We start from the raw sequence: 144179 nt of genomic DNA, 5'->3' as shown, positions 1-144179 counted from the left end.
TTTTGGGTAAGAATGTGCAGAAGTTTTTCGAAGTTTGTAAAGGAAAAGTTTATATAACAATACTAAGCTGCAACAAATACAAATACAGCTTACTTCATTATTGGAAATACAATGTCTTAAAAGTAATATTTTAAGAATTGAGCCTTACCTATAAAAATGACCAACATTTTCTTTGGTGCATTTAAAAACATGGTAATTCACTTAGGAATTAACTGACATTTATGGCAGAGTTGAGGCTATTCAATATTCACCTGTCTCAGTCCTTCAGATTCAGACCTCCATAGAAGAAGACGAATCAGGCTGAAATTTCTTACGTGCAAGGGATTCATTTTTCCTGGTTTTCACAAAACCTGAGCATCCGCCCTTTCTCTCATCTACAGCAGAGCCTGACCAGCTGCTCTATACCTACCTCCACCTCTGAACACACAGCTAGGCTACATTCCCAGCCCCTCGTGCAGATTAGAGGGGCCTGTGACTAGTTTTGGCCAGCGGAACGTGGACCGAAGTGGTGCGCTTTCCTGACCTGGCCCATAGAAACTCCCTGTGACGCCCGCGCCCATCACCAAATGACCACGGATCCAGGCAAGGACGCTGAGGCCAGGTCACAAGCTGAGTGACCACGTGCCAACCACATGCATGCACAACACTGAGTCAGAAGTGGACTTCCATCGTGTTAAATCACTGAGAGTTTACAGGTTTTCATTGTTTTTAACAGTAACAACCAATACATCACTGTTGTCTTTTCTTCTCTCTTTCGGTCTCCTTCTGCTCTCCTCTTTCCCTCGCTCGCTCCTACTTTCTCTCTGTATCATGTGATTAGATCACCCCGATTTAATAACCAAACCAAACCGCTTTTGTTGGATTTGAGATTAAGGCCTTAACAGTGTTGAAAAAGTAATCAGACTCAATTATGAGAAAAAGTTCAATCAATTCAATTTTTCAAAAAGCTTGCAAGTTAATATTTAGGATAATTTTTATTAAACAATTGAGTAAATACTGAGCATTTATCTCATTTAGAAATCAAATGAGAGCCTCAGGGTAAGTTATCTCAGTGCTAATGACCCAGCAGATGTGTACACGACAACCATCTTCCAACGAGGAAAACCGGCGTCCATGCACTTGGTAATAGATATAACCCTACGCTCTCAGCCAACTCTTTTTATTTGAATGGCATTGTGACTTCCAGTGGGCAAGCATGGGCACTGTCACAGCATCAGGCAAGCCAGAGAAAATATTAGTACTTGCATATGACTGCGTGAGACTTTTTCAAAGTGGCTTTAAAAAATCCAATGAAAATTCCAGTCTGATCTTGTGTAAGCTGCTTTCTTTCAAACTCAATATGGCAATTAACCCTCCTTTTTCTCTTCTTGCTCCAACTTGGTGATTCTCAAACCGGGCTCAGGGAAGCCCACTTAGAGGTTGTCTCAAGAAGTGGGATCTAGGCAACTTCCTCCAGATTTGACCAGAAAAGCTTTATTTTGATTTGTTTTGCAAACTGGGTTTCTGCATTTATTTTTGCGTGTGAGTGGGGAAGAGTGCTTTGCTTTAAAGCGTTAAAAAACATTGCTTTATATGTTCTACCTGGATATGACATCTACTCTCAGAGTTTTAGTCACACAAATATCCAAATAAGTCCAAATCTGAGTCTCCAGCACATCTCTTTTCTGAGCCCCCCACTCACAGTCCCACTTGTATTTCACCACCTCCACTTGCTGGATGCCTCACAGCCACCTCTTCACAATATTCCTGAAATAGAACACATTATCCTGCCTACCCTCTCCCTGCATTAATGACATCACCTCCACCTGATTACTCAACAGAAAACTCTGAATCATCCTGACCCCCTTTCCTTTTCCTCTCCGTATCCAACCAGTCATTTAGTCCAGTTTGTAAACTGTCCTAATTATCCATTAAATATGTCCTTCCTCTCTATCCTCAGTGCCTCAGTGTAGAGCCTCGTCATCCTCCTTCTTCTGGACCATCACAATAGTCCCCAATGGCTCTCTGCCCCGACTGCACCGATTTTTCTGAAATACAGTAGAAATCATAATGGTTAATATTTATTTTTAGCTTGGCAGTTAATAAAATGCTTCTATATACATTATCATATTTAAGTATCAGCACATTCCAGCAAGAAGACATTGTTAGTCTTCTTTTAGGACAGGAATTTGAAGCCTCAGAAAATTATCTTGATCAGGCATCCCCAGAAAGGTCAAAGAGCTGGTTTTTGAACTCAAGGACTCTGAAGTTTATGCAGATGACATTAACCTCACTAACCAAACACACACATCAGTCCTTGGCTTTAAGACCTTCAGTTCCTCAAAACTGCTTACAGAAGAAAATCCAGACCTTTTAGCACCTCGAAAACAGCTCACTGTAATAGTTTCCCAGGAAGCTTTAGTAGTTAATAAGAAAAGCTAATTTAGTAGTTAACACTCCAGCTCTGGAGTTTAGAACACACGTTCTAGTCTAAAACCTTGGATAAGTTACATAACCTTTATAAACCTCAGTTCCTGAATGTGCAGGATAAGGCTACTAATAGAGTTTATCCTATGAGATTGTTGTGAGGCTTACATAAGATTGTGCTTTACATACTGCTTGTCCCATAGAAAGTGCTCAGTGAATGTTGGCTGTGGGGAGTGACTTAGCAGCCTCATCCTATTCTGTTTACTTTCTATTCTCCACCCTTCAAGCAGCCCACACTCTCTGTGATGTCCTCCATGAAACCCCCAAAATCCCAGGTGTAAGCCTCCCACTCTGTACACACCTCTACAGTTAGATACTAGGTGGGGTTATACCACCTTTAATACCAGCAGTGGAATATTCCCTGGGGCTGGTCATGTGGTCTTGGAGAAAGTCCCCACAGTGGAAGGCTCTTCCCACAAGCTCGCCTAGTTTCTTGCCTTAGGCTTCTTTGCTCTGCCTCTCCCCCCACCTCTGTCACCTTCCCCCCCTCAGGGAGTGAGCAAGCAGGGGAACTTGTTGCTTGTTTCTGCTCCCCTCTGCTGCAGCAGGGGCCCCAGTAAAGCTTTGCCTGAATTTCTTGTCTGGCCTTTTATCAATTTCTATTGATTAAGGAGGCCAAGAACCCTGGTCTTCACAAATAGACTATTCTTTCCCAAACAAGTGGCAGTGAGTCTTGGGAACTCTTGATGTGTAAGTTCTTAAGACTGCCTAGAGGCATCTGACAGTGAACTCAGTCTTCTGAAACCCCTCTTATACCACGACATTCAGATCAATGGGAAGTACACATAACTATGGCCACATGTGAGGGTTTTATCCCCAGCGGAATTTAAAAAAGCATTCCACCTATAAAGTGCTTTTTTCTTATTTTTGTCCATTATGTAATAATAAGCTTCATTTTATGTATTTTCAAGATTGACTCCGCTTTTTGCCAAGCGTTGTGCTGATAGTAATCCCTCACAATTGTACATAGATTCCTTGAAAGAAGTCTCATCTTTGTGTGCTTTTTCTTTTTGGTGGCATCTTGTTGAGCAACTTTATGAAAAGTGCATGCCACAAAATGTTTCAACAGTGTTGAAATACACTGCAGTTTTCCAAGTTTTGTAGCTGAAAAATATTTCTATTTTCTGTTTGATTCAGCTATCATGGCTTTCATTGGATACATTTTTTAAACCACTGAGCTTATTTTTTTTTAATCTGTAAAACAACAAAGTTGTCTAAATGATCACTGTTTCTTCTCAATTCCAAATATCTATAGTGTATAGTTAAAAACCCTGGTGTCTCCCTGTCTCAAATGATCTCAGAATTAATAGACAAAAATCCTAAAATTCTATTGGTATACTAAAAATAAATATACACTTTGAAATTATTAACATTTTAAAACATATGCTTTAGAGAAATGCAAATTAGCGCAACGAGATACTACTTTTTGCCTATTTATTACTCAAAAACATATACTTTAGGGAAATGCAAATTAATGCAGGGAGATACCACAAATTGCCTACCGAAAAGAATGATTATCCCTGTGCTGGGAACATTATCAGACACCTCTAGTAGAAATGTAGTTTGGTACAACCTTTATGGAGGACAATTTCACAGTAGGTACCAGATTTTAAAATGCACCATTAAAAAATACATATAAACTTTGAACCAAAAATTATTCTTCCTGAAGTTTCTCCTAAAGAAATGATCAAGGATAGATGCAAAGCTTTGGCTAAACGGTAGTTCACAGCATTGAGTCTGGAAAAAGAAATGGAATAAATGCGGACCGGGTGACATGCCATTTCCCCAACAAGTTGGACAGATCTTTAGGGCGACTGTTCTACAAACACTGTGGGTTGGGCATACACTAGGTTAGAAATTCACACAGACTCGGGAGCTCGAATCTCCGGGCTGAAGCCCGCGGGGGGTTAGGCTGGGCAGGGCCCCTTGCCTTTATCCCCTCTCGGGTTTCATTGTGCCACAAATCAGAAGGAACTGAGCATCTCAAAATCTGAACCAGAAGTTTGAGGAAGAAGAACCTGGAGAAGGTAAGAGAGCCGAGCAGAGGCAGAGAATTAAAAAGCTAGAAGGGTGGACGAGGGAGGAGGCCAGGGAAGAGCCGCTCCAGCACCCCTTCTAGGGGGTCGAGCGCAGAGACCACGAGATGACTGGGTAGTAAAGGAAAGCGCTCTCTTGCGCCACCTTCTGGTAACCACGTGTATATTGCACCATACAGACATTTTTCTGCTCGTGGACTCCGCTTGCTCTTCCAAATGGTTAGGACATAGTTAAAGGATTACAGTAGAAAATAACCAAAAGGTCAAACAATGGAAGATGGATTGAGAAAACCTTTATAGAAGCCTATTGTAGAGGAAGAAAAATAATTTTCCTTATACTCTTCTAAGTTCTTAGCTGAGACCCCTGTAATAAAGACATTAACAAGAGAAAAACAAACAAGAATTTTATTAACGTGTGTATGTCATGCACACGTGGTAGAGACCCAGGGAAAAATGAGTGACTCCTTGAGGTGGTTCTTAGAATTGAGACTTAAATACCATTTTAATAGAGAAAGGGGAAGGGAATGTAGCCCTCTTGGCAAGGGGCGAATGATTTTTAGGAGAGATGGCTGGGCACTTAGAGGAGCAGGTGGGAGGTATGACAGTTTGTGACAACGCTTGTCTGGTCTCCTCTCCTCCGGTAAAAGTCAGTATTCCCTGGTTGATGAAACTCCCGGGGAGGGGACTTATCACGGTTGATTTCCTTTTGGAGAATCTGTCTTTAGGCAGATAAAGGGAGTTCGGAGAAAGCCTCTCCTTGCATTTGCTGCTTTCCAGTACCTATAGCTGAAAAAATTTAAAAATATACAAAGCAGCATATGTTGGGGTTGCATATTCTGCTGCCATTCACTATTTACTAGCATGAGATGATATTCACAATATACGGCTGAGTGAAAAAAGCAGGTTACCAAAAAAGCGTGCAGTCATTTCCTTGTTTTTAACAAAACAACACATACATTTTATATATATATATACACGTTGTATATATACAGTCACAAACAGAAAAAATATGAAATTATACTCTTTAAGGTGTTAACAGAGTTCTAGGCACTGTGGTTAGATACAGAAGCAAATAAGACAGACAAGGCTCCTACTCATGGACCTATCATTCTTGTGAGGAAATACATAGTTTAAAAAATAAGCAAATAAATAAATAAAAAATATGTGCCGCATACTGTTATCAGTGCTGGGGATACAATTTTGTGTACAAGATGGGTAAATATGGCCCCTGTCCTGATAGAAGTCTCAGTCCTTCTGAGGAGGCAGACAGGAAAACAGGTTAAGTTGACACCACCATCAATGCTATGGAAGGGGAAGTGGGGACTGGGGGGGTGAAGGGAAGGGGTGCCCTGATCTTATCATGGGGGTCAAGAAAAGCTTCTTGAGGAGGGAACCCCAAGCTGACAGCTGAAAGACGAGGTAGGAGTTAGCCGAAATACGAGGCGCTTTCCAGAAAGAGGCCATCGCAGGTTGGAGGGCCTCAAGAAGGCAGGAGGTGGGAGAACAGACAGACGCACTGGCTGGATGATGGGCTGAGTCATTCTGAGAAATGAGTCTGGGCTCTCTGGTGCTTACAGTTTGAGTGTGGACAGAGCAATGAGAAGAGAAGAAACTGGAGAAGCAAACAAGGGAAGACCATGAAACCATGTTAAGGAGTGTTTAGACTTCACCTTGAGTTACCTCTCAAAGATTGTCATCAGTAATTCAAGGGGTGAGTAAATGGGGTTAGCCCTAGTATGTTCCTCTTTAGGAGGAAAATATTTTGAAATAATGATGTTGTTAAAATTAATTTCTGAAGAATATTTAATCACATGGGCATATGCGTATTCTATGTCGTTTTTAAAAAAAGTAAACTACAAAACAATGTGTAGCATATAATCCCATTATGGAAAAAAGGTATAAATATGGTATCTATCATTTAAAATGCAAAGAAAAATGTCCAGGGAAATCTGCTATCATTAAAATGTAATCTGTGCTTATCTCTAGTGATTCAATTTCAGGTAGTTTTTATTTTCCTATCTTCATGCTTTGCTCTATTGCCTGAAGTTTCTACAAGGAATATATATCATTTTTATGATCAGAAAAAATATTTAAATGTATTAGAAGTATGATTTGGAAATAGAGAGCAGTATCTTAAGGGTCAGAAATTTCCAAGTGCGCTAATAATGTGAAAGCAACATGGGCAGTGGGAAAAACTCAGACTCAACACTAAGGGTCCATGAGATTTTACTCTCATTTTTCTCTAACAATTTGAATTGTTATCTGAGCAGTACTGAAGGAAGCTCTGTTTATCTTTTGACAATATGACATAAATTTCCCCATTGGCAGATAAATTTCACTCGTACTATTCTATATGTGCATATTTTTGCATGCCTAATAATGTCATTTGCATACAATTTAAAATCATAAGTCATGTTTGTAAGAATTCTGAGCCACACTAGTTGTACTCAACAATCAAGGAAACAACCTACATTATATCCTGTCTTTATTTAAACTATTATCAGACCAGCAATGGGTGTCCTGAAGAGCCTTTAACTCCAACTCTCCATTGAGGAGCCTTGGATCTACCACAGAACTCCTTACAGCTTCAGTTTTCTGATCCACACTTGAGGGAGGTAAGTTACTATTGCTAAGATCTATGATCTGGGGACTTCTTTTTCCCCATGGTAAAACTTGACAATATCCTAAAAACATTCTATAACTGAGCACTCTTTGGATACTAATAATCTTTATTCTACAAGTTTTACAGAAAGGGAACAATTGCTTTTTTAAAAAGAAGTGTTTGAAGCTGCTTTCTTATTCTGGAAGGGGGAAAAGACAAGGCTGATTTTTTTTGTTTGAGAAATACCTGGAGCGAGCTTTTGGGTTATAAAAGCTGGGCTCTGCCAGACATATTTTGGAAAGAGGTATTTTGACAGAGAATGTAATTGTTCTGAAGGTGAAGAGAGAGATTGTGGATTTGCAGTGGTAAAATGAGTCGTGACTACCAGCAGAAGTGGCTTCAGGTGTTATCCTATAACCTCCAGTAGACTCCCCCAACCCACTCCATGTAACATGTAAGTAACATGTAAGTTTTTAAAAACAAAGTGCTTCTAAACAAAGGACGCTTGGACAGAGGGCCTTTAGCCCTCACCTCCAATCAAATTTTCCTCCCCAAGCCTCTTCTTCCATATAGAGCCAGAGAGTCACCACTGGCAGAAAGAGAAGGTTTAGGAACCCTGGGGACTCCAAGAAGATAAATGGGAGAAAGGGCAGGGTGGAAAGAAAGGTAGGTCCCAGCAGAAAACAGCAGACCAGGGCCTGAAAGTTAAAACAAAAATGTAAATTCCTCACTGTGGAGAATTGACTGAAGGATTCTGAGAACAGCAAGGCCTGACATTCAACTTAGAGTTGTTTTCTGATCCATGCTATGCTGTAGCCCCTCCTCTGTTATTCCAGACCTTCAGCAAACTGTTAACACATACAGTTGTCTAACAGGGATAAAATGGATGCAAAAAGGTATTAACAGATATAATCAAATAAAAAAATCCTCAAAATGAAGATCTGAATCTCCAGAACTAAAATATACATTCTATTTGAAGAATGTTAACATTAGTATGTTTAACTCCTAGGTAAGTAATTGGACTTTAAAGATAAAATTCTTTAAAGGTAGCCCCCTCTCTCCACAACTACAGAAAGCCTGCATGTAGCAGCAAAGACCCAATGCATGCGATTAAAAAAAAAAAGATAAAATTCTTTAAGTATCCAAAAAGAAAAAAAAAGTCACCTACAAAAGAAGAAAGTTAAACTGCCCTCAAACATCTCTACAGCATTATTAACTGTCCAGACATAATAGAAGAGTCTCCAAAATTTGGAAATAAAATTTAACTCAAGGATGTTAGACCTAAGGAAACTGTCTTGAATTCGAAGTTTAAGTGACAAACATCTTCAGACATGAAGGAACTCAGTGTATATGGCATACACAACTCCTACATGAAAAAATAAAAAGCAAAACAAAAACAAATTATTCACTGGTGTAATTCAGCCAAGATAACGCAAATGGTAAAAATATGGCAGAAAGATTAATGTAACACTCAATCACGAACAATAAAGTAATGGCTCTGGGTCCTGAAGAAAACTAAGCATAAGTCAAGAATTTTGAATGTAGTCAGACTTTTCTTGAGTATAAAGAGAACAAATGTTATCAAACATGGGGGAAATCAAGGAATGGATCATCAATGAGACTTTTCTGGAAAGTACAACTTGCCAATGGAATTAATTCAATTGAGAGACATCTAACTCTAGACATCAAGAGTTAGATTTTGAATATTAGAAATACTGCAGAATGAGGGGGAGTTTAAATTACTAAAATACTCCACTAAAGTACTCTTTTAGTAGAGTTTAAATTAGTAAAATTGTTCTAGATAATAATTTAAAAATACATCTAAGTATTTATAACCTCTGTGCCAATAATTCACTTCTAGTCATTTATTCTGATGAAATTATTAACGATTTGAAAAAAGATATCTGATGAAAGACAGTGATGTCAACACCACTTGTGAGACGGTAAAGTTCTCTTTTGATCTTGTAAAACAAGAATAGTTATGGAACACCTACAATACTATGCATAACAGTTCTGAAAATGTATATCTTGCAATTTTTTTTAGTGTAAATTATGTGTTTTCTGGATACAGAAATAGTCTCATACTGGATAGATGATAGAAAGATAGATAGATAGATAGATAGATAGATGATAGATAGATAGATAGATAGATTGATTGATTGACTGATTTGGGAAACACAGACATGTAGATGAGACCCCCCCAAACTGACTGTTACACACTCAACAATTAGATATATAAAGTAATAAAGTAAGGTAGCCTTTATTTGAAATAGGGAAATTAAAACATTTTTTTCTATCCTGATGAATTTTTACAGATATTTTATATAAGCAATATAAATCTTCCTGTGGTATAGTTGTTAGCCCAACTCTGTTGGCAATTTGGGTTTCTGGAGTGAAATATAAGGCTAAGAAAATTTTATGAGTAAATTTATTTTTAGTGTTTAATTTTTTAAAATATAGTTTCAATGTATTTTGTATTTATAAAATATTTCACAGGGCATAAAAGAAACTTGTAAGTAAGTTTAGTTGTTATGTAAACTGGTTGACTTAAAAAAGGGCTGACAAGTAAAAAATTTGGAAATCAAAAAAAATACAGACATCGTGTTAATAGTACTTCAGGGAAAGATGGAAGAGGAGTGGGGTCCCCATAGGGGTGAAGTGATAGGAGCAAGACTTGTAGCTGCAGGAGGTGAAATGAGGAACAGGACTTCAGCAGGACCATTCAGAGTGAGTGACTTGAAGAACATAAGCCAACACACCTCCCACTCGCGCTGGTCCTCTGCTGCGACCCATGCCACACACCCAAGCACCTGCACCTGCACACACACACAAGCACGCAGAAGTGCTGACCCACCCCTGCGGCCATCTCCCCTTACTTGGCATTAAGGTGTCTTCATTTAAATGACTGAGTTTTAGTATAAGATGCTGTGTATACTCCCCCATTCAGCATGTGTAAAACTAGGAACACTTAACACGTGACTGTAACAGAAATAAATATACAAGATGTGACTTGGGTCTTGAGGGTCTTTTTTATCCTGATTTGCTCTTTGTCAACTGAAGAAAAATGCGCAACCTAAAAGCTGTGAGTTAAGTTTTATTCAGGGACTTTACTGAGGACTATAGCCTGTGAGACAGCCTCTCTGACAGCGCTGAGGAACTGTTCTGAAGAGATAAGGGAGGAGCCAGTATACATAGGAGTTTTTACTGAAAAAAAAAAAAAAAGTGTAGTCGAACATCAAAAGATTACTGCTAATCACAAAAAACAGATATCTCAAGTTAATGATTTTAGTGCTTTTCTATGTATGGGAAGATGCAGGAGTCTGTGCTCATTAAAATTATTCTTTAGATAGGCATCTTAACTATTTAGGGCTGGTATCCAGGGCACAGAATATTTTCTGGTTTTCTCCCTCCTGAATTCCCCTCAGGGAGCACGTCAGGGGGCGGCTGCAGTGGCTGATGACTTGCTGGCGGGCAGCATTCGTTGTTTATTGGGGTGGCAGGAGACATTCCATTTCCACATCTGTTAGCTTCCATGACCACCGCAAGCTAAAGAAACGTCCAAACCCTCTGTCTGCACTCTTACTGCACTTGTAAAAATAAAGTTTAAAGTGCAAGATCATGAAACCATTCTGTGAGCCAGAACTTTCTTTGGTTATTCATGAAAATATGTGATTAAATGCCTTTTGAATGTGATGATTATAAATGTAACAAGATGGGAGGAAAATTCTATTAGCCAATGATGCAAGCATCCCTCCCAGGGAGAGCTTGCCTCCCTTAGGAAAGTGCCATTCTTGCCTGAGGTAAAAGCTGAGTCTAGGTGGTGGGAGTCTGTCTTTTTATTCCGCAGCCTCCTGGGTGAATTTGGGAGGGGCACAGGGAGAGGAAGAAAGGGAGAAGGGCAGAGACAAAGCGAGAGAGGGGATATGGGGTTCTGTGCCATGACTGGGACCTCCTGAATCCTCAGAAAGTTAAAAGAAACCCACACACAGAACGCTCGGTGAGATTGCATTTCTCACGGGAACGCTTAGTGGGACTGAGAAGCCAACCAGCTAGCGCCCATGCAGTCATAGGGAGAAGAGTCCCTGTGCAGGTGACAGACAGGATCAGCTTGCTAGGGGGAGATGGAGGAAGAAGTGTAGTGAACAGAAGCTGAGGTCTGCAGCAGGCATGCGTACTCATGACATGAACCGAGATGGTTAGTGAAAAGATACATATAGAACAGATGAAGGACGTGTCATGATTTTGAGGGAAGGCTTGAGTGGGAGAGCTGGTCCTGCCCGGGGACATAGGAGCCCAATCCTTATAGGAAGAAGAAAAATATGCTTATTGTCTGTTCTTAAGTGGAATGCAGGCATTCCTGCAAACTATCTCATAAAGTGGAATGCTACAAAATAGAATCTATTTTCCCCCTAGGAAAGTTATTATAGCAGAGTAGCATTCTGACCAAGAACTCAGCGTTGCATAAACCATAAATACAACCAACACATATCATGAAAGCAAAGATACCTATAAATTTACATAATCACTTAAAACTATAATATTATTCTTGAGTTCTTTAAAACAGGCATAAATGTAATATACACAGAATTTTATAAAAGGCTACAATATGCTATAAAGTGAATAGCTGTGAAAACAACTAGTGAAACCAATTTAACATGAAATATGTTAATTATAATAAAAATTAAACAATTAATAATATTGTATTTGCCTTCTTAGTACTTAAATGAGTTTTATGGAACAGTAAGTATAAGCCTTAAAGGGGTTGTTCAAGAAACTTTGAGCTAATGCCTTCTTTTTTCTATTAAATGTCTCCGAATCAAGCATGTTGCTGTCAGTCAGTCAATTAATCAAAAGTTTCTTAAGGAACACGGTTGATACTCACTGCTTGTTGGCTATTCTTGTTGTTGAGGGTAATGGTGATGATGGTATCTTGTCAGAAAACACTGAATAGCATATTTAGAAGAAAGAAGCAGACAGGAAGATATGAGAGGAGGATTCTCCACTGTGTCATTGAGTTGATTGGGCTGCAGGTGGTTATATGCACTCTTAGGAGGTAGGACATTGTGGAGGGTATCAAGTGAAATTCCTACTATGGTTTAATTAGTGTGGGCTGACTAGGAAGTAGTTGTTTAGAGGTATTTTATCAGTCAGGATTGCATTAGGTTGCACGTAATAGATGCCTGTCTGCAAATCGGGGTTTATGGTTCCCAGCAACAAGACGTGGCAGCAGTCCTGGGCTGACATAGCTACTCGAGATAGTCATCAAGGACCCAGTCTCCTGTACTCTCCTGCCCTGCAGCCTCGTGCTTGAGCTCAAGATGTCTTTGGCACCTCCAGGCATCATGACCACACTCCAAACAGGAAGAGGGAAAGGGCAAAAGTGTGCTAGTTCAGTTTAATCCCTTTTTATGAGAAAATCGATAGCTTCTCAGAAGCTCTATCTAGTGGACTTCTGCTAGTCTCTCATAGGCCACCATGAAACATGGCCACCTACACCATGGAAGTTGAGTGTATTCCATCCCAAATGAAACCACTGTTCCATAGTAAAGAAGGAGGGGAGAATGGATATTCCATTGACAGCTAGCAGTGTTCTTCCACAGGTTGATTTATTTGGGATAGGAATTCAGGGCTTTGTGGCATACTCCATATTACAGGTTGTGTTCAAATGTCAAGGCCATTAACATCTTTCACATACATTGAGTTTAAACTGATGTGCTTCTTAAAAACCTGCCCACCAACCCTCTCAAGATTCTTATCTACCATTTTAAAATATATAAAACTAAATTTTAGGTTAATGACTTGTCCAAGGACAAGTGGGCTCAATATGAACATTAATTATCTTCATCCAGCATTTTACATGGAGAAAGTTATCAACTGTGGATCTTGTACTTAGGGATAGAAGAGGCTCTAGAGATTACTGAGACTACAAATGATGGAACAGATGCCCAAAGAGCTTGGTTTAGCCAAGGTCTAGTTACCAACAGAGGTAGAACTAAACCCAAACATTTTGACCTCAGTCTCGCATACTTCCCAACATCTGCCTGATAAATATTCATCTAACCTTTGAACGCCTTTCTTTTGTGAGGAAGAAGTGAGTTTCAGAGCTTTCATTTGATCTCCATGCATTTCAGACTCTCCTAAACCACTTCTCATTTATAGAGCCCCTCAAGACAACCCTGATAACAAGGCTTGTCACTTAGACACATACATCATGGGATAAATTCTATTTCCCAAAATGGTAGGACTATATAAATAACCGCCTGGCGTGCTCCAGTTAGTCTCTGACTCTTGAGCTTATTCTGTGTGCAAGAATAATTGTTCTTCAGTATTTTAGTTCTCAAGGCTCACCTTCCAAGGGGCCAAATAGACACTCTCCTTTGATGTGGTGATTTTGTCTGGGAAGGTTTTTTTTTAATTAATTTTTATTGGAGTATAGTTGATTTACAATGTTGTGTTAGTTTCTGCTGTACAGCAAAGTGAATCTGCTAGACATATACGTATATCCACTCTTCTTTAGATTCTGTCCCCGCAGGTCATTACAAAGTATTGAGCAGAATTCCCTGGGCTATATAATAGATCCTTATTAGTCATCTATTTTATATAGAGTAGTGTGTATATGTCAATCCCAGTCCCCCAATTTATCCCACTCCCTTCTGGGAAGGCTTTTTGTGCACACACAGACTGGGAAAGGGCTATGGAATCCGTGTGGTCCATACTTTCCCCAAGGAAGGTAGCCCCTCTCTGCATCCTTACATATGCCTTTCTAATACCTGAATGACGAGGAGCCATTATTATTTAGGCTGCTCTAAGTTAACTGAAAGTTCTTCCCCCTCTTGAGCTGAAATCCACTGTTTCAGAGCTTCCACTCATTGATTCTAAGTCAGTGGTTGGGAGCTCTATGGACGTTAACTCCATCTTCCATGGGATAAATATTTGAAGAAAGCCACCGTGATCCTGGTTAAGCCTTTTTCCAGTTCCTTCTGTTATTCTTCCTGGGGCGTCTCTAAGATCCTTCATCATTCTAATCACCACCCTCAAATAAAATCCAATTTGTCAAGGTCCCTAAGAACCAGGTATATTCAGAACTAGACACCATGGATAAGATGAGTGGCACATAGTAGGGCCATTCCCTCCTTTCTTTTGGACACAATTAAACTGGCCTTAAATAGCATTAACAACCTCCTCCCAGTGTTATTCCATCTTGAGCTTGTTGGTCAAGCAAAGCTATTTCTCTTTTTCCGGAGCACTGTTGTTTGCCAGGTCTTGTCCTCTGGGTTGTCATATCTACACTCACCTCAGGTATACACAGAGGCATTCAAATAAGTGAACACGTCACATCAATTTGTTTTGAGGTTGTCAAAGCAATAATTCAGTCACAGTGATGTACATTCATTGTGCACTTACCTGTTCCAGGTTTTGTGCTACCAACTTTACGTCTATGATCGCCTTTGATCCTTACAATGACCCTCTCGAGACAGTTATCATTGAGTCTGACAGATGAAGAACAGACTCAGAAAGGTTGAAGAGTCTGCTTATGATCACACACAAGAGACACAGAAAAGTAGGGAGTTCAGATCCAGGTCCCTCAGAATTCAAAGCGTTTGCTCTTCACTATAATTCTATTCTGCTTCTTTATGATAAGCACACAAAAAACCAAAAAAGGGATTAAACGAGGGCTCTTCCTGCGGCTTTATAATAGACAAAGATAGAGGACATAATAAGAGAAATGGGTTTGAAGTTCTGGCTCAGTTGGTATCTAGGACAGATACTCTGGTCATAAGATCTCACAACCCTCTACCCTCTAGGGGTTAGAGCTACAGTGGTCTAGTAAGTTACAGTATTGAAAATGTCTATTTCATGAGTCTCCCTGGCAGCTGGCATTGCTGTGCTCATATGATACGAAGCAGCTGGAAAGGATACTTCATGGAATGACACCTAAACATTTATTAAAATATTGGGAATCAAAGTGCCATGGAAACACAAACTGCAAATATTTATTAAAATATCGGCAATCAAAATGCCATGCAAACAGTGGCTACAATTATTCACAATGAGAGCTGGCTTGAGAAAAGTTCCGTAGTGACATAAGGGGAAAACAGTTCTATGGTTTATTTTAAAACCGTTTTTTAAATGCCCTGGTCTACTAACAGCTGTTTTTCCTGCTCTGTCAGTTCTGTCCTTCAGCTTATCACAATGAGAGTGGCTGCAAAAAGAAAACTGCCATCATGAAAACATGATCAGAATAATAGGCAACCCCCAGCAAGGAGCAGACCTTCCCCAAGTAGGGCTGGAGGCTTGGCTTTGGCTTTGTGTTCTGAGCTTGGTCTCTCTCTCTTTTAGGTAACAATCCTTGGAAACTGTGTGTAATGATGGCTTTGAGAAGGGCTCCAGAAAATGAGAACTGTCCAGTGGATGGAATCACATTTAGCTAGCTAAAATAAACAAAACAAAATCTTGCTCTGGTTCTGAAATGAGAAAGTAGGTGGAATCCAGAACTTAGTTTTTTCTTGCTTTGAAACTATATGCTTGACTCTAAGCAAATCCTCTCTCTACTATTGCTCAGTTCTGTCAAATGGCCAAGCCTGAGCTCTTGTAAACGGAGTTGCTCCTACCACAGGGCCTTTACACATGTTTCTCCTCTCTGGAAATCTTCACCCTCATTCCCACTGCATCATCCTGGCTGACTTCTGCTCATCCTTTATGTCTCAGCTAAAATATCCCTTCCACAACAGGCCTTACCAGGCTACCCAAACTATTTTAGGTATTTTAGGTTTTATGTTCTTTTACCCTGTAGATTTTCTTTTAATTGCTTGTGGTAGGCAGAATAATGCTTCTCCTCCCTCACCCCCCACCCCAGATAGTCACATCCTAATCCCCAGAATCGGTGAATACATTACTTTACATGGTAAAAAGGATTCTGAAGATACGATTAAGTTAAGGACCTTAAGATGGGGATTATCTGGTGGATCCAATAATCACAGGAGTCCTTATAAGTGAAAGAGGGAGGCAGGAGATTCAGAGTCTGAGATGGATTTGAAGATGCCATGCTGCTGACTTTGAAGAAAGAGGAAGGAGCCAAGAGATGAGGAATGCAGTGGCATTCTAGAAGCTGGAAAAGGCAAGAAAGCGGAGTGTCCTCTAGAGTCTCCGGAAAGAACACGGCCCTGCTGACAACTTCGTTGTAGCCTAGTGAGACCCATTTCAGACTTCTGCTATCCAGAACTGTGAGGCAATAAGTTTATGTTGTTTTAAGCCACTAAATTGTGGTAATTTGTTATAGCAGCTATAGGAAACTGATAAAATACTTATTACACGTGTATTTATTTGTTATTCTGTCTTTTCTGTTCAAGTCTAAGTTCCATAAAGCAGAGGCCCTGAATGCTTAGGACCTAGTCCAGGACCTGACATGTACAGGCACTGGATAAATATTTGAAGATTGATTACACTCCATAGGAGCAAGCAGTGACGGCCTCAGGAGATCTCCCCAGTCTTCGTGATAGTAGGCAATAACCTGGCCCGGAATACCCATTCATTCACTCATTCATTTTCATTCCTTTACACATTTGCTATTATTTTCAGCAGTACCATGCCAGACAATTGGGATCAGAGAGTAGTCAAAACAGACTGATTTTTCCCTTAGTGATGAGTCTATGTGGTGCCACCTGCTACCCAGGAGCTTCCTTTTCTGTCACGTGGTTGTACCCAGATATCCAAAGTGATTGATTGCAGGGGATAAAAACACAAATCTTTGGTGAAAAATCTTGTTTATATTTGCTGTCATTTTAACATGGATTTGTAATTGGAAGATGTATATAAGAAAGTTTTTTGTAAGCTCACACGGTTATAGGATGCAGTTTTAGTAAGCAGCAGGTCACTATATATAAATTCCATCATTCTCTCCCCAAGGAAAAGAAACAGGTATAAGTTAAAGATGATCAGACTGGTAGAGACCAGGCCCAGTGACAGGCTTGACCACGCTCTCTCAGTCAGGTCAAGATTTGTGTGATTATTTTTTTCTGATTCCATAAAGTAAAAGAATAAATATGAGATATAAACTAGAAAAGTAATAGTGTAATGGTATTAAAAAGTACAGATATTGCATAAACAAAAAATAGTGGGGGAAACAAACAAATACACACAAACATATAAGTCAATAACACGTATACATGTTGAAAACCTCTCTTGTAATCTGGCTTAATATAGAGGCCTCATTCATATAAAGCAAACTTTAAGAGAATCTAAGAAACGAAAGTAAGCTGCACGGTTTTGGAAACTATATTGCCTTTTGCTGAAGGTTTAAAGTTGCCACATAAAATATATAATATACAGTATTAACATACAATATCGTGTATCACATTTTACATTATGATGTATTGTATATCATAGCATATAAGGAAAATATCATATAATAGAGTCCCATTTGGTGAGATTGTATTTATAAAAGAGGCCTTACGTACTCTGGATAATGGTTTGATTTTTTTAAATATTTTAATGTAAATGTGTATTTTATTAAAATGAAGGGAGGGGGAGTCCATAATTATTAGATTTTTAGTAAGCTCTTCCCCCCTCCCCACCCCCCAACCCCAGACATGACCTGTTTTGTGATTCTCTCCCATATATTTCTTTTCTTAGCATTCAATTCCCAAACCCGGGTTGAAAAAACCTCAGCATTACATATATGGGAGGGACAGTAGAAATGAGGAGCGGTCACAAGGTTAAGGTCTGAACTGCGGTGCCAGGGAGCACAGTCCCCAGGCTCTGCAGCCTCAGGAGCACACCGCCCTGGAAAGCTGGCCAGAGAGTTCAGCATGTGCTTTACCGCCATCTGCTGTCACTGTTGCTTTAGTCAAACAGAGCAAAGACATCCAGTCTTCACATCTTTGAGATACTTGAAATCCTCTCGCTTTATATAACAAACATAGTATCATAGTCATTTGCTTCATTTCATTACCAACACTTGGTATTTTAATTTTTAAGATGTTAGCCATTTTGGGGACCTCCCTGGTAGTCCAGTGGTAAAGAATCCATCCTCCAATGCAGGGGACTTGGGTTCAATCCCTGGTCGGGGAACTAAGATCCCACATGCCGCAGGGCAACTAAGCCACAACTACTGAGCCCCTGTGCCTCAACTACAGAGCCTGCATGCCACAAACTATAGAGCCCACATGCTCTGGAGTCCGCATTGCCACAACTAGAGACAAAACCCCCATGCCACAACTAGAGAGAAGCCCGAGTGCTGCAACAAAGAGCCCACCTGCCACAACTAAGACCTGACAGCCAAAAAAAGAAAAAAAGAGAGAGATTTTAGCCATTTGGAAGTCAGTAATATCTCTAGATTTTATTTTGCATTCTCATGTTGACTAAGGTTGAGCACTTTTCGTTTCTGCTTGTTGGTCATTTGGAAACCTGCTTTTGGGAGATGCATACTTCACTTTTTTGCCCATTTTTCCACTGGATTGTTTGTCCTTTCCTTATTGATTTGATGAGTTTTTTATTCTGGATGGAAGTGCTTTGACAGATATGTTTAAAAATCTTTTTTCTCATATTGAAGTTTGTCTTTTCATTCTTATAATGCTACTTTTTGATGAACAGTTCCTAATTTCAATGTAAATTGAAAATTTACATTTACTGGAAATATCCATAATTGTAAATTTAATGTAAATTGTGACGTCCAACTTACCAATGTTTTCCTTTATGGTCAGTCTTTTCTGGGTCTTGTTTAAGAAATCTTGGCCTACACCAATGCTATGAACATATTTTCCAATGTTATCTTCTAGAAGCTTTACCATTTAACTTTTCACATTTAGATCTACCATCTACCTGAAATTGATTTTTGTGTAATTGTGACATTGGGGTAAAGATTCATTTTTTTTTTCCTTGTGATAGTCAACTGGCCACTGAGAAACCACCCTTGCCTCACTGCACTGCACGTCGCCCTTGTCATAAGTCAAGTAACTGTATACCGATGGCTCTGTTTCTAGTCTCGGTCCCACTGCTCATGTTTATCCTTGGGCCACAGCCATGTATTTCTTTTGTAACAGTAACTATAATAGAAGCAAAGATATTTTTTAAATCCCATAGATTGCTTTGATTGGGCAGTTTGTCTACTGTTCTAGCACTTCCAGCAATGTGACAGTGTCTTAACATAGGCTCCCAAGGGACTAATCTGGGTCAGTCTTTCATAATTAAATATAAATGGGGCTCACTACAACTGCTGCTGCTGCTGCTACTACTACTACTGCTACCACCACCACCACCTCTACTGCTACTACTACACAGTTAACACCTACATAACATTTACTATGTGCCAGGCACTCTTCTAAGCACTTTACACACATGAACTCATTTAATCTTCCCAATAACTCTGTGAAATAGGTACTATTATCCCCTTTCATAGATGAGCAAGACACCCCAAATTACCCAGCTACTAAGTGGTGGAGCCAGGACCTGACACAGGCAGTCTGGCTCCAGAGTTTGTGTTCTCAGTCACTACCCTTTATTGCCTTACTGCCTCTCTTATAGGCAAGGTATTTTCTTGTGAACCATGACATGCAGTCAGGCAGTCTCCTAGCCCGTGGACCATCAATTATACCAGCGCAATCTGACTGTGGAAGCTCCCCTCTTCCCCCTCTGTCCATTCACTCACTCTTCGGGGTACTGAGTATTCATTTGTATGTAGGCTGGGAAACTTAGCCTGGTTAACTTCTCCATACACTGTGGCTTGATGTAAAAACCTTTAATGATATACCTCCTGTTTTCCTTTCCAACCATCTCCCTCCAAAACCACCAAATGTACTGTCCTGTGTTCTTTTATGGGATAGTCAGGTTCAGCCACAAGAGGAGACATAGTAGAGGCTCAGGAAAACAGTTTATTATACACACAGGTCAGAAACAGGAGGCATCCATGCCATGCAGAAGCCCATGGGGAAGGGCCAGTATTGGTCAGGAGGCAGAGGAAGAGCGAGGGGAGAGCCTAGGCCATGGACTTTATTAGTTTCTGTTTTTCTGCAGGAAAGGAAAGGCAGGGCAGGGTAACAACTTAGGACAGGCTAACTTGAATAACTGCAGCAGGCTCTAAGCTATAGGAGTGGTCTCTGCCTGGTTGCTTGGTACCTGATCCTGGGATGATTAAGGCAGAGGAATATTGCTTCCAGCGGGGTAAGAGCCACATAGTGCAGCTATGGCTCTGGATTGGCAAGTTTGCATAACAGAGGCCTGCTTCTGGCTGGGCCCTTTGCTACCTCTAAGAATTGGCTAGCCCCAGTAGGGCAGTCTCTACCTAGCCAGAAAAAAACTTTTAAGATGTTAAAACATCATAATATACTGAATATTTTAAAAAATATATAAACAATATATGTATTCTGTATTCAGACTACCTGTAGTACCCAATGGCCATGTGCTTCATCTCAGAGCATATATTGTTCCTTGCTTTGATTGCACTTGTGTTGTTTATCTTTAAATCTTAGATCAAACACCACTTTGTCAGGTCAAAGCCCTGATGACCACAGATACACAGTTAAGAGCTATCCCCACATCACACCCTAATGGCTGTAGCACTTTTCAGATTGCTGTAATTATTAGTTAATATATCTGTTTCCTCTAAGGGGCTCGAAAGTGTAAATGGGTAGAAATGTTGCTTGAATGAATGTATAAATGAATTAGCAAATGAAAGAAACCCTTCCTCCCAGAGACAATATTCCACTCTACTCTTTTCTAATCTGTACCACAAACCACACCTACAACATGGTGTGGCAACTCCTTCTTGCCTCCTTTCACTAAAGATCTGACATCTACCAAGGCCTCTTCCTTGTTGAGGCCAGGGTGGCTGCGAAAGAGGTAAGGTCCAGGATTTACACTGGTTAGTTATAGAAATCGGTAATCTCAGTTTTAATATCATAGAATTAATTTATTAGCAAGATAGAAAATAGATCTGGAGGCACATATTTCAAACTAAAATATTTAAAAATTTCAGTGTTCATAGTTTACTATTATGTCTTTTTTTGTTTTTAACAAATTTCAACGTGTTTTACTGTTGTATTATTCTTTTAATCAACAATTGCATGTCATTAGGAAATGGTAAATTTTTTTAAGCTCTTTTGCTTTACACTGTTGTGCCAGTTTCTGCTGTACACCAAAGTGAATCAACTATATTTATACATATATCCCCATATTCCCTCCCAGCTTCCCCTTCGTCACCCCGCACCCCCGCACCCCATCCCGTGTCCCCAAGTCCGTTCTCTACATCTGCATCTTTATTCTTGCCCTGTCACTGGGTTCATCAGTACCATTTTTTTTTAGATTCCATATATATGAGTTAGCATATGGTATTTGTTTTTCTCTTTCTGGCTTACTTCACTCTGTATGACAGTCTCTAGGTCCATCTACCTCACTACAAATAACTCAATTTAATTCCTTTTATGGCTGAGTAATATTCCATTGTATATATATGCCACATCTTCTTTATCCATTCATCTGTTGATGGGCACTTAGGTTGCTTCCATGTCTTGGCTATTGTAAATAGTGCTGCAGTGAACACTGTGGTACATGTTTCTTTTTGGACTATGATTTTCTCTGGGTATATGCTCAGTACATGGGATTTCTGGGTCATATGGTAGTTGTATTTTTAGTTTTTTAAGGAACCTCCATACTGTTTTCCATAGTGGCTGTACCAACTTACATTCCCACCAACAGTGCAGGAGGGTTTCCTTTCCTCCACACCCTCTCCAACATTTATTTTTCCTAGCTGTTGTGATGATGGCCATTCTGACTGGTGTGAGGTGATACCTCATTGTGGCTTTGACTTGCATTTCTCTAATGATGTTGAGCATCTTTTCATGTGTTTGTTAGCCATCTGCATGTCTTCTTTGGAGAAATGTTTATTTAGGTCTTCCACCCATTTGTGGATTGGGTTACTTGCTTTTTTGGTACTAAGTTTCATGAGCTGCTTGTATACTTTGGAGATTAATCCTTTGTCCATTGCTTTGTTGGCAAATATTTTCTCCCATTCTGAGGGTTGTCTTCTTGTCTTGTTTATAGTTTCTTTTGCTGTGCAAAAGATTTTAAGTTTCATTAGGTCCCATTTGTTTATTCTTGATTTTATTTCCATTATTCTAGGAGGTGGGTCAAAAAGGATTTTGCTTTGATGGATGTCATAGAGTGTTCAGCCTATGTTTTCCTCTAGGAGTTTTATAGTGTCTGGCCTTATATTTAGGTCTTTAACCCATTTTGAGTTTATTTTTGTGTATGGTGTTAGGAAGTGTTCTAATTTCATTCCTTTACATGTTGCTGTCCAATTTCCCCAGCACTTCTTGAAGAGGCTGTCTTTTTTCCACTGTATATTCTTGCCTCTTTTGTCAAAGATAAGGTGCCCATATGTGCTTGGGTTTAACTCTGAGTTCTCTATTCTGTTCCATAGATCTTCCTTTCTTTTTTTGTGCCAGTACCATACTGTCTTGATCACTGTGGCCTTGTAGTATAGTTTGAAGTCAGGAAGCCTAATTCCACCAACTCCATCTTTCCTCTCAAGATTGCTTTGCCTATTCGGGGTCTTTTGTATTTCCATACAAATCATAAGATTTCTTGTTTTAGTTCTGTGAAAAATGCCATTGGTAATTTGATCGGGATTGCATTGAATCTGTAAGTTGGTTTGAGTAGTACAGTCATTTTCACAATGTTGATTCTTCCAATCCAAGAACATGGTATGTCCCTCCATCTGTTTGTATCGTCTTTGATTTCTTTCATCAGTGTCTTATACTTTTCTGTGTACAGGTCTTTTGCCTCCTTAGGCAGATTTATTCCTAGGTATTTTATTCTTTTTGTTGTAATGGTAAATGGGAGTGTTTCCTTCATTTCTCTTTCTGCTCTTTTGTTGTTAGTGTATAGAAATGCAAGAGATTTCTGCACATTAATTTTGTAACTTGCTACTTTACTAAATTCATAGATTAGTGCTAGCAGTTTTCTGGTGAATCTTTAGGGTTTTCTATGTATAATATCATGTCACCTGCAAATAGTAACAATTTTACTTGTCCTTTACCAATTTGGATTCCTTTTATTTCGTTTTCTTCTCTGATTGCTGTGGCTAAAACTTCCAAAACAATGTTGAATAATAATGGTGAAAGTGGGCACCCTTGTCTTGTTCCTGTTCTTAGAGGGAATGCTTTCAGTTTTCCACCATTTAGAATCATGTTGGCAGTTGGTTTGTCATATATGGCCTTTATTACGGTGAGGTAATTTTCTTCTATGCCCATTTTCTGGAGAGTATTTATCATAAATGGATGCTGAATTTTGTCAAAAGCTTTTTCTGCATCTATTGAGATTATTATATGGTTTTTATCCTTCAATTTGTTAATGTGATGTATCACATTGATTAATTTGCATATATTGAAGAACACTTGCATTCCAGGGATAAACCCCACTTGATCATTATGTATGATCATGTTAGTGTGCTGTTGAATTCTGTTTGCTAGTATTTTGTTGAGAATTTCTGCATCTGTATCCATCAGTGATATTGGCCTGCAATTTTCTTTTTTTGGGGACATCTTTGCCTGGTTTTGGTATCAGGGTGATGGTGGCCTCATAGAATGAGTTTGGGAGTATTCCTCCTTCTGCTATATTTTGGAAGAGTTTGAGAAGGAAAGGTGTTAGCTCTTCTCTAAATGTTTGATAGAATTCACCTATGAATCCATCTGGCCCTGGGCTTTTGTTTGTTGGGAGATTTTTAATCACAGTCTCAATTTCAGTACTTGTGATTGGCCTGTTCATATTTTCTGTTTCTTCCTGGTTCAGTCTTGGAAGATTGTACTTTTCTAAGAATGTATCCATTTCTTCCAGGTTATCCAATTTATTGGCATATAGTTGCTTGTAGTAGTCTCTCATGATGTTTTCTATTTCTGCACTGTCCGTTGTTACTTCTTTCTCATTTCTAATTCTGTTGATTTGCGTCTTCTCCCTTTTTTTCCTGATGAGTCTGGCTAATGGTTTATCAATTTTGTTTATCTTCTCAAAGAACCAGCTTTTAGTTTTATTGATCTTTGCTATTGTTTCCTTCATTTCTTTATCATTTATTTCTGATCTGATCTTTATGATTTCTTTCCTTCTACTCACTTTGGGGTTTTTTTGTTCTTATTTCTCTAATTGTTTTAGGTGTAAGGTTAGGTTGTTTTTTTGAGATTTTTCTCATTTATTGAGGTAGGACTGTATTCCTGTAAACTTCCCTCTTAGAACTGCTTCTGCTGCATCCCACAGGTTTTGGGTTGTTGTGTTTTCATTGTCATTTATTTCAAGGTATTTTTTTATTTCGTCTTTGATTTCTTCAGTGATTTCTTCATTGTTTAATAGCATATTGTTTAGCCTCCATGTGTTTGTATTTTTTACAGTTTTTTTCCTGTAATTGATATCTAGTCTCATGGTGTTGTGGTCAGAGAAGATGCTTGATATGATTTCAATTTTCTTGAATTTACCAAGGCTTGATTTGTGACCCAAGATGTCATCTATCATGAAGAATGTTCCGTGTACACTTGAGAAGAAAGTGTATTCAGTAGTTTTTGGATGGAATGCCCTATTGATATCAATTAAGTCCATCTGGACACATTAAATGTGTCATTTAAAGCTTTTATTTCTTTATTTTCTGTTCGGATGATCTGTCCACTGGTGTAAGTGGGGTGTTAAAGTCTCCTACTATTATTGTGTTACTGTCGATTTCCCCTTTTATGACTGGTAGCATTTGCCTTATGTATTGAGGTGCTCCTATGTTGGGTGCATAGATATTTACAATTGTTATATCTTCTTCTTGGATGGATCCCTTGATCATTATGTAGTGTCCTTCCTTGTCTCTTATAATAGTCTTTACTTTAAAGTCTAATTTATCTGATATGAGTATTGCTACTCTAGCTTTCCTTTGACTTCCATTTGTATGGAATATCTTTTTCAATCCCCTTACTTTCAGTCTGTATGTGTCCTTAGGTCTGAAGTGGGTTTCTTGTAGACAGCGTAAGTGTCTCATTTTTGTATCCATTCAGTGTCTTTTGGTTGGAGCATTTAATCCATTTACATTTAAGGTGATTATTGACATGTGTGTCCGATTACCATTTTCTTAATTGTTTTGGGTTTGTTTTTGTAGGTGTTTTCCTTCTCTTGTATTTCCTGGTTAGAATAGTTCCTTAAGCAATTGGTTTGGTGGTGCTGAATTCTCTTAACTTTTGCTTGTCTGTAAAGCTTTTGATTTCTCCATCAAATCTGAATGAGATTCTTGCTGAGTAGAGTATTCTTGGTTGTAGGTTTTTCTCTTTCAAAACTTTAAGTATATCCTGCTACTCCCTCTGGCCTGCAGAGTTTCTGCAGAAAGATCAGCTGTTATCCTTATGGGTTTTCCCTTACGTGTTATTTGTTGCTTTTCTCTTGCTGCTTTTAATATTTTTTCTTTGTGTTTAATTTTCATTAGTTTGATTAATATGTGCCTTGGTGTGAATGAACTGGGATATTGGGATACCAAATTGCCCACTCTAAATATATGCTGTTTATTGTCTGTTAACTGTATCTCAATAAAAGTTCTTAAAAAAAATGTGCCTTGGTGTGTTTCTCCTTGGGTTTATTCTGTATGGGACTCTCTGTGCTTCTTGGACTGGATTGACTCTTTCCTTTCTCATGTTGGGGAAGTTTTCCACTATAACCTCTTCAAATATTTTCTCAGACCCTTTGTTTTTTCTTCTTCTTCTGGGATGCCTATGATTTGAATGTTGGTGTGCTCAATATTGTCACCAAGGTCTCTGAGACTGTCCCCCATTCTTTTTATTCTTTTTTCTTTTTTCTGCTCTGCAGCAGTTATTTCCACCATTCTATCTTCCAACTCACTTACTCATTCTTCTGCCTCAGTTATTCTGCTGTTTATATCATCTAGAGTGTTTTTAATTTCAGTTACTGTGTTGTTCATTACTGTTTGTTTGCTCTTTAGTTCTTCTATGTCCTCATTAAATGTTTCCTGTATTTTCTCTATTTTGTTTTCGGGATTTTCGATCATCTTTACTATCATTACTCTGAATTCTTTCTCAGGCAATTTTCCTATTTCCTCTTCATTTCTTTGGTTTTGTGGGTTTTTATCTTGCTCCTTTGACTGCAAGGTGTTTCTTTGTTTTCTTATTTTGTCTAATTTATAGTATTTGCTGTTTCCTTTCCCTATGCTGTCTAGTAGCAATTCCTTTTGTTTCTGCACTGTGCCCCCTGTGGTGGGCTTGGTCCAGTGTCTTGAGTAGGCTTCCTGGTTGGAGGGTCTGGTGCCTGCTTTCTGGTGTGTGGATCTGAGTCTTTTTTCTCTGATGAGCAGGGCCATGACAGGTGGTATGTTTTAGGGTATCTGTGAACTTAATATGGCTCTAGGTAGTCTGTATGCTGCTAGGTGGGTTTATGTTCCTTTCTTGTTTGCAGTTTGGTGTGAGGTATCCAGCACTGGCAGTTGCAGGCAGTCAAAGTTTAAATCGTGGCAATATGAACACAGGAGTCAATATTGTATGAAAACCTCAACACACTTTTATGTATCTAACAAAAATAAAAATAATATTGTACAAAACTAAAATGATTTTTTAAATGTCTTTTAATTTATCAGTAGGTGAGCCGACTGATCCTATTTTTTGCAATTTCCACTTAAAAACATTCACACAAATATTAACTTCTCATATGTGGAATGAGAGTTGTTATTTCTTTCATAAGCTTCTGAGTAGGTGGCTTTAAAAATCCACGCTGGTACATTTTCTTATCTCTGAGCCTTTTAGAAAGGCACTTCTGTGCTGTGACCCTTAAGAAACTGGAGTTTCAAATCCTCAACTTACTAGTCTCCTCTATCCCCAGTCATCCTCAAGATTCAGGGAATGTAAAGGATTCAGCTTTAGCAACGGCTACGGACACCAGCCCCAATTGCTGTTTGTTTTCCTAAATGCTATTTCATAAAATACATGTTAATCAAACAGGAAAGAGAAACACCAAATATTTTATTCTATATTTTCAATTCAGTAATATAAACAATATTTATACAGCATTACATTTAAGTATTTACACAGCATTAACATAGAAGGCCAGTTGCTCTGGGGGTTAATGACCGTCATACTTGAAATAAGGTGACTTTCAAGTTCATGGTACACAATGAAAAAGATTATTAAAAAGCGTATTGAAGAAAAATGATTTCATGGAAATTATTAGCTACGTGGCTCAGGATTTACATTAATTATATTTTGGCTCCTCATATTTTTTTTCCTTACTTAAAAAAAAAAACATACAAGCTTACTAACTTATGAAGCCTAAGTTTGCTTTCAATAAGTCACCTTGTTAACATAACATAACTCAACAGTTTATTTGTTATTTATAATCTTTAAACATAACTAAAAAGCAAAACTTTGGGAGTGCTCTTAAAATGTTAAGTAATGTATAAATGTATAAAAATGTATATTGGGGAAAATGTCACATATTACAGCTCAATAATGTAAATGTTAGTAGAGACATAAACATACTTTATGGAAAGAATATATTGACCTCATAATACAGATATACAAAGGAATTAATATGTACCATTTCATGAGGTGCCTATTAATCCAATAGTGAATCGGTCCACTGCCAAACAGGATGAACAATTAAAATGAGGCAAATTGATTCAGCCCAAATACAGTTCCAAATTTCTAAGTAAACTTGAAAATATTTTCAACATTTATTTAACCATAAAATATGTAAAATAAAATACTGAACTGAAAACTAGGCTTGAACTTGAAATCAAATATTTTTTCAATGTGAGAAAATACAGCCAAATCTAGTTTATAAAATAATCTAGAGACAAATGATGGGGACTGTTTTGATTATCATTAAAAAAATGTTATGCTGATATCAACATTTAGATTTTTTTTTGTCCCACTGTCAGAGCTATGTAGTTTATGAGCTGGTGAATTAAATACCATGCATAACAGGAAAACAATGTTTTCAATTGTATCACACTACATATTCACAAAGCAAGTTATGTATCTACAAGTTATAAAAATAAATCTTTCTGTAGATTAAAAAACAAATAAAAATAGAATAAGTTGTATTATAAATTTTAAAAAACATGGCAAACTAACCTGAAAATCATGACTTTTTTTGGCCATGATTATAATTGTCTTTATCTATTCAATAAATTAAATCAGAAATCTTTGATCCACCAATGTTTTGGATGCCAAATTCTTCTGTCCTACTGTATTACGAATAAATCTAAAAATCTGAAAAAAAAAGTAAAACAATTCAGAAGGAAAAAAATATTGGAAATTAAATGTACACATCAATTAAAATATCTAAATTAAACTAGTTAATTCTCTCAACTATTTATTTTCATGTACCAGACATCTGAATTCCACGGTGATACACAAAATTATTTCAAAACTATTACAATCTTTCATAATACTGAAGCAGTGTGTCCCTATTCAGAATACATTTTTATAAGTTAATAATACAAATCCCCTTATGTTCATAGGAATATAGTTATAACTATTTGGCAAATTAAGTTTCCTCTAGCTCTAAAAGCTATGGAAACATCGAAAGAACTGTTAGGAACAGAATTTGTTCAAAATTCTAGATCTCTACCAAAAACTAATACGTTATATCTTATTAACTCATACACTTCTTTGACATAGTGGGGAATATTTGGGTGATATGAATACTAACATTTCTAGAACAAATTTGGTTTTTCTTGAAGTCTCCATTTCAGGTTCCACACTCATCCACGCAGTTGTTTTTTCATCCAAGCAGGTAGGGGATGTGTGAGAGTTACAAGTTAAAGTGGCTGAGCCAGGAGCTAGATCTCAGTGTTTGCCTTTTTGTTATAGTAACTTCTGGTGCAGAGGGTGAATGGGACTCTAATTACTGCTCTCTGCTGGCATCTAGGAGATGGGTATTTTAAATGTCGTCCTACTAGATTCTCTTCACATTTGCTCAAGCAACTTACGCCCTCCACAAGACCTCAGTATTTCACTGACCCTGAAGGAAAGTGTAAACTAGGTTGAAATGTTTTTCCTTTTTTTGGCAGAACTAATCATATTCTAAATCTTTATAAATTCCTAGTGAAAGTAGACATTGTTAATCTCTGCTATAAAAATAAATATCTACTTCTAAAATATTTCTTTTAAAAGAAACCCAGAAAAAATTCTTAAATTTACCTCTTGTTGTAGGTATGTAAGGAAGGATGCTAAAATAAAATTTTGGCAAGCCAAATCCACAACACAGAAGAACATCAGATCATAAAGAAGAAGAGTGGCTTCATTTCCATAATACAGAACACTGCTGAAAGAATAACTTTCATCTATTAAAAAAAAACAAACAATTTATAACATATAAATTAGAAATTTAAAAATAGAATAAGGGACTTCCCTGGTGGTCCAGTGATTAAGGCTCTATTTCCAATGCAGGGGTCATGGGTTCAATCCCTGGGTGGGGAACTAAGATCCCACATGCAATGCAGCCAAAAAAATTAAGTAAGTAAGTAAATAAATAAATAAAAATAGAAATAGAATAAATTTCTGGTGCTAAAACTTGGATATTTAAAAACAACTAGTTACTATAATACTTCATGGCTATTGTATGTCAATTATACCTGAATTTAAAAAAAGAAAAAAATACTTCATGGCTTACAAAAAATAAACAAAGGGTATTAAAATTTGCTAATCTAAAAGGTTAATCAAGGAAGTCTGCTCATAAAAAGTAGTTTTAACATTTGCACCAAGGGTTGGTAATTGCTAGCAGTTTAAGTATACAGTCAATATCTTTCAATGACCAGGTAATGAATATCCTTTCTTTTTGTTTATATAACTAAAGGCTAAAGAATCTTAGAAAGATTCTCTATGACAGATTAAGTTTAAAAAGCAAAACACTTTTCTAAACAGCAGAGATTAACACAGCATTGTAAATCAACTATACTTCAATTAAAAAAAATAAATAAAAAGCAAAACAAAACCAGCAAGGACTAGAATAGTGTGCTATAATTTACGTCTCAAATAGTCCCCTAAGGTTCTGCTCTGAGACCTCTTCTCTTCTCTTCTCACTCCCCAAGTAGGGGTTCATCCTTTTGGGGATGTGAACACCCTTTTAAGATTCTGATGAAAGCTATAGACCATTTCACAAGAGGAGATGGGGAAAGTACATATAGATGAATCTTGCACACAATTTCAGGGAGGTCCAGAGAATTACTTCAGTGATTCAGCTGCCCATGGATACCCAGTTAGGAACTCTCATCTGGCTTGCTGCTAACATTCTTTTGTGATCAGGGTGCTAGTTATAGGAATATATTCAGGCTGTGAAAATTCACTTGCTGTTAAGCTATATCGTTACATGATATGCACTTCTGTACATATACTTGTATACATTATTTTAAAAAATAAATAAGCCGGCTCTATACACTCTTCCTGGGTGTCCTTTCACTGCCATTGCTCCAGCAATGACCTCATTTGCTGAGACTCCCCAGTTTATTGTGTGCTTTTACGTTCTCCTAAGATGCAGTCCCCCGGTTCTTTACATTTAATGGCCTACTGGACATCTCTTCCTAGATGTCTCAAAGGTACCTCAAGACACAACATATTCAAAATCAAATTCATCCTCTTTCCCTTACAACCTGATCCTCCATCTGCACTCTGTCTCAGTGAAGGCTGGCACCACCACCAATCACCTAGTCACACAAGCTGGAAATCTGGATAATTTTTGACTGCTCTTTCTCTCCACCCCCTTCATTTCCTTAACATCTCTGGCAATCTTTTCTTCTTTATCCCCATCACTACTGCCTTAGCTTATATTCTCCTCATTTCCCAATAAAGACGAAGAAGCCGATGATGATGATTATATTGGGTTGGCCAAAAAGTTCGTTAGGGTTTTTCATAAGATGGTACAGAAAAACCCGAATGAACTTTTTGGCCAATCCATTATTATTATTATTATTATTATTATAAATGGTATCAACATCACTATTCTGAGTGCCTACCCATACCAGGTTTTTTTTTTTTTTTTTTTTTTTATTGGCCATGTTGGGTCTATTTTTTCTTGCTGTGCACAGGCTTTCTTTAGTTGCGGTGAGTGGGGGCTACTCTTCGTTGTGGTGCGCAGGCTCCTCATTGCCATGGCTTCTCTTGCTGTGGAGCACGGGCTCTAGGTGTGTGGGCTTCAGTAGTTGCAGCACATGGGCTCAATAGTTGTGGCTCACGGGCTCTAAAGCGCAGGCTCAATAGTTGTAGCGCAGGGGCTTAGTTGCTCCGTGGCATGTGGGATCTTCCTGGAGCAGGGATCGAACCCGTGTCCCCTGTATTGACAGGAGGATTCTTAACTACTGCACCACCTAGGAAGTCCCCCATACCAGGTTCTTTACACAATGATTACACATGTTTAAACTCAACAACCTTTAGAAGGTTATACTTAATTTTACAGGGAGGGCATTAAAGTTCAGAAAGGGTAAACAACTTTCTCAAATTCACAAAACTAGCAGAGTCAGATTTTGAACCCAAGACCAGAAGACTTTGAAAGCAATATTCTTAATGACTAAGTTATATTGCTATAGTCTTGCATCTGTTTAACTCAACCTATTCACTATTGCCAGAATAATTCTTCCAATTTATAAATCAGATATGCTGAAGCCTTTCTGGTGACATCCATGTTCATTAGCAGTGGTTTCCAAATTGTTCTGATCATGTATCCCTATCAGAATAAAATGCTAAAGAACTTCCCTGGTGCTGCAGTGGTTAAGAATCCCCACATGCCACAGAGTAGCTAAGCCCGTGTGCCACAACTACTGAGCCTGTGCTCTAGAGCCCACAAGCCACAGCTATTGAAGCTCTTGTGCCACAACTACTGAAGCCTGAACACCTAGAGCCCGTGCTCTGCAACAAGAGAAGCCACCAGAATCAGAAGCCCAAGCACTGCAATGAAGAGTAGCCCCCACTAGCGGCAACTAGAGGAAGTCCATGTGCAGCAACAAAGACCCAATGTAGCTAAAAATAAACACATAAATAAATAAATACATAAATTTATATAAAAAAAGAAAAAGAATAAAATGTTGAGCATGCATCCCGTAATAGGCATAGTTTATTAATTACTACTACATATATTATAATTTTTACAAAATATAAATTAAGAATGATAGAATTGCAATATACAAATAGACATTTTAATATTTTCTTCTCATACTTCCATGGATCAACCTGCACACTCCTTGTAGGACAAAAAATTTTTTTTAAATGTTTTTGGAAACAAGTGCTCTATAGGATAAAGCAAAACTCTTTAGGGTGTCAGGCAAGGCCTTTGGGATTCGGTCTCTACCCTCTTTATCGTTCATGCCCTCTCTCTCACTGTCCCATTTCATTCCAGGCTTCAGTCATAAAGTTCATAAGTGTATAATGCCCTTTCCCCCTTCTGCACAAATGTCTTCACCTCTCTTCCCTGGACCTTCCTGTTTGACAACAGCAACTTATTTTTAAGACCCAGTTCAAACTTCACCATGTTGCCTTTCTGGCGTCACCGTGTATAGTTAGATCTTCTGCTTTCCTTTCTGCATCCAATGTAACCTGTGTCTACACAGACTTCTATCCCAGCATCACTCCACTCATCCATCACATGCCTACCTTCCATAGTCTAATAAACAAGATGCCCAAGGGAGGGACCATTGGTCTGTGTATCCCAGGACTGACACAACATGTGGCACTCAATAACACAAGGGTAAGTGATATCTAGGCCAGGACAATGGTTATACCATTTCCACTCTTCCCAAGCCACAAATGAGGTTTTCAGTCACATTGAAAGTGCCATACATACTTCCCTTTTAATGATAAAAAAACATGTTTAGTCACTATTCCTGTCACTGATATGTACAATTTTTAAGAAGTTGGATAAAATGAAAAATTAAATGTTAAAGATAAATCATGAACGTTATTCTTAAGTGTTTCATAAGTGTGCCACTGAATGAACATGCCAATAAAATATGAACTTTATGTATCTGTTTTACTGTCTCTTCCATGTGTACCACTGATTTTTTTTTTTTTTTTGCCATTCCATGTGGCATGTGGGATCTTAGTTCCCTGAACCAGGGATCAGACCTGTGCCCCCTGAACTGGGAACACAGAGTCTTAACCACTGGACCACCACAGAAGTCCCATTTTATTTTGAAATTCAGTTTTTTTTTTTAATTTTCTGTAGAATAATTATCTTTTATCTATTTATTTCTTGCTACGTGACAATAAAATGGGACACAGAAAACTACTATAATTCCTTGAAGTTAACTAAGTTCATTACGTCTCCTATATAAGAGTATAAAATCAAAAGACAATAATTACAAGCATGTATTTTCAAACTTGGAAAATAATAATCAAGTTCAGCAAAGGCATTTGAAGGATACCATTGTAAAAGATGCTTTTTTCCATTGGTTCCATGAATTCCATTCCAAGAATTCTTTCAAGAAGCAATTTATCTTTTATAAAGTAGTCCATTTCCTTATGAACCTAACATAAAAAACGACAGTCATTTCAAAAACAGCAGTGAAATGAATGTTTCCCAATTTTTGTAAAATCAGGAGAGGAAAAGAAAAATTAATAGTACACAAAGAAAATCTGTTCTTCAAAGACAATTTAAATTTACTATGCTGGACTTTATAACAAAATTCTCTTTAGGAATGTTTTAAATTTTAAATGCTATTAGTAGTATTTAGGGCTAGATATACTGAAAATCAATTTATAACAAGTTTTTCAGCAATACAATCATAGCATAACATATTTCTACAATAAATAACTGATAATATTCAGTAACCAACAAATTCCAGTACAGAGATATTTTAAGGTAATCATCATGCTAACAGACATCTAAAAATCTCATTTTACTTTTACATAACCTAACTCCATCCCTAAGCCACACTATTAGTTTTTACAGCAAAAACAAACAAACAAACAAACCCCACAAGGTCTAAGTCCATCGACTTTGTTGACTGGAGAAATAATTGACATTCTTGGTTAACTTTTTTAAAATTGCATTTTGATTCTAGCTTAAAAATAAATGATGATACATACATGATCGATGAAAGAGCCAAGAAATTTATTCATAGTATGATATGCTTTTATACTCTGCTCAAAAGTACTTCCTGATGAACTCAATAGTCTAGCAGGGCCATTTTTCTAATAAGAAAAAGAGACAAGGATAAATGCAACATGCCTTATGTTCTTGGTATCTAAATAACATGAAATACTGACAACATATATCTGAATTGTACTTTATACAAACCCTTGTTAGTGTCTCATGAATTCTGTCATAGCGTTGTCTCATCTGGCTAGAAATTGCAATCTGAAAAGTTTGACCATCTGTATTCGGTACCAAACCTCTCTGACTACACAAATTTTCCTGAAAAGTTAAAAAATTTAAATTAAGATCAAGATTATGAAAATTTTGCCTATCTTAAAAAGAAAATACAATATTTAATACTACAAGACTTGGAAACCAACGGAAATTGTACTGAAAGTATTACATTTGAGACAGAGACTCGAACAGTATCCAAGGTTCCTACTCCCCTCTAGGTTTTACTAATTTTTATTTCATCATACTTTCTTGCAGGTTGCTATATCATCGCCTTTACTCTGCCCTACTTAAAAAAAAAATCTCATACTAATTTCACTGTATATTGATATTCTTAGTTTTCTTTAAAATTAATTTATTGCTCTTTAATAAATGACAAAAAGTCTAGTCTTAGAATTAACTACTTTTATAAATGGTCTTTTCTGTTTTCTAAACACTTTTAATACACTCCCTTAATTAATTCCAATAAAAAGGCAGTGATACATGACCCAATGGTTAATATTATAGGCTCCTGAACACATTGCTTAACATTTCAAGCCTCTTCCACACGACTTAAACCCTGAGAACCATACATGCCTGTACCGTTTTGCCCTACTCCCAACCTAGCCAATTCTCATATATGCTTTGAGGTTCAGCGTAAGTATTCTTGCCTCCATGCTCGACTTTATTTGCCTACTCTGGAGCTTAATATTCTCCTCCTCTGTCTAAACCTAAGCTGCAAATATAACACCTGGTTTTCTACTGACTTAAATGCAGTCTATGTGTAGTGAATTTCTCTATTAAAAAAAAACCATTTTTTCTTGATTAAAAAAAGCACATGCTACTACAGAGAATTTATAAAATATGGAGAGATACAAAAAAGAACAACAACAAAAAAAAAACACCTATAATCTGAACACCAAGAGATACAGGTATTTTAAGGTATTTCATATTTCCAGTTGTTGTCTAGGCACATACACACACATGGCATAAAATTGGGATCGTACAGGTTTCTTTTTTACTTAACATTATATTCTCAGCAACTTTCCATGTCATTAAATGTTCTATAAAACATGATTTTTAATGTTTACCTAGGGTTTCACTCTATATTCACTCTATAGGTAAACCAATTAATATTCTCTCATTTTTACATATTTTTGATCTTATAAGTAACCCCTGTGATGAAGATCCTGAACCCTAATTAGTTTTTCACATTGATAATTATTTCCTTGAGTTAGATTCACAGAATCAGTTAAGTCAAAGATAATGAACTCTTAAAAAGCTCTTGTCGAATGCTTTCCAGCAGGTTTGTAAAAAAGTATATTGAGACCAGAGCCCATTTCACCCTCTCTTTGATGCTACTAAGTATTAGTTATTTAAAAAAGAAGGTTGGTAATTTGAAGAAAGTAAAAATGGTATTTTTACATTCATTTCTTTCATGATTTATGAGCTGAATATTTTTTAGAGGTTTATTATTAGTCTCTTCTGTCTATTTACATATTTTAAAAAATCTTTCTGTCATTTTTCTATTGAGATTTTCTTGTTTTGTTTTGCTTTTGTTTTTTTTGTGTTTTGGCCATGCTGTGCAGCATGTGAGATCTTAGTTCCCCAACCAGGGATCAAACCTATGCCCCCTACAATAGAAATGCAGAGTCTTAACCACTGGACTGCCAGGGAAGTCCTCCATTAAGGGATTCAGTTTGCTTATTGATTTATATGACTTCTAATATTGTTATCAACATTGTTATCAATATCTTTGTCATATTTACTATGAAAATTTTACCCTATGTCTTTTATTAATATAATTGTTGGCTATACAAATACTCTACATTAATAAAGTAAAATCAATAAATGTTACTTTTTTTTGATACTCTCTATATTTTATGCTTAGACTGTCATCTCCCAATCTGAAACATTCTTTTCTAGGTTTTCACAGTTTCATTACTTTCTAAAAAAATATTTATTTATTTATCTATTTATCTATTTATTTATTTAAGCTGTGGCAGGTCTCGGTTGCGGCACATGGGATCTTGGTTGCGGCACACAGGACCTTAATTGCGGCATGTGGGATCTTAGTTCCGGCATGTGGACTCTTAGCTGTGGCTTGAGAACTCTTAGTTGCAGCATGTGGGATCTAGTACCTCAACCAGGTATCGAACCCAGGCCCCCTGCATTGGGAGCAAAGAGTCTTACCCACTGGACGACCAGGGAAGTCTCAGTTTCATTTTTTAAATTTAACTTTTCAATCCAAGTATAATTTCTAATAGTTAACCAACTATTCAATGTATTAAGTAAATTGTTCTTCTCTGAGATGTTGTTATCATGTATTAAGTTCTTGCAAGTCACAGGTATAGTTCCTTAATCAATAAATCTTCTTGGTTTTTCCTCTTAAGTACATATTTTTCTTTTAAAATTTTCTTATGGAAGTTTTCTAACATACATAGTAGAGAGAATAGTAAACCATCCATCACTCAACTTCAACAATTACCAACATTTTATCAATTTTGTTTCATCTATCCTTCCAACTTTTTTCTTTTAAAGCAAACCCCAGACACCATGTCATTTCATCTGCAAACACTTCTATATGTATCTCTAACCAATAAGACCTTGAAAAAATTGCCATTTTCACACCTAATAAAATCTTCCTGTAATATAATTTAACATTTAGTCTGTTAAATCTCCAAGATTTTTCCCAAAGTTTTTTTTTTTATAGTTGGTTTGTTTGAATCAGGATCCAATCAAAGTCTACACATTGTATTGGACTGTTTTTTTTTTCTAAAATTTCCCTAACATCTAACGGTCTTCTTCCACCACCACCACCACCACCACCACCACCTCTCCTTTTCTTTTCATGCCTTTGTATGTTGGAGACACTGAGTCATTTGTCCTGTGAGACATCCTAACATTCTGCATCTGGCTAATCGCTTCCTGTGATATCATTTTGTCTCTCTATCCCCTCTATTTCCTGTAAACTGGTTAGATCTAGAGGGTTGACAACACTCAGGTTCAATTTTCTTTGGCAAGAATATTTCATGGGTGATATTATGTGCTCCCTTACTGCATCATAACAGTGCATAAGGTCAGTTTTCCTAATTTTTACTTGTAGTAAGGTTAAGCCAGTGTGTTCAGATTATGTCAGACTGATTCCTCATTATAAAGTTCCCTGTCATCCTTCACTTAATTGTTTTAGCATCCATTGATGATTGTAGCCTATATGCATTAATCCATTAGTCATTACAAAATGGTGATTTTCTAACTTAGAATTCCTTTTACTTTCTTCCATCAGGAAGATCTTTCCCTCATGAATTATTTGGTTACTTTGAAATACAGTCCATAAAGGAACTGCAGGATGAAATTTGATTCATTCCCTTTCAATGTTCAGGGTAATGAGTTGTTATCCTAGCAACTTTCAAAAGTAATCAATGAGGATTTTTTAAAATATTATTACAAATTCCAGATTAAGAGAACCCATCTCTCAACTTAAAAAACCAAAAGATGTAAAATACATTCATACCGCTTCTCTTTTAAGATTCATATTCATTTCTTCCATATTAGTATCAGCATGCCCATGTACTGATCTACCATGAATGTAATAACCAAAACATCTGTGGGATAACAGAAACACTGATATCTATAAAGAGAGAAGAAGCAGTTAGCAACTCATCTGTAAAACAATAAAAATTAAGTTGTTCTTAAAATTTCTTCCTTTCTCTCAAAATAATGACGGTTGAATTCTTGGAAAACATGTAAAGAGAATAATCAGGTAATAAAGGATAATGAGGTTAATTTAAAAAGTAGATGGAAAAGAGACTGGAGATACTTTTAAGAAAGGAAGAAACAGGGTTGATATATGAAAACTTTTCAGGGACTTTAGGCTGAGTCAACTATTTGGTGGCATAAGCAATTCATAATTAAGAAACTGCAAATAAAGAAGGAAAAATTAAGACAGTATTAACTTATAGCTCATTATGACCATCTCTGGAATTAACCACCAGTGGAAATCAGACTAAACATCCAATCATAACAAATCACTTTTAAAGCCTCTCTTAATGTACTCATGACCTTTAAAAAGGGAGAAATAACAGTTGCAAGATAAAGTCAGAAAGTACTTACATTACTCATACAGCACAAATCAACAAACTGTCGAATTTTATCTTCTATAAATCTCTCATAAAAGACAGCAAAAAACACGATCTGAAACATTAAGCCAAGTTCATGCTTATTAGATTTTAGGATTTAATTTTCTTTTATAGCCACAGTGTAGTATCTTTAAAAAAAAAAAGAAGTTCCAACCAAGAACACAGTGGCCAATAACGATTCCTGTGGGATAAAATCCTACTTATCATTTCTGATTCTTCTGTCAAAGGAAGAGTGCTTTGGAATTGTGTTAAGATTCACTGAGGGAGCTTATTTTGAATTTAAAAAACTTTTCTGTGTCATTAAAATAAGACAGGACAAACACAGGAGGAGGAAGTAAGGGGCTTTAAAAACTTTAGGATAAACCAGTGCATTAATGGCCAGATTTAGATCTGGTTCTGCAATTCTGCTCATCTCCTAAATTCCAAAATCAACTGGAAAAGTTGCTGTTTTTCAAATTAATCTTCTCTGATAGAGTAGCACATAAAAGGCATATGTCAAGTATTTCAACTACAGATAATGTGTTAAACATTTAACAGAATGGTTTCGAGTGTTTTCTTAGATTTAATAACAATACTACAAAGAGAAGTTTTATAAATCAAAAGAGAAAAGTTTACATTGTAGACTTTTGTAGATACACTTCAAAGAAAGATAACATTTCCTGACCACTCAGTTCAAAGCTGTCCTCTGTTGTTGCTGTCACAGTCACATTCCTAACTTCCACTCCCCTGACCTCCCTCTACTGGCTGTCTCATCTCCCTGCTGAGGCCCTTCACAGCACTTGTCACAGCTCCTGACTTGTTCTTGCTACAGAGTATCTTTGAGCTCCCACAGCGCCTTGTACTCAGATATGTGAATGAATAAATGAATCGATAGCAGCTGAATGTTGAAAACACTTTCCTAAATACTCTATCCACATATTTTAAAACTCCTTTAAATGACATGAAAAACAGTAACATTCAAAGTTTAAAAAGTAAAAGATACCACCTAAAAACTGAAGAAACTGGGTTTGGGGAAATATAAGGAGTGAACAATAAAGCCTAACATTATGAGAATCAAGAAGTTTGTACAGACAAATTTATGGAACCATAACAGGTTAAAGGAACTTTCAAGGATGTTTTAGGAATAAACACTGATAATCTGAGAATGTGACCTTGGAGAGAAATACTTTTCTATCAAATGACAGCAGGTTGAGAAATAAGAACAAGGTTAGATGGTAGGGCCTAAGACGGCCACTTGCTGCCACAACAATCCTTTCCCCTTTCTCCTTAGTGACAGACCCCTTCTTTGAGTGGGCACACTGCTGCCCAGCTGACAGTGCAGTGAGGTATGGCCATGAGACCAAGTTCTGACCAAGGAGATATCGAAGACACTTCTGAAAAGGCTCTCAAAGAGGAGAGGGTGAGCGGCCATTGCACTCCCCCGTTTGGCAGGTCCACCAATCTGTACACAGGACCAGACTCTGGTCCCTGTGGTCCCTGAGTTGGGGCCACCCTTGCCCCACTGCCCGCCTCCTCACCCAGTCATGCTGGAGCATCTGAGCTCACTGCCCACACAAATGGATTACAAGGGCCAGAAGCTAGCTGAACAGATGTTTCAGGGAATTATTCTTTTCTGCAATACTTGGATTTACTCAAGGGTATGTGGCTGAATAGTCTGGGTGGACTACATAGTTATGACAGGATTTTCTTTTTCATGTTTGCTGACATTTCCTTCATAGCCCATTTATCACTGACACCCCCTTGAGTGGTTCGAGACTTGTTCTGTTTGAGACTCCGGTACACAAGACAAGAAACCAGTGGAAAGAAAAATTAAGAGGCATGCTAAAAATAATTGATAGAAGTTTTCATGATAATTGATAGAGGTTTTCATGATTCAGCTTTACTACTTTACCTGCTTGTGTTTCATGTGAAATGAGCTAAATTGTTTTCATACCTAAAACATAAGCTAAAAACCACCTATGCTCAGCTATATACAGATTTTGTTCTCTTTATATTTTATTTCTCAGTTGGGTTTTGATTTATAAAACTTTAGACTTTCTCTTCATAATCTTCCTCTGAAATGCAGAACAGAAAACCCAAGTATGCAAAGTTTCCTGCAGGTCTACAAAATAAGGAAGAATAAATGCCTCAAAAATGATAATACAATTTAACTATTACAGTTTCATAATTCATTATGAGTAGTTAAGCTGCTTTAACATTTTCAATTAAAATTCATAGTGAAAAAAAAAGAGGGAAGGGTGATGTCTTCTCCCCTGGCTCACCCCTTCATCAGCCACTATGGACTGCAAGGTGACCTTAGAGGTGAAGTTCTGAGGAGCAGAGCAGAACAATAGGCTCTGGGCCTGAGAGCAGCCACCCTGCTGGCCCTGCATTGCTGAGCTCTACTCTTCTTTCTCATGGAAGACAGATTAGTCACTTTTATTTCAGCCACTGCTATTTTGGTTTTTTTATTGTAGTCAACCAATATGAAAAGTTTCAGATGGTATTCCTTTAAATTCTCTACATCCAGATGAATTGATCTACTCACAGAAACTTACATTGATATATATAAAAATAAATATTTTCTTACTATTATACTGATGATAAACATCAAACCCCATAGGACGGTTGACAGACAGTAACTAGACTTACCATGGTGATCATTTTGAAATGTATAGAAATATCAAATCTCTATGCTGTGTACCAAGAACTAGCATAGTGTTGTAGATCAATTATACTTCAAAAACAAACAGACAAATGAACAAACTCTGAGAAAAAGAGATCAGATTTCTGGTTACCAGAGGTGGGGATTAGAGGGGAAAATGGGGGGAACTGTATAAAGACAGTAAAAAAGTACAAATTTCCAGTTATAAAATAAATAAGTAATAGGGATGTAATGTACAACATGATAAATATAATTAACACTGTTGTATGTTCTATATAAAAGTTAAGAGAATAAATCTTAAGAGTTCTCGTCGCAAGGGAAAAATATTTTTCTTTCTATTTCTTTAGTTTTGTGTCTATATGAGTCGATGGATTTCACTAAACTTACTGTAGTAATCATTTCATGATAATTGTAAGTTAAATCATTATGCTGTACACCTTAAATTTATACAGTGTTGTATGTCAGTTATATCTCAATAAAATTGGAAGGGGAAAAAAAATCAAACCCCATATTCTTTTAATCCAATTTTATTTCAAATCCTAGTTTCTGTTTGTCTTTCTTTTCCAATTGTCAAACTATCCCTCACTAGCTCTAACCTATAGCTCAAGTTTGAACAAGTCTCACCAATTTAAAATAAACGCAAATTTAAATAGTCTACTCTCAGGTTACAGAATGATACCTGGATCCAATTCTGTAGGAATTTTGGGATTTCAATCCCAAAGATCTTTTACAATAAGCTTTCAAGGCAAATATTTGCTCTCCAGTTTACAGGAAGTTCAACCTGTTCTTTCTAGAGCTCCCATCCTCATTTGGTTGTTTAAAAGTTAAATCTTAATTAAATAGAAAGCTTTTTCCACTCATGGGAGTGTCTGTAAGCAAGAGAAAGAAATGCAGAGATCAGAGTTAAGTGCTGTAGCTGCTGCTTCTTTCTTTTCTTCCTTTCATTCTTTTTTTTTCAAGCTTTAAGATGATAAGGAAAGTAAGCATAGGAAAGATCCTTTGCTAGAGCCACAGGACCTGAGAAGATTTATTTTTAGCTATTTCAATAAATATTTCAAACAATATTTCAGAAGGGGTACTGGTTTTTTGAGTGAGATTTAATGATATATAAATAAATGTAAACAATAAGTTATATTTCAAAAGAAAAGATTAAGGGTACCTTTGCAATTCCTTATCATTATACATAAACTAAATCCTGTGGCTAGAAAGCTGCAGACTCTGAAAGACCCTTCAGAGCCCCACTATTGGTAAGAAATGAACTATGAAATCAGATTGCCTAAGTTAAATTCCAGTTCAGCCAATTTCTAATTGCATGACTTTAGGCAAATATTTAACCTTTCTGTGCCTCAGCAACCTCAGCTATAAATGAGGATACTAAAAAATCTATCTCTGAGGGCTACTATAAAGATCAAGTAAGTTAATCTGTGTAATGAGATTAATTAACACAGTGCCTAGATTATCATACTATATAAAAATTAGCTATTAGTTATTATTATTGTTGTTCTCATCACCTTCTTTATACTACAGAAATCATGCTGTGGTCAATATTTGAGGATTAGCATGTAAACAGAGTTAAAAATATAGAGAGACATTATTGCTTAAAAGAACAATCTCTTGTTACCTGTATAATTCCAATGACTAGCCAAAGAGCAGCAGACACTGCATATCTCAAAATGCGGCTATAAGGAGCTATGTAGCTAGGTGGGCTTCTGGAAAGACTAGAGGATGAGTCCATTAATGCTAAGTTCTTGAATCCCACAACCTGAAATAAAAAGAAAACATAATTTAAACAGACAGATAAAGAAAATTCCTCTAGTCTGAAAATGAGACACTCCTTTGTACTCTACCTTGAAAAACTAAAGTATTCAAGTTTGCACAAACAGTAGAAAATCTAGACAAAAATAATTATCCAGTATTTTAATTACAAAGTATTTAAAACAAAATACTTAGCTAGTTTAGTCTCTTCAATATGACTAAAGGCCAAATATAACCTTATTATCATATATACTGACAAAGCTCAAAAATTTCTGTCAAAAGAATAAAGCTTTCTTCAGTAAACTACCAATGAACAACCAACATTTCATGAGTTTTAACATATGCCAGGCACTATGCAAAATACTTTTTATACTTTAAACAGTATTTTCCAAAATGTCTTTTGAGGAAGATATCGTCTTTGATAAAAGGAAACCATGGTTAAATAAGTTTGGTTTGTATATTATACTCACCTCCATGCCTTCCACCCTACTAGAATAAAGGCTCTGGAAAGTTTTATGGTAAAGGAATATACATGACTTTATTGAATTCAATGTTTTCCAAACTTATTTGACTAAAAAACTTTTTTCTCACATAACACCTTTTAAAGCTTTAAAAAATACTACTACGAGTGAATTTTTGAGACACTGTTCATATGTCCTAGGGACACACACGTTCTTCTAGGTTTAAAAAAGGTAAGGAAAGAGAAAAGCGGGAAAGAAGGAAGAAGGAAGGAAGGCAGACAGATATACAAGTTAATAATTCATATCTAACCTTACTTAAGCAGCTACTTCTAGAGAAAACCTGTTACTTATACAGTTTCCATATTTCAGTCTCATATTCAGTTCTGGATATCTCCTTTAATAATTCTACCCAGATCTATGAAATAACTGTAAAGGGATCATAAGCAGGTACCCATTCAGTGTGTCTTATTAAGCTGTAGTCCAGCTCTTAAGACACAACACATTTTAACCTCTAATAGTGGTTCTAACACTGGAGTGAGAATACGAATAATGGGGGCAAGGTTTTCTTCAAATACAGATACCTGGGCTCGCCTCAGAGCTATGGAATCGAACATAACCTCAAGGGGTGAGGAGAGGCATAGGTATTCCGCAAAAGCGTCTCAGGGGATTCTGCTACAAACCAGTGGTTTAAAAATCACTCCTTATCTACAGTAGTCAAATTCAAAGAGACAGAAACTAGAATGGTGATTTCCAGGGGCTGGGGAGAGGGGAGAAGATGGAGTTGTTGTTCAATGGGTATAGAGTTTTAGGGTTGCAAGATGAAAAGAATTCTAGAGACTGATTGCACAACAATGGAAATGTACTTAACAGTAGTGAACTGTATACTTAAAATGATTAAGATGGTAAATTTCATGTTATGTGTATTTTTCAATGGCTTGCTAACAATATTTTAACCTTTAGAAAACTCTCTCGCTGACATGAAAACTTAGCTGGAATTACATTACCATTTATAAGGTACCCATAAATTGCACACAATTACATCAAACAGTTTATACCTCCAAAAGGAAGAGGACAGTAAGTACTTGAAAGAGTGGGTTAATTTTTCTCACGGTCTGTATTTCATTCCATTCATTTGCCACAAAATATGTTCTCCATATGCTTACGGGAACGGCAGCACTCCGAACACCACCCTCACCTGGTTGGGGAGATAAGATGAGTAAAAGGGTTTCACCTTTTTTGCTCTACAATGGTGGCAAAAGAGTCTTGGTGCAAATGGTTACTTTCATTACCTTCAACAGCTTTAAGAACCTTTCCTTTAGGTCGCTCCCAATCAATAAAGAATATGTCTATGGTAATCTGGGAGATGAGCTTATGCAAAAATTGCAGAGCCTGAGAATGACAAACAAAACACCTTAAAATATCTGCATCAAGCCTGCTTATGAAACCAACACTGATTCTTTAAGAAACAAATAAATCTAAATGTCCACTGACAGATGAATGGATAAAGAAGATGTGGTACATATATACAATGGAATACTACTCAGCCATAAAAAAGAACGAACTGCCATTTGCAGCAAACATGGATGCAACTAGAGATTGTCATACTTAGTGAAGTAAGTCAGAAAGAGAAAAACAAATACTATATGATACCACTTACATGTGGAATCTAAAATATGACACAAATGAACTTATCTACAAAACAGAAACAGACTCACAGACGTTGAGAAAAGACTTATAGTTGTCAAGGGGGGTGGGCGGAGAGGGATGGAAATGAGAGTTTGGGGTTAGTAGATGTAAATTATCATATACAGCATGGATAAGCAACAAGGTCCTAATGTATAGCACAGGGAACTATACTGAATATCCTATGATAAATCGTAATGGAAAAGAATATAAAAAAAGAATGTATACATGTGTATAACTGAGTCACTTTGCTGTACAGCAGAGATTGGCACAACGTTATAAATCAACCATACTTCAATCAAAAAGAAAAGAAACAAACATACTGTAATCACAAGAATATATAATTTTCACAAGTGACAAAATCGTAATACCATTAGGGGATCAACAGAAGCTCATCAAATAACAGAATTACCAAATTCACACAGTTTTTACACACATATTAATTAACCTTCCCCTTTTCTGTCTTTCTTTGGAATAGGGATATGAAAGGAGACACACTACTGCCTCTTCATACAGGGATTTTGCATAATTGTCTCTCTTTCCCAAGGTTTCCAAAATCATACTTTGTTTTCTAGATCAGGTAACTTCTTTACAAGTAAAGGTACTTCCAACTATAATTTGCTTGTTCTAATTAAAGTTTTAGCATGTTCTCACTGTTTTGTTTTTTTTTCCTTCTATTTCTGGTATGTTCATTTACAGAATATGTTTAAACTAAGGTTTCTTCCTCGTAGGTACATTATTGCTCAAACGAAGGATAAAAATCTACGTATGGGATGATTCCTCTCTTCATGGAGCTCACAGATCAGTGGGAACATCAGACACTTAATACCCACAACACAACTCAATGAGATCTACCACAGAGGCATGTATAGAGCTTCACATCCATCGACAGAACAATGAAGTAGGGAGATGGATGCCATAGGAAGAGGAGGAAAGGAATATGGAGACAGAGAGAACAAATGCTAAGAATTCAGCACTTTGTCCAGCATGATACCTTTTACTCTCAATTAACAGATTAAAATTAAATAATAAAAAATTATTTAAGGCAGATCATCAGAATAAGATATGTATTATAAATAAAAGTAGACTTCCTAGTAAAACAGAATAATTCATGCTTTTCTCCAAAATTAAACTAAATTTTACACCTAAGATTTTGAAAGCATTTTAATATTAAAGACTTACGCACTTATTAGCAGACCTTTTAAATTCAGTAACCAGTGCTTTGAAACTTACCTTTAGAGCGAAAGCACATCCCACATAAGTAACAAAACGTTCTTCCTGAGCCGGCATTGGTAGCAAAACAGAGACAGACTTCTGTGCCTATGATAAAAATTGTGCTGCTAAGTATGACCATACAAGGTTTTTACTAAACACAAGTTATAACCCAAAGAAAGCACAAAAGAGGAAGGTGGTGATACACTCAAACATAGCACACTCAGGGAATGGTGAGTTTAGCACTTGCCCCAATACTCTTGGTCAGAAATGACCTCAAATAAAAACAGTTCCTTTATAAAGAAACCTTACAAGTTATTCAGGTATTGGCACTTAGGTTAAATTCAGAAAATCACTTACTTTGAAGAAAATAAGCCAGTAAAGACCTGTTCCCACAGTGATGATAAAGAAAACATTGGCCAGATCACCAGCATAGTACACCAAGAATTTTATAACTGTCTGCAATTTAAAGAGAGAATTACAGCTGTTATAGACTCAATCTTCTTCTACTGTTACTTTTAATATCATGTTATCTATCCAGTTTGTCAAGCTTGAAGCCCTGTTTCATGTATGCTTGGGTCAGTTAGAAAGACCAATTGCAGCCACTTCCTAGATAACTTTTGGGTCCTAGCCTTTTGATCCATTCCCAATAGCCTCTGTCTTATTCAACCTTTCTCATCTTTCACTATCTAAGAAATTTAGAGCTGCTTCCTAATTTTCTTAGAGTCTGGACTCCTTCTCCTCAGTGTATCCTCTATACTATCATCAGAGTTGGCTTTTTAAAATGTAAACAGTTGTGTTACTCTCCTTCTTAAAAAAAGTACAGTGACTCTTCATTAAAATATAAATTCCTGACCCACAAGGTCCACCACAACCTAGACCAAAATTAAATTTTTAGCCTCATCTGCCAGTTCCAACCACTTATTCAATAATTAAACACTCTACACTTTCATCCCAAATGTTCTGGGGAATGAAATGGGCATTGTTTCAACAAATATTCTTCCCCTCTTCTCTCTGGCTAACTCTCGTGAGCTCTGAGGGCAGAGACCATGTCTCTCTTTGCTCATTACCACACCCCCCAGCGCCTGGTAGAGCGCCTGGCACTCAGACAACAGGCCGTCAGTGACTCTTTGTAGAATACGCAGAGAACCCAGCTGAAAGCTCTCTTCTCCTGGAAGCCTTTCTTGACTAGCCCAGACAGTGAATCAAGCCCCCCTCCTCTGATTCCCTGGCACATTGGCTCTGGAGTCAGGAAGCTATCCCAGCACAAACAAGTTTACTACTTGCCTTTCTCTTGTTCTTAATCAGCTAAATGGAAATACTATCTATTACTTTGTTGCTATAAAAATTAAATGAATAGAAAATTTACTCAACCTCTGCCACAATTTCAGCATGTATAAAATAGGAATGATAATAATATCTAACTTCATAGAACCATTGTGAAGACTAAATGAACTATAAATGTAATGCTTAAAAAGTGCCTGGCACACAGTAAATTTTCAAAAAATGACAGATACAAAGAAAAAAAAAGAAAAAATATTAAATGAGAAGTGAAACTATAAAGTTAATAGAATAAAATATGGGAGAATACCTTTTTGATCTTGAGATAGGGGAGGCTTTCCTAAACAAGATCCTAAAAGCACATGTCATGATATGAAAACCTATTCAGATGTGACAATATTACAATCAAGAGTTTCTATTAAACAAAGTAACACATAGATAAAATAACAGACGGATCACTCTTGGAGAAGAAATTGCAAATCAAAAACCAAAAGTGGATTCACATTTAAAAAATACAAAAAACTCTAAATAAATAAAATATAAAAAACATGCTTAAATAAACAAGAAAAAGTGAAAACAGAGAAGGGATATAAACAGGAAGTTCACAGAAGGGGAAACACACATGATTAAGAAAGCATATGAAGAGTAATCAGAGAAATAAAAATTAAATTAAGAATGACATACTACTTATCCCACCAAACTGGCAAAAAATGAAGGACTGGAAAAACCAGCAAGCATTGGTAAGCATGTGAGGAAACAAGAACAGCACTGCTGTTGGGTGTAGACTGGCCTACAGCAACGTGGGAGAGAACTGAGCACACACCTCACCTAGTCATATACCCCAGAGAAATTCAAGGCAACTTTCTACTCATTCTCTAGCAGTGTCCTTCTAGAAAAATATAAAATAGCCAAAAGATAAAAATATACTTAAAAAATTCCTGTGATCATACCTGTAAATCAATCATGGGACTCCCAATGCGTCTCTTCCAACCTGCTGTCTTCAGAAGAGACAATAAAACAGCTAGTCCACCCAACACACCCAAAGCAATCTAAAGGAAAAAAAATTTTTGAAATTTATGTAATTTCATAATGTAATTTCATCAATGTTCAAAGATACTGTAAATAGAAAGTAAGGAAGTACTCAAAAAATAGTGATGGAAGGTACGCTAAAAGGACATAGGAGCCAAATTGAAGGAACTCCCAATGGCCAAATCTGGGACAATTTCAGCAAGAAAATAGATAGTAATGAATTATAATTGCTAGAATAAATAAATATCCATGAGTCCATACTGATTTAAATAAATAATTGAATAAATAAATCAATGTGGACAAAGGGACAGTTCCTCCTCATAGTGGAACTCAAATTAACAAACATAGAAGAAATGATGGAAATACACAATCACCATCAGACAAATATCACTGTAACACTTTTTACTGGCAAGAATTATCAACGGATGCTAAAATTAGAGGGCAAAAGAATAATGAGGAGCAGGATATTTGTATAATCTCAAGTATCTCCCCGCAAGACACTTATTAATTATAAGTGGAAAAACACAGTGGAGAACTCTGCAGACACCACCTTAGCAATACGATCAAAGTTGACATCACTTGTTAATAAGATACACTGACATTGAGTATCTTCCGAGATGATTTACTGATAAAGGTACAACATCATTTCTGTGGCATTTGTACTAAAACATGGGAAAATATCAGACAAACCCAACTGAGGGTCAGAATACCAGTGTTAGGGTCAGTCATGAAAGATAAAGAATGACTGAGGACCTGTCACAGATCTAAGGAGACACACAATGGCTAGAAGTAATTAGTGACCCTGGAGTGGGTCCTAAAACAGAAAAATGATAGTGAAAAAAAACCTATACATTCCAAAGAGTATTCAGATTAGTTAATAGGATTACATCAATATTAATTTTCTGATTATGATCACCGTACTACGGTTATGTAAGATGTTAACGTCACGGGAGGCTGGATGAGGGATATACGGCAAATCTCTTTTTTTTGACAACTTTCTTATACATGTAAAAACTTTTTTTTTAATTAAAAAATATACTGTAAGTATTTTAACAGGTTAAAATAAACTCACATCAGTCTGGACATGTGCTTCTTTTTGATCCATTTCATATGTGACTGAGAAAGAAAACTGATATTTAAAAGAAAGTAAATTAGCCATACTGAAGTTATATAACACAAACCTACTTTTACTACAAAAATACATTTGTAGCTGAATTTTACCACAAATGCCATACTTTTAAACTATCAACTTTACTAGAGTTGACCCTTACTTATATCAATACATAAATGAATATGCTTTAGGGAATTACTCATGCTACTTTAAATTTCCCGTTTGAACATGTTAAAGAAAGAGGGCTTCATTAGGAGCTAGGTTAGGTTCATTAACAGCAGTCAAGCCAAATGAACCATATTTCATTTTCTGATAGGTTTCTGTAACTGAGGAGTGTGACTGATCTTGTGTATCAAGAATTATCCATCTTTCAATGCAGGGTACGCAGGTTTGATTCCTGGCCAGGGAACTAAGATCTCACATGCCAAGGGGCAACTAAGCCCGCATGCTCAGGAGCCCGCCCACCACAAGAAAGATCCGAAGATCCCACATGCCTCAACTAAGACCCAATGCAGCCGAATAAATAAATAAATAAACATTTTTAGAAAATGTATTAGATACTTAAAAAGAATTCAGCAATTGGCTAAACAATCACACCCTAAGAAGGCAGATTAACCAAAGGGCTGAACAAGAATCTTAGGGACAGCACTATATTGAAATAGGAGAAAGATGAACCAGTAAAAGGTTAAGAGAAACAGGAGTGTGAGAAGTAGGAGAGAGAAGATACCTAAGTCTTCCTAGGTCTTAGAACAGGGAGTTTCAAGGAGTAGGTCACCAGTAGGGTCAAATGTTGTACAACTGACCCTTTAACAATGCAGGCATTAGGGATGCCAACTCCTGTGCAGTCAAAAATCCAGACAGAACTTTAGAGTTGGCCCTCCGCATCCATGGATTCAACCAACTCCGTGTAGTGCTGTGGTACGTATTTAGTGAAAAAAAGAAAAAAAAATCCATGTATCAGTAGACCCATGCAGTTCAAACCCATGTTGTTCAAGGGTCAACTGTGTAAGTGTCAAGTTAAAGAAATAAAGCCAGTGTATGTGGAGTTCTTTGCTGACTTCACGGAAGAGGTTTTCAAAGAAGCAAAAGGCAAGAGCAAAACTGCAAAAGATGAAAGAGTAAATGGCTGGGAAATCAAGGAAAGACACACGATGGCAAGCTCAACAGTTGGCAGAGTTGACGGAATATTTTATTGTTTGGTTGTATTGGTTTGTTTTTAAGATGGGGCAACCTGAAGGGTGTTATAAGCAAAGGAAAGCAGAGAATCTAACTGAATAAAGGGTTGGGGGTGAAACAGGATATTAAAGAAAGTACCCTAAACAAGTACAGGTTGAAAATTCTCTTAGGAAAGGGGGAAGGGTCCTTTTTTCTTACAAATAGGAACAGGAGTCGGGAAAGATAATGAAACAGAGATACTTAAGTATTAAAGAGGAAATCTGCGGGAATTCATACTGGATGGTTTTGATCTGCCCAGTAAAATAGGAAGATAGGTTATTTGTGATTGGTAAGAGAGCAGAGTCGTAGCTGGATGCTTAAAACGAATGTAGAACTTTTGCTGTCATGAGAAATTAAGAAATGATGAAAGCACTAATCATTAGAGAAATGCAAGTCAAAGCCACAATGAGGTATCACCTCACACCAGTCAGAATGGCCATCATCAAAATATCTAGAAACAACAAATGCTGGAGAGGGTGTGGAAAAAAGGGAACGCTCCTGCATTGTTGGCGGGAATGTAAATTGGTACAGCCACTATGAAAAACAGTATGGAGGTTCCTTAAAAACCTAAAAATAGAACTACCATATGACCCAGCAGTCCCACTACTGGGCATATACCCAGAGAAAGCCATAATCCAAAAAGAAACATGTACCACAATGTTCATTGCAGCACTATTTACAATAGCCAGGATGTGGAAGCAACCTAAATGCCCATCAACAGATGAATGGATAAAGAAGATGTGGCTCATATATACAACAGAATATTACTCAGCCATAAAAAGGAATTAAGTTATTTGTAGTGAGGTGGATGGACCTAGAGTCTGTCATAGAGAGTGAAGTAAGCTAGGAAGAGACAAATACTGTATGATAATGCATATATATGGAATCTAAAAAAATGGTACCAATGAACCCAATGGCAGGGTAAGAATAAAGGTGCAGATGTAGAGAACAGACTTGAGAACACTTCGGGCAGGGGGGATGTGGAGCGAAGGGGAAGCTGGGACGAAGTGAGAGAGTAGCACTGACATATATACACTACCAAATGTAAAATAGATAGCTAGTGGGAGGCTGCTGCATAACACAGGGAGATCAACTCGATGATGGGTGATGATTTAGAGGGGTGGGATAGGGAGAGTGGGAGGGAGGCTCGGGAGGGAGGGGATATTGGGATATATGTATAATACAGCTGATGTACTTTGTTGTACAGCAGAAACTGGTACAACCATGTAAAGCAATTACACTCCAACAGAGAGCTTAAAAAAAGAAAGAAATTATGAAAGAATTATACATTCTACAATTAGAATGAATCTGAGGTGGACTTCCTCAGTATAGTTTTATGATTCTCTCAACTTTTTTCTCTTACTTTCCAATTTGTCAAGACTCAGTTTAGAATATTTTGGACAAGAAAAATATTTAAAGAAAACATCCAGAAGTGTTGTTTTTTTTTTTTTTAAGCTCTTTATTGGAATAAAATTGCTTTACACTGTTGTGCCATTTTTTGCTGCACAACAAAGTGAACCAGCTGTATTTATACATATAGCCCCATATCCCCTTCCTCCCAGAAGTGTTTTATATTAAGATAAATATATTCTTGACTACCCAAGAATGACTATTCCAGGAAGATGTAAACCAGGCAGTCTTTTGTTGTTACCAAGCGTATTTCTGGATTTTCTTCTCCTTTCATTACAGTGTATACAAATTCAGGGAATATAAACTAATTTTAACATCAAATTGGGTAATACAAATGAGGATGTGAAATCTTTCAGAGAAAAGTTATGTTATGTACCTACTTTTTGCTTAACGAAAGCCTAAATCCAACAGTAGCTGAGCACAAGTACAAGCACAACAGAGAGGCCAAAAAAGCACTGGCTAAGGAACTAGAACACTAAAATTCAGAGAAGTAAAATAGAAATTAAAAGTTATTAGTGAGTCTTGGAGGTAAGGAATGCTCACCTTCCAATTCTCATGTTTCTAGAGAGGACAGGGAATGAGGAAGAAGTATAGAAGGGTTAGCTGTGGTTTTGATCTGTATCCTCTCTCATTTACCTGTCCTCATAGCAGGGATGCTTCGTATGCCTGGTGAGGTAGAGAGGAGGAACTGCGTTGTGCGGCTTAGTTGTTCCCAGGCTCACTCTCTTTGGTGTAGCTTGTTTTCAGTGTGTACATGGTCTCACTTCCATATACAGGCGCTTCCAGGCAGGGGAGGATTTTAGTTCTGTGGTAAAGTTTAACTGAGTTGGGAAATAGTGGAGGACTAACTGGCTGCAGGTCCAAACTGCATTCTCTAGTTCACTTTAGTGCTATTAGTAATAAGGCTGATAATGTGCTTCTCTTTCTGCCTGCTGAAGTGTGTCTCTATCGAGTGGGCAAGACTGGTGAGAAGAGGAACACACCCTCCCACTTAAGGTTTGAGTTCCTGGTTTAGTTAGGCAAGGAAACAAAATCTTAACAGCAGAAAGGTGGCCAAAGAGGATGGGAGCAGATGCTGCACGGCTCAGCATACCCCAGGATCCAGACAGAGTGGCCCAGCTGCTTGTGACGCTGTCTACTGACAAACGTAATTCTTGCTTTTTTATACCCAGGATCCACAAGAATTCACTATTACCACCATTAGTAAAAAATAATTAAGTTTTGAGTATATAAAGTGCTGTGTTTATTTAAAACTTTAAAAAGGACTATCTTTTGACCATAATGCAAACTCTATCAGCATTACACTAACACACAGATAGGCAATGATTAGGAAGGAACTCACCTTCACAGACTGGCTGTTGGGATCTTTGATATCAATGTCACTATAGGAAATGGTAATTAAGGGAGGGTAGATATTTCCATTTTTTGTGTTGGGTACAAGGCGGATACTGTTTAAAAGAAAATTCATTTTTAGTTATAAATACATCTAGGCCCTTAAGCATACATTTAACTTACTGTTTCTTCTGAATTCTGATATGGATAGTCTTAGTGATCTCAGAACCACCACTTACTAAAAACTAGGGAAGGTCAAACATTAACGGTAACAACATAGGCTATTTTAAGTGGTCAAAACTTTATATTAAAATATATCCTCTGAGACAAATTAGGAACTCTTCTTGATTTAGGTCCTATGAAGTCTGCAAATGAAATCAATGATGTACTATGCACCACTTTTGAGAACTACTTAGAGAAGTGCTACATGAAGCCTAGAGAAGGGCAGACAATATCCTAATTTTCCAAAAAGATAAATTCTTAACAAAATAATGTATCATATACAATACTGTTCAGGGCACATAATGGGGTACATTTTGCTGAATTCAATGTAGAGTTTACAGTAATGTACAGTTTGTAAATTCAGAAGGGAAAATGCCAAGCACCAGTGGCCAGCATGGTTTCACTAAGATCAAGTCAGGCCTCACTAGTTTCAATTTCATCTTCACTAGGGATACTCATTAGCAGACTGAGGGAATGCTAAAAACAACAGCACCGCTGGATTTCAGCAAGGTATATGACAAAGCTTCTGCACTGCCTATTTCTTAAGATTGTCATGAAAATCAAAATGAAAAAACAGTGAAAAAAATAATGTATGCTGAAGTGCCACAAAGATGATCCTGTTGATTTTCATCAGTGTATTCAAGGAGCACATCATAAAATACTGGAGTGGGAAGGCTAGTTAAGGTCTTAGTGATAGGAATCTCACACTGGAGGAGAGACACGAGGGCTGCAAGGCACTACCCAAAGGCAGGGTCATCATTAAAGTATCCTAGGAAGAGGGAGGTGTTGATAATTAATGAGGGCCAACCTAGAACAGTAGCTGTTAAAGGAGATGGAGCCAGAGAAGGCCTGCCTATGGCAATCACCTGGCAGGCTCTAACATACCCGCTTTGGCCCACTGATCTTCACTTTCCCCCTACCTCACAACCCATTCTAATCTAGCAGGTCTAGAATGGGGCCTAGAATATGAATTTTGGCAAAAGTCCTTAATCTCTTCTGATGTAATTCTCCCCCCCATTAGTGTATCCCAATCTACACAGACATCTAAAAGCACATTATGTATTGTTCCAGTTCAGGTGTTCTTATTGTTTTCATCTGGTAATTACAGGTCAACACTTTCACTACAACATTTTCCCATATACTCCAAGCCTCATTAGTGCATTAGAAGTTTGTTTACCTCAGTGATATTTGGGTAGCAACTCGAATCAATCTTGGCTGACTTCCTAAGTCATTTTCTCGTCCACTTAGTGCATCCACTAAGAAAATGCGCCGAGTCAGAAGCCACTTGCTAGAGCTACTGTCTTTCATCATAAAAAAAAAAAAAAAAAGATGGCATTTAAAAACTACCTTCAATTGTTCAAGATGGCTCTTAAGGAGAAGTTTACTGAACAAATTTAAAACATAAAATTATACACTTTGTTTTAGATAAGTAGGTTGCAAAAACAACTCCTGCTATAAGAAATTCCTGGTAATAGCCTTCCTCACCTGCACTTGAATGTCTTTTGACTGTCTGCAATTTACGTCAATTTGAAAGGATTTTCTCTACAAATTATCTGAATAAACAGGATTTTATGAGAAACAACAAAAGAAACTAATTTGTCCAAAAAGCAGCTCAAGGACAGCCTGAAGAAGCTCTGATTTTACAGTTCTACTAATTTTTCTCAGGATACCCTTAGCAATAATTTCCTAATAATAAGCCTGATATATTTAGTAAAAATTTCTAAATTTTTATCAGCAACGTTACTGTTTTACTTTGGGCATGCTATAATCAGAGAGAATCTATGACCTTTCTTATAATCTATGATTTATTAAATTATCATGTTGGTTGACTTGTTCATTGATTTCAGCTCAGAGAAAGAGTGGTACATTATGGATGCCTTACCTTGGTTCACAAATATGTTATTGTGCTGAAGATTTAAGTTTAACACAGGCACAGCCCAAATATATTGGTGTTGATTTTCATCAGTATGTTCAAGGTACACATCATAAAATGTAGGAGTGGGAAAGTCAGTTAAGATCTTAGAGATAGGAATCTCACACTGGAAAATAAAATTTAAAATAAAAGTATCCAAATTGAAAATTAGAAAGCATTTTTTTTAAATTGTAAAATGAAATATCTTTCAGCTATCTTGTTTATACACATTTCCATGTGTCTTTCAAAACATGAATACTGGGACTTCCCTGGTGGTGCGGTGGTTAGCAGTCCACCTGTCAATGCAGGGAACACGGGTTAGATCCCTGGTCTGGGAAGATCCCACGTGCTGTGTAGCAACAAAGCACTTTTGCCACAACTACTGAAGCCCGTGTGTCTATAGCCCATGCTCTGCAACAAGAGAAGCCACTGCAATGAGAAGTCCATGCACCACAATGAAGAGTAGCCCCTACTCACCGCAACTAGAGAAAGCCCACACACAGCAACAAAGACACAACACAGCCAAAAAAACCCAAAAACAAAACCATGAATACTATATATGATTCTTTTATAAAAGCCAAAATAACTAACAGTAAAGAACCACCTGGATCTCGTCCTACAGCCCATTCATTCTCAACAGTAAGTGTACTGCAGTGAAAAGGTTTAAAAACTCCTGTCCTATAGGATGAGGTCCCAGTTCTTTCTTCTGATGTACACTGTTGTTTATGATTTGGCTCTCCTTAACATAGCCAGGCTTTATCTCCCACTACTCCTTGTCTATAGTCCAGTCACACTAACTCACTTACAGTCTCTAAATATGTTATGCTATTCTACATCTCTCTGACACTGCAAATGGTGTTTCTGCTAGACATTCCCTCCTCCCTTGTGCTCTCCTGGCAAACTCACATTCATTCTACAAGCTCAAGTATCACTCACTCTGTAAAGCCTTTCTATATTTCCCTAGGAACTGCTAATGACCCCTTCTTTGGACCAACATGGTACCTTGTTCATATCTATGGAACAACACATCACATTCTTTGCAATTCTTTATCTATATAGCAGTTTTCTCTACTAGGCTGTGAACTCCTTGAGAGGCAATCAGGTTCAATGGAAAAACTATGGTTTTCAAGACTAACAGAACATTTACTTGATCTTACTGAGTACCATTTCCTCATTCATAAAACACAAATAATATGTATTTCACATAGTTATTTCATGAATCAAATGAGATAAAAATGATAAAATGCTGAGCACACAGCAGCAGGCATTTAACGAGTGTTGATTCTCCTGGCCCAAGGTGTTCATTCTTCTGGCCCAACATAGAAGCACAATAACATTTTTAAAAAATAACACAGAAGTCAGTTTTACTGTAGAGTATATTTAAAATCTGTGCTATTACATAAATAACAACAACAACAATAAAATGAAGGCAGGAGGAAACTTTTAGAGGGGGTGAATCTGATTTTTTGGCATAGATTATGGTGATGGTTTCATGACTATATATTTATATCCAAACTCATTAAGTTGGATACATTAAATATGTACAGTTCATTGTATGTGAATCAAACCTCAATAAAACAGTTTAAAAAATAATATTAGCTTCATCTCTAATAATAAAAGAAACCACAGAAGTCATTTCTGATAATAAAAGTAAATTCACATTCATGATAGAAAATTTGGAAAATATAAAAAAGAAAGAAAATCACCTGTAATCCTACTATTCAGAGATAACCACTGTTATAAATGTTTATCTTCTTCTAATCTGTTTTCCCTGATGATTTTTCATTGTGGTTTTAACAAAATTGGAATCACAATTTTGTTCTATGGTATATGTATATGCATTTTATCAAGAAGTATTTTTGTAAACTAGTGAATTTCTTTCAAATGTTTAATGGCTCATAATATTCCTTTGTACCATACTGTAGTTTTAAAATGCATGACCAAAGGAAGGAAAGAAGGGCAGGGAGGAAGGGAGGAAAGTATGGAGGGAAAGAAAAAGAAGCATTTTTATTTGTTTCTGGAGGAGAGAGGGAGGAGGGAGTGATAACACTTTATTGTTCCTTAAAAATGAAGTAATACTTTTACTTTATTCTAAAATGCTCAAACGTAGAGATTATTTTTAAGACCTACACGCCTAGAAGCAAATAAACAATTGATTATGATATTTAAGACTCTATGGATGACAAGGTACTGCCATATATACATTACTAATAAGAAAAAAAATACCAAATTGTACACTCTAAATATATGCAGTTTATCGTATGTTAACTGTATCTCAATAAAAGTTCTTTAAAAAAAAAAAGACTATGGATGACAAGGGACAAGGTACTCTTTTCACACTGATTAAATTAATAAAAACTATACCAATCAGTGAAATTATTCATTACTACAAAAGAATTTCCAATTTCAAACATTCAAAGATTATTTCAATTATTGCTGATGTGAAAAATGAAGCTAAAATATAAACTGTCTAAAATAGTTCCAACTTACATTCTGTCGATAGGTTGTTCCAAAGGAATAAGCAGCATTTAGCCTTGTCTCTGTGTCTGGACAAAGCTACAGCAAAAGAACACAACTAATAAATATCTCTCACAAATATTTTTTCGCTTATAGTCAAGGTTTCTCAAGACTCAACATGGACATATATACTTCTTTAATGTATCCAGAGAATGAAAAGTTAGGGGAGCATCTTTGTTACAAGTCATAACTTAAAATAGTTTTAAGAAATTAAATTTAAAACACAAGAAAAAAAATCAGCTCTAGGAAGCAACTGATGCTCTATTTAAGCAATAATCTAGTTTTTCCTCATCTTTCTCCCAGCCAAAATTAAGACATTTTTTGAGCTTCCTAGGTGGCACAGGGGTTAAGAATCCACCTGCCAACACAGGGGACACGGGTTCGATCCCTGCTCCAGGAAGATCACATGCCACAGAGCAACTAAGCCTGTGCGCCACAAGTATTGAGCCTGCGCTTTAGAGCCCGTGAGCCCATGTGCTGCAACTACTGAAGCCTGCGTGCCTAGAGCCCATGCTCCACAACAAGAGAAGCCACGACAATGAGGAGCCTGCGCACCACAACGAAGAGTAGCCCCCACTCACCGCAACTAAAAGAAAGCCCGCCCACAGCAAAAAAAGACTTAACACAGCCAATTAAATAAATTAATTAATTAATTTAAAAAAAAGACATTTTAGGAATTCTCTAGCTAGAATCATACTCACCTGTAAAACACCCCCTTCTAAAGTTTGCCACTTGAGAAAATTTCCTCTCACATCATAGGAAGCAGCAATAAACTTCAGTTTTGTATTCTGATTAAAGAAAAACAAGAATAAAATAATGTCACATACTCTGAAAGTCTATAAACATATATAATATATATAGCAGTCTACAAAAACTTTCAGAGTTTAGACTTTCAGAGTATATATTCAATATAATAGTCTATAAAATATTTTTATGTTGATTGATCTTTTCTTTTTCCAGAGATCAAATACTGAATTGAAGCAAAATTAATCTAAGTGTCTCTATGATTAAACACACCTAAAATAAATGGACTGGGTTTTTGCACAAAAACAATTATTTCAGAATTGAGAGACAGTGCTGGTGACAGATAACTTCTTTTCAAACCTGTTATGTGTGTGTGTGTGTGTGTGTGTGTGTGCACGCGCGTGTGTGCGTGTGTGTGTGTGGATGGGGGGTTTGGAGGGAAGAGAATAATGTATTCTTTTGCCCTAGAAGGTCAAAAAGTTGAAGGGAAGAATTTGGACCTGTGAAGTGCTAAGGAAAGGCATTGGTTCCCAATCGACTTTTGAAAGCTCTTTTTAAAAATGTGGAGATACAGGACAGAGATGGCTTTGCATTTGGTGATGAAAACTATCCTTCCCAGCCCCACAAGTACTGCTGCTGCCACAACCACATAATCCAGAGGTATCCATATATTAAAACGAGATGGTTAAACTCCATACTGCTTAGTTCCTCAGCAGCTAATACTTAGATTTAGTTTAGTAATTAAATTTTTAAAAACCTATCAAGAATTATGACTAGTAATATTCTTGCTACCTTTCAAAACTGTAAATCAAAATGTAGTTATCCTTCAATAATATAGTGACTTGTACCTGGTTTTCCCCTTTAAAACTGAAATTTGTAGGAAGAGGTGTAGTACTGAGTACTTGAGGTGCTAATCCTAGCTGGTCTCCATAGAACAGCCATGGAAGATTCTGTCTCCTATAAATAATCATAATTGTTTTAATAATGGGGAACAGTTCTTACTACATATTTGTGAAAGTAATTGCACAGAATTTGGTCAAAATGATGGTTCATCAATTAGAATAGCCTTACCAAAATGAAACAGAATGGACAGTGCCCAGTCCAGCAGTATTTTCAAAGATAAACTGAAATAGTCGACATGCATCAAAAGTGGTAGAGTCATAAGAATTCATGTTCATCACACACATATTTCCGAGAGCTTGGCAAGATGTTAGATTGGCATACACCTACAAGAAAACAATGATAAAGAAATATATGGACTTTAATATCCTAAGCAAAAGTTGAGATAAAAATAATGCTCGGTTTTAACTTTACCTATTCTGAAAATTCTTTTTTTGGGTATTCTTTTGCTTTTAATACCTTTCCTCTAATTTAAGTAGAAAAGAACTTTCCATATGGCAGATAAATAATTTGTACATTTTAACTGTACATTTTAGGTGGAAATAGAAAGACAAGCAATTGAAAGAACTAACTAAAAACTTTCAGCATGACATTTAAAAAAACTATTATGTAGAATGATTATATTTGAAAGAATAATTTGTTCCTATATTATAGAGCTTATGCATATAAATCTAATTTGTTGTGGTTATGAACAACAAAATAAGACCATTTGTTGAGTTTGGCCCTCAAACTTCTTTTTCAGTCTTCCCTTTCAGGAAACGACCACTCCATTTTTACAGTTATTCAAATAAAAACCAATGCAGTAATCTTTTTTCTCTCCCTTCTCATATCCAACTTATTATTAAATCCTGTTGGCTCAATCTGCAAAGTATATCCAGAAGCTAAATGCTTCTCGCATTCCCATGGCACTGCCCTTGCCCACGGGTCCACTTTGTCTCACGTGCTTTACTCTAATACTCTCCTAAATGGTCCCCCTGCTTCTGTCTTTGCCCCAACAAAATCTATTCTCCATGTTAAAGTGATTGTTTCAAAACCTGAGGTTGACAATTGTCTTCCTTTGCACAAAATCCTCTATATCCCTTCCATTAAACTGCAGGTCCTCACCACAGTCACTCTCTTCATCCCTGAACGCATCTCTCCACTTTGCCTGCTCACTCTGCTCTAGCCACTCAGGCCTCCTTCCTGTTTCTTTAGCATGAACATGCCAGAGAACTCCCACTTTGGGACCTCTGTACCTGCTGTGGTCTCTGTTTAGAATACTCTTCCCCTAGATATTTACAAGGCTCACTTCCACTTCCTTCAGATCTTTGTTCAAATATCACGCTCTCTGAGATGCCTGTCCTGACTACCCTCCATAAAATAGCACCACCTTCCTTTCTCTGTGCTCTCTACCCTGATTTATTTCTCTTCATACCACTTAGTACCACCTCATATTTATTTACAATATAATTCCACGAGGGATTTTTCTCTGCCTTTTCCTGAAATAGATAACTTAAAAATTTGAGAACAGGGCATGGCAGGGTCATCAATAAACATTTACTAAATGATAGTATGAATCATTTTCCCCTAACATTCAATTTCAGCTGAATATGTTTGGACACATTCAATTTATGCATAATGAAATGTGAAATGAATAACATTTTCTTTAGTATTCTCTTTTAGTCTACTTAAAAAGGTTGTATTTTTCTTACAGAATATCACCAAGGAGATATATCTACTTAGAGAGAAATGTTTTATTAATTGGGGAGAAAATAGTACCATAATTCCTTGAAATGAAATAAAATCATTTTCTAGAAGTTCAAACATACCCAACAAGCCGCTGCTGATGACTGCAAATACTTTGCAAACCATTCTGAAGTGAAAGATATGCCCTGTAAACAAAAAGATGAATTTTAGTTTTAAGTTCAAATAGAAATGCCTTAACGCTGTTAGGAAGACATTAATATGCATATTGCTGAGTGGGAAATAACTAACATTACTTTCTCAATGTTATCAGAAAAATAGATTCTAATGGGAATATAAAAATTAATTCTAACCAATGTCAGTAATTACAAGTAGGACTGAATTACAAAATCACATCACTTAGGCAAAAGATATAAGGAAATAAAGTATGTCTACAATAAAAAAAACTATTCTGCACATTTCACTAAAACAAAAAATAAAAATCAAAGCAAAAAAATAAAAGAAAAACTAGATTCTGACAGTATTGGTTAACATTTGTTGATTTAGAATTATTAGACTATATTAAATTGGCAAGTGATAAAAAAGAAATATTTACGGATGATTTCTAAGCAACTGGAGATTGGGGATATACAGAGTAACTAACATTTAAAATCTCCAAAGTGGTGATTCTCAAAAAATGATGGGTATCAGAATCAACTGTGGAATTTCCTAAAAACAGAAAATGCCTGGCCTCATTCTAAACCAAATGAATCAGAATGTCTAGAATGAGATCAAGGTACACATGTGCTCTGAAAAGCTGCAGATACAAGCCTCTAGTTAAGAATCACTGCTGTAAAGCTCATCTGCATATCTTGCTAAAAAATGTGACACTGAGAAGAACCATTCAGAGTAAATTCTCTGAACATGGACAAAGGAGATAAAACCAAATTATATAAAATGTGACACCACAACTGTCAAAGCAATCTAAAAGTTATGAATCACTACTCTTGTCTCTTCAATAAGCAAAAACTCATTTTGTAAGAGAAAAACATACGCGTAGAAGGTTGACTAACACACAAAAAAACCCTAGTAAAAATGGAAAGCAATGACAACGGTACTGGCAAATGCATGTAAAATGAAGCCACAGACAATGCCAGTGATAAAGTTGCATGATTCTTTATGAAACAATATCCACACACTTTAACCCAGGAATTTAGAAACACTTAGGAAATCTGTCTTAAGGCAATAATCTCTCCAAAAGGAAAAACACATCTATGTGCATAAAATGATTGACAGCAATACTATTAATAAGAGAAAACCTAAATAGTCAATAGACTTACAATTATATGAATTTCAATGCATAAACTAGACTATTATGTGACTATTTAAAAATATCATTACATTGGTTGAGGCTGGAACACAGTATAGAGAAACCAAGGTAGTGCCTAAAGACACAGGAGCTATACCAAAATTGGGACAATTTGAGCTTTGAAAAGAATAACAGTGACAGATTATAACACACTCATGATACCATGACTTTGCAGTAAAGTTAAAAAAAAAAAGCATGAGAGAAAAGAAAGCGGTCTTTATGGAAGAGTGCTAACTAAAAATATAAAGGGAACAATAGAATTGTGAAATCATTTTGAAATAACCAGTTTAATAATGGATTCAGGTAAAGTTCATCAATGGCTCCTAAAAATGAATATGTACATAGTCTCAAAGTAAATCTCAAGACTAACTTATTAGTCACAGCACCTTTACAATGTAAGGAAGTGGCAGACAGCACCATGACCAGGTAGTCAATTTAGCCTCACCAATAACTGGACATCCTGACATTATGTCCTCCTTGTTATGATGCAATGGGTTGTACACAACTACTATATCGTGGTTTTGCAAAAAGATGTTTCACTGAGTCTAATCATGAGAAAAATCCAGAGTGTGGGATGCTCTACAAGAAAGCTGGACTTGACTCTGCAAGAGTCAATGCCATAAAAGCGAAACAAAAACAAAAACAAAAAAACTGAAAAGCAAAACAGAACAAGGGTCTCTGTTCTAAATTAAAGGAGACTAAAAAGAGTAATTCAATGTGGGATCTTGCACTGATCCTGAGTTCCCCTTGCCAAAAAAAGTGGAATGGGAGAGATAAAAGACTTTATTGAAACAAGTGGAGAAATCTGGTATGATAAATAAATCAGGTAATTCTATTATATTAATTTTAATCTTCTTAGGTGTGATACCAGAAAAATGCCCTTGTTCTTATAAGCTACATAATAAAGTATTTAGCTACAACATATTTTCAGGTGGCTCAGAAAAAGATATGTATGTGTATATACATTATGTTTACAAATACAGAGAGAGATAAAACAAATGTGGCAAAACATTAACAATTGGTTAAACTAGTAAAAGATATATGCACAGTCACTGTCTTATTTTTTTCAACTTTTCTGCAACTTAAAAATTTTTTAAATTAAAGTTGGGAAAACAAACCAAGATGTAAACTCACTGTTCTGGGGGAGAGGGACTGGAAAGACACTCACTCATATATTTGGAAATTCTTTATTGATTGTCTGGTATATTACTAGAGGAGGACTGGATGTCTCTCCTATAAAATTATATAAAACTATAAGATAAATAGAGAAATAGTTATAGATGTGTAGATATATATGTGTATATATTTTCTAACTATGTCTGCTAAAGAGGGCATAGTAATCGTGGTTTCTAAATATTATCCTTAAGAGCTTCTTAGAGAAATAGCTGTCTCTAGGGCTGAAGCAGGAAAAGTACAAGATGAACCCGGAAGTCTTATTGTGCCAGAAAGTAAGGAAATGTGCAAAGAATGATAGAGATATGTCAAAAAGACACAGGAACCAACTCAAAGGGGCTTCTAATGACCAAATCTATGACAATTCGAGCACCAAAACAAATAATACATGTATTGGATTATAAAAATTGAATAAAATAGGAACCCATGAATCCATACTGCCCTTACTGAACAAATAAATATATAAATGAGAAGGGAAAATTCCTTACAGCAGAATGTTAATAATGTGGAAGGAATGATAGAAACATCTGGCAACCATCATAGTAGTGGCTGATAAAGGCAAGTGTCATCAGTGGAGACTAAAGCTAGTTAGTTGAGGTTTAGAGAAGAAGCATAACCTTGGAAATTCTCAAAAACACTAACCAATTAGAAAGGGAAAATGGTAACTTTAGAGCAGACATGGTGACTGTATGGAAGGGGGTGACGGTTAACACCACCAGTGGTGGGACAGATGGTCATCATGGGCCTCCTGATGTGACACAATGAATTGAGAAGAGCACATCTTTTTTGTGGTTTCCTGCCAGGCATGTCCTGTCTATGAAAAGACTGGGTGGACCCAGGTTGAGGGTCATCCTCTGGATTGTAAGGCCTGTAATCTTCAAAACTGTCGAGCTAGGGGACTTCCCTGGTGGCCCAGAGGTTAGGATTCTGGGTTTTCACTAGTGTGGCCCAGGGTTCAATCCCTGGTCAAGGAAAGATCCTGTAAGCCGTGTGGCATGGCCAAAAAAAAAAAAAAAGTAAAATGACAGAACTGTCAAGTTCAAGAAAGGCAGGGAAAGACTGAGAACCTGTTCCAGATTGGAGGAGACTGAAGGGGACATGACCTCTAAATGACTGTTAATCTGAGACCAAATACAAAAAAGAGACATTGTTGGAATTTTTAGCAAAACTGTTTTTATTTATTTTGAAAAGGAAAAAATGAAAATTAAAGGCCTGCAAATTTGATAATGGTATATATCACTATAATCTGAGACTGGAGAAGGATGCCCCAGAAAACATGCATCTTATTACAATTGAGCCAATTTTTGGATGATCTTAAGCTCCCTTGTATACACCTATTTTAGCATTTATTTTGTTGTTCTGCAAATATTTGGTTCTTGCCTGTCATCCCACAAGACTATACTGGAGGAGAGGAAATTTTGCTTTATTCACGAGGATCCCAGATTCCACCCTCATCATGGCTATCCTTACAGCCCTCCTAGTCACTCCCATTTATTCAATGATGACTGTAGCAACCAGATCCTAGTCTGTCCACACAAGCTCTGCTCTTTAACTCCTAGTTAGTCATCTAACTCCTATTCTATCGGATTGATGACATTTTCAATTCCAATTCATCCACTTCCCATTTCACATCCCAAATCTTGTCATCACCAGCTTCTGTTGCAAAAGCTCTAACTCTATGTCATCACACTTTCATCTATAAACAAGGAACTTGGCCAGATAAAAATAATCCTCAAATCTCCAGTGACTACCATGTACAGATTCTGTGAGATAGGTATCATTATTATGCCCAATTTACACACAATAATACTGAAGTTTAGAAGTCCAAAGATATAAAACTAATGACTGGTAGATCCAGGTTCAAATCTAGAGTCTCTGATGCTCTTAACTGTATTATACTGCATTCTTTATAGGACCTATAAAAGACCTTTCCAGCTTCAACATTCTGAGATTCACTGAAAAAGAAATGAGCTAAGGTAGAGAACAGAGTAACTGCATTTATAAATTATAATGCTGAGTTGTTAGTCTGTTTCTCCTTGACTGATAATTCCTGTTTTAAAGTGATTTCACAAATGTTTCTCATTTTAGCCCCAAATTAATTACCAAAGGAAGAAATGTAGAAATTTCCTTAACAACAGAACAAAAAAACCTGAAGCATACTCACAAGCTCTCCAAAACGTGCAGCTGAAATCAAACGTGGAGGCAAATTCCCTGTGCTGCTGAAACATAATCCCCCTGTCTTCATAAATAAATAAGAAAAAAACAAACAAAAAAACAGTTTATGGAAGAGTATAAGCAATTTAATTTAAAAATATATAATTATCAATTTGATTAGCCTTACTAAAATGTTAGGTTCTGAACACACACAGGACTTGCTGGTATTGATGAATGTTGGTTCACATCGAACACACCTGTCAATATAACAAAAATAATTTTTTAAATGTTAATGAATTACACTAGCCCTAAGTTAATTGAGAACTCGTCTTCCTAACTTACTAGATTAGAATAGATTCATTCAACTAAGCAATTATTTGTAATAAAATTAACATATTAAAAGTATTAATACTGACATACTACTCTTTATATTACAAGGCAAGGTATAAATAAATAAAATTAACCAATAATAGGGGAATATTCTTTTGAAACCACAGGTAACGTAAAACAAATGGTATTGAATAACAAAGATGGTTAGTTCACTCAAACAACAAAAGAGCCCAACAAACTCATATAAATGAAACCAAATCCATTTTTATAAGTAGTTATATCAAATATATTTTCTTTATTTTTCTGCCACAAAGCAAAAAGGTAACACACGCTGAAAAGAAATGAGTATTATACCCTCATCAAGCCTACAACAAACACTCTGAAAATCTTTTTTGACTTTATTTATTTTAGGAAAATACTTCATATTTTTCATTAATGAATGATATAGAGGGAGGGAGGGCAGTAGACTAGCGGGGACATGGATGGGTTTCTATGGGTACTCATTACTTACAAGATAGAACAGGTAGGAGCAGGGGCTGGGGCACAGCACAGAATTCAAACTAGGCTTGGGGAGGTATAAGAGGGAAACAATAGGGGATCAACCCAGTAGTCTGTATGAGGATGCTACAACCTAGGTCAGCCTGAGAGAAAAGATGATCCGACGTTAAGTATCCCCAGGAGAAACTGCTCACGTATTTTCTATCTTAAATTGGGAATTGAAGAGAAAACTGTTTAGAGAGAGGTCAGCATGTAGGCATCTAAGAAAATGGAAGAAGTTGGAATAGGGATAATGTATTTAATTTAAAGAAAGGGAGGGGTGTGTGTGTGGTGTGCAGGTATGCATGCATAAATGGAGAACAGGAAGTGCTAGAGAACAGGGCTACAAGTCAGGGTACCTGGGTTATGATAATTATCATCACATTTATTAATATATTTTTATGTAATATAATATATAAAGACAGTACCTAGTACATAATAAGTAGATTGCAAATAAAAGTCACTATTATATACTACATATTATAGGTTATGTACAAATTACATAATAACAAAAATAGCTACCTTTTACAGAGCACTTCCTTAGCTAAGAAATTTAGCTATGTAAAGCATGTTTCTGAGCTGCAGTAACAGCCTATGAAGTGGGTGGTATGTCCCCGTTCTGAAAACAAGGAGACTGACTTATCGACTGAAGGTTAAACAACCAACAAGAGATTGAAACAAGATTTAAACCCTATTCTGTCTTAATCTCTGGGCCTCAGTTTCTTTATCTGTTGATACCGACTTCTATCCTTCCTTGGGTTATTGTGAGCAGCAAGGAATATGATAGGAAAGGCACAGATTCTACATAAATGTAAGATGATATTGATGAAGTCAGCACCCAGCACAATGCTTACCTGTTTCCTAAAGCATTTGCTACCGTAAAAGAGTTTTCACTTTCATCACAGAGCTTACAAGTTGCTTGAGACAACAACGTTCCATTAACATCTCTTTCCACTAAACAATTTAGAAACAGTAAGATGTAACTCATAGTCAGTATATAAGCTTTCTATACACTTAGTAAAACCCACTTGTAATTATTATTCTAATAATTCTCAAAACACCTTGTTTGCATAAAAGACATGTCAAGCACCTTCCATAATGAAGTATCGAAAAGCGAAGCCTGCCCCATTCCCATATAAAAAATACAGAAACTAATTTCCAAATCATCATCACCATCATAAATTAATGTTTTCCTCAAAAAACTTCTTACCTCTTACCTGCGTGTTCCTGTTATACTGGGTTTGGGGAAACTAGTATTTTCATAGACTTCTGATAAGTTTCGTAACTTAGAGGGCTTTTGGTGGTATCTATTGAAATTGTAAATTCACATACCTTATAAAACTACAATTTCATTTTCTGATACCTAACCTACAGAAACACTTGAACATGTGCATAAGAAGTCATCAAAACATAATTTGTTAGAAAACAATTTAAATATTTAAAATAGCAAAATGCTATGAAATACCATGGAGTGGATTAAAAAGAATGAGACAGATCTAACAGATCATACCATTAACTGAAAAAAAAGTATGCTAGAGAACAATATTTTTGGTATGAAATATTTACATAAAAAATACCACTTATATTTCCTATGGTTACAATGTATACAATGTACATAAAAAACAAAGGAAAAAAAGAATTTAGAAGGACACATTCTAGAATCTACTTCTTACCTAAAATATGGCCAGTGGGACAGTGGCATTTTCCTTCTGCAGTTAAACCACCAGGGCAAGAAATACAGTTCCAGCCATCTTCAGTAACACCTTTCTGAATTAAAAAAAAAAATTATTCTCCCTTTCTTAACATCCTCCTTAATTGATCATTGATCACATAAGTTCAAAAAGCCAGAATAGTGTATAATTTGCAGGTGATACACAAATAAATTATACACATGTGAGCCACATAAAAATTTCCTGGATAGACAATCTGTGCTTATATTCAAAAATTAAGCTGTACATTATTACTATGTACTGACTACTATTAACTCCAGGCAGTAGTTCTTTCTTCCTTACGATTTTCAATTCAAATGAGTCCTTACTCTCATAATTAATACTGTCATTCAGTTTTCCCATTTACAAAAATAAAACGCAACAAAATTCAACAGTATTTAATCCACAGATAGCCAATTAATAGTTTAGTCTCACCTGTTCTAAAATAGTTATTCTATTGTAAAAAATTCAAATACATTAGCTTTTAACAATTAAGTCATGATTCAAAATGGATAGATTTTATGGTAAATAAATATACTTTAAGTTGTTTAAATTATGAGATCTTTCCGTTTATCCACTAACAGTTTATACTAGCAAAGGTTTTTGATAAAATACATCATCTAAAATTGGGCTTATAACATTATATGGTTTAGAAAAAAATCTAGGGTAGAAATACAGTAATTTTATTACAAATATGAATGTAACCAAAATTAATAGAAAATAATGGTAATAACAAAACAATGCCACCTAAATTATTTTAAGTTTTGGTTGAAAAGAATGGATAAATCAAGAAATGCTCCTATATTTGTTAGTACATTTATACATATAGGACTATTTAAAAATTATGATAGCTTAGTAATGTCACTGAGAAATGAATCTGCCTTGGCACCATTTCATATCAGTAGCTTTTATCATCATAATTCAGCCAGGGTCAATATTTCCAAAAATATAAAGTATCAAAATGATCATCAAACCTATAAGTACTAGTCATAAACCAGGACAACTGGTAAATATTAAATTCCCAGATTCAATTTTTTTAATACAATAATGAGAAGAAATATTACTATAAAAGTCAGAACTGGCATACTAAGACTCTAATTATCCAAAATGATTTGAAGATATATTTCTGTTAATTAAGAACCATCATATAGTAACTATTAATTTCCTAATTTTCCAAAAATTATGATATAATGAAATGATTAACAAAACAGCAATAGAAAGTAACCTATTTAGTGATGAAATTGGCATTTCAGGAACTTATCACCCAGATATCATTATAAACATGAATAATTATATAAAACTGTTGACACTAAATCGAAGACATTGAACTCACTCTGTACCAAAGGATACACACATGCCAAACTGCCCTGTATATGTATCATTCGTTCATCTATTGATATTTTCCTTTATAACTGTTTCTCTACAAAATAAAAATAAAAAGATACAAATTTTCACAGCTTTGTGTTTTTTTAGATTTCAGATTTTAAAAAGTAAAGCAATATCTTTTTGTTTTTTCCAAATTTGCAAAATTTCAAGGATCTCCCAAAATTCACTCTAGTAAAAACAAAGCTGGCTGAATAATTTTAAAATCTGTAGGAAGATATTACAGTACAACATTAAATTGTAGTTTAAAAAATAAAGGTATTTAATTTACTATTTTTTACAGTAAGATTATTTTTAAAAATAAATATTCCATACCATGTTTTCTGGGCACTTTTTACAAATAATATCAGGTCCTCCATTATTAGAGATCATCTGAAATCCTGGTAGACACACACATAAAGTTCCTAAAAAGAAAAGAGCCAATTTTGACCTTGATAAATAAAAGTAAAATTCCCAAGATAGGAAAATTTTAATAACTCTTAAGATCTTGAGAAGCAGTAGTTAAGAGCAAGACAGTGGAGCCAGTACTGCCTAGGTTCTAATCTTGATTCTGCTACTTAGTTGTGTGACCCTAAGCAAGGAACTGAACTGCTCTGTGCCTTCACTTCCAATCTGGTACAACGGGAACAACAGTACCTACCTAGGGGGGTTAATATGAGTATTAAATTAGTTATTATACGTAAAGGTCTTAGAATGTGTCTGGCACACAGTTGGTATTGTGCTTGCTACCATTTTAAGTGCAAGCATAAATAAACTATTAAGTTACAACTATTAAACTAGTAGCCAAATTATTGATTAAGTGCTATGGGAGATTTTACATTTCTATTTCACCCAACCATACACATAAATTCATTGAATTCAAATTTACTTTGTCAAAACAAAACCTTATTAGGAAAGTTATCTTGACTCAAAGAAATCACTGTTTTCCTCTATTTGGAAAGATAGTAAACTTTATAAGACAATCACTACTCAACTTGCTGGATAGGTAAGGACAGCATTCTCTAAGAAAGTATTAAGTGGATATAGCACCCATAGGAATCCACGTAGTAGAATGCCTATGATATCAGGGTTCGTAACTATGAACCTTACACTTTAGAGTCTGGGAAATGCTTTCTCATTCATATTTTTTCACCTGAGAAGCGTGACCTGTCCTACACAATGACTTAAATAAAGATATATCAGATTTCAAGATGGTAGGAAATTAATACCATGGATGGCCAAACTGAGATTAAAAACATCCTAAACTTTAGAATATGGGAAAAGTCTTATTCTGAGCAGTTTCAGTAAGGACAACTAGGACCAAATGATGAACGTTTCAAGAAAAAAAAATTAAGTTTAATCTAAAGAGACTTTAAGGGCAATTAGTAATATTCAACAATGAAAGGGCTAAGTCCTAAGGAAATCTATAATATTACGGACAGACTATAATGGATATACATAGGTCGAGACTGAGGGCAAAGAGACACGAGTTCTTCCTGTCCCCAGTTTAGAGGACAAAGACATTACAACCTCATCTGGGCTTCCATTTCCTTATCTGTCAAATGAGAAGACCGGACCTGATTATGACTAAGGTCCTTTCCAGCTCTAAATTTCTAGGATTTGAAAAGATCAAAAACTATCAGTTTACAAGCTCTAACTTGCATTCCCTCCCCAACCTGTTCTGTTATCTGTTCCTCTGCACCTCAGATTACTTGTCTATTTTTCTTCCTTCGGTAGTCAGCTTTCCAGGTACCTCCGTAAAGACCTCCCGGGTGAGAAGTTGGGGACTGGAGCCAAGAAATTAATTACGATGGCCTATGGGGTAGTGGACTCAAGGTTTCCCCAACCTCAATCTTTGTGTGCAAGCTTCAATCCTCCAACGAAACCCTCCTCTCAAGCGTTGGCAGTTAATCTTTCTGAAACATTCTTTCCGCAGACGAAAAGATGTTTCAGCGAAGCGGGGTCTGGAGACAGCATCAAGGTGGGAATGTTACTTGGGCTAGGGCCCATCCCGAACCGTCTCACCTCGGGCATCCTGCCTCTGGTTGGCTCCACACGGGACACAGGAGAGCGCAGAGATATCGAAGTACTGGTTGTGGCCGCACGTCTCTGGCTGTCGGAAAGGGAAGAAGAAAGTCTGAGCCTGTGAAACGCGAGGGAGGACCAACAAGAGGGACAGAGTCACACCCGCAGCGGATAAGGTAGACCAAGCCGCCATTGCCACCACAGCCCCACAGCCGCCAGTCACCATGGTGCAGACGCTAGCGGCAGCGCAGTCTCCGGCGCCCCATCAGCCTCGGCGGCGACTCTGCAGAGCTGATTGGACAACTGCGGCCCGGGGTCCCGGAAGTGTCGTCTGCGCTGCCTGGTTGCTAGGTTACCAAAGCTGCGGGACGCTGACTGGTCCGGGAAAGGATGGGTTAGAGGCAAGCTAACCTTGGAGTTTGTCAGGCGCGACCGGTTATTTAAAACGTTTGCTTCAAACTCTGCCTCGCGATCCGTTAGCGGGACGTGAAATCAATTTAGGCGGTCGCGAAATAGATAACCACAGCAAAGAAAATATCTGATTTTATCACAGAAATTAAAAGTATGGTTTCATTAAACTGTTAAATGATATTTACATCAAAATTTATACAAACTAGGTCATTTTCGTGTTAAAAGAGACATCCCAACAATGTATTTGGCAAAATACATTTGTCAAAAAAGTAGGAAAAACTGACTTGAAGTATGCAATGTTGGAAGATTGGCTCAAGCACTAAAAAAAGATCTTTCCTAACAGAACTTTCTTTGTGTTTCTATGTTCTTTGTTTTGAGAATAGAAATCATGTTTATAAAATAAGATCTTTAGTCCAGATATGAATAAAAAAGGAACCTATTTTTAAAATTAAATATACACATACATGATTGTTGTCTTTCAAAATGCACACTCTTGGAGGCTCTTAGCCCCCAAACATTTTAGAATTACCTTCAATGCCAGTTTCTGGGTCATGAAAGATAAAGTTATTTCTTAATATTTAAATTTCACTCCTGCTTTTGTTGTATTCTATTTGTTTTATTGTTGTATTTTGTCCTCCCTCCCCAATAAAATCTGGCATAACTTGAAGCCACCTTAATTCATCAGTGGTGACTTGAAATGACTTTTGGCTTTCCCCCCAAAAACACAAACTTTGTAATAAAAATGATGATTTATCACTTTTAAGGAAAATACACACGTTTAATATTCTCAGTACATGTGGGAAAATGCATCTAAGGAAGTTAGGTAACTTTATTAGCCACCATTAGGTCTAGTACTTGTTACGTGACCTTCCTCAAAAGACCAGCATTCACTGTGTCGCTAATATCTGACACAGGTGTATGTTCTGAAAACTTCTCCTTAAAGAGGCATTATAAAAAATGTTTTTGAGTAATTACCATGTTGTTGGAGTGTCTAATTTGAAGTAGAAATTGCTTATCTGAATATAATTTTTCAAAAACATATGACTATATAAATGTTAATGGGGGCTCAGATAGGGTATGCTCAGAATAGTTGAGATTAATCTGCAGAAACTTCCCATGGGCGAATTTTAACTCTAGTCTTCCTTAATGCTCTGTGGGAGTGATCAGGGCAGTAGCATTTATCACTGTCTACTATAAAATTGAAGCAATAAAAGAGCAGATTCTTTGTGTTCCATACTGTGGACTGTGCTAGGAACTTGAGAGCATTAACCTTAAGTCTTCATAATAACCCTTTGCAGGAATACTAACCACCTTTTTTGGATACTTTTACAATTAAAGAAATTGAGAATCAAAAAAGTTACATTTTAGGAAGTGGTGAAACTAGACTTTATCTCCATTTGGTCAACTCCAAAACCTGTTATCTTTTCAATCTATTAAGTGGCTTCTTTGTGGAATAGAGGAAAAATTTGGCATATTTTACATGTAGGACAAACTTATTGTCTTTTGTTAACAAGACAATACTGCCATTTTATACCACAGACAGTGGAACTATGGTTGCCTAAGACCTTTGGCATTGCACTAAAAAGCTTTCCCATGGGACTTCCCTTGTGGGGCAGTGGTTAAGAATCTGCCTGCTAATGCAGGGGACACAGGTTCAATCCCTGGTCCAGGAAGATCCCACATGGTATGCAGCAACTAAGCCCCTGCACCACAACTACTGAGCCTGCACTCTAGAGCCTGTGAGCCACAACTACTGAACCCACGCGCCCCAACGACTGAAGCCCACGCACTCTAGAGGCTGCGTGCTACAACTACTGAAGCCAGAGTGCGTAGAGCCCACACTCCGCCACAAGAGAAGCTACTGCAATGAGAAGCCCATGCACCACAATGAAGAGTAGCCCCAGCTTGCCACAACTAGAGAGCCCGCGCATAGCAATGAAGACCCAACACAGCCAAACAAACAAAAAACAAAAATCAAGCAAACAAAAACCTTCCCCAAAGAGCTAAGTAGAGAGTTTATCTGTACCAGAAGGATTCAAAATAGATGTAGTTAAGTTTAAATAACTGTAGATACTCTCAGTTTATCTTTATGAACTGCCTAGAAGGATAACAGAAAGACTGTTAGCTAAAACTGTTAAGCATAAATTGGGACTGTATCTTCAGGCATATTTTCATTGCAAGTAATAGAAGACCAAGCAGTTTAAGCCAGTTCACAATGGCTTAAACAAAAACAAACATAAGGATTCTGGAGGCAGGGGCTGCTGGTGTTCATTCAATGATGTCAGATAGACATCTCTTCAGTTCTCTTGGCTTTTTCCTCCTAGTTGCAATGCAATTGCCTTACACCAGATATCAACACTCAGATCTAAGACAGGAAGAAGGAAAGTTACTGAACCAGAGATGTTTCCTCTGTCTTTTTAGTCAGGAAAGCAAATGTTTTCTGTATGCCAGATATTGTGCCAAACTTAAACTTCTTACATGCATTGTTTCAATCTTTATATGAATAGGTAGTAATCTCTATTTATCAGGCTTAAAGACATGCCCAATATCACCCAGCTAAGAAGCGAAAGAGTTATACATAGAAGTGGATGAGAAGAACATGGTTTAATGTCAGCTTAGGGAGAACTTTACCCCCCAAAAGTGAAAGGATGAGTTCAAACATTATTGCAAATGCTTATTGAACACCTGGAATGGCATAGGCACCACAACATACCTTACCAAAATTGTCATCCACTCAACAACCTTATGAAACCTATACTGTTATTATCATCTCTCTATTTTTTATATAGATGATTAATGGAAGCACAAGGAGATTTTTTAAACTTACCAAAATTCAAAGCTTGCAATTTAAAGAAGCAACTTTAAATTATGGCAGTTTAACTCTTAGGGCTGCTTAACCACAATGCTGTGTGTCCTAACAATATAAATGCTACAAAAATTCAAGGAGGCTGAGGATGGAGAAAAAGTCTTTGGATTTGGCAATTAGGGGATCATTAGTTATCTTTTAGAGTGCAGTTTTATTATAGTGATGGGGAAGAAGCAAGTTATAGAGCAGTACTGAGAAAGAGCAACAACCAGATGTAGACTAGGGAAATCATTGAGTTGAAAAGTTGGCAGCAAGTCTAGATTTTACCTGCAAGGCTAGATCATGCTGGAGTGGGAGCAGATAGAGGATAGGCTAGGAAAGTCCTAGAGTCAAAGTGAACAGTTTGTGGAGAAGTTGAGTATAGTTTGGTTATGTTGAATGAGTTGCCTACTCAGGTAGAGAGGTATAACAGAAATGGATGTGGAGGTCTAGCGCTTTACCAAGAGTTTGGAACTGGAAATGGGAATCATCTTGAGTGTTCCAAAGAGTACTGTGGTTTTGAATCCCTAAACTGATTTAAGAGAGGCATAATCACCAGGAAAGAGAGCCCTAGGTGAGAAGTCAGAAGGCAGTTCATCTTTGGTGGGGAGTTCAATCATTTTTCAAATATTTGAGCATTTCTATGAATAGGCACTTGTTTGGGACAAGAGCTATAACTGTTGCTTTCCCTGGGGGCTTCATAATCTAGTAAAGAAACAGACATAGAAACAAATCATTAAAAGACTTTGAGATAACTGCTCTAATTGAAACTGTGCAACTTGAAGATGGGATTACCCCTGCCTTGGTGGGTAGGAGGGAGATCAGTGAAGAAGTCACAGAGGAGGAGAGACTGTAGGACAGAACAAGTAGAGGGACCAGCAGAACAGACCAGAGGCATGAGTGAGCAGGCACACCAGCGAATGACACGTATCTCAGCATCCCTGAGGTGTGGGGTGTGTATGGTGAGTGGCAGGAGATGAGGCTGGAAAGGTAGGAAGAAATAAAAATGAAGGTTCTTGAATGCCTGTTATTTGCCTACCGTTGTTGATCAGATTTGCATTTTAGAAAATATCCTAGAAAAGCGGTACATAGAAACCTCTAGAGGTGGAGGTCACTTGGGAGGCTAAAGCAGAAACCTTGGGTCTAAATTAGAGCAGGGAAAGAAGGGAGAGGCAGGAGAAGATAAATGAAAGAGCTGTTTAGGAGGAAGAATTGTGAGAATTTTATGACTTGGATAGAGGAAGTAAAGAAACAGGAACAAGGATCATTCCCAGGTTTTCTGATTTGGATGGCTGGGTGGACTGTGACATTAAAGGAACTTAGAAAATATTTGGGGCAGATAAAGGCTTCTTATTGAATAAAGAAAAAAATTTAAAGGTAGAAGTTCAACTTACAGGAATTATCTAATATGTTGGTGGGAATTGGGACCATGGATAATAATTGAAATAATTGATATTAATTGCTTGCTTTCAATGTGTCAGTCCCTGCAGTATCTCATTTGATCCTAAATTAGGACCATTATCATCACTTTTACTTTACAGATGAAAAAACCAAGGCTTAGAAAGCATATATGACTTCCTAGGGTCACACTTCCTGGCAATCTGACTTTCCTCCTAGGGAAAGTCATGTCCATGACTTCAATGACCACTTTTTTGCAGATGACTCACATATTTACATATACCCAGGCCAAACAACTTTTCTTTCCTGAGCTCTCAATCAGTATTTCCACTGTTTTCTTGAAAAACTCCATTTGGGTGGAATGAAGTATCTTTAAATACAGGTGTCCTAAAACAGCTCATGATCTCCATCCCTTCCCCCATTCCAAAACTTGCTTTCTTCTAGTGTACTCTATCTCAGTTAATGGCAACATCATCCAACCTCTAACAAAGGCCAAAAATCTAGGAGTAACTTTTGATGCTTTCCTTTCCCTCAGCTTCCCATTTCAGTCCATTAGCAAGACCTTGATTTTTAGCTTATAAATATCTCTTGAATTTATTGTCCAAATATCCCTTGAATTCTTTTACTTACCTTAATCTCTACCATCACTGCCACCCTAAATACAACTTTCCCCCCTCTAAATTACTACAATGGCCTATTTTAAACTTATTTTTTCAGCTTTAGGCATTATCAATTATCTGCCTGCTGTGGAAGATGAAGATTTGGTTTTTATCACATTTTCTGAACCTCTCTCCATCTTTCCAATATATTTATTTTAAAATTTTTAGTTAGAGTAGTAATCACTTTTACATTACTATGACTACTTAAATGTTGTTCACATTTGAGTTATGTACATACCACAATTTTTTATCTTTCTCTTATTTGAATGTGTCTTCTTTGCTTCTTTAATTATAATGTGCTATCATTTAAAAAATCCTCAATTATACTTCAGAACTATGAATCTCCTTTCAATATATCTAACATAGGGACTTCCCTGGTGGCACAGTGGTTAAGACTTCATGGCCCCAATGCAGGGCACCTGGATTCAATCCCTGGTCAGGGAACTAGATTCCACATGAATGCCACAACTAAGAGTTTGAATGCCACAACTAAGGAGCCCCTGCCTGCCACAACTAAGGAGCCCTTGCCTGCCACAACTAAGGAGCCCCTGCCTGCCACAACTAAGGCCTGGTACAGCTAAATAAATGTATTAATAAAATAAAATAAATATTAAAAAATACATATTTAACGCATTTATTACCTGCCAACTTCTCCTCCAAGTGGTTTTAATCCTCATAGTAGCCCTTTGAAGTAGGTACTGTTATCCCCAATTTATAGATGAGGAAATTTAGGAACAGAGAGAGCCAATAAGAACTTGTATTAGGATCCAGGCATCTATGTTCTTTTTCTTTTCTTATTTTTTTAGGAAATATTTTATTTTATTTATTTTTATTGAGGTATAACTGACATATAACTTAGATTAGTTTCAGGTGTACAACATAATGATTCAATATTTGTATATATCACAAAATGATCACCACAATAAGTCTCGTTAACATCCTGTCACCACACAGTTACAAATTTTTTTTTTGTGATGAGAACTTTTAAGATCGACTCTCTTAGCAACTTCCAAATATACAATACAGTATTAATTATATTCACATTACACCTTCACATCCTCATGACATTTATTTTATAAGTGGAAGTTTGTACCTTTTGACACCCTCCACCCATTTGGCTCACCCCTTGCCTCTGGCAACCACCAATCTGTTCTTTGTATCTATGAGCTTGGTTTGTTTTTTTCATTTTTTTGTTTTGTTTTTTTTTAGATTCCACACATAAATGAGATCATATGATCATAAGGTTTTTCTCTTTCTCTGTCTGGCTTATCACTTAGGGTAACACCCTCAAGGTCCATTCGTGTTATTGCAAATGGCAAGATTTCATTCTTTTTGGTGGCTGAAAAATATCCCATTATAAATATATATATATGTAACATATATGTGTGTGTATATATACCTCACAACTTCTTTATCCATTCATCCACTGATGGATGCTTAGGTTTTTATATCTTGGCTATTGTAAATAATGCTACAATGAACATGGGGGTACATATTTCTTTTTGAGTTAATATTTTCATTTTCTTTAGATAAAATCCAGAATTGGAATAGGTGGATCATGTGATAGTTCTATTTTAAATTTTTTAGGAACCTCCATACTGTTTTCTATAATGGCTCACCAATTTACATTTCCACCAACAGTGCACAGGGTTCCCTTTTCTGTATATGCTGGCCAATACTTTGTTCTTGTCTTTTTATAATAACCATTCACTGCTTCCCTGGTGGCACAGTGGTTAAGAATCCACCTGCCAATGCAGGGGACACGGGTTCAAGCCCTGGTCCGGGAAGATCCGACATGCTGCAGAGCAACTAAGCCTATGTGCCACAACTACTGAGCCTGCGCTCTAGAGCCCACAAGCCACAACTACTGAGCCCTTGTGCCACAAATACAGAAACCCATGCACCTAGAGCCCATGCTCTGTAGGAAGAGATGCCAATAAGAAGCCTGTGCAATGCAAGGAAGAGCAGCCCCTGCTCGCAGCAACTAGAGAAAGCCGGTGCGCAGCAATGAAGACCCAACACAGAGGGGAAAAAAAAAAAAAAAGACCAGAAAACCATTCTAACAGGTGTGAGGGGTTACTATTCTATTGTGGTTTTGATTTGGATTTCCTGAATGATTAGTGATGCTGAGCTCCATTTCACATGCCTGTTGGCCATCTGTATGTCTTCTTTGGAAAAATGACTATTCAGATATCATGTCCATTTTAAAATCGGATTTTTTTTGGGGGGGGGGCCTTTGCTATTGAATTGTATGAATGGTTTATGTATTTCAGGTACTCTTATTAGATATATGATTTGCAAATATTTTCTCCCATTTGGTAGGTTGCTTTTTCATTTTATTGATGGTTTCCTTTGCTGTGCAGAAGATTTTTTAGTTTAATGTACTCCCACTGGTTTATTTTTGCTTTTGTTGCCTCAAGCATCCGTGTTCTTAACCACTATGTTATATGATCTCCCCTCAAGGGAGTAAACCAAGACTGAAGAGAATATGCAATCTATTAAACTGGAAGAGGAAAAGAGAGACCTCAGGCTTAGTGGATTGTATATCCTCTTCTTTCTTGGTTTATTTCCTTGTTTGGGCAGAGAACAGAATTCAGCAGCTTCCTGAGAGGGTGCATAAGACAGAAATTTTAGAGACCTTGCATATTTGAAAATGTCTTTAGTCTTCCCTCACACTTACTTAATAGTTTCCACCTTGTTGTGCTGATCAAATTCCCCAGAAATCATATTCTCCCTGAAGGATTTAAGCCTGGCTGTCAGGTTTAGTGGGGAAAGAGACTGTGAGTTTCATCATTCAGTTTCATCATTCACATGATGCCCTTCTTCTCTATGTAGAGCCCCTGATCTCATCTGTACCCATTTTCCCCCAGTTGTACTCTCTCCAGAGAATAAACCTTCAATCTTGTGCTATAGTGGGGGAGAGACAGGTTTCTTGTACTGGAAGAAAAGAGCCTTAAGTGTGTGTCTTCAGTGCTTTACAAATTTATGCTCCATCAACTCTGTTTTCACTTCCTTCCCCAACAGAAGTGAATGAGGCCTCAAGCCTTTGAGGACTTATTTTGTGCATATCAGGTTCTTAGCTTTTTCCACTATCAGTTCAGAATCCTCTTGGATTCACAAAAGTAGTGAACACCTATCCATCTGCTTCCTGCCTGCAAAGTTTTATGGCTGTTGTCTCCTACCCTATCATCTTCATTCTTGTCAGAAATCCTTTGAAAATTCCTTTTCTGATATTTTATTAGGATTTCTGAAAGGAGTGGAAGTAAACACAGTTCACACTGTCACCTTAAACTGGAAGTCAAAATAACCTGTTAACCTGTCTTCATGTGCACACTCTTGCCACCGTCTAATCCATTCTCCAGACCTCAGCTGGAGTAATCTTTTGAAATGCGAGTCTAATGTGTCACCTCTCTGCTGAAAATAGTTCATTGGTTTTCCAGTGGAAAGCTCAAAGTCTTTAATGTGAACTGTAACCCCCAGCAGGGTCTGACTTCTTCCTGCAGCCTCTCATTGTCCTGTGCACTCTGCCCACACTGGTCTTCTTTTAGTTCTCTGATTGCCACTGAGCCTGTGCACTTCTCTGCCTGTACCACCCCTCCTCCCTTCCCCTTTCCAGCAATTTTCCTTTACCTTGTTAACTCTTCCTCTCCTCCTAGCTCATCCATCACTTCTCTTCCTGCCTTCCATGACCAGACCAAGCCCTCCTATGAAATACTCTCAGAGCAACATGTATTTCCCTTTTACAGCTCTTATCCCTGTTGTAAATTTACATTTAGTTGAACAATTCTTTCATTAGTTTTTCTCTCTTCTCCTGGACTACAGGCTTCACAAGAGCAAAGATCATGTCCATTTTTGTTCACCATTGTCTCCTGGAATTGTGTGTAATACATTATGAGCATTTAATACACATTTGTTGAAATGGAAAAGAATAGATCAAAACTTGCTTCATTCCCTCATTCTCTAGTTTATTGTCATCATCCAAACTGTAAAGGGGAGTTCAATGCTCTCTCCCCTCATTTCACCCCTGGGAAGGGGGCAGAGGACCAATGTGGATTAGATCTAGACCACAAGGCCTCTGGCCATAGTCCTTAGGGACCAAATTTTTTGGTGTCCACACACCATGGTATCAAGCAGAGTACCATGCACTGGTTATCAGTCCCAGGGTAAAACACCACAAATACTTCTGTCCATTGCATCTTGGTACTGACTGGAGTCTCAAAAAAAAAAAAAAAATACAATGCAGTCAAGCCCTGGATGGGATAGGACTTTACTTACATAGAGAAGAGGCACAGCAAGATCGGCTTCAATAATGGGCATCAATCCTCCATAGCTAGTGGATCTCTCCTCGCTGCTGACATAGGGTAATTAGCCTAGGCAATGAACCCATTCATGCTTCAGTGAAAGGAACCCTGTCCCCTCACCTTAGACGACAGTCATAACAGTGGGGTTGGTCAGGTTGCACATGCTTTAAGCAGAGAAAAAGAGTACTTATTTGAGATTGAAACAAGGAAAGATATTCCCATACAAGGTAATAAACCAGGCACAGTCTGTGTAGGGTCTTCAACCCTCAGTAAGGAAGTGTTCCAGATGAAAGGTCCATTCTTATGGAGCTCAGTGGGGGCTCCATAAGACTGCCTTTTTCCAATGCAAGGTTTTCTGGATTCTCCCTCTCTCTCTCTCTTTTTTTTTTTTGGTTTTCTCTGTATGTTCTCTCTTCAGAATCTCTCTGTAGATGCTTAGGTCTTCCTCTTGTTTCTTCCTTTTGTTTTACGTTCCTAGGACTGGATGGAACCCAGGGAAAGCAAGCCTAAGCAGAAGGAGACATCCTGTTTCACACATGGTCTTGCCTGTTCACTAGAAATAGGTTCCACAGTGAGATTTGGGGGTCAAAGCTTCATCAGTAAAATCCAGAGATTTTATCCAGTACCCTTCCTGCATGCCTCCTTTTTGTTAACTATAGCAACCATAGAATATCTCAGTCTCCTCCATATTTCTAACATGGAGACAAGATTCTCATTTACACCAGGGAAGAAGTTATCCAAGTTAGAAGGCTGGGGTCCTGTTCAATTCTGATTGACCACACACCATTCATTTGCTGATTCTGTTAAGTCTTTTGGATCTGACTTCTGTCACACACAACTGAGCAAGTTCCTTTACTTAATGAGTAGTGTCCATACAGTGCTCCAACAATTCTGAGAGGTTTTATAGATGAGCTCCTGAGAACCACTGCAGGGGACAAACTGGAAAGGAGCATGTAGGCCATCAGAGCGACATGTAAGATTTCATGTTATGATTTTCCTAGTGCTTTACTATGTGTCTTTAATGTTTATATATATAAGACCATTTTATATACACAACACTACTATTGTCATCTTCATCTGATGGGTGAAGAAATTGAAGTAGGGAGGTTCAATAACTAAAATGATACAGCTAGCAAGTGGCTGAGTTAGGCTTGCAACTATGGTATTCTGATTTCTGAGCCTACCTTCTGCGTTTCTAAGTTATACAGTTAGCCCTTCATATCCATGGGTTTCACATTAGTGGATTCATCCAACTGCAGTTTGAAAATATTTGGGAAAAAATTCCAAAACGTAAAACTTTAATTTGCCACATACTGGCAACTATTTACATAGCACTTATACTGTATTAGGTATTGTGAGTAATCTAGAGATGATTTAAAGTATATGGAAGCATGTGCATAGGTTATATGCAAACACTATGACATTTTATATAAGGGACTTGAATATCCCTGTATTTTGGTATCAGAAGGGTCCTTAGAACTAATCCCCTGAGAATACTGAGGAACAACTGTACTGGAGTTTACTGTGTGTTAGGGACTATTCTAAGTACTTTACAAGCATTATTTCATTTATTCCTCATAATGGCCCAGTATGGTGGGTACTGTTATCATCCTCCACAAATGGAGAAGTTGAAGGATAAGTAATTTGTCTATAGTCATGAAGTCACAGAGCTGGGATTTATACCTGGATCTGCCTGATCCAAGAGCCCACCATCTTAATCCCTATGCTCTACAGTCCTCCTGTATGTGACTGCCTGCACATGTGGGCTTGTCTCTTCTGCTACAGTATGAGCTTCTTGAGGAAAGAGGACTGTGATTTCTTCAGCTTTGTCTTTCAGGAGCCTTAGCAAGGTTCTTGACACACAGTCCATTCTCAATAAATATCAGTTGAATTGAATGAAGTCAGGGTTTGCAAGAGGGTCCTTGGAGTTTAGAAGATGGAGGAACCCTGAAACCCCGTGATGAAAGGCTGTTCTTGTGGATGTTGAAGAGCTAGGAAGGACAGCTGAAAACTGTGTAATACCAAAATCATGCAGGAGGGTAGGTAGTGCTGTAGTTGTGATAACATGCTTAGTAAAGCTGACTGATCACCCAGGCAGAGCCAAAGAATGGCCATGGCTCAGTGTGGTTACCATGTTTCAGGGTATAGTCGTCTGCTTTGCTGTTCCAGAAACTTTCACTCTGTTCTCTAAAATGATTAGGTTTTCATGTTGATGCACTAAAGCCTCAAGAAACTGTTCAATAACCAGAATACCATGTAGTTAAACACAGTTACCTTAACTGGAATTTTCTTCTTTTGACAGTAATGGTGTAGTCATCAGAGAAAGGCAGAAGGCAGACTAGAAAAGACAAGCATTCACTATATTGTTCTGTTTGGAGAAAATCTGTGTGAATAGAAGGGGGATGGTCATCTCTGAAAAACAAAGGCAGCTGGCAATACCTGTCTAAGCCAAGGGAAGGAGTCTGATCTAAGCACACTTGTTCAGATGAGCCTTATAGTAAGTGCTCATTATATGACAGCTGTTATTTTTATTAAGATGGGTAAGATGGGTTTCTTAGGAACCCTTATCTGAAAAACACTGTTTGATATTAGGTAACTCAGGTTCTATTTTCATGCTTAGCAAACAACCCTCTTATCATTTGACTTCATATAGTGAGTGTTTACAGCCAATAAAGTTCTGGTCAGCCTGAGCTGATCTCAAGTTCACTTTACTAGTGTTTCTTCTTGTGAATTAATATTGACAAATTGACATTTTGGAGCATTGTTTCTGTGTGCTTGTTTAAAGGGAGTCTGCCTCAGAAGATAGAATTCTCTCCCTATGTAATACAGAGCAGCGTTTTCTGGAAGCAAACCAATAGGGTTCCGTTCCTGGTTTATACTACCTCTGTAACCTTGGGCAAGCTATGCAATACTTTATGCCTCAGTTTCTCTTATTTGTAAAATAGAAAAAAATAATAGTATTTACCTCCAAAAGTAGTTGTAAGAATAAAATATGCACTGGGGCTGACACATAATAACCCCTCAATAAATGTTAGCTTTTAAATTAAGTTCAGGTTCTTGAGCTTGCTAGGCTAGGACCAAACCCTGGAGTTTTGGAAGAAATCAAGGTAAATGTTGCCTCATCATTAAGCCTAACTCCCTGAGGTGACATTTTCTGCTTGTCTATGGGATCACTCTGACATTTGAAACAAGTCACTAACTTATGTAGTTTCAGATATTTACATATGTTTGCTCATTCAACATTTCTGGAAACCTTAAGAGGCAGGTACTAGTATTATTCCTACTTTACAGACGAGGAAACAGGCATAGAGAGGCTAAGTAATTTGCCCAAGTGACTAAATGGTGGCTCTCACTCAGAGAACCACCTTTTATTCACTTGTTAAACTACCTCTTCTTTCTCAAAGAGAATGGCTATTTTGTAGTGAGCGAGATATTGAAAACTCATTTTTTTTCTCATATGTAACAATGCTTTAAAGTAACAATTTCTTAGTGAGCTCTGAATCCACCCACAAATGTATCATGTAATTATAAAACGTGGTGGGCTGCTTTGTTACTTGCAAATAATAAAATAGAACACACGGCTGTTCACCAGTTCTTACAAAGCAGGCACCACAGAAAGTGCCTGTAACTGTGCTTTTGGCTTCCTAATTTTCAAAATTGGCCTATGTGTTCTCATGTTTCAAAAAAATCAAAAGATAGGAAGAACAACTGTGTAAAGGCACTTCTTCATAAATATCTATGAAGTTGAAAATGCATGCACTCATTAAGCCCCTTGGGTGTTGGCACTGTCCCTGGAACATCTAAGGCAGTAACACTAACATTTCTCCGGCCTCTTAAAGGTAATTACAAAGAGGCTTTCGAAAGATGCTTAAGAACACACAGCTGCAGCGCTGAAAAGAAGAAATCGCAAATTTTTCTCCGCTATTGCGTCTCTTTTCTTAACTCCTGGGAATCACGAACGTTTGTCCAGTGTATTTCGGCTGTTATTTACTGAAGCCTCTTACCACAACGGCGGGTTGACCCCCAACTTTGTCTCAGAAGCTCTCTCCTTTCCCTGGTTGAGGCTCCCGGGTTGGTTGGCATCTGAGCATGCGCAGGAGCTCAGCAACGCCAGTGCGAGCGAGCGCGCTCCCGGGCGCCACCTCCCTAGCCTGGACGACAGGAAGTAGGTGAGCGTTTGGGCGCGTGCGCAAACGTGGCCTGGGCGCCGGGGTGGTGGGTTACGCCTGGAGAGCGCATGGGCAGACAAACTGTACGTCCGTTTGTCCGGAGAGGAGGGGAGAGTGGGCGCCATCTTCTTCTAGGCTTACTGAGGGCTGTACCTGTTCTGGGGAGGCTGCTGCGACGAGGAGTGCTCCCCGCCCCCAGCCTTGTGGTTCCAACTCGGCAGCAGCGGTGTGTGTTTATTGCCAAGTGCGAAGCAGTTACCCTTGGGGCGCCGGGGGCGGGGAGGGGTTGGCGGCCGGGACGGAAGCACAGGGAAAGGCGGGGCCGCGCCAGGAACTAGCGTAGCTTCTGCCGTTAGGGCACCCTCTTTCCTTGCTAAACACCGACTCCCCCGTCAGTCTCCATGTGGTGTGTGTGTGCACTTGCCAGTCGGCTTGAGAGTGAAGATCTCGAAGGATTTCATAGGTATTTTTTTTCTTTGCTATGTCATCGTAAGGCAGTGGTGGCAAAAAAGCGCTGAAGGCCCGGCTCTTTAGGCTTGAGGGGAGCCAAAATGTTTCAGTTAGATTTGGGGACAGTTCACGGTTTGGCGAGTTAGGGCGGAATGTTTGCCCTTGGGATGGTGTAACGGAAAGGCACGGAGGTTGGGCGGTCCAGGTTAATTTGAAGGCTGATTTTTGGCTGAAGGTCTGGAGACAGCATCGGATCCCACGTAGCAACTTTGGCCTGGCGCGAAAGAAGGAAGCTCTGACCCCTGGGAGTATGGACAAAGGCTTTGGGCTATAGAAGCAATGCCTTCGGATGATCCCCGTTTGAGGATGATGGATGTTATGAGAATTCCTGTGCCATGTGGATTCGTCTTCATTTACGGTTCCTACTGGGGACTTTGGCTCTTGTGTCGTCATGCCTTTAGTTTTTTATTTTAACCATCTACATTATAAATGGATAAAAGGCAGATCGTCATAAAGAATCCCTGTGGACTGGGGTAGATTAGTTTCGTCAGGGGAAACTCTTGCATTTGTGCCTCAAATGTGCTTCATCATAACTTTAGGTTTTAAGAAATAGTGGCAGTTTTCACTCCTTCACCATGTCTGGCAAATGACTTGCTATTCTCTAGTTTAAATAAACGGATCTGAGATAATACCATTGAAATTTAGCCTTCCTCCCTTTTCCGTTTCAGGCTTGATTAGATGATGTATATTTCGTGGGGTTTTTTTTGTGTGTGTGTATGGGGTAATGATTATTAACTGGGATGAATCGTTAGATAAAAAATCAGCAAAATTATTTAAAATGAGCTTGTTAATTTCAGCGACTTGCCCTTAAATGAGCTTTTTAGGACCTACGTCCTTTTTTTTTTCATAGGTTTCAAGTTCTAACAGATCACTGTCTTTAAACCAACTCAGCCACAAAAATACTTTTGTTGTATTCATAAGTAGAAAAATTTTAAGTGTGGAGTATTTTAGTGTTTCATTTTTTTGTGTAATGTTTCTAAGAATAGAATTTGTGGGGAATTTGCTTAAGGAAATAACACGGGAACCACAGGAAAGGTGCTTATTTTGAGAGCTGGTTTCTTATAGGTGGTCTCCTAGGTGTGTTTTTGTAGAGGGATAAGTGGTACATTACCTTTCTATCTCAAGGGCAAAAAAGTTTAAGCAATAGTTATATTTAACTGGCAAATTAGAAGAAACATTTGATATATTCTACTTGAATTAGAATTCATGAATTTGTGCTCATGGAACTACTTAGTTAAAATATTGTTTTCAAATTAGGGAAGATAAATTATGAGACAGTTTTTGAATTTGACATTAATTCTTCCGTGAAATGGTCTCAGCTTCTTTTGTAGATATATTTCTGTTCCCTTTTGAATTTTTAAAAAAAGTTTAGGAGGGACAAAATGATTTATTACACTGCTTTCTAAAATATTTTAAAAGTAAAAAAAGAGCCAAGTCATTTTGCATAGGAAGGAGTCTTGGAACATTAATGTGGACAATTATTCCAGAAGCCATTTGTAGTTTTTGTTAAAATGTCGGTGTGGATGTTGGTTTGCTGAAGAAACTAAGCTTATACGTATTTTGGGGGGGGGGGGGTACAGTGCAGTTATTTTCTAATAGAGTATTTTTTAGAACAGTTTTTTAGTTTCACAGTAATATTGAGTGGAAGGTACAAAGATTTCACATAGGTCCTCTGCCCCTCCCATGTACCCTGAAAATATTTTGTAGTAAACCTCATTAATATTTTTAATATTAATTTGGCATTGATAACTCAGATGCGTAAAATGTGCCAGTTAATTTCTTGATATCTTTGTTAGTTTAGCTTGTAGTTTAAAAAGTAATCTATAGATCTTTTTCAAAGGAAAATAAACCTTGCAGAACTCAAAGAACATGTTTTCAGACACCACTTTGTGGATGAGTGGTACTTAAGTGTTAAGTACCAAATTAAAACATTTATTTACACACTAAAAATGTAAATTTATAATTATTAATTTAATAGGTCTTAAAAACTTATTTGGTAAGACTACTTTGGGTATCTCTGAAAGTATTAGATGTAAATTTCCTTAAGGAGTATTAAACTGAGATTTTTTCTGTAGTTAATACTGATATCCCCATACATGCCAAGTTATTATATTCTTACTATATTTTTAGCTTTCTACAACGTCATTTGGGTTTCCTCAGTAGAATGCAGGACAGTTGTTTGAAATGGAATAAACTTATTAGCATAATAAGATTCTGTGTTTATCTGAACATTTTCTGCTTGGCTTAAGATGAATTTTAACAGTTTTTTCGGAGTCTAAGATAAGGACTAGCAATAGTTGAGTACAAGAGAAGTAGTAATTGAGATTTTAGATTTTAGGGATATTTTACTATTTGTCTTAAGTATAGTAGAGTCAGGAAATTTTTTGGTTCCATGTTCATTTTTTGAATTTGAAACAGTGTTTTGTTCATTCATTGTATCGTTTATTAATTTGATTTGGTCTTAAGTTTTGAAAGGGAGGAGATTTGCAGGAGAGTTGGACATAATGAATTAATTAGATGTTGGTCTTTTCATGGGTGGAAGTGATAGAAGGTGTTTTGGGGATTTTTGGTGTTAAATTGTCATTTTACTTGTAGAACAATTTTTTCTTTTGAAGTGGATATAAAATTCATATACAGGGAAATGCACAGACCTTAAAGATAGAATTCATTTAGCCTTGATAAATTTATGTACCCATATAACCAACGCTCCAATCAAAGTATATAACATTTTCATCACCTTTTTCCTTGTGCCACTTCCAATCAGGGACCAGTTGTTAAATCAAGTGTTTTGTTTGTAAATAATTTGCAGATATCTACTTGGAATTTGTGCCTTCTTTTTGCTGAAGGATGATTAATTTCCCTTTGGAACAAAGATAACCATTTTGTAATGCCCTTATTTGTGTTTCCTTATATTGCTTCACTTTTAATAGGTAATTCTGAAGTGAATATCCTAATCTGGCGTTGTTTAAGATCAATTGCAGGGTCCAAGGATTAATTATATTTCATTTTCTTTCCACAGTTAAGTTGCTTTTACAGAATTAACAGGTCTCCAAGAAATAAAAAAAAAGGTAAGCTATCCAGAGCTTAAGGCTTTTCACAGAGGCTTGACAAAAAAAATATAAAGTAGAATAGTACATCTAGGTACACATGGCTTCTGTACTTTATGTCTGGCCAGTGATGTACTAGTGGTAGGCAGTTTATTATCATGAGCAGAAATTATATACTGACCATAGATGGCTTTTCTAAGTATGTAAAATTCGTTGTGGTTGGTAAAATTCTTTAATCTACAAAGCTCTCTCCTGTTTCAGTAGAAGATATGTCTGAAAATAGTTTGGTCTTGTTGTGAAGTAGCACTTGGCAGACTTACAAAGAATATGTGATATTTTTGATGCTCATACTGTATAGGATAGGTGAAAGGAAATGTTTCTTCAGAGTAGCTGGTTTATTTGTATGTTTAGTTGGGAGAAAGTTGTTTTTTTTTTTAAGAATTAGATACAATGAATATCTTTGTGAACTCATGTCTTATTTTCGTTTATAAATGCTGAAGAAGGTAGGAACCAAGTAATTATTAAGCTTAGTTTGGGATTAGGTACTTCAAAAATAAGACTTGCTATTATGTGTACCTTTCTGTCTGCAGGTCATTATTGCTGTGGTTTGAGCTCAGCATGGCTGTAGTCATCCGTTTACTGGGGCTTCCTTTTATTGCGGGGCCTGTGGATATTCGTCACTTCTTCACGGGATTGACTATTCCTGATGGAGGAGTGCATATAATTGGAGGGGAAGTTGGGGAGGCTTTTATTATTTTTGCAACAGATGAAGATGCAAGACGTGCCGTAAGTCGTTCAGGAGGGTTTATCAAGGATTCATCTGTAGAGCTCTTTCTTAGTAGTAAGGCAGAAATGCAGAAGACTATAGAAATGAAAAGAACTGATCGCTTGGGAAGAGAGAGACCAGGATCTGGGGCGTCGGGGGTGGGCAGCTTATCTAATTTTGTTGAGGCTATTAAAGAAGAAGCAAGTAATTCTGGATATGGCTCTCCGATTAATCAAGCTGCTGGGTTTCATACTAATGGTACAGGACATGGTGATTTAAGGCCAAGAAAGACACGGCCATTGAAGGCTGAGAATCCTTACTTGTTTCTACGAGGCCTGCCTTACCTAGTAAACGAAGATGATGTACGTGTCTTTTTCTCTGGTTTGTGTGTGGATGGAGTAATTTTCTTAAAGCATCATGATGGCCGAAATAATGGTGATGCCATAGTAAAATTTGCTTCATGTATTGATGCTTCAGGAGGTCTTAAATGTCATAGAAGTTTTATGGGTTCAAGGTTTATTGAAGTAATGCAAGGCTCGGAACAACAGTGGATTGAGTTTGGAGGTAATGCAATTAAGGAGGGTGATATTTCCATGAGGACTGAAGAACATTCTCCACCAAGAGGAATTAACGATAGACATTTTCGGAAACGATCTCATTCAGAATCTCCCAGAAGAACACGTTCTCGTTCTCCTCTCGGATTTTATGTTCATTTAAAAAATCTGTCCCTAAGTATTAACAAAAGAGATTTAAGAAATTTCTTTAGAGATACCGATCTGACGAATGAACAGATTAGGTTTTTATATAAAGATGAAAGAAGAACAAGATATGCCTTTGTGATGTTCAAGACTCTGAAAGACTATAACACTGCTCTGGGTTTACATAAGACTGTTTTGCAATATCGTCCAGTTCATATTGATCCAGTTTCTAGAAAACAGATGCTGAAGTTCATTGAATGTTATGAAAAGAAAAGACCAGTGTCAACAGAGAAAGAGAGGCTTGGGCACGTTTCACAAAAATACTCTCAAGAAGGCTACTCTGGCCAGAAACTGTGCATATATATAAGAAATTTTCCATTTGATGTTACAAAAGTTGAAGTGCAGAAATTCTTTGCAGACTTTTCTCTTGCTGAGGATGACATTTACTTGCTTTATGATGACAAAGGAGTTGGTCTAGGAGAAGCATTGGTGAAATTCAGATCAGAAGAACAGGCCATGAAAGCTGAACGTTTAAACCGACGAAGATTCTTGGGGACAGAGGTATTGTTAAGGCTCATATCAGAGGTACAAATGCGGGAGTTTGGTGTAGATTTTTCTTCAGTGTCCAGTGAGAGAATGCATGACCATTCACAGTCATGTGATAGAGATGATCATTCCCATTCATTTGACTCAAATGATCTGCCAGTATACTCAGTTGGCCCTTCTGAAAAATTTAGGCATCAGCAAGAGGACTTGAAGCAACTGGACGATTTCAAGCATCCCCAGGGGGATTTCCGGCCTCCTGATAGGCGCCCTCCAGAAGACTTTAGGCATTCCTCAGAGGATTTCAGGCGCTCCCCAGAAGACTTCAGGCGCCTTCGGGACGAACACTTCAGGTGGCCTCCTGAGGAGGACCTCAGGCGCCCTTGGGAAGAGGACTTAAGGCATTCTCGGGAGGAGGATTTCAGGCACCCTCGGGAGGAGGATTTCAGGCACCCTCGGGAGGAGGACTGGAGGCGGCCACCTGAGGAAGATTTCAGGCGGCCTCCCAAGGAAGACTTCAGGAGACCCCCTGAAGAGGACTGGAGGCGGCCTCCTGAGGACAGCTTCAGACGGCTTCCCTCAGGGGAATGGAGGCGGCCACCTGAGGAGGATTTCAGACGACTTCCAGAGGAAGACTTCCGGCGACCTCCTGAGGAGGACTTCAGGCGGCCCCACGAGGAGGACTTCAGGCGGTCTCCTGGGGAGGATTTCAGGCGGTCTCCTGAGGAGGACTTCAGGCGGCCACCCCCAGAGCACTTCCGGCGGCCACCCCCAGAGCACTTCCGGAGGCCGCCCCCGGAGCACTTCCGGCGGCCACCTCAGGAGCATTTCAGAAGGCTGCCTCAGGAGCATTTCAGGCGGCCACCCCAGGAGCATTTCAGAAGGCCGCCTCAGGAGCATTTCAGGCGGCCACCCCAGGAGCATTTTAGGCGCCCCCGAGAGGAAGATTTTAGGCACCCGCTGGATGAAGATTTCAGGGGCCCTCCAGATGAAGACTTTAGGCACCCTCCTGATGAGGACTTCAGGAGTCCCCAGGAGGAAGGTTTTAGAAGCCCTTCTGATGAGGACTTCAGGCGCCTCCCGGAAGAAGACCTCAGGGAAGCTCCGGAGGAGGACCCGAGACTTCCTGACAGTTTTAGACTTCCTGGTGAGGAGTTTAGGAGCCCCTCTGATGATTTTAGAAGTCATCGTCCTTTTGTGAATTTTGGTCGCCCAGAAGGTGGCAAGTTTGATTTTGGAAAGCGTAATATGGGAAATTTTCCTGAGGGGAGATTTATGCCTGATCCAAAATTAAATTGTAATTCAGGTAGAGTAACACCTATTAAGATAATGAACCTTCCATTTAAAGCTAATGTTAATGAAATTCTAGACTTTTTCCATGGTTATAGAATCATACCTGATTCAGTTTCAATACAGTATAATGAGCAAGGATTACCTACAGGGGAAGCCATTGTTGCCATGGTAAACTACAATGAAGCTATGGCTGCTATTAAAGATCTGAATGATAGGCCAGTTGGCCCTCGCAAAGTTAAGTTAATTTTGCTCTAGAGAGCATTTCTAAATTCAGAATTACCTCCCCACAGTATTGATGCGGTAAAATGCATTTTTTTTAAGTGTTTGTTTCTGATTGTCTAATGAAAAGAAACATTTTAATTTTGACCTGTGAATAGAACAAATGTAAATAGTAGAATGTGAATCTGGTTTTCTTTTGCTTGCAAATTGCCGTTCACTTTTTCTAACTTAAAAATATATATGCTTTTTTTTTTTTCCTGACAGTGGGGGAGAGAACTAATTCCCTGAGTGCATTAATTTTTGTTGATGTCATGGGTAAACGTCAAGACTTGTATAAAGTAGAACTGTATTTGGGGAAGATGAATTTATTATTCACTTTTGTTTCTATTCTGTAGTCTACATCTTTTTACTCAAACTGTATAAGGAAATGGTCAGTGACCGATTGTTCAGGGTTAGCATTTTCATTGCTAACTGCCTGCAGAACTAATGTCCTCTTCCTTGTCTGAGATATTACTGTGTTAATCCTCCCCTTAATCATAAATAGTTCAAAATTGCAGACTGTGAACTTGAAGTTTACTTATGTAAAAAGCTTAGGAAATTCTTAAAACTTCCATGTTCGTAACTTTCAAAGTTTTATAAAAATAAAAAAATTGAAACTGAATAGACCAACTAATTAACTTGTATTTGTATGAAGAGAAAAAAGCTGGTTTTGTCAAGGTTTCCGATAGCTATATTAAATAAGATTTATGACAGGAGGGACCATTCTGTAATAATAGTGTATTAGTGCTATAGTTCTGTGGTTTCTTCCAGCATCTCATCAACCAAACTGATAAGATTTACACACAAAAATAAAGTAATTATAGGTTCAAGGGGACTTTCAGGCTTATGCTGGGAAGAATCTGATAAATGGACATAGTGTGTGTTTCTAGGAAGAATTTACTGATGATTCATATAACTTGTATTTTTTTAAATTAGGTTCTCAATTTCTTAATTTCAAAACTTTTTATCCAAAGACTCAATGACTAAATATAACATGACTTTTTTGAGATTGAATTTTGACTTCCTTCATATTTGACATTTAGTGTAGACATTTTGCAAATACTGGATTTGATTTTCTGTGCCATAATAATGTTAATGCTAACATTAGGCACTTAACTCTGTGCTAGGCAGTACAAGTGCTTTACATGCATAATGTCAATCTTAATATTCCCTCAGAAGCTTAAGAGTATTTACCTGTATTTCACAAATGAGATAATGAAATTCAGAGAGTTTGACTTACTTGCCTAAAGTCATAGCTAATAAATCACGGAGCCAATTTCAACCCAGACTACACACTCAGTCCAGTTCATGCCCTTAATACTTTTGCCTTCTAACTTTGTTAAATGGTATTTTTAATTTTGGTAAGACCATGCTAAAAATATTTTCAAGAGTGAAGGATATTTTCTTACCTCCACTGTTGCTTTAAAAACAGCATTAAAAAAGATAAAATTGGTATGCCCAAACATTGTTAATAAAAGACAAAGTAACTAAAAATTATATTTCCAGGGTTTCTCTGGGAGACAAACATTACGTATTGGCTTCTAATTTAAAATTGTTCATCTTATCAAACATGATTTGATTTTGGCCCTTTATAGTTTACATAAAGTTAATTTTCCTCAATTCTGTGATGTATTTCCCACAATGAGCAAATAAGAATAAAATTTGAATTTATATACAGTAGTTTAGTCATTTTATAATAGGGTATTGCAGAAGTAGAATACTTTGTCAGTATTTAGCCAGTTGCTACTATAAGTATTTTGGATTAATCTTTAGAGATTTAAAGAAGTCTAAGAAAAACCAACCGAAGTTTCTGTGTTTTTAATTACGTTGAGTATCCTGCTTGCTAGTAGAATGAGTAAACTGGTAAATTTGGTTCAGATAAGCAAGCACATCAGTATGGCTCTTGAAACTATTAAGCTTACAAGCAGCTACAAAAATGACAATAGGAAGAAATGCTATTTTTAGCTGTTCAGAGATTTTATAGATGATTTATCTGATCAGCCTTCTTGAGGAGTGAATGGGAAGACTTAAAAATGCTTCTCAGATACATATCAATAAAGCTAAGATGAAGCTTAAAGTGAGATATCACTTTATAGCGAACTGCTTCTCAATCTAGGCTGAGGTGGGATGGTGGTGGCAGGTAAGAGGCTAACACAATAGTAAACACAGGCTTTGTATTTTGATTGTAAAATTAATGGATTGATACAAATAGTTAATTTTATTCCATAATCTTTGGTTTAATATATTTTTTTAACTTTTTAAAATAAAAAGTTTATTACAGAAAGCTGGGCTTCTACTGCTTCGGAGCCATTTTTGCACATCTGTTCCCAACTCTGCCTTCAGTGACATGTTGATAACTTAAATTGGCCATGGTAGGAGTATTTACACCATGAAAATTAGTAAATGCAGAAAATCAGGGCATTTTCCACCTCAGAGAGCCAGTTTACTAGCACACCACCAATTTCAAACACGTAAAAGAGAATAGTGTACTAAATCTCATATACCCGTCACCCAGCTTCAATAGTTATAGCCAGTTTTGTTTCCTCTCCTAGATATATCAGGTATACTAGTGGCCTATTGGTTCTCTAGTTTAATACCCAGTGGCATTTTAATTATCTTAAAATAAAAGCCAAACATTTCTGACTCCAGGTATCTGAAAAATATAGATCATGCCCAGAAAGTAAACTTAATCCCACAACCAAGAGATAGGTAAGAATCATTATGTTAGGAGTGCACACTTCCTGCGGACACTGTCGAGAGCACTGGCTCTTGGTCCACATAGCACCTATTATGCAGTGACCCCATCACCTCCATCTTTGTATTAAATGTTAGCTAATATTTATTGAGCTGTAATACTATATATTTATGATCTTTAATTATATATGAATTAACTATATCATTTAGTTCCAGTAACTGTAATAAACCTATTTTGGAGATAAGAAATGGAAGCTTATAGCCAACTAACTAGTCAGGCTGGTTGCCTGTCTTTTCATAAGGAAGCTAAAAGAGGTTTTTACTTTTTTAAATAGGGTTACATAAGTACCTATGTAATAGCCTTGAATTTGTCTCTCAGTTCACAAACTGTAATAATATTTACTGTGTAATCTTTTAAGAATTTTGCCAACGTATGCCAGGTCTAAAATTTAATTTTACATTGAAAGTATTACGTATAATATTCCTTTTGTCCTTAGAATATTTTTTTGAAGTAGCCAGAGCATATGTTTTATACCAGAATTATTTGCTGATTGCTTTATATATCAGGTACTATTTTAACTTTACAAATAGGGTAGCTGATGCCCAAGAGAAGTGAGTTGCTATCATAAGCAGCAAGAAAAAAACTATAACCCTGTTTTTTCCTCCTAGCTACAATACCAAGATTAAATACTGATAATAAAAGTGCAATGATATCCTGAGTTTTTTTAAGAATATCAGTTTATTTAGGGTTTTAAAATGTTTTGAATATTTTACTTAAAAAGTACTTAAGTAATTTTATCACTTAGGACTATTTTCAGGAATCAGTGCTTTGTTAAGAACAGAACCATGAATAACAAAAAAACTTTCTGGAAAATCTTTATTTTTATGTTATAATTGTTTTTTGTGGTAATCCCAAATGATTTTATAAATTTCCCAATTTTTATATGCCTGACTGGGATCTATGAAATAACATTAAGTACAATTCCCCATCCAAAGAAATAAAAGCATTGGACATACTGAAAGGCTCTGATTAAATTGTTTTATACTTTCAGGAATAAAAGTGACTATATATTCTTTTATTGATTTGATAGTAGTTTGGTAAAATTTTTATAGCATTTTTACTGATTTATGGTTTTCCATGATTTTTTTAGGACAACATTCCACCAAATTATAGCTTTCCAAAAGTTGTAGTGCCATATATAGTACTTTAGTATGACAGTGGTTTAGTTTTAAAACCAGAATCAAAGTGAATGTAACTTTTTCAAGCCAAAATTTATGCTTTACGTGTAGTTGTAAAACACCAATATCCTAGTGTCCTATTACTGTTAAGAGTGATTATAATACTCTCATTGAAAGTACATTTATATATCGAATGATGAAACTTTAGGTTGTAGTAGAAGTGAAAAAAAAAGTAAAAAAAAACTTGTCTTTTTTGATTAAAGCTTTGTGGAATAGAATTTGTATTTAATCAGAATGACTATCTAGGACCCTTTTCTGGTGTTGAAAGCATGGTGTTTTAACCTAAAGGAAACAAGTGGAATTGTTAGATCTTTTTTTTTTTCCTTTTGTTATCTATGTAACTATTGCAACTCAACTAGGTATAGTGCATTAATATAAAATACTTCTGAAATACATAATCTTTAAAAAAAAAAATGGAACCTATACAAAAAGATCACATGCTGCTAGACAGAATGTTGAAATGTGTGTAATACTTTTTAAAGCCTTCATCTTCGGTCAGCATACATTTCCTTTAATAACTTCTCCATTTTCAGTAGGATTTCATTTCATTTCAAGCCAGTATAAAGTTTAACAGTTTTAGTCATTCTGGATTCCAGGTCATTTAAGATGAAAATGGAAATGCAAAGCTGACTTAAGAAATTTAATTTTCTTCTTCGGTAACATCTAAGTCTTCATCCTCTTCGTCATCATCTTCTGCTTGTTGATCCTTTCTTAGTCGACAGGTGGCTACCTGTTAAAAGTTAACATGCTTTAAAAAATACTAACTTAACATTTTTACATGCTTTGTATCTTTTCAATATGCCCTGATAGAGAAGGGCACCTAGAACAAATATTTCAGAAAAATGTCCATAAGTAGTAATTTTTTAGTAATGAAAATTTCCTATGAATTATTGTATTTTAAGCTTTGAAGAGTTACAAAATTTTTTCATTCATTTTTTTCATTCACTTATGTCATTTTTTGAAGAAAAATGTGAAATTAGCCATTTGATTCCAGTTGGATACCAGTACTTCAATAATAGACTTTCAGAGAAAAGTATATAGTCTCAGTATATTATAAATGTCAAAAATGTTTTAAGTTAAACAGTTCTTACGTCACAAAAACAGGTATCTGAGAATCATTAAAGAGATGGCAAAAACACAAGGATATTTCAACTAGGCAATTGAAATATTAAACTTTAAAAACTGATTTAAATGTAACGAGTTGAGAATCTGAATTCCTACTTGGCTTTAAGTCCTGACTCTTGCCACTTGGGTCATCCTGCTTCAGACTTTTCTGAGGGTGATTATACCTCCCATGGGACATTTGGCAATGTCTGGAGACACTGTTGATTGTCACAATTGGGGGTATGTGTGTGTGTTACTGGCCTCTTGTGCGTAGAGGCTAGGGATGTTGCTCAATATCTGTACAATGCACAGGACAGTACCCCTGCTTCCCTTCCCCCCTCCAAATTACCTAGCTCAAAGTTAATAGTGCTGAGGTTGAGAACTACACAGACCTTGGCTAACTTAGGTCATATCATTAGCTTTAAATAGTCAAAACTCTGTATGTACTATAATACTAGATTTATGGAACTTATGTGCAAGGCACTTAGTACTGGAATAATAAAAATATAATTTGGTTGGGGGAGAGATGCACAAATAAAAAGCAGTAAATAAATGCTTAGAGGCGAATCAAATGAAAACAGAAGGTATTGGGTCACATTTACCTGAAAGTTTTATTTTGAAAATATTTTGTTCAACTTTAAATTCTGAAGGCTAGATATGAAAAAGGCCATAGCTTTCTAAATCAGGAGTTGGCAAGCTATAGCCCAGTTTGTCTCATTTCTGTAAATAAATTTTTATTACAACGTATTGATTTGTAAATGTATTGTTTATGACTGCTCTTTGTTGGGGCAGAGACCATATGGCACACAAAACCTGATATTATCTGTGTGGCCTCTTAGAGAAAAAGGTGGTTGACCCCTCCCTGTTCTAGATACCAGGTAGTTCAGGCTTTCTGGATATAGAAGAAAAGAAAATTGATGCTTTACCTAAAGATACGTGCTTCTGGGTCTATGATAATGTTTAGCAAAAGCCCTTTTTAGGTATAATTTTCAGTAAGCCATGATAGTGGGATTTAAACCCTAAGCAGTTTGATTTCAGAATCTGTGCTCTTCGTATTATACCAGAGAACAAATGTACATTAGCATTCTCCTGTCCCTTCCAACTCTGTTCCCAAGTGTTCTGCTTCAGAGAGTAATATGTTACAGATATAATAACAGAGCCAAACCTAGTGCAGTCTTCTGTTATTTTACATAAGAGGGTAAGAGAGGAAGTTATTTGAAGTCTTACGATTTAAAGGAAACATTTTTAGTACTAAACAATTCCAAAGGCAGTAGCTTACATTCTTTTAAATTATGGTTTTTAGCTCACCTGTCCTGTTCCAGATACACACTTAGCTGACAGTGATCTCTGAAGAGGTGACTTTGAATTTGCTCTTACGATATCTAAACGGGATGAGTAATCTGGTGGATACAGAGAATTTCGGAAAACCTGTTGCAATGATAAAACAACATTATAAAAAAGGTACTAAACAATAGAAATCTAGAAAATCATGTTAAGTTCCCCTTAGTTTAGAATTTTTTTAAGCAACACCCTTCACACTGCGGACAAAGTTTCATTTATTTATTGTAAATTTAAAACAAAAGTAAAAAAAAATATGTTGAAAAGATGTAAGCTAAAAAAATTCTGTTGAACTAATTAATTAAGTAAGGTGATGATGGGTCCTGAAACAATCACTTAAGAGCTTTGGCTGGTGAAACGGGAAAAGTTCCTATATTCAGAGTGTGCAAGCCAATGGGTGGACTGTGACACCTGTGATTCTTTGTGTTCTGTCTATCCTCAGTATAAATTCACTGATGGCTTTCACAGTACATCACAGAAGAGTAAATGGAGCCACTCTAATTTATGGATTCCAATCTCTATAGGGTCTGGAATGCCATGCTTGTCAATTATTTTTTCCTTAAAGCAGTAGTTCCAAATATTACTGTGCTCTTAAGCTTCCCTATCTATAGCTCTTCCACCATTTCTGTAACATAAAGAAGACTAGTCTATCAGGTGGGAATTTCTTCATATTCCCTCTTTTTCCCCCTCAACTGTTCACCCCATCTTTTTTCCTTTTTTAAAGCAAGTGTCACTCTGATTCTCTCCAAGGTGCATTTTTCCCTTTAGCCAAAACTTCAAACTAACAAACAAAAGCTGTCTCCAGTTTTCCTCCCCCAGCAAACAAGCTCAAGATCCATTTTTTAAAAAAAATTACTTGAAGGTATAACTTTACATTTTAAAAAACTTCTCATTCTACTTCATTTGTCAGCAAACTACCCTTCCACTGAAATTGCTCTTGCCATCAATCACCAAAGTTGTCTTTTTGTCTTCATCTTCAGCTGACCTTGGCCTGAAACTTACGTGCATGCCATCACTTAAACTCTCTTCATGTGCTAGCTGCCCTGTTTCTTCACATCTCTTTTTCTACAGCTTACAGCTGAAATATTTTTAAAGGGTTTCCCTTTTTTGGCCACGTTACCTTTTTTGATACGTTTCTCTGAAAGTTCTGCATAGTGTTTAATGGCTACCCTTCCACCAATTCTCTGTAGACTCTCTTCTGACAGCCATATTTATGCTCCCCAGTACCTTCTGTTCTCCTAGACCAACAATGTCCAATAGAATTTTCTGAGATGATGGAAATGCTGTTCTGTGCTGTCCAAAAAGGCCATATGTGGCTACTGAGCCCTGGAAATGTTTATGTAACTGAAGAACTGAATTTTTAAGTGTAATTTAACCTTAAGTAGCCACATATGCCTAATGGCTACTACACTGGGCAGTATAGCTCTAGATTCACCTTTACAGAGACAGAAATGACCATACACTTAGAACAAGCTAGAAGCCTGGGCATTCTCCCTAAATTTTTCATCTGAGGTAGTTCTGTTTTAATTTATTGGCTCTATACATCTTTAGCTTACTTAGAATTAGCATACTACAGACCAAAATATGATTTCTCTATTAGAAAACTTTGGCTCCTGATTATTCAGTCTAAATGCATTAGGTGACATTCAAGGCTTACAATCACCCAAACCTACCCATTATACTTCACTTCTAGCATATATACCTATATGGAGAACATTTTATACTGTGTCTTTGCAGTGCCGGTTCCACAGCCTGGAATTCTAGCACTCTTATCCTTCAAGAGTCAAGTCAAATGCCATTTTTTTTCCCTGCTTTCCCCTGTTCTCTAGTCTGTAGCTCCTACTGTTCATACCCTCAGTACAGCTTTTACCTCACTGCTTTGTAATTATATGTGTTTCCACAACTAGTTTTAAGTTCCTCTAGAGCAAGGAGCCTTGTTTTATCTTTGCAATCCCTTCTAGCTTGAGACAGTAACCTGGTAAATGAATGATGTTAACATGAACTTAACCTGGGTGTTCTTGAGAAAAATGACCCAAACAAGGGGATATCTCTACACATTTCCTTTGTTCAGGACACAAAAGGAATCAAGGGATGAAACTTAACATAAGAGGTAAGACTTGTGTTTTAGGATAATTCAGGCATGCTAATAATTAGGTTATTTAACAGTTTACTGATGACCCAATTATATTTTGGTGCCAGACATGGAACCTGGCATCCTGATACATCAAAACTAGATGACTCAATCCACTGGTATTTGGAAGAAATATATTTTTATTAGAACATTCCTTTTTTAGTGTTTCTAGCAAAGATGTAGTTAAAAGTGAGAAATGGAAGATAATATACAATCCTTGGGATAAAAGTTTAAATCAGTTAACTATTAAAATTAGTCTCTTACTGCAAAAGAACAGATTTACAGGAATGTTAATTTATTGGCAATAATGCATTTTCCAATATGGTCCAAGATTTCTTCTAGGAGTGAGTCTCAAGATCTGAATATGCTCTGAACTGAATGTACAGAGGTGATCTTTTCAAGGGGAATATGGGCCTGACAATACTTTTTATGTGAAGAACAAATCAGGTAAGATGATTTCTGATATAACTAGATGCAAAAATTAGCTGCTGCCTGAATAAGTCAGCAGTTCTCATAAAGTAAGGACTGCTACCTAAGAAGAGCAAATTATTTCTCTGTCCCTCTCTACATTATTTTCTCTACTTGTTTCCAAGAAACCTTGTATTTAAAGGGTGCTTCCTCTTCTTGGTAGCTGTTTTATGTAATTTTACTTAAGCTTGTCCCACACAACTTTCCCCAGACTGCTCTCTTCTCCTTTCCACAATTCTGTATGGCATCATAGTGATAGCTTAGGCCTGTAGTTCGTTATACCTCAGGACCTTTCTATCTATCTGTACTCTGCCTGAAAGCTGTTGCCAGCTATCCTACTTAGCCCTCAAACTTCTGATTAAGAAATCATTCTTTGATTCTCTAGACTATTTAGAATCCTCCATTACATGCATTGACAGCACACTATATTTTTTCTTCACATAAAATGTAAATAGTTACACAATATCTCTTTTTAATATCTGAACTCCCTTTAAGTTTTTGCTTTTTGACAACTTGGACAAATTTTTATAATGCTAAATCTTCAGCACTTAGAATGGTGTCTGGTAGATAACAGGTGCTCAATAAACAGCTGATCAATGTACATTTTATGAGGTAAGCACTATAAATACCTCCATTTTAGAGATGAGGAAGCTGAAGCATGAAGGAGTTAACTTGCTCAGTACTGCCCCATTAGAAAAAGTGGGGAAGTTCATACTCGAAAACACATCTATCACACAGCCCTGAGATCTTGAGTTTTTTAATGAATTCTACAAGCTACCTAACTAGCTCATGAAGAATGGTGGTAAGAGAAGTGGTAAAGGAAGTGGTGTGACAAAGAAGACATCTAGGACCTCTCTAATGAGAAGGAAAATCTTGGGGTCCCAAGGTCTTGAAGGAACTTAGTGACAAGTGTATTTGGTCAAAGGTATTCGGAAAAAAAGAATGAAAATACTTATAAAGGGAACTTTAGTCTTGTAGGAAAAGTGGGGGATCAGTTTTGCACCTGCCTCTCAATGTAGTGTTGTTTTTTGTAGGAAATGATTCGTGTCACTCATCAAGAACCACAATAGGATAATAACACAATGTCTGTAGTCAGACTTCTGGGTTTGGCTCCCAGCTATGTTACTTACTAGCTATGGGATCCTCTGGGAAGTTCCTTAACCTCAATGTGCCTCAGTTTTCTCATTCATAGAAATGAGGACAATGTGAACTTTTATTAAAGTTGATGGTAGGGTTAAAATAATATAATAAAAATGCACAGATCTGTAGCTGGGTCATAGTAACCACTATATAAATGTTTGCTACTTTATTTTACAAATTTCAGATAAAAGCTTGATTTTTTTTTTAAATAAAATGGAGTGAAAATTAAGAAATCTTAGCTTTAGTATTTGGAGGGAATAGATACTTAAGAAGCCATCTATTAACAAACTAATAGAAATATGATCACATATGCTTAACTGAGGTAAAACTGTGAGAACAGATTTTGGCATTGGAAAATTGTATAATACACATACTAAAACATGTACCTTTCTTCATTTTGGCCAAGCTATAATCTGATTTTACTGGATTCAAGTTTCTTGGAACCAGTGCAGTAGTGAAGGCCTAGGGGATCTCTTTATAGATATTTTAGTTTTAAAAAAAAAATGGAATCTTCAAAATTATGAAATGACAGACACTAAAATTCTATCACTCATTAATACAAAATTCTGGTTATATCTTGACAGTATGTGGCGTTTTTTCACTTCTACTGTAGGGATATATGGACAAAGTGTATCTTGAATATTTTATTTCAGCAAAAATACTTTGCCTTTTTTTCCCCTTCTGGAAGGTAAGATTGTAGGATATTTACTTTTCAGATGAACTTGCTGAAACCAGGCTTTGATATTTAACTGCTCTACTGCTAGCTGGCCAATAACATTTATTTGCATTTAACTATACAATTATTTCATAGCTTACTGATTAAGTCCCACAAAACTAGTTAGAAGCCAGATTCTGCTATTTACTAGCTAAGCAGCCAAGGGCAAGTTAAGTTATTTAAAGCCTCTACATCTGTTTCTTTAGTTGTAAAATGAGAATGATAACAGCACCTGCATCACAGGAGTGAGTTAGAAAATGCATGTAAAGCTTTGGGTGTTGTGCATGGCATAAATGCTCAAATGTTAGCTCAAATCAATAAATTCTATTTTAGCACACATAAGTGACATATCACTAGTCAAAATAACACATTATTTCATGTAATGGCTTTATTTCTATGTTTTACTAGATATTAATCCTTGGAACTGTACCATGGTTAATTTGAAAAATTAAAAAATAGAAATAAACAGAAAGTCATAAAGGTTCAGCTATTTGGAACTGCAAACAATAACATCTAAACCATGCAGTGCTCTAATTTAAGATATTTTTACCCCAACTATTGTTTTCTTTCAAACATTTCCATATCAACTGAAGAACTGAGCTTAGACAGACATAGTCCTACCTCTAAATCTTCTTCTTCATCAATCTTTTGTATATTTTGGTAGGCAGCAGTGTAGACCTCTAAAGCTTTGCCGTGAAATAACATTTCAATAGTGATAAATTCTGAAAATATAGTCTAAAAAAACAAGGATTTGAATTTAAACAATCATATAAATGGCTTTGTGAATTTAGTACATTTATTCCTTACTATAGTCTTGGAATTTTATGAAATACAGAGGTATCTGTTTTTCCATAGGGCAGGTGAAGTACAAAAGATAACTGGAATAAAAATAGTCACAAAGACCTGCAGCAAAACTTTCAAATTACACAAAGTATTTCCTATCTTATTATTTACTTCCCTTTTTCAGTCGGTTCTTCTATTAGATATTTATGATTTTAAAAAAGATTTGACAAAAATGTATGTCATATACTCTTGCTGAGTGCCTATAGTTATTAGCTAAAGCAGTTAAAGTTCTAAAGCTGTTTTTTTAGCAACTCCAACTGATGTTTAAAAGAATGTTTTTTTAGGAAAGAATTCTATCCTGTCATATTTATACATTACTTTTCTAACCACAAAGGGATTACTTGGTAATGACATTCCTACTACTGATAATAGCACCATACATTGGCATTAGAGCTTTCCAGTTTACAAATATGTGACTTGTCCAGTGTTGCTCACAGCTGCAATGTTAAGACTTGGATCTGATTCTTCAGTTATAGCTCTTGCTCATTGTACTGTGCTATTCTCGCTGGAATCAATCATTTCCTTTACAAATAAATTACAGATAAACTCTACTAGCATCATGGTGACAACTTATGGTAGGGAAGGTCATGAGCAAAGACAATGAATAAAGATGTGTGTGTTGTTCTAAGCAGGGGTGAGATAAATTGGTAGGTAGGGAAAGTATACAAGCCAGACAAATTTTCAATAAAATGGGATCTTACCCTTTTGTTATCTTGAACTTTATCAAAATAAAAAATCAGAGCATTAATGTAGAGAGAAGTGGGCAGAATAAGAACAGCATAGAAAATACTCAAGCATTGTCCTTAAAGGGGCAATACAGATGAGATCGGTTAGGCTCAAAGGCAATAATCAAATACTCATTTTCCTTCATTTCTGCTCTCCTGTGTTAACCACCCAGATAGGAGAGGTCCTCACCTTGGAAAATAGCCATACAGATATCAATTAGTTTTTAATTAGTGATAAAAAACATTTTAAGAAGTAGCTTTAATCAATAAATGGCTATTATTTACTACTTGGAATGTGAGGGAAAAATCACTTTCAAGCTTTGTGATACTTTGGTTTAACCTTTTATGGGTAAAGGTCAAATCATAAAGATACATGGTTTGACCTTTTATTTCTTGACAGGACATATACTATACATCTATTTAAGATGGAAGTGGCCCTGTTAACTTTTCTGTCAAAAACAGTGATGGAGAATCAGTGGTGTTGCTAAGGCAGTATCCCACATTTGGAATTTTTGACCCAAGAGCCATGAAGCCTTAAGATTATCACAGAGGACAGTTATATCCCTGAGTAAAGTGGGGAGGGAAAACTGTCAGTTATACTTTTTTTTTCCAGCTATTGATAGAATTTCATAAAACATTGGAAAATGGGCAAAAAGGAGGAGAGTAATAGCAAGGAAGAGTTAGATGACAACAGGTATAAGAAAGAACATAAAAACATTGTGTTTTTAAAATAAAATAATTTCAGTGAGTCACCAGAAAGGTGGTGAAACTTTGCAGGATCCATTCATATTTAGAAATAATTTTCCTCCAATAAATACAGCTTTCAGTGATCTCATAATCTGCTAATCTGGAATGGGTCAGTATGGTCAGGGACAGAGGCATTCATGAGTTGCTTTTTCCCCCTTTTCAATTTTATTTCATGTGACTAGAAGGCTATTTGGGTATGTATTTAATTTTTATTGGTGGGGGTGGGAGAGCTAGTATGAAATTATCTAATCATCAGCAAGTATTCTGCAAAGCAGGTAGCATGGTAGTTAAAAATAGGGGCTCTGGATTAAGATAAACCTCGGTTCAAATCAAGACTGAAACAAATCAGCTGTGTAATATTAAACAGTTTATCTGTTCTTTTCCTTAATTTCAACATCATAGGTTTTGCCTTAAGTATTAAATGTAATCCAAGAAAAGGTATAGTATGGTAATTGCCTTAGAGTAAGTGCTCAGCACAAGTTAGCTATTTTTATTGCCCAAGAATTAAACCAGCTAAATTAGAAACTGTTCCTTATCATAACATTAAAGCCTCCATCTGGTTTAATTAGAAAGCGTGATATTTAACAAAAATATCATAAAAAGTCTTGTTAACAATTTTGGCAAATAAAGGGGAAATGACAGCTCTCCAGAGCAGAGGCTGTTCAATAAATGATGTCAGGAGAATGTTCTATCCATTTGAAAATGAAATTAGACATCTACCTCATACCATATACAAAATACAACTGCATGAAATATTTAAACATTTAAAATATTAAACAATCATACAAATACTAAAAGAAAATATAAGCAAATAATTATATAATCTTGGGGATGAAAACTTCTTTCTAAGCATGACACCAAGGCAGAAATCAAAAATGAGAAGGCCAACAGATCTAACAGCAAAAATAAGACTTTAAGGTGGCAAAGACATACCATAAAAGCAAAATGGGAAAATATATTGCAACTTATCTTCTCTTTAATATAATAATATATGTTAATTTTCTCAATATAAAGAATTTTTACAAATAAGAAAAATGCCAACCCTCAATAAAAATATAGGCTAAGGTGAAGTATAATTTACTAAAAAAGAAATAAAATGTGTCATTAAATACATAAAAAATACTCTGCCTCAACAGTAGTAACTGCAAATTAAGATGATACTGATTTTTTACCTATCAGATTGGCTATTATTAAAAATACAAATACTTATCATTGTTACCTTGGTGTGCTCATGTAAGGTTCTGTTGAAATGTGAACTAGTTAAAGCTTTGTGGACAGAAGTTAAAAACAGCTATCCAAATTGAAAGTGTATATGCTCTCTGAATGAGGATGCCACTTCTAATAATTTATCCCAAAAGAATAACTGAACCAGAAAAAAGCCTGATGTTTAATGATGCAATGAGATCTATAATTACAAAAATAATCTAGGTGTCCATCAATGAGGGCTGGTTAAATAAACTAATATATCCATATAGCAAAAGAACTATATTAAGATACCAAAAAGGACAATATGAATCTTTGTTTCTTAGCACAAATATATCCATGATGTATTAAATTTTAAAAAAGATGCCACATATAGTGTGGTCCCATTTAAATATAACTGTATAGGAGGGAGTATAATATTACCTTTCTCATAGAGCACTGTGAGGAGGAAATGAGTTTAACCACAAAATGCTTAGAATGTATGACATAGTTAATGTCTAAGAAATATTTGTTGTTATTATTCTTATACTTCTTGTGTATATTTCATAGAAAAAAAAGTCTGGAAGGATATAAACCAAAATGCTAACTGCTTATTTCTGAGTAGTGGAATTATTACATTTTTCTCAATAATTTTATGAAAAAAATTCATGATTTCATATTTATTTATAAGAAAAATAAAAAATAAAGCTACTAAAAATTAACTTTTGAAGATATTTCTTTCTCACGTCACCTACTTTACCTATCTGTTCCAGAAATGACTTCTGGTCAAGATCCTTTTCATAGGCCAGAAATTCCCTTGACACTATATAACTGATGACTTTTCCCGTTACATGGGAAACAAACGGGATTGTGAGTCTTCTTCCACATTCTATACAACTAAGTTCATACCAACTTTTCTCAGAAAGACAAATTCTGTGCAAGGTTCCTATGAAGTCTTTCCCTAAAATTGTGCTACCTTACTAATTAACACTGCTACAAAAAATTCAGATAGACTCGTCAATTAAACCCCACCTCAAACACAGTTAATACAGTTATGAACAGTGCTCACCACTGCCAATCACTTCTACCCCCAGGGAGGTTAAAGAAGGACCCAAAAGCTCTGCCTCCATCTGAAGCAGCAGTCATGAGTGGCATCAAAAATTTCGACTTTCCCAAGAATTTGTCTCACAAACAGAAGTGCTTGTCAGATGTGCTAAGATCAACATGGCAATATCTGAATATTGTTTTTATTAGAAATAAGGGGGTGGTAAAGTAATCCTTTTTGATTGATTTTCAAGGCTTTTGGGTATAGGATTTGTGCATTCCTCTTTATCATAAAATATCTCAAATGAGGCCTCACTTGGAAAAGGAACAATTTGGCAGTAAGGAGGAAAGATGTACAGAACAGATTCATAACCTTAACAGACTCTGGTACTGATCTCCGGAATTCATATTTCTGGGATTTTGCTAGAGTCATGGGGGTCTGTACTAAAAGTGTACATTTTCACAGATGACATGATCTGGTATGTAGAAAATCTTAAGGAATCTGCAAAAAACTATCAGAGCTAATAAAAGTACTGCAAGGTGGCAAGATATAAGATCAGCACACAAAAATAAATTGTATTTCTGTGCATTTGCGATGAACAATTGAAAAATCAAGTAAACAATTCTATTTACAGTAGCATCAATAATTATAAAATACTTCGGGAAGAGTTTAAGAAAAGCACAAAACTTACACTTTGAAAATTACAAACATTGCTAAAAGAAATTAAGGATGATTTAAATAAATGGAAAAACAGCACTGTTCATGAATTGGAAGAATTAATCTTAAGATAGTAATACTCCCCAAACTGATCTACAGATTTGATGCAATCCCTGTCAGGATCCCAGCTGACTTGTAGAAACTGACAAGCTGATTCTAAAATTCATACCGAAACACAACAGATCCAGAATAGTGAAAACAATCGTAAAAAGGAACAAAATAGAACTCACACACCCTGATTTTAAACCTTGCTACAAAGCACTGTTAATTAGTCAAGACTGTGGTACTGGCATAAGGACAGACATATAGATCAATAAAAGAGAACGAGGGTTCAGAAACAAAACCACGTCAAGTGATTTTCAACAAGAGTGCCAAGATTTCAATGAAGAAAGAACAGTCTCTTCAACAAATGGTGCTGGAAAATTGGGTAGTCACATGCAAAAAAATGGGGTTTAACCTTCAGTTCATGTAATACATAAAAACTCAAATGCATCAAAGACTTAACAATGAAAACTATAAAAGTGTCAGAAGAAAACAGGGATAAATCTTTATAATCTCAGATCTGGCAGTGGATTCTTAGACACTAAAAACACATGCAACAAAAGAAAAATAAATTGGACTTCATCAAAATTAAAAAGCTTTGTGCTTCAAGGGACACCATCAAGATAGTAAAAAGTACTCACAGAATGGAAGAAAATAACTGCAAAACATATTTGGTAAGGGATTTGTATCCAGAATATATAAGGAACTCTTAAAATGCAATAAAAAAAGATAACCTAGGGCTTCCTAGCTGGCGCAGTGGTTAAGAATCCACCTGCCAATGCAGAGGACAGGGGTTCGATCCCTGCTCCAAGAAGATTCCACGTGCTGCGGAGCAACTAAGCCCGTGTGCCAAAAAAGAAGAAGAAGAAAAAAAAGATAACCTAACTAAGAGTTCTAAATAGACCTTTATTTTCAAGGAAGATATATGAATGGCCATAAGCATCAACAGAAAAATATAAATCAAAACCACAATAAGATACCACTCTACACCCACTAGGACGGTTATAATGAAAGTCTGATGAACAACAACTACTGGTGAGGATGTAGAGAAACTGGAACCCTCATATACTGCTGGTGGGAAAATATAATGGCACAGCCACTTTGGAAAACAGTCTGGCAGTTTCTCACATAATTAGTTACCGTATGAACGAGCAATTCAACAGGTTATATGGTTGAACTGAAATGTCCAAGAGAAATGCAAATGTTTATACAAAAACTTGTACATGAATGTTTATATCATTAATCATTAATAGCCAAAAGGTAGAAACAATCCAAAAGTCTATCAACTGATGAAAAGATAAACAAAATGTGGTAATATCCATACAATGGAATATTATTCCACCATAAAAAGGAATGAGATACTGATAACATGCTACACTATGGATAAACCTTGAAAGCATGCTAAGTGAGAGAAGCCAGTTACAAAAACCAAGTATTTTATGATTTCATTTATATGAAATGTATCTTTAGAATACCCAAATCCAAAGAGACATGACATTCGTGATGGTTGCTTAGGCTGGGGGGGGGGCAGGGACGTAAAAGCTAAAGTGTACTAGGCCTCCCTTTGAGATGATAAAAATGTTCTAAAATTGAGTGGTGATGGTTGTATGTATCTGAACACACTAAAAACCACTGAGCTGTACATTTTAAATAGGAGAATTACATGGTATATGAATTCTCTCTCCATTTTTAAAAAAAGTAGGTTTTTTCCTGTCTTCCTTTTTTTCGTGACCACAAGACGTCCCTCTTCCAGGAGCATGGTAAAGCAGGCAAAGACAGAAGCTTGGAAGCCCTTTTCTTCTCTGTGCACCTTCCATTGTGTAGTCCCTTACTCCATGTCCTATTGCTTCAGGAAATCCCAGGTCATAGGAATTGTAGTTGGAAATTCTGCATTCACTGTCTCTGCCCCAGTTTTGTCATTGACAATGCTCATGGGATTAAAAACACCTGTAGAGTTGGCCAGCATGCAGGTGGAACACTGCATGTGTAAAAGAAGTTTGCAGGTATGAAGAACAGTGGTAGAGTGAGGAATCCGGCTCGCAAATCACTAAAGAAGCCCTTTGGTGGCAATGAATCAGGCATACCTCACAAGTCTCCAATCTCATTTTTCAGATTAAAGCTAATTATTTTAATCTTCCTTCCCTTCTCCCCCAATTTAAGAGAGGATGTCAACAGTTAAAATGTTACGCCCTGCCCATGCTTTCCTATGTAGGTGAAAGGATTTGTCTAAGGGCAGATCCTGAGGTACTCTTCCTGAGAAGCAGTCTACACAGCCGAGTGAATTGAGAGGCTTAAATTTTTTTGTTTTTAATCTTCAGGACAAAAGTAGAGACCTTTGAGCCTGGCTATGAGAAAAATCAAAGTTCTGAAATCCTATGAAACTATGATAGGAAATCTAAAAAAATAAAAGGGCAAATAAATGTTATTTCATAGATTGTAGACAGGAATGATGCAATTAAGTGGCAGATAATGCCTGTTTTATTGATAAGAACATAGTGTTTGAAAGCAGGATATTTTCTTTGTTAATAAGTTATTAAGATGACAAAAAATACTTCTTAAAAGCTGTTCCAGGAAAATTTGCAGTGAGCCAAAAGGCATCCTTAGATGACTTGTTTTAAAGGACATAACATGATCATAAGTAATTCTCCAAATCCGATGCCTATGAAAAAGTCACTGAAGACCTTCTCAAGTCCATCATCCTGAATGTCTACTGATGTGTTATAATAAAATAATGCAATTCTTCTTATGACACCATACCATGGTGGATGCAAGTTTACGGAGTTAGCTACTCTTATTTATTTGATAATATGTAGGTATTAGAAAGTTATAAGCTATAAAAATTAGTTGATAGTGTATTATAATGGAAAGCACAGATTTTTAAAATACATAATTGATTTATAGTTCAGACTTTTGGCTATGATACTTCAGAAAATTTCCTTTTTTTTTTTTTTTTTTACATAATATATGGAAAACACCACTTCACTTTCATGAGGTTGCTATAAAGATTAAAAGTTAATTTATGTAAAGTATCTAGAGCAGTACCTGATACATAAAAACATAATAAATGCTATTTTTCTGTGATTAATAGTTTTTGTGATAACATCTGAATACCTGGCCTCTGGTTGGGAATGTAGCCCCTTTATATACCATTGTTTCCATAAAAAAATAACATTTGATATATTTTTGTTTACATCTTATTCACACAGACTATGGACTAAAAAAGTAATTTTTTCATAAATTTAAATAAAAAATAGTTAGAAAACATATTTTGAACTTTAACAGTTACTTTGTTACCTTTATGTCCTTTATTTTCTGCTTTTCAAAATTGTCAATAGTTTCCTCCAGATGACGAGTTGTTCGAGTAGCATCCATTGTAGCTCTTTGTAATTCAGTTTCTGCCTACAAAAGTATTCCCCAACCAAAAATTAAAAAAAAAAAAAATCAAGTCAGAATCCATTCAACTGAGTCTCTTTGTAAATGCTACCACTGCAGTATTGGCTTTTGCCGTTAACAGTGTAAATCATTCAAAAATATATTTTACCACATAAAATAAAATGACCTATATAGTAAGCACATGCAAAATAAAGAACTTTAAATCTATTAGGTGACAGGATTCATGATCTCAAACAAAACAAAATTCCTTCCCTCTCTTTATATAAAACCATTTTTTCCCTATATCACCCTTGGATGATTTACTGTAAAACAATTTTCTATATTTTCTACTGCTTTCACATATTTCACTGTCTCTGCCATTTACCATACTTTCCTTTTTCTCCTCACTATCTCTCTCCCCTTTAACCCTCTCTCCCCCCTGCCAAAGACCTGTGACTTAAGTATTTTCAATCTTCTAGTTCTCCAAATGCATGAAATGTTTCTACTTCTGTAATATCCCAATCAGGTAGAGTAGAATATACACTACAAATGTTTATTTCAGCATGGATTTTTTATTTGTAAATTCTTATAAGCTAACAATATTACACTATTACTACTTAGTTAATGCTTATTACAAAAAACATATATATACCAGTCACTAATAAATTAGATGCAAAGTCTAATGCTTTCCTTCAAAGTACTCATACTATCTAGATCCATGTTGTACAATAAATATGGTGGCCACTAGCAACATGTAGCTATTTACATTTAAATTAATTAAAATTAAATGAAAATTTAAAATCTGGTTACTCTAATTGCCATTTCAAGAGCTCAATAGCCATATATATAGCTAGATGGCCACAGTACTGTAAAGTGCTGAATATTTCCAATCTAATCATGTATTTCTCTTCAAAAAATCATTTCTTCCTTAAGAGCAACAGTTGCCCCAAAATATTTAAAATTTTTTGTTAAACAATACAAAGGGAGATCAACTCGATGATGGGTGATGCCTCAGAGGGCCAGGACAGGGAGGGTGGGACGGAGTCGCGGGAGGGAGGGGATATGGGGATATATGTATAAATACAGCCGATTCACTTTGGTGTACCGCAAAAGCTGGTACAAGAGTGTAAAGCAATTATATTCCAATAAGGAGCTTAAGAAGAAATTTAAAAAAAAAGATTAAATGAGAAAAAAATTTTTTTGTTAAACAATAACATATTTTTAAAAACATGGCCCAATTTTCGGATTAAATTCTTTCTGACAATGTTTTGTTTCCTATGCTAGTGTTATGTTTACTCAAAAGTATCACGTATCATCATTTTAATAGTTACTCCATAGGAAAAATTTGCAGTTGTAAATCAAAGTTTTGTGACACATAATATTATGACATTTAAGCTCTTGCTTTCTTTTTCAAGAAAATGTATAAATTGAAATAAGTAAAAGGGTTTACTATAGTGGTCCATCTCTTGACACATCACTTTATTACCCACCTGTGACTGAAATTTTTCATAAAGGAAAAAATACATTTCACATATAACAATTTCTTCCAGTAAATTAAAATCATATGCTCTTACAGAATTATATCCTCTTGCAATTAATTATATTGATTATATACTCTTACAACTATGTAAATTCAGATATACAATTTCAAGAAACTAAGCATTTAAAACATTTATATATACCCCTGCGTGTGCACATTTGCTATATAGGGTGTAAAGTTTTCTTAAAACCATGCAAACTTTTAAACTTTTGATCATAACCAGTAGTCAAAAACAAGTCTCTTTATTACTGGTCTCTGGATTTTTTAAAATATAAGTATCACAGGATTTATTATTATGAAAAATTTCTAACAGTTATGATGCGTGTTAACCTTTCACTAATGAGAATATTCAAACAGACTTTTTCTAATACTGTTCAATACATGTGACTCATGAAGTTCTTTACCATGGCTTACTTTTGATTTATGTCCTTTCCCTCCCCCTTTATTGACAGTTTCATTTTAAAATCTGGAAGGGTAGGTAGAGTTGGCTAAACTAGGAAAGAGTAGGGAAGCAGAAGCCACAGCTGGGACATCTGTATCTTAATCTTCTACCACACTCCAGCAACTACTATTTGTTTCTTAAAAGTCTCATATCCTTTTACTCCAGCATAGCGACTTGCCCAAAGTTACACAGCTATTTTTAGCAAAATGCATACAGATTTCTATTTCTTCCTTTTGTTGAAAATTCTTCAAAATCCTATAACATACCAATTTGGGTAGGAGATACTTTTGATTAAAACACTATGATACAACTTTATGAATAAGGATATCAGTATATTTAATGAAATCAGTCATGAGTGCAAAATGGCTTATAAAAGAGTGAGCCGGATTGGTGTTTTTCAAACTGTGTTGCAGGAAGCTTTTTCAGAAGCCACCAGGGGCCTTGGGGAGGGGTCCAGGCAGAGCACTGGGATTCTTTTATACCAGAACTACTCTTTTATTTTACATACTGAACTTTAATGTCCTTCTTTTGAATAGTCAGATGAATTTTAAGGATCTATCCTGGTAAATATTCTATGATGCTAGGATTCAACATTTTTATATTTATAGTGAATGCATTTATATGTAGACTGTCCTTTATTTCCTGGTCTCAGGTTGTCAAAATCCCCTGGAGTCATGATCTTTCCCATTGAGCACAGAAATTTATCTACAGCAGTAATCTATTCAATTGCTGCATTACTTCCCCCCATGTGAACCCACAGACCTGCTTCATGTATGGTATAAGGCTACCTCCTCCACAGCAGTACTTACAGCAGAGCATCTAAATCAGAAACATTGCTGTTTTAGGAATATATTTATCTCCGCATTGAGTGTCCATAAAAATATCCCTGACTCAATCTTACTGACTGCTCAAGATTCCAGATGTGACTTTTGTCCTGCCTTTATGTACTCTCCCCTCCTCCAAACAAACCAACAAAATTTTGACCTCGGGCTTGATTCTTAAAAACTGGTGATATTCTCTAGCCTCTTTTAGTCCATAGCTGTCAGTCACGAAATTTCCAATATTCTCTAGTTTGTCTGACTTGCTTGAAACCCAGACTCTGTAATCTCCAGTTTGTAGACCCGAGCCATGTGGCTGCCCATTTTTATTACAATGTTGGGCATATGTATTTTTGGTCCAAAGGAAGGAGGACCAGGATGTTGGTGTAGCCCAAAATCACTGATCAAGGGATTCCCCTTAGGAATGGAAGTATTCTGGAACCTCAAATGTCCCCAAAGAGGCAGTCCTCATGTGGTTTCTGGCTAAGGTGGGCTGTAAAAAACCTTAAGGAAGTAGGGAGGAGACATAAGAAGGAATGGGAAAAAGAGGCAGTGGGATAAGTTAGTACCTTCTATACAATTGCGCCTATCCTAGTTGTTGGCAATTAGCCAGGTGCTATTTTCTTTTGCTTAGTTTTGAACAAGGCACATTCTAGTTTAAGAAATAATAATTCTGAACAGAAGAACTTTGTTACAGTAGACACTCCTATTTAGATCTGTGTCCAGCTATGGACCTCAATTATACTCTTGAATCTCCTGAGGGCCTCTGGCTGGAAGTCATAATTGTGGTTTCACACAGTTGTTTTTTAAGATGAAGGGAATCTTACTGGGAAAAATATTGTTCCTTCCTTTTCTCAAATGCAGGGCTGAGAGGACATTGATATATTAGGATTAATGGTAGATCTTTATAATATTTAGTCATCATTTATGTGAAAAATTTAGAATTTTGCATTTACTCTTTATAAAAACATTTACACTTATGAATGTTTTATATTTTGAATATCTATTGTGGAAAACAATATAAGAAGACTGAATTAAGTTGTGTATTCTCTTTAAAATTAGCTAATTTCCATAGTGAGAATTTGTAAATGCATGTGTTTCTTTTCAAACTTTATATTCATATTCTTTGCACATTTAAAGTAGAACTGCATAATTTCCATATATATTTACTTTTGTACTGCATACCTTACAAAATATTTTTTTAAAGACCAAAATTCAAAGGATACAATAACATGTCGATCAGATGGGTTTCTCTGACGTGTTCTTTCTAACTGAGTTAACTGTTTAGCTTCTCGATTCCTTGCTGTTAATGTTGCTTTGAGGTCATCCTGCAAACAGGCATTTTTTTGTTAATAAAAATCTCTGATTTAAGAAATAAAATACACACTTCTGTTTTAAGAATGGAAGAATGCTCCCTATTTGATCCAGGCATCATTACCACAAGAATTACTACTACTGTAATATCACTGGTATCTTTGTGTGTGAGACTGTGCGCATGTGTGTATTTTAAAATCCTCTCAAATGACACAATTTCAGTGCAAAACTATGTATATATGTATGTGTATACACACACACACACAAAACTTTGTGGTAGTAGTTACATGTGTATAGTACTACACATTTATTAAAACTCAATGAACATTTAAAACAGGAGAATTTTATTGCATGTAAGTTATACCTCAATAAAGTTGATTTAACAAATAGAACTTTGGGAATGTAATGTATACCATGGTGACTAAAATCAATAATACTGTACTGCATTTTGAAAGTGGCTAGGAGACTAGATCTTAAAAGTTCTCATCTCAAGAAAAAAACTGTAACTATGTATCATGACAGATGTTAACTAGACTTACTGTGATCATTTCATAACATACACAAACATCAAATTGTTATGTTGTACACTTGAAACTAATATGTTATATGTCAACTATACCTCAATAAAAAAAAATTAAAAAAACTCACACTCATTTTTAGTTTATGTTATTGCCTGCTTTAAAACAAAAATATATTCATTTAGTAAAATAATTTCTGTCCATATATTCTTCATGACTATGAATATTAAATATTTTAAAATTCCCATAAGAAACAAAACACTACTTCATGACGCTACAGTAGTTTATAAAAATACTTCATTATCCTCAAAGTTCTAAGAAATAATGCTTCAGAGTGTGTAAAAAGAATGACTAAACACTGCTCTGTACCTTTTATTAAAAGGACAGTTATTGGAAACCTCATGTGTTTTGCCAGAATACCTAATACTAGTAGAAAAAAATGAATTTACTTACTCGTTTCATTTTTACAATGGTTCCATAAGCTTTCAAAGGTTCAACTACTTTGGCTTCAAGTCTTTCAACCTATTGAAAATTATTATAAAATATAACTGAAAAGAAACACAGACATATCAAAATTTAAATTCTGAAATAAAACCTGTGCTGTCTAACCTGAGCATAATTACTACACCGATTAATATTTGAAATTTAAAAAATTAAAATGTCAGCTACCTTTATAAATAGAAAAATAACCACTGGAAATTGATAAAACTCAGAATCAAATACATTAAAAATTGTTAAGCTGTGCAATAGCAATAAAAGCTTTCAGTAAGTTTTAAGATGTCCCAAATTTTATTACAGCTACCACTTTCAGTGTGTTTAACACTTGGATGGATACTTTACATACATTATATCCAAAATGTAATAGCCCAGTGTTCCAGATAAGAAAATCAAAAGTGAAAAATATAGCATATCGGAAACATTTAAAACAACATAATCCTCAAAAGCAAAAAAGCCTACAGACTATCCTATTAACTGCGATTTTTTTTCCTGGGAAGCCATTTGTAAATTATCAAAGCTTAGAGAAGATAAATGGTCTTTATCTTGTGGTCAGACTGTATGGTCAATCTCTCTTTTATTTAGAATTAAACAGTTTTCTTAAATATTACAATATTTATCAGATTTTGAGTAATTTCTCCTTTTACTAATAGTACTAGTGGAGGGCACTAAAGAAACAGATTTTTTAATTGGCAAGTATATAAATATAGCATAAAAAAATAACTCCTGGACATTAAAATTTTGTTTTTCAAGATAGGTAACACAAGATGACATGTATTTGTTTAAAATGAACATGTATTACTTTTGTAGCAGGAAAAAGGCTTTTTCTGATGATAAATGTTTATATAATCAGTGAGTGTACATCACTTCATATTGATTTTTGTTTAGTTTCTATAAACAGAATGTGTTATGAATATTTCATTTTAAAAAACTTTAGGAAAATGGAGATCAAGTTTTCATTGAGTACTTAAATATTAGGAATCCTAAAATCAAATCCATGAATATTTAGGATTATTTATTCCATTTCAAATAATCCATACACTGATTATTCAGTGTAAAGATTAACCAAGTCTTTTTGCTGTTTTCCTTTTTGTAGCCTACCTTTTGTTCATTGTTCTTTAGCACCTCCACCATTTGGTAAGCGAGGGAAATAAAAAGGAGAACAAATGTAAATCAATTCACTTTGCTACTTGATAAATAGCATAAAGATTTTCTGGAAAGGAGCACTGAAATTATTGGCTGATGTAGGGTTTTAGGATTATCTGTGCGTATAAACTATTTTTGAAACATTAAGTTCCCAGCTGCACATAACTGAGAATTGCTTGTTTATTACAGAAGAAATATCATATGACAAGAACTCAACATATGCCCCCAAAGTACCCCCCCCAAATAATTGCTACTCAAATTTCTGTATGATCAGCAGTTACAGGTTCAAAGATCATTATCTTCTTTTTGATTTTGAGGTTTTTTGATAATTGAAATTTCTGTTTTAGGCTTTTAAAAAGGACCAAAAGCACTGATGAGAAAAGTACAAAAGAAGCAATACAGCTCTAATTGGGTAACTTCTGACAAGTTAAAAGTTAAAGTGAAAACTTCTGACCTTTATCTCGAATCCTAAAATAAATGTAAGTGAAAGTGCCGATGAGGTATTAGAGTAAATGGGCTTTAACAATTTAAACAATTACAATACCACCTTCTTCCCTCCCCTACCCCAAAGCAAAAAACAAAAATAAAAACAAAAAACAAACAAAATACCCCACAAAATTTCATTACTGGTTTGTATGCATAATATAAATCAGTACGCTTTTTTCCCCCTTTAAATGAAACATTGGTCAACCTTCCAGAGCATGGAAGCAGCAACAAAGATCTACTATTTACTACTTATTCACTCACACTACCACTCCCAATATCTTCCACCTCCAGATATACTTTAAAACATACCTACCTGCATACAAGACACAAGTCCTGTTCCTTTTCTTCCCTTGGGTACTACGTTTACTACCCCATGTAAATAGCCACCCCATGGCCAAAAGTTGGCAAATGAGGTGGGGAAATTCAGGGCTTCAAGACACCCTAGAGTTTAGTTTGAAAACGGTAAAATCACAGGAAACTTCCCTTTAATAGACTCACACAATGTTACCGACATGAAAATGTACGTTTATCATCAAGCGTATGTTCGCCACTGCAGTTAGGTGGATTACAAGTCTTCACGGCTCCTCCGTCCACTACTTCAGGGCTCATTCATAACATGACGCTGTGATCTCACTCCATACCTCTGCTTGTCGATAATCCTGAAGTTTGGCAAACTCGTCAGCAAAGTTTTTCAGGCCCTGCTTTAAATTTGGGGTCTCTGTAGAGGCATACACGTTGATTTCATTCACCAGGAGGTCTGCTTTGTCTCGCAGTCTGGCAGTTTTCCGCACATAAGCAGCAAAGATTTGGCACAGCTCTCCAAAATGCTTCTCCACATTCGTGACAGCATCTTGCAGTTGTCTGGTTTGAGCATCCCTACAGAAAAAGGTGACACAAAAAGCAAATCATTCTGATTTGAGATGAGGTGGCTTCATCTTCACGTTAATTTGATTACGCCAACATTCCCCGGGCATTTTGCAGCTTCGATGGCGCAAGCCTTCAACGATCCCACCATCTCCCAAGGCGGGTCCTCCTCCTCTAGGTCGCCATTCGGGGCCTGGCCTCCACATCCCACAGTGCAGGCGCACGAAGAGGCCCGGCTCCGGCCAGCGGCGCCGCTGCGGGGTGGCGGCTGCCGGGGCAGCTCCAGGCTGCGCGGCCGCGGCGCCCCGCTGCCTCCTGGCATCTGCACCGCCCGTGGCAGTGCGGGGGCCGGCGCCCGGGGAGCGTGAGGGGCGGCTGCCGGGGCTCGCCGTAGCCCAGGGCGGTAGGCCCCAGAGCGCGGCGGGGACTGTCCAGCCCCCGGCCCAGGGCCGGAGCTCGGCGCGGAGGCCCACGGCGGAAGGCTCCACTCCCCCACCCAGGCCCTCCCATGTGGTGGGCCCTGGGCAGCTGCAGCCCGGGTCTGTTACCGGCTTTCCAAGCTGCGCCTCAACATCTTGCCTCGCGCACGGCGAGAGACCCCGGGCTGGGGCCCAACGAATGGGGCTCCTAGGCGCCCGGGCGTGCGCGGGGGCGCGAGAGCCCGAGAGCCCGCCCCGCGCGCCGCCGCGCCGGCCCCGGCGTTTCCACGGCAACGCGGCGCGCGCCTCCGCGGTCGGCGCGGGCGTCCGGGAGCGCGGCGAAGGCGGGGAAGGGCCAGGATGCTGGGGCCAGCGCGGGCCGGCGGGGCCAGCGCGGGCCGGCGGGGCCAGCGGGTCCGGGCGGGGGCGGGGGCGGGCGGGCGAGGGGCCCCGGCGCCCACTGGCCGGCTCGTCCACCCGCGCGCTCCTGTCCGCAAGAGCGTCTAGAACGCGGCGGAGGGCGGGTGCCTGAGGGGCCTCTCCTGTTCCTGCGGCGCCCCGCCACCAGGTTCTCGCCTCCGTCCCAACACGGTGGGCTGTGAGCGAAGCAGGGGAAAAGCCGGTCAGCGGGTAACGAGGAGCGAGGTAAAACTGAAGGCCAGTGGGGCCAGTCTCTGCTTATGCGACGTTGAGTCTTAGAACCTGTGCTCAACTTGTCCGCTTCTCTGTGTTGAAGCTGGACGTGTGGGCTCTTGGAAGGAGCAGTGCTTTCCTCCTTATTCATTTATTCAGCAGATATTTACCGAGTTCCCATTGTGTGGAAAAAATAGTGTTCGACACTGGAAATAATGCAAAGATAAGAATTCCGCCCCCCCCCCCCCCCCGTCCCCCCAACACACACACTTTTCCTGGCCGTGAAAGGCCTTAGAGTTTGATGAGACGGACATTTAAACCTTAGCGATGTAACCCGAGATAAATAGCAAATAAAACCCCATGTCCTTGGCCTTCGCTCGTCCTGCTCTTCCAAGTAAACACCATCAGGACTAAATCTAGGCTTTATTTCTTTCAAGGACCTCCCGTGAGAACTTGCACACTTCCCTCTTCCAGATAGCGTTTAGGGCCCCTTCCGGTGTAGTATATTCTGTTGATTTTGTACTGTGTCCTGTAGTCTAGACTTTTAAGCTCTTGGAGGCAGAGGAAATGTAATCTTGGTCTTGTATTGCTCAGCACCTTGTGCTGATAAAAGTTTGTTTTGGACAAATATATGCTCCTAGTCTTTTGTTACCTCTCTTACAGAACTTTCATTCTCTCATGTTATAACGTATGCCTCTCTTCTCCTCTTGCGTTCATTCAGCAAGTTATCCATTGACTGCCTGGCGTGTTCCAGATATTATGCCGAGCTCTGAGCATGGAGTGGTAACTTAAAACCCAGAATAGTCTTTGCTCTTACAGAGCCCACAGTCTCCTTAGGGGGATAGACACTAATCAAACAAACAGATATTGATACATGTAAGAGTGCAACTGAGGTGTGTGCTACTATGTTAGTTTTTGTTATGTAGCAAACTACCACAAAACCTAGTGGCTTATAAAAATCTTTTAGCTAACTCAGGATTCTGTGAGTGGGTGGGGTGGCTCTTCTACTTTGGGTCTGTTGAGCTGGGCTGTTTCATACTTTTCTGATCAGCTGGCAGATCTGCTGGTGGCTGGGTAATCTAGGATGGTCTCACTCCTGTCTTCTGGTGGTTAGGCTGTCAGCAGGGGTTACAGAGGCAACATGTTAGTAGCCACTTCTGCAGTGCGACACGGGTACTGCGGAAAAGTACATGACACCGAGAGAGCATATACTGAATATAGATGTTTGTTTTCAACTATTTGGGGAAAGCACTACATTGCTAAAGTGAGATGAGATCCAAAGATTGGGAAGGGGGTAACTAGGTGAAGAGGGAAGGAAAAACAGTCCAAAGAGAGGAATAATATAGGCAAATTGCCACACCCACACCCACCCCATTCCCATCTCTACCTTAACTTCCATGTTTCAGAAAATGGTACCACCCTCCAGCTGATTGTTCAAATCAAAAACCTAGCAGTCTCCTTTCTTTTCCCCCAGGCATGCTGGCAGTTCTCATCTGTTCTACCTCCAAAACATATCCTGAACCATTCCTTCTTCATTTCTACATCACCATAATCGAAACTACATAATCATTCACCTTTACTGCAAACCCTCTTTACTGGTCTATGTCCACAGTTACACACTGCAATGCAAAATAAAAAATGTAGGTCAGATCATGCTAACCTTTCAAAGCATCTGCTGGGTAGGTCTGAATGTTCGTGTCTCCCCAAAATTCATATGTTGAAATCCTTCCCCCTAAGGTGATGGTATTAGGAGGCACCTTTGGAAGGTGTTTAGGTCATGAGGGCAGAGACCTCATGAATGGGATTAGTGCTTTTATAAAGGAGACTCCAGAGAGCTCCCTAGCTCCTTCTGGTGTGGTACATTGAGCTGTCAGAGTTAATGAGGAAGAGGCTCTTCAGCAGGCACCAGTCTTGGATTTCATAGCTTCCAGAATTGTGAGAAATAAATTTCTGTTTTTTTATATGCTATCCAGTTTGTGGCATTTTTGCTATAGCAGCTGAATGGACTAAGACACACTCCCAGTGTGCTTAAAATAAAATTTTAAATTCTTACTCTGGCTATTAAGGCTATATCTCACTCTTGCCTACCCATCTATCTTTTCTCACTGCCCCACTGTTCTATAGCTACAATACCTTTTTTTTCTGTTCACTAACATATATCAAGCTCATTTCAGAGTCAGTTTTGTGTTTGTTTTCTCTGCCTAGAACACTCTTTTCTCATATCTCCTCATGGCTGGCCCTTCTTCATCACGTAGAATTCTACTTAAAAGGCACCAACAGAGTGAGACTTTCTCTGATCACCTAGTTATTACCATATCACCCTTTTATGTTTCCTTTGAAGCATGTGTTACTCTCTGAAATTAACCTATTTGTTTATATGCTGTTTGCCTCCCATGACTAGAATATTTTCTACATGAAATCAAACACTTTGCTATCATGTTCATGTTATATTCCCCATGCCACCACAGTCCTTGACTCATAGTAGAAACTCAGTAATTAGTTGAGTTTGTCAGTGAATAAATGAGTAAGTGAAAACCCCATGACAGAGAGAGCATGGTGTGTGTGAGGAAATGGAAGAAAACCAGTGAGGCTGGAGTAGAGGAGGTGGGCATGATGATATGTATTATAGTGGGAGGATGGGTAGGGCCAGGTCTTGTAGGGCATTTTGGCCATGCTAAGGAGTTTGGTCCTTGTATCAGTCAGGGTTCTCCAGAGAGAACCATATATATGGTTTTATTATAACAAATTGGCTCACATGATTATGGAGGCCAAGTCCCAAGATAATGTAGTCAGCAAGCTGGAAACCCAGGAGAGCTGATGGCATGAATTCCAGTATGAAAGCTAGCAGACTCAAGAACCAAGAAGAGCTGATGTTTCTGGCTGGGTCTGAAGACTGGAGAAAACCGAAATCTCAGTTCACACAGTCAGGCAGGAGAATTCCCTCTTCCTCATCCTTTTTGTTCTATTCAGGTCTTAAATTGGTTGGATGAGGACCACTCATATTAAGGAGGGCAATCCCTTTTACTCAGTCTACCAATTCAAATGTTTCCCTCAGGAAACACCCTTATAAACACACCCAGAGAAATGTTTGGCCAGATGTCTGGGCATCTTATGGCCTAGTTGAGGTGACACAAATTAACCATCATAGTCCTTATCTTGGTATCTATGTGAAGATACAGATATTTTACAGCAAGGACTATACTATTCATCATGTAACTTGAATCTTTTAGCAGATGCCACATATATAATACAGTAATTGTTGAACAAATATATATTGAACTGCACTCTTTCAGTCTCCATCCAACACATGGGATGAATGTATTCTGGGAATCCTTCTCCTGAGATCTGGGCTCTTTGATCTTACTCTCCTGTCAACAGACATTTCAAAACATGCATCAGCATATTGTTCTCAAGTTTTCACTGCTTGGAGGCACTTTCTTATAGATCATACTTTCTCCTAGGACACATCTCATAGAAGAGGAGCTGGGGGCCTGGGGAGGCAAGTGCCATGGCCAAGGTTGCATGATGAGATAGTAGGGGAGCTGGAATTAAATCCTTTGTTTTCCCTCTCTCTCTAATGCTCTTTCCACTGTACCAGGATCCACTTCCCCCCATTATGCTTTTTTGCAAAGTTATTAAACATATGTAAATATAAATAAGTTACTAAGTAGTCAATGAATGTCATTTCATGTTTGAAATAAGGAAAGTGTGCGTCCATCATTGGGTATAGCATTCCAAAATCTCTTGGGATTATTGTTCTAGGTTACAAGCATCATAACTTGACTTTTCAGTGACTTTTCTTAAACTGCAGCTGACTTTATTTTTTTTTTAATTTATTTGTTTATTTATTTTATTGGCTGTTTTGGCACACGGGCTTTCTCTAGTTGTGGCGAGCGGGGGCTACTCTTCATTGTGGTGTGCAGGCTTCTCATTGCAGTGGCCTCGCTTGTTGCAGAGCACGGGCTCTAGGCACGTGGGCTTCAGTAGTTGCAGCACATAGGCTCAATAGTTGTGGCTCACAGGCTCTAGAGCGCAGGCTCAATAGTTGTGGTGCATGGGCTTAGTTGCTCCGTGGCATGTGGTGTCTTCCTGGGGCAGGGATTGAACCCGAGTCCCCTGCATTGGCAGACAGATTCTTACCCACTGTGCCACCTAGGAAGTCCCTCACTGACTTTACATAAACTACCATCTGATATTTGTATATTTATTATGAAAACAGCACAATCTTATTTTGTATAAAATTGAATAAATTCCAATGTGGGATGGCTTAAGAGAGGTCCAGTGGAGGCAAAGAGTTACATTCACTTCATTCACTCATTTATTCAGCCCACCTTACTGACAGCTCATCATGTACCAGATGCTAGATTTACCAATCTTTAACCCAGGTGCTCTGAATAACGTGGAAAGAGACAGCTATACACAAACCTACATCATTAAATTTTTTTTTCTATTCTTATTTCTTTGGAAATTTAGAGATGATGATGTTTAAATTAGATTATTTTATTTAAATTATGTTATGATTTTGTTAATCTTTATCCTCCCCTACCTTTTGTCCCATTTTAGAAAGTAAGAAATGTTAAGTGACCAACCATGATATATTGTATTTTTTTGCTAGTGTTTATGCCTAAACAATATAACTTCAAATGCAGCTGTCCCATGTTAAGAAGCTTAAGCAAATTGTTTTAATGCTGATACATAGAAATAAAATTTTATTTCTCCAGTAAAGTTTAGGGTTTTTTTTTGTTTGTATGATTTTATTTTTTGCTTTAAAAATTCAATACTTGAGGGAATATAGGGGCTCCCTCTAGTGGTGAATTTAGTACTTAAATTATTTGGTCAAACATTAGAAACCAAGAGTATAGAATCAAACTACCCCAGAATCCTATCTCATTGAAGACCAGTTTTTAAATAGAAATCACCTATAACTGGTTTTCTTCTTAGTAATTAAGGAGGGAGTTATTAAGTGATAAGGCACATGGGCTTTGATGGCCTCTGAGGTCTCACACCTGGAATTAAATTTTGGCTCCATCATTTCCTCAAGTGCAAGCATGCCTCAGAATCACCTGAGGGCATGTTAAAACACAACCTTCTAAGCCTCACCCCAGAGTTTCTGATTCGGGAGGTCTGGAGGAGAGCAAAGAATATGCGTTTATACCAAATTCTCAGGTGATGCTGATGCTGTTGGTACAGGGATCACACTTTGAGAAGCACTGTCCTTGACTCTTATAGTGATGAAACTAAACCTTACATTCCTCAAGGTTTAGCCATAGCATTATTGTGAGGATTAAATGGAATAGTAGATGTTAAGTGCTTAGCATGGTACCTGACATAGTAAGTGCTCCACAGAGGTTAGCTCCTATAGATCTGTCAGTGTTTTCCAATGTGAAAAATTTAAAAAATAAGGTAGAACTTTTTTTTTTAAGTTTATTTATTTATTTATTTTATTGGCTGTGTTGGGTCTTTTTTGCTGTGCGCGGGCTTTCTTTAGTTGCGGTGAATGGGGGCTACTCTTCGTTGTGGTGCGCGGGCTCCTCATTGCCGTGGCTTCTCTTGTTGCAGAGCACGGGCGCTAGGCACGTGGGCTTCAGTCGTTGCAGCACATGGGCTCAATAGTTGTGGCTCATGGGCTCTAAAGTGCAGGCTCAATGGTTGTGACACACGGGCTTAGCTGCTCCGCGGCATGTGGGAATCTTCCTGGAGCAGGGATCGAACCCGTGTCCCCTGCATTGTTAGGCAGATTCTTAACCACTGCGCCACATAGGAAGCCCGGTAGAACTTTTTAATAATATTGTTGTTGAACTACTATTGTTAGCTAAGTTATATTAGTAATTTTACTTATGATTGTGTGCTTGACAGTGTACTAAGTATTATTAATATATCTATTATCAACTCTCATTAATACAGGAATCTTTATGCATATTGCTTTGAAAAACTGATACAAAACAAAACAAAAACCACACACTCAGGGGGCTATGTTAAAGGGACACAGGGACCAATTGAAAGAGATCCCAATGTCCAAAGTTGGGACAATTTGAGCAATAAAATAAAAGTGGTAATTGATTATAATCCACATTAAAAAGTAAATATCCCTGAGTTCATGCTGAGATAAATAAATGATGGAAGGGAGGAAGGAAGGAATAAACAAATAAATGGAGAAGAAGAGACAAATCTTCCATGCTAAGAATTCTAAGTATCTTCTGTAGATGCTCTGCTCTCAAAGATGTAAGGGATAGCTACCTACTCCTTAAGTGTGAGCAGCACATGGTGACTTCCTTCCAAAGAGGGAAAAAAGAGTAACTTTACAGTGGATAAACATGACACACACCACCTCAGCCAGGTGGTTAAGGTCAATATCAACAGTGGTAAGTCATATTACTAGTGTGTACCCTTTATGTGATGTACCTTACACTTGTGGTCTTCCTCCTCATAACCGATCACTCCAGTGTAATCATGAGAAACACATCAGATAAATCCCAGTTCAGGGACACTTTACAATGTACCTGACCAGTACTCCTAAAATTTGTCGGGGTCCCCCAAAACAAGAAGAGTCTGAGAAACTGTCACAGCCAACAGGGCCTTAAGGCGACATGACAACCAAATGTAATGTGGTATACTGCATGGGATAGGTCCTGGAACAGGAAATGGACATTAGGTAAAAACCAAGGAAATATGAATAAGGTATGGAAAAAAATAAAGCAAAACTCTTTGACTTTTAGAAAAAAAAGATATGTATTTGTTATTAGAAGTACCATCAAAACTTGAGAAGCATAGTAAAGAAAGTAAATGCCAATGCTATATGATAAAATGTTGTTAATGTTAGGTGAACGTTTTTAGATTGATCTAACTAGCTAATAAGTAGAGGTAGAGCATATATATATATGCACGTATATGTACACCTATGTATACACACAAATATATAAATATACATATGTAGTAGGCATGAAGACAAGCAATCATAAAAATGGGATCTTTGTATGTGTTTTAAAATTATATTTGGGGCATTATTTGATTTTTTTACATGATAAAAGATATCAAACTACAGAAAATAATTAACTGACCCCTACAATATTATATTTACTGGGCAAATTTTACCATATTTGCTTCAGTTTTTTTAAATAAGCAAAATTTCCAGATGAGTTAAAGCCCTATTCCTTCATCTTGTTCCCTCTGTCCCTTTTGTCTCATAATAATCACTGTCTTCAAGGTGGTGTCTATTCTTTCCATGCCTGTTTGTATATTTCTACTTTGTATGTATGTGTTTCTAAATGATATACTATTTTTATGTTTTTAAACTTTACATAACTGGCATAATATTTTATATGCATTTTTGAAATTTACTTTTTAATACAACATTATGTTTGAGATTTATCCATGTTGTTACATTTAGTGCTGTATAGATTTTTGTGAATAAATGACAGTGTTTGCATTCTCCTGGGATCATTTTTTTTCCTATTTACAAAATATGCTGCAGTGTATGTGTACTTTATTTTCTCTAGAGTATCTATATAGAAACAGTTTGTCTTTTCATGTTGTTTGTAATAACTTTTGAAGAGCAGAAGTTCTTGATATTAGGTCTTTAATCTAGTTGGAATTTATTTTTATATATATTCTGAGGTGAAGATCTAATTTTATCTTCCAGATGGATAACCACTTGTGCCAAATTAATTTATTGAATTATTCATTCAACACCCCCTCCCCAATCCCAACAGTTTTTCTTTTTTTACTACTTCTGTCATATACCAAGTTCCCGTGTGTAGGTTTGTGTTTCTAGGCATTCTGTTCTATTGACCTAATTGTTTATATCTGGACCAATTCTAAACCATTTAAATTAGAGATTTCTGAGTGGTTCTAATTACTTGAAACAAGAGAAACTTGTTTGTAGATTTTTAAGATAAATCAAGTTGGCCTTAACGTGAAAAAAGATTTAATGGATGTAACCACAATTTATTTTCCTAATCCACTTTTTGGGGACAGCTTTATTGCAATATAATTTATACACCATACAATTCGCCTATTTAAAGAATACAATTCCATCATTTTTAGTACATTCACAGACTTGTACAACTATTACCACAATCAATTTTAGAACATTTTTATCACCCCCCAAAGAAATTCCACACACATTAGCAGTCACTCTCTATTTCTCCTCAATCCTCCCAGCCCCAGGCAATTAATAATCTGCTTTCAGTCTCTGTAGATTTACCTCTTTGGGACATGTCATGTAAATGAAATCATACAATATGTGGTCTTTTGTGACTGGCCTTTTCCACTTAAGATAATATTTTCAAGGGTCATTCATCTTGTGATATGTATCAGAACTTTGTTCTTTTTATTGCTGAGTAATATTCTATTGTGTGGATATACCAATTTAACTTATAGAGAAATTAGGTTATTTCCACTTTTCGGCTATTACAAATAATGCTGCTATGAACATGTGCATACAAGTTTTTGTGTGGACATGTTTCCATTTCTCTTGGGTATAGACATAGGAGTGGAATTACTGGATCATTTGATGATACAATGTTTAACCTTTTGAGGAACTTCCAGATGATTTTGCAAAGTGGCTGCACTGTTTTACATTCCCATTGGTAGTGTGTGAGAGCTCCATTTTCTCCACATCCTCACCAACACTTGTTATTATCTGACTTTATTGATTCTAGCCATCCTAGTGAGTATGAAGTGGTATCTCATAATGGTCTTCATTTCCATTTCCCTGATGGTTGGTAATGTTGAGCATCTTTTCACGTTCTTATTGGCCATTTGTAAACCTGTTTTGGAGAAGTAACTATTTAGAGTGTTTGTCTATTTTTAAAATGGGTTGTCTTTTTATTATTGGTTATGTGTTCTTTATCTATTCTAGACACAAGTTCCTTATCAGATACATAGATTTGCAAATATTTTCTTCTGTTATATGGATTGTCCTTTCACTTTCTTGATAGTATCTTTTGAAGCACAAAAGATTTTAATTTTGATGAAGTTCAGTTTATCTAATTTTGTTCCTAGTGCTTTTGGTGATTAGGTTAGGCAAAGCCTTTTTGCCTACCTAAGGTCATGAAGAATCACTCCTATATTTTCTTCTAAGAGTTTTGTAGTTTGGGCACTTTTATTTATGTCTGTGGTCTAGTTTGAGCTAAATTTTGTGTGCGGTGTGAGGAAGGGTCAAATTTCATTCTTTTGCATGTGATTATTCAGTTGTCCCGGAATGTTCCTGGAAGAAACTATTTTTTCTCTGCTGAATTGTCTTGGTATCCTTGTTGAAAATAATTGATCAGTAATGTAAGGGTTAATTTCTGGATCTCAACTTCCTGCCATTGATTTTATGTTGATCTTTATGCCAGTACTATACTGTCTTGTAATTTTATAGTAGTTTTGAGATTGGGGAAAAGATAGGATATTTTTAAAGACATTGTTTCAATTAAAATGTTAACTTTAATTTTTTTGAATTCAGTAACAGAAAAAGGAAATAAAGCACAATATAAGGAGGTTTTGAAATTTAGAAAATAATATTCCTGTTCCACAAGATATTAGTTCCTAAAAGATATAAGATTAAGAAAGGGAAGTCATTAAGAATTGAAGTTTTCTTATTTTGTAAACATGTACGTAAATTTCAGATTCTGTATTTAACTCTGCTATGAAAAGTAAGGAAATTAGGATCTTCATAATTCCTATCACTTTCCTTTCTTCATATTTTGTTTTTATTAATACAAAATTTTTGTGTCACGTTATCAGTGTTACTAACAGTATATTTGAAACTATAACCAATGCAGTGATTTAGTCTTGGTTATATATTTACATCAACTCAGTGTTCCCTACCAGTCCATGTTATCTAAGTTTTTGACTGTAAGCTCAAAGCTGTGTGTAATATTGTCTTTTTTTATTGAGTATGGTTGATGTACACTATTATATAAGCTTCAGTTATACAATATAGTGATTCACAATTTCTAAAGGTTATGCTCCATTTGTAGTTATTACAAAAATATTGGCTATATTCCCTGTGTTGTACAATTTATCCTTGTAGCTTATACATAATACTATCTACCTCTTAATCCCCAAATCCTATATTGCCCCTCTCCCCAATGGTAACCAGTAGTTTGTTCTCTGTATCTGTGAGTCTGCTTCTTTTTTGTTATATTCACTAGTTTGTTATATTTTTTAGATTCCACATATAAGTGATGTCATACAGTATTTGTCTTTCTCAGTCTGACTTATTTCACTTAGAATAATACCCTCCAAGTCCATCCATGTTGTTGCAAATGGCAATATTTTCTCTTTTTATGGATGAATAGTATTCCATTGTGAGGGTGTATCACATCTCTATTCACATCTTTATTCACTCATCTGTTGATGTATTACACTTAGGTTGCTTCCATACCTTGGCAATTGTAAATAATGCTGCTATGAACATTGGAGTGATGTATCTTTTTGAATTTGTGTTTTTATTTTCTTTTTTACTTTTTTGGATATATACCCAGGAGTGGAATTGCTGGGTCATATGGTAGCATATGACCCAGCATGGTTTTCTGAGAAATCTCCATCCTGTTTTTTAGTGTGGCTGCATTAATACATTCCCACCAAAAGTGTACAAGGGTTCCCTTTTCTCCAAATTCTCACAAATGTTTGTCATTTGTATTCTTTTTTATGATAGCCATTCTGACAGGTGTGAGATGAAATCTTATTGTGTTTTTGATTTGCATTTCCCTGATGATTAGCGATGTTGAGCATCTTTTCATGTGCCTGTTGGCCATCTGCATTTTCTCTTTGGAAAAATGTCTATTCAGTTCTTCTGCCCATTTTTTTTTAACTCTCTTTTTTTCTTGTCAGTACTTTTTTTTTTCTTCTAATATTTATTTATTTATTTGGCTGTACTGGGTCTTAGTTGTGGTATGCAGGATCATTGTTGTGGCATGTGGGATCTTTTAGTTGGGGCAAGTGGGCTTTTTTGTTGTGGCATGAGGACTTTTAGTTGTGGCATGCCGACTTCTTAGCTGTGGCATGTGAACTCTTAGTTGTGACATGCATATGGGATCTAATTCCCCTTCCAGGGACTGAACCTGGGCCCCCTGCATTGGGAGCACAGAGTTGTATCCACTGGACCACCAAGGAAGTCCCTGCCCATTTTTAAATTGGGTTGTTTATTTTTTGGATGTTAAGTTATATGAGCTGTTTATATATGTTAGATATCAGTCCCTTATCGGTCATATCATTTGCAAATATCTTCTCTCATTCAGTAGGTTTTCGTTTCGTCAGTGGTTTCCTTTGTTTTGTAAAAGCTTTTAAGTTTAATTAGGTCCCATTCTCTTGTTTCCTTTCTTTAGGAGACAGATCCAAAAAAATATTGTTGCAATTTATGTCAAAGAATGTTCTCCTTACGTTTTTTTCCTCTAGGAGTTTTATAGTATCCAAGCTTACACTTAGGTCTTTAATTCATTTTGAGTCTACTTTTGTATATACTGTTAGAGAATGTTCTAATTTAATTCTTTTACGTGTAGCTGTCCAGTTTCCCCAGCACCACTTATTGAAGAAACTGTTTTTTCTCCATTGTATATTCTTTTTTTTTAAGCTCTTTATTGGAATATAATTGCTTTACGCTCTTGTACCAGCTTATGAGGTACACCAAAGTGAATCAGCTGTATTTAGACATGTATCCCTATATCCCCTCCCTCCCGTGACTCCCTCCCACCCTCCCTGTCCTGGCCCTCTAAGGTATCACCCATCATTGAGTTGATCTGCCTTTGTTATACGGAAACTTCCCAGTAGCTAACTATTTTACAGTTGGTAGTATATATATGTCTATGCTACTCTCTAAATTCATCCCAGCTTCCCCTTCACCCCCTGCCCCCGCAACCAGGTGTCCTTCAGTCCATTCTCTGCATCTGCATCCTTATTCTTGCCCTGTCACTGGGTTCATCAGTACCATTTTTTTTTCTTTTTTTTTTTTAGATTTCATATATATGAGTTAGAATACATTATTTGTTTCTTTCTGGCTTACTTCACTCTGTATGACAGGCTCTAGGTCTATACACCTCATTACATGTGGCTCCAATTCATTCCTTTTTATGGCTGAGTAATATTTCATTGTATATACATGCCACATCTTCTTTATCCATTCATCTGTTGATGGGCATTTAGGTTGCTTCCGTGTCCTGGCTATTGTAAAAAGTGCTGCAATGAACATTATGGTACATGTTTCTTTTGGGATTATGGTTTTCTCTGGGTATATGCCCAGTAGTGGGATTACTGGATCATATGGTAGTTCTATTTTTAGTTTTTTAAGGAACCTCCAAACTGTTTTCCATAGTGGCTGTACCAACTTACATTCCCACCAACAGTGCAGGAGAGTTCCCTTTTCTCCACACCCTCTCCAACATTTGTTTCCAGATTTTGTGATGATGGCCATTCTGATTGGTGTGAGGGGGATACCTCATTGTGGCTTTGACTTGCATTTCTCTGATGATGAGTGATGTTGAGCATCTTTTCATGTGTTTGTTGGCCATCTGTATGTCTTCTTTGGAGAAATGTCTATTTAGGTCTTCTGCCCATTTGTGGATTGGGTTATTTGCTTTTTTGGTACTCAGCTGCATGAGCTGCTTGTATATTTTGGAGATTAATCCTTTGTCCATTGCTTCATTGGCAAGTATTTTTTCCCATTCTGAGGGTTGCCTTTTAGTCTTGTTTATGGTTTCTTTTGCTGTGCAAAAGCTTTTAAGTTTCATGAGGTCCCATTTGTTTATTCTTGATTTTATTTCCATGATTCTAGGAGGTGGGTCAAAAAGGATGTTGCTTTGATGGATGTCATAGAGTGTTCTGCCTATGTTTTCCTCTAGGAGTTTTATAGTGTCTGGCCTTCCATGTATGTCTTTAATCCATTTGGAGTTTATTTTTGTGTATGGTGTTAGGAAGTGTTCTAATTTCATTCTTTTACATGTTGCTGTCCAATTGTCCCAGCACCACTTATTGAAGAGGCTGTCTTTTTTCGTTTGTATATTCTTGCCTCCTTTGTCAAAGATAAGGTGCCCATATGTGTTTGGGCTTACTTCTGAGTTCTCTATTCTGTTCCATTGATCTTCCTTTCTATTTTTGTGCCAGTACCATACTGTCTTGATCACTATGGCCTTGTAGTATAGTTTGAAGTCAGGAAGCCTGATTCCACCAACTCCATTTTTCCTTCTCAAGATTGCTTTGGCTGTTCGGGGTCTTTTGTGTTTCCATACAAATCGTAAGATTTCTTGCTCTAGTTCTGTGAAAAATGCCATTGGTAATTTGATTGGGATTGCATTGAATTTGTAAATTGCTTTGGGTAGTACAGTCATTTTCACGATGTTGATTCTTCCAATCCAGGAACATGGTATGTCCCTCCATCTGTTTGTGTCGTCTTTGATTTCTTTCATCAATGTCTTAAAGTTTTCTGCATACACATCTTTTGCCTCCTTAGGCAGGTTTATTCCTAGGTATTTTATTCTTTTTGTTGCAATGGTGAATGGGAGAGTTTCCTTAATTTCTCTTTCTGCTCTTCCATTGTTAGTGTATAGGAATGCAAGAGATTTCTGTGCATTAATTTTGTATCCTGCTACTTTACTAAACTCATCAATGAGTGCTAGCAGTTTTCTGGTAGAGTCTTTAGGGTTTTCTAAATATAATATCATGGCATCTGCAAAGAGTGACAATTTTACTTCTTCTTTTCCAATTTGTATTCCTTTGATTTCTTTTTCTTCTCTGATTGCTGTGGCTAAACCTTCCAAAACTATGTTGAATAATAATGGTGAGAGTGGACACCCTTGTCTTGTTCCTGTTCTTGGAGGGAATTCTTTCAGTTTTTCCCCATTTAGAATGATGTTGGCTTTTGGTTTCTCATATGTGGCTTTTATTATGGTGAGGTAATTTCCTTCTATGCCCATTTTCTGGAGAGCTTTTATCATAAATGGATGTTGAATTTTGTCGAAAGCTTTTTCTGCATCTATTGAGATGATCATATGGTTTTTATCCTTCAATTTGTTGATACGATGTATCACATTGATTGATTTGCGTATATTGAAGAATCCTTGCATCCCAGGGATAAACCCCACTTGATCATGGTGTATGATTTTTTGAATGTGCTGTTGGAGTCTGTTAGCTAGTATTTTGTTGAGGAATTTTGCATCTATATTCATCAGTGATGTTGGTCTGTAATTTTCTTTTTTTGCAATATCTTTGCCTGGTTTTGGTATCAGGGTGATGGTGGCCTCGTAGAATGAGTTTGGGAGTGTTCCGCCTTCTGCAATATTTTGAAAGAGTTTGAGAAGGATGAGTGTTAGCTCTTCTCTAAATGTTTGATAGAATTCACCCATGAATCCATCTGGTCCTGGGCTTTTGTGTGTTGGGAGATTTTTAATCAATGCCTCAATTTCCGTACTTGTGATTGTTCTGTTCATAGTTTCTATTTCTTCCTGGTTCAGTCTTGGAAGATTGTATTTTTCTAAGAATTTATCCATTTCTTCCAGGTTATCCAATTTATTGGCATATAGTTGCTTGTAGTAGTCTCTCATCATCTTGTGTATTTCTGAGGTGTCCGGTTGTTACTTCTCCTTTTTCATTTCTAGTTCTGTTGATTTGCGTCTTCTTCCTTTTTCTCCTGATGAGTCTGGCTAATAGTTTATCAATTTTGTTTATCTTCTCAAAGAACCAGCTTTTAATTTTATTGATCCTTGTTATTGTTTCCTTCCTTTCTTTTTCATTTATTTCTGATCTGATCTTTATGATTTCTTTCCTTCTGCTCACTTTGGGTTTTTTTTGTTGTTGTTCTTCTGATTGTTTTAGGTGTAAGGTTAGGTTGTGTATTTGATATTTTTCTTGTTTCTTGAGGTAGGACTGTATTGCTATAAACTTCCCTCTCAGAACTGCTTTTGCTGTGTCCCATAGGTTTTGGGTTGTTGTGTTTTCATTGTCATTTGTTTCTAGACATTTTTTGATTTCCTCTTTGATTTCTTTGGTGATTCTTGGTTGTTTAATAGTGAATTGTTTAGCCACCAAGTGTTTGTATTTTTTGCAGTTTTTTTCCTGTAATTGATATCTAGTCTTATGGCATTGTGGTCAGAGAAGATGCTTGATATGATTTCAATTTTCTTGAATTTGTTGAGGTTTGATTTGTGACCCAAGATGTGATCTATCCTGGAAAATGTTCCGTGTGCACTTGAGAAGAAAGTGTATTCTGTCGTTTTTGGATGGAATGTCCTAAAAATATCAAGTCAAGATGGTCTAATGTGTCATTTAAAGCTTGTGTGTCCCTATTTATTTTCTGTTTGGGTGATCTGTCCACTGGTGTAAGTGGGGTGTTAAAGTCTCCTACTATTATTGTGTTACTGTCAATTTCCCCTTTTATGACTGGTAGCATTTGCCTTACGTATTGAGGTGCTCCTATGTTGGGTGCATAGATATTTACAATTGTTATACATTCTTCTTGGATGGATCCCTTGATCATTATGTAGTGTCCTTCCTTGTCTCTTGTAATATTCTTTACTTTAAAGTCTAATGTGTCTGATATGAGTATTGCTACTCCAGCTTTCTTTTGCCTTCCATTTGCATGGAATATCTTTTTCCATCCCTTTGCTTTCAGTCTATATGTGTCCCTTGGTCTGAAGGGGATTTCTTGTAGGCAGGATATAGATGGATCTTGTTTTTGTATCTGTTCAGCTAGTCTGTGTCTGTTGGTTGGAGCATTTAATCCATTTACCTGTAAGGTGATTATTGACATGTGTGTCCAATTACCATTTTCTTAATTGTTTAGGGTTTGTGTTTGTAGGTGTTTTCCTTGTCTTGTGTTTCCTTTTTAGAAAAGTTCCTTTAGCAATTGCTGTAAGGCTGGTTTGGTGGTGCTGAATTCTCTTAACTTTTGCTTGTCTGTGAAGCTTTTGATTTCTCCATTGAATCTGAATGAGATTCTTGCTGGGTAGGGTATTCTTGGCTGTAGGTTTTTCTCTTTCAGGACTTTCAGTATACCCTGCCATTCCCTTCTGGCCTGCAGAGTTTCTGTGGAAAGATCATCTGTTATCCTTATGGGTTTTCCCTTATATGTTATTTGTTGCTTTTCTCTTGCCACTTTTAATATTTTTTCTTTGTGTTTAATTTTCATTGGTTTGATTAATATGTGCCTTGGTGTATTTCTTCTTGGGTTTATTCTGTATGGGACTCTCTGTGCTTCTTGGACTTGGTTCATTATTTCCTTTCCCATGTTGGGGAAGTTTTCCACTATAACCTCTTCAAATATTTTCTCAGACCCTTTTTTTCTTCTTCTTCTGGGATACCTGTGATTTGAATGTTGTTGCACTTAATGTTGTCACCAAGGTCTCTGAGACTGTCTTACATTGTTTTTATTCTTTTTTCTCTTTCCTGCTCTGTGGCAGTTATTTCCCCCATTCTATCTTCCAACTTACTTATTCATTCTTCTGCCTGAGTTATTCTGCTGTTTATACCATCCAGAGTATTTTTAATTTCAGTTATTTTGTTGTCCATCACTGTTTGTTTGCTCTTTAGTTCTTCTGAGTCCTTATTAACTGTTTCTTGTATTTTCTGTATTTTGTTATTGAGATTTTGTATCATCTTTACTATCATTACTCTGAATTCTTTTTCAGGCAGTTTTCTTATTTGCTCTTCATTTATTTTGTCCTGTGGGTATTTTTCTTGCTCCTCTGCCTGCATGGTGTTTCTTTGTTTTCTCATTTTTTCTAATATATAGGATTTGCTGTCTCCTTTCCCTATGCTGCCTAGTAGTAATTCCTCTTGTTTCTTTCCTCTGCCCCCTGTGGTGGGGCTTCGCCAGTGTCTTGGGTAGGCTTCCTGATGGGGATTTCTGGTGTCTCCTTTCTGGTGTGTGGCTGTGTGTCTTTCCTCTCTGATGAGCCGGGTCATGTCAGGTGGTGTGTTTTAGGGTATCTGTGAGGTTAATATGGCTTTAGGTAGTCTGTGTGCTGATGGGTGGGTTTGTGTTCCTGTCTTGTTTGTAGTTTGGTGTGTGGTGTCTAGCACTGGCAGTTGCAGACTGTTGGATAAAGCCGAGTCTTAGACTCTGATACAGGGCTGTGTGAGAGTTCTCTGCACTTAATCTTCCCTGTGTCTGAGAACTCCCTAGTAGTCTAGCATCCTGGATTCAGTTCTCCCTCCCCAGAGCCTCCCATTTGACTTCTGATGGAGTAGTCCAGACTTCAGAGATTGCTTGTCCCAGCACTAAAGGGGTTTAAAGAAGACTGTCCAAGCCGCAGACTAATGGCAGAGTGTTGTGTCAAACAAATACTAAGTCAAGGAAACACATACATGTATAAGACACACAAATACTGAGTCCAGTAGAATATAAGGCACTAGAAAGACCTGACAGAAGAACCCCAGTATGCCATCAGACAATCACAGAGAAAACCAACAGAAATTCAAAGCCAAAAAAAAAAAGCCACACACACACAAACACAAATCCAAGGAGATTTTGAAAGCTAGAGTCAAATATAATAAAGAGCAAGGGGGGACTCGAGGTGGGGGGGAGTCAAGGAAGGGAGGGAATATGGGGATATGTGTATAAAAACAGATGATTGAACCTGGTGTACCCCCAAAAAAATAATTAAAAAAAAATATAAAAAATAAAGGGCAAGGGTACCACCGGCAGACTGAAGATTCTCAGAATGAAATCAGGCAATTATAACTAAGATAAAGGCAAAATCTAATAATGAAAACCAAAGCAGTGTGTCATCTGGAGAATAAAGCAAGGAAACAGAGCAGACCGATCATATTGCTTATAAGTATAGTAAGATAAAATAAACTAAAAAATATAGAAGACAGGGCAACAGAAAAGCATAGTGTGACTGGAAATATGAAAAGCAAAAGAAAAGAGAGAAAAAAATAGAAATGTATAAAAGATAGAGAAGGAAAGAGGATAGAAGAGATGAAGTTAGCACTACAAAGAACTTAGAAATAGAAATATGTAAAAAGTCTAAAAATAAAAATAGAAGGTAAAATAGAATACAAGAATAAAAAATGTTATAATACATATAGATCCTTTAGGACTAAGATGAAAATTAATTAAAACACACACACACACACACACACACACAAACACATATCCAGGGAAATTTTGAAAGCTAGGATCAAGTATAATAAAGAGCGAGAGTACAATCAGACAGACTGAAGATTTTCAAAACAAAATCAGACAATTATAATCAGAACTAAGATAAAGACCAAACCTAGTAATAAAAACCAAAGCAGTGTGTCATCTGGAGGATAAAGCAAGGAAACAGAGCTGAGCAATAATATTGATTATAAGTATACTAAGGTAAAAGAAACTAAAAAAGGATAGAAGACAGGGCAACAGAAGAGCATAGTGTGACTGGAAATATGAAGAGAAAAAGAAAAAAATAGAAGTGTATTAAAGATAGTGATGAAAAGAAGGTAGGGGAAATACTGTCAGCACTACAAAAAACTTAGCTAGAAAAAGATATATAAAAAGGCTAAAAATGAAAATAGAATAAAAAATGGAATAAAAAATATGTTATAAAACATGTAAATCCCTTAGGACTAAGAGCGTAATTAATAAAATAAAAAAAAAAAAACCCAAAACCAAAAACAAAACTAGAACTGACCCCAGAATGGACCAGATCAATAGAATTAGTAATAATATTTCTGTTTCCTTGGGGTCTCAGCTGTAAGTGTCCTTCTACCCACCTTGGGTTTTTTGTATTACTCTGTGACCAGCAGCGCTTCCTTTATTGTTTGTCTGTAAGCACCAGTGTGTGGAGAGACAGAGGGTACAGTAGTGGCTCCTCCCCCTTGGGGTGAGTGAGCAGTGGCGCCCTGCCTGGGTCACGGTGGCTCAGTCGGCCATGGCAGTGCCTGTTGTAGAGGGACACTGGTAGCTCAGGTGTAAACAGAATGTCTCCAGAGCTGGGCCACTCTGCGGACTTTTGACTCTTGGCTGCAGGCACTCTAGGCCAGCCCCGCTCAGGGGCCTTTGTTATCCCTGAGTGTGTTAGCTAGGCCCAGAGGGGTCCTTCCTTTGTCCATCACAGGTGCCGAGAGAGGCTACACCCGTGGCTCCTCCCCCCTGCTTGTGAGTCGGCAGTATTGAGCCGCCACCATGGCCACCCAGCTTCCTGCGGTAGGCATTCTCCGCTGCGGATTTCTTCCCTCTTATCCTCTCAGTTCGTATCCCCACCGCTAACAATGTGTCTCACTCTGAACCAGTTCTCTGGTTCCCACGTTTCAGCAACCAGACCCCCTGTTCAGCTGTGAACTGATGTCTCAGTCTGGACACACTGAGCTGTGGTGTAAACCCTCCATGTGTTTCTCACTCTTTCCCGTCTGCCACAGCTCAGCCATTTCACCCTCTTTGAACAGTCCCAAATGTCTCCCTTCTGACCCAGGGAAATTCCCCATTGGAGAAGGGGTTTCCCCATTGGATAAGGGACATTTCCCCAAACTCGGCAATCTCCCCTCTGTTTTAGATCCCCCCGCCCCAGGGTGTGGGACCTGTCCCTTTCCTTTCTTCTCCTCCTCTTTCTCCTTTTTTTTTTTTTTTTCCCTCTGTCCTACCCAGTTATGTCGGGATCTTTGCAGCCCTTTCTAGTGTCCCAGGTCGTTTGCTGGTGTTCAGCTGGTTTTCTGTGGGAATTATTGCATCTTTTGGTGTATTCCTGATACATCTGTGGAGAGGGATGCATTCTACATCCTTCTACTTTGCTGCCATCTTTCTTCTTCTCTCCACTGTATATTCTTGCCTGCTTTGTCATAGGTTAATTGACCATGAGTGTGTCATTTTATTTCTGGGCTCTTCCATTCCATTCCATTCCATTCCATTCCTTTCTATTTCTATTTCTATTTCTATTTCTATTTCTATTTCTATTTCTATTTCTATTCTATTCTATTGTATTCTATTCATCTATGTGTCTGTTTTTGTGCCAGTACCGTATTGTTTTGATTACTGTAGCTTTGTTGAGTAGTTTGAAGCCAGGGAGCATAATTCCTTCAGCTCTGTTCTTCTTTCTTACAATTGTTTCGGCTACTAGGAGTCTTTTGTTTTTCCATACAAATTTTAAAATTATTTTTTCTATTTCTGTGAAAAATTCCAATGGTATATTGATAGGGATTGCATTGAATTTGTAGGTTGCCTTGGGTATTATGGTCCTTTTAAGAATATTAATTCTGCCAATCCATGAGCATGGTATATCTTTCCATCTTTATTATGTCATCTTCAATTTCTTTCATCAGTGTTTTATACTTTTCCAAGTACAGGTCTTTTACTTACTTAAATAGGTTTATTCGCAGGAATTTTATTCTTTGTCATGCAATGGTAAATGGGATTGTTTCCTTAATTTCTCTTTCTGATAGTTCATTGTTAGTGTATAGAAATGCAACAGATTTCTATATATTAATTTTGTATCCTGCAACTTTACTGAGTTCATTGATGAGCTCTGGTAGTTTTCTAGTGGCTTCTTTAGGATTTTCTACTATAATATCATGTCATCTGCAAACAGTGATGGTTTTACTTCTTCCTTTCCAGTTTGGATTCCTTTTATGTCTTTTTTCTTTTCTGATTGCTGTGGCTAGGCTTTCTAAAACTATTTTGAAGAAAAGTGGTGAGTAGGCATTCTTATCTGGTTCCTGATCTTCGAGGAAATGTTTTCAGCAAAAGCTTTTTCTGTATTTCTTGAGATGATCATATATATGCCATCTATATGTCTTTTGAAAAAAGTCTGCTCAGGTATTCTGCCTATTTTAAATTGGGTTATTCATTTTTTTGATATTGAGTTATATGAACTCTTTATATATTCTGGATATTAATCCCTTATTAGATGTGCCATTTTCAAATATCTTCTCCCATTCAGGAGGTGGCCTTTTTGTTTTGTTGATGGTTTACTTTACTGTGGAAAATCTTTTACTTAGGTCCCATTCGTTTAGTTTTGCTTTTGTATCCCTTGCTTCAGGAGACAGCCCCCTCCCCCCAAAATAATATCACTGAGACTTATGTCAAAGGGTGTAGTGCCTAAGTTTCCTTTTGGAGTTTTATTTCTTTCAGACTTACATTTCAGTCTTTGATCATTTTGAGTTTATTTTTGTATATGGTGTGAGAAAATGGTCTAAGTTTATTCTTTTACATATAGCTCCCAGTTTTTCCATCATGACTTATTGAAGAGACAGTCTTTTCCCCATTGTGTAGCTTTGCCTCCTTTGTCATAGATTAATTCACCATATGTGCATAGGTTTATTCCTGGGCTCTCTATTATGTTCCACTGATCTACCTGTCTGTTTTTGTGCCAGTACCATACTGTTTTGATTATTGTAGCTTTGTGGTGTATTCTGAAGTCAGGGGCATGACACTTTTCTTTTTTCTTTTGTTGTTGTTGTTCTTTTGTTTTTCTTCAAGAGTGTTTGGCTATTTGGGTTTTTTTGTGGTTCCATACAAATTTTAGCATTATTTGTTCCTGTTCTATGAAATATGTCATGGGTATTTTGATAGGGATTGCATTGAATCTATAGATGGCTTTGGGTAGTGTGGACATTTTAACAATATTAATCCTTTCAGTCCATGAACATGGGATATCTTTCTGTTTATTTGTATCATCTTCAATTTCCTTCATTCATGTCTTATATTTTTCAGAGTGTAAGTCTTTCACTTTCCTGGTTAAAATTTATCCCTAGGTATTTTATTCTTTTTGATGTGATTGTAAATGGGATTGTTTTCTTGGTTTCTCTTTATAATAGTTCATTATTAGTGTATAGAAAAGCAACAGGGGACTTACCTGGTAGTCCTAATGTTGGTTAGGATTCGGCACTTTTACTGCTGGGGCCTGGGTTTGATCCCTGTTCAAAGAACTAAGATCCTGCAAGCTGCACAGTGTGGCCAAATTAAAAAAAAAAAAAAAAAAACAACACATTTCTGTATATTAATCTTGTATCCTGCAGCTTTACTGAATTCATTTATTGGTTCTAATAGATTTTTGGTGGAGACTTTAGAGTTTCCTATATGCAGTGTCATGTCATTTGCAAATAGCGATGGTTTTACTTCTTCCCCTCCAGTATGGATGCCTTTTGTTTCTTTTTCTTGACTAATTGCTGTGGCTAGGAGTTTCAGTACTATGTTGGCGAGAGTGGGCATCCTTGTCTTGTTCCTGAACTTTTGGAAATTCTTTCTGTTTTCTCCACTGAGTGTGATGTTAGCTGTGGTCTTGTCATTTATGGCCTTTATTATGTTGAGATATAATTTTGTTGAATGCTTTTATCATGAATGGGTGTTGAGTTTTGTCAAATGCTTTTTCTGCATCTATTGAGAAGATCATGAGATTCTTATCTTTCCTTTTGTTAATGTGCTATATCACATTGATTGATGTGAAAACATTGAACCATTCTTATATCCATGGAAGAAATCAAACTTGGGAATTCCCTGGAGGGCCAATGGTTAAGACTCTGCACTTCCACTGCAGGGGAGCAGATTCAGTCTCTGGTCAGGGAACTAAAATGCTACATGTGGAGCAGCCAAATTAATTAATTAATTAAACATTAAAAAATTAAGCCTGATCATGGTCTATGAACCTATTTATATGTTTTTGATTTTGACTTGCTAATATTTTGTTGCAGATTTTTTGCATCTGTATTCATCAGGGATATTGGCCTGTAATTTTCTTTTTTTTGTAGTGTTTTTGTCTGGTTTTGGTATCAGAGTAAAAGTGACCTCATAGAATAAATTTGGGAATTTTCTCTCCTCTTTATTTTTTGGGAATAGTTCAAGAAGTATAGGTATTAAGTCTTCTTTTTATGTTTGGTAGAGTTCACCTGTCCTGTCCTGGACTTGTATTTGTGGGGAATTTT

The 144179-nt window shown here is 36.9% G+C and overlaps 3 protein-coding genes and 1 pseudogene across 15 annotated transcripts; 2 read left to right on the top strand and 2 right to left on the bottom strand.

Annotated features, from left to right (window-relative positions):
• Positions 1–27063: 27063 nt before the first annotated feature.
• On the bottom strand, positions 27064–86257 carry TMEM67 (transmembrane protein 67). Of its 7 annotated transcripts, XM_057736348.1 has the most exons (31): positions 85908–85978; positions 84178–84286; positions 81878–82067; positions 72290–72827; positions 70601–70689; positions 68867–68960; positions 68048–68147; positions 66514–66583; positions 66337–66411; positions 61777–61839; positions 60140–60294; positions 59917–60025; positions 59026–59112; positions 58298–58363; positions 55778–55934; positions 55073–55196; positions 53684–53789; positions 49678–49734; positions 48527–48625; positions 46656–46754; positions 46317–46403; positions 44690–44789; positions 44456–44595; positions 42806–42946; positions 38515–38595; positions 37916–38032; positions 34354–34470; positions 34143–34247; positions 33479–33581; positions 29268–29410; positions 27064–28334 (listed from the first exon to the last, which is right to left on the bottom strand). In XM_057736348.1, the coding sequence occupies exons 4-31, from the start codon at positions 72513–72515 to the stop codon at positions 28254–28256; spliced, it is 2991 nt and encodes a 996-aa protein (XP_057592331.1). In that variant the 5' UTR covers positions 72516–72827; positions 81878–82067; positions 84178–84286; positions 85908–85978; the 3' UTR covers positions 27064–28253. The 7 variants fall into 7 exon arrangements, with proteins under 7 accessions (XP_057592331.1, XP_057592332.1, XP_057592334.1 ...); XM_057736349.1 differs by lacking the exon at positions 85908–85978 and adding an exon at positions 86226–86257 and having other exon boundaries at positions 81878–84241; XM_057736351.1 differs by having other exon boundaries at positions 44483–44595; positions 81878–84286.
• Positions 40064–40375, top strand: LOC130853903 (signal peptidase complex subunit 1-like; annotated as a pseudogene).
• Positions 86160–93821, top strand: RBM12B (RNA binding motif protein 12B). Of its 6 annotated transcripts, none has more exons than XM_057736347.1 (3): positions 86175–86298; positions 89602–89650; positions 90220–93821. In XM_057736347.1, exon 3 carries the CDS (start codon positions 90248–90250, stop codon positions 93182–93184), a length of 2937 nt encoding a protein of 978 aa, XP_057592330.1. In that variant the 5' UTR covers positions 86175–86298; positions 89602–89650; positions 90220–90247; the 3' UTR covers positions 93185–93821. The 6 variants fall into 6 exon arrangements, 4 of the variants coding, with proteins under 4 accessions (XP_057592327.1, XP_057592330.1, XP_057592329.1 ...); XM_057736346.1 differs by lacking the exon at positions 86175–86298 and adding an exon at positions 86312–86535; XM_057736344.1 differs by lacking the exon at positions 89602–89650 and having other exon boundaries at positions 86160–86298.
• Positions 93822–97613: 3792 nt separating this feature from the next.
• CIBAR1 (CBY1 interacting BAR domain containing 1) lies at positions 97614–121005 on the bottom strand. 2 transcript variants are annotated; one of them, XM_057736356.1, is made up of 9 exons: positions 120861–121005; positions 120090–120324; positions 117775–117843; positions 116716–116817; positions 114180–114185; positions 112612–112716; positions 104638–104751; positions 99533–99652; positions 97614–97850 (listed from the first exon to the last, which is right to left on the bottom strand). In XM_057736356.1, the coding sequence occupies exons 1-9, from the start codon at positions 120884–120886 to the stop codon at positions 97761–97763; spliced, it is 867 nt and encodes a 288-aa protein (XP_057592339.1). In that variant the 5' UTR covers positions 120887–121005; the 3' UTR covers positions 97614–97760. The 2 variants fall into 2 exon arrangements, with proteins under 2 accessions (XP_057592339.1, XP_057592340.1); XM_057736357.1 differs by lacking the exon at positions 104638–104751.
• Positions 121006–144179: the final 23174 nt, after the last annotated feature.

This window comes from Hippopotamus amphibius, chromosome 5, assembly GCF_030028045.1.
Source record: "Hippopotamus amphibius kiboko isolate mHipAmp2 chromosome 5, mHipAmp2.hap2, whole genome shotgun sequence".
In the NCBI taxonomy this organism is placed as follows: Eukaryota; Metazoa; Chordata; class Mammalia; order Artiodactyla; family Hippopotamidae; genus Hippopotamus; species Hippopotamus amphibius.
Note: the sequence above shows the minus strand (reverse complement) of the source record. Positions and strands in the feature narration are given on the sequence as shown.

Coding starts and splice junctions, on each gene's coding strand:
- TMEM67 (XM_057736349.1), bottom strand. CDS start 72,515: ATGGTGACTGGCGGCTGTGGGGCTGTGGTGGCAATGGCGGCTTGGTCT. Junction 61,840..66,336: donor CTGCACGTTTTGGAGAGCTT/GTGAGTATGCTT, acceptor TTTTGTTTACAG/GGCATATCTTTCACTTCAGA. Junction 29,411..33,478: donor AAAAAGCATCTTTTACAATG/GTATCCTTCAAA, acceptor TTTTTTTAATAG/ATGAAAGTTATTCTTTCAGC.
- RBM12B (XM_057736345.1), top strand. CDS start 86,474: ATGTGGTGTGTGTGTGCACTTGCCAGTCGGCTTGAGAGTGAAGATCTC. Junction 86,536..90,219: donor GATCTCGAAGGATTTCATAG/GTATTTTTTTTC, acceptor TTCTGTCTGCAG/GTCATTATTGCTGTGGTTTG.
- CIBAR1 (XM_057736356.1), bottom strand. CDS start 120,886: ATGTTGAGGCGCAGCTTGGAAAGCCG. Junction 99,653..104,637: donor ATGAAGAAGAAGATTTAGAG/GTAGGACTATGT, acceptor TCATTGCAACAG/GTTTTCCGAAATTCTCTGTA. Junction 97,851..99,532: donor GTGTATCTGGAACAGGACAG/GTGAGCTAAAAA, acceptor AACTTTTAACAG/GTAGCCACCTGTCGACTAAG.